This window comes from Phascolarctos cinereus, unplaced genomic scaffold, assembly GCF_003287225.1.
Source record: "Phascolarctos cinereus isolate Bilbo 61053 unplaced genomic scaffold, phaCin_HiC Scaffold_726;HRSCAF=1367, whole genome shotgun sequence".
NCBI lineage: Eukaryota > Metazoa > Chordata > Mammalia > Diprotodontia > Phascolarctidae > Phascolarctos > Phascolarctos cinereus.
The window spans coordinates 311,304,371-311,432,777 of NW_027556098.1; the positions used below are offsets into that span (position 1 = coordinate 311,304,371).

Genomic DNA, 128,407 nt, shown 5'->3' on the forward strand with positions numbered 1-128,407 from the left:
TCTTTAACAAGATGCTTAGAGAATCTTTTTCAAATGATATGCCTATTCTAATCCATACGAAAAGGTGATGATCGATATGGTCAGTAGGCTGGAGAGAGCAGCAGCAGAAGTGTAGAAATGCGAGAGGGGAAGCATCAGATTTTCACATCCTCATAACTGGTTGGCTGCGGTCCCTTTAAGGCCATGCCAGGGACCTGTCCCTTTAAATCTGTGTCAGTTTCCCCTGACGTCAGCCTGCCGGCCGCACTGGTGTTTACAGCCCGGGCCGAGCTGGTTACTTTCTGGAGTTCTGAATGCTGGGGACTGCCGCGTCCTCCTGGCCTTAAAGGGGCCGCACCCCCACGGAAACCGCCCACCCCTCTTCTACCTTTTCACGCCCCCCGCCCCCGGCCCCACCCCCTCCTCGAGTGTCTTCGGGCTCCCACCTAGCTGCGGTAGCTTATTTCCTCTTACCTCCCCCGGCCCAGCTCCTCTGTACCAGCCGGCTAGTCTGTCTGCTCCCATTCCACCTGGTTGGGGCGGGCAGTGGGGTCGGGGAACCAGACGAAGCCCCTCCCAAAGTGCTAAACCCAGCCTAGGTGCCTCTTCTCCAGAGTTCTGCACTACCCCCCTCCACCCCCTGCCCCTTCCGTCCCTACTGGGGGGCCCCTGGGAGCGTCTCTGCTTCTTCAGGGAGGGGGCATTTCCTAATCTCAGGCCGGGGTTAAAGTTCTGGTCCTGGTGAGATGCTGGAAGCTGCAGCGAGAAGCTCATCGCCCCTCCGAGGTGCTGCGCTCCCCGCTGCCAACGTCGCCGCCGCCACCACCGCCGCCGCCACCACCTCCGCCCAGCCGGGGCCATGTTCGCCCTGGGCTTGCCCTTCCTGGTACTCCTGGTGGCTCCAGCTGAGGGCAACCTGGGAGTCCTGGGGCCCAAGAACGTGTCCCAGAAGGAGGCCGAGTTTGAACACTTCTACGATGATGAAGTCAACAGCGAGCTGGTCAATATCTACACATTTAACCACACTGTGACCCGAAACAGGGTGAGGAACTGGGGTGCTCTGTGTGCGTGCCCGCGTGCGTGTGTATTTAGGGTTGGTGAATCGGGGGTGGAGGACTAGGGAGGTCATCACTTTTGTGTCTAGTGATGCAGGTGCCGGATCTTCTCCCACCAAAGCCCTGCTTATTGTGGCCCCGTCCTTGGGCCCGTGCTGTGTACCCCAACTCCAAACCGCAAGAGCTAAGGGCCTTAGGGTACTTCTTGCTTAATCCCTTCTTTCCTCTCCTCTTTTTCCCCCCACCCTTACAGTCTGGTTTTGTTTTCGTTTTTTTTTTTCCTTCCTCTGAAGCAGGAAGTTTCTGGAGTTGCTTCATTCTCCTGTTTTCCCCATTTGTTGTCATCTTTCTTCCGAGGGGGCACCCACTTGGAGGGGTTGAGCAGGCCTGGCTTTGCTGCTCCCAGGCCTTAAACTCATAGTTGTCACCCTGAACGTGGCTCTAGGCATGATTGATATTGTTTTGTTCCAAACAACCAAAGTGGACGTGTCAGGCCATGAGTTGAAAGGTCACTGATAATTTAAGATTAGGAAAGTTACTTCCCTGTCTTTCCAGGCTAACATGCTGGGGGCTGCCTAGGCTAGTGTCATTTTTTTTTTATTTCCCACTCCTTTCCATACCCCTGATGATCTACAACTCTCCAGAGAAAGCCAGCTAGCCTTGTGGGGTGGGGTTGAGGGTTCAGAAGTAAGGCTAGGGAGAAAGAACTAGCTTAACTGGGGGAGAATAGGAATATAACTTACTGAGGTTTGGCCCAGGCTGGAAACCCTACTTTCATCTTATGTTTCCTTTCCCCACCTAGTCACCCTTAGACCACTTTGTTGCTTGATTCTAAGGTATTCATGAAGAGGTCTTTGTACAGTGCCTAGTGGAGGCTTTATTAATAATGCTACCTGAATGAATGATGGCTTAGAGCTTGGACCATCTCAGAACCTTGTGGCCTGAGAGCAGAGATTAGGAGGTGGGGGTTTCGGGAGCTCCTGAGTATTGAGGAAATTCCTTTTCCTCAATGGAGCTTCCTCCCTCACCTTTAGTCTGTCAGAGCTATGAGATAGGGCTGTGGTTCTCAAAGTGTGGTCTTGGGGACCTCTGAGGGGTGTGCAAGGTCAAAACTTTTCATAATAATACTTAGATCATTTAATTTTTAACACGTTAAATATTCATAGTTATAACTTACATAAATAAAAGCCATGGGGGAAGGAGTCCTGAATGATTTTTTAAAAAAATATAAATTTATTTATTTTTAGTTTTCAGTATTTGCTTCCACAAGATTTGGAGTTCCAAATTTTCACCCCATCTCACCCCTCCCCCCACCCCAAGATGGCATGCATTCTGAATATCCCTTCCCCTAGTCTGTCCTCTCTTCTATCTCTCCCCCCCTTCTCCTATCCCCTTCCCCTTCTATTTTCCTGTAGGGCAGGATAGACTTCTGTACCCCATTTCCTGTATTTCTTATTTCCTAGTAGCATGTGAAAACCTGAATAATTTTTATGAGTATGAGGTGGTGGGGGCAGCTAGGTGGTACAGTGGATAGAGCACGGGCCCTGGAGTCAGGAGGACCTGAGTTTAAAACCGGCCTCAGACACGTAACACTTACTGGCTGTGTGACCCTGGGCAAGTCACTTAACCCCATTGCCTAGCCAAAAAAAAAACCCCAAAAAGAGTATGAAATAGTCCTAAACCCCAAAACATTGAAAACTGCTGAGATAGAGAGGAGACTGTTGCCTTTTTGTTTCTTGGTGGGGAAAAGGGACAACTTAGTTTCTACTGCTGCCTGGGACTTGTCTCCAGAAGATTATTCCCTGAATTCTGTACTTTTGTAGCTTTTCCCTACTCAAACTAGGAGTCTGATTTCTATTCCACCTCGGAGTTCGCTCTAGGTCTGGTGGAGCAGCTCTGGGTTCTACCTCCCTGGGAAATGGGGATCCATTGGGTGGGAAAAGAGGTACTCTTCTCTCTGTTACAGGGCTTGGGTTCTAGCAACAGAATGACAGCTATGTCTTGTTTGTTCTCTCCTTTGGAGAGCCCATGAGTTTTCTTTGGCATCCTCTACATCACTGAGAGACAGTCTTTCTGTTTTACAGATGGATAACAGAAGCTTAAGCTTCTGGAGTAGATTTTCTTGTCTAAAGTCATTCAGTGAGTCTCAGGGGTGGAATTGGGATCAGAAATTAGGTATTCTCTGTGCTAGTATTCATCAGGCTAGTTGTTAGACAAGAGCTGCCTTTCTGGTACTTTGGTTTATAGGGAGGAGGCTGTTAAGAGTTCCAAGATTCTTAACCCGGAAGACCTGCCCTTTCCCCCTTACTCAGGACGTACACTAATAGTTGTACAGTATTCTTATTCATCCCCTAGAGACAGGATGGGCCTTGTTTCTTGAAGCTTGCAACCTCACTCAGGCTTGCCCTCCTAGGACTGGTGGATAGTATCTGACATTTGCATAGCGCTTTACAGCTCAGAGCACACAGTACTTTTGTGTTAATGATCTCCTTTGATCTTCATCCACAGGCCTGTGACGTAGGTAGTACAGGTGTCACTGTCCTCATTTTACAGATGAGAAAACCAAGGAACAAAGAAATTCAGTGACTTGTCCAAGTTCATGCAGCTAGGAAGTGGCAGAACTAGGATTCACAGCCAAATCTTGTTTGTTCTCTTCAAATCTAGGGTGTTTTTACTATATTAGAGCTGCCTCTGAATCAGTGCAAAGGATAGCCTTGGTGAAAACCTCTACCTCTGACTTTCCTGGGGTCAGATGTAGGCAGGGAGGACTGTCCGTTGGGCTTGACTGTTTCCCTGTCCCCTCTTCCACCATTGGAAAAGAATAGCCATGTTTGTATGAGAAGGGGGTCTGAACTTACCAGGTAGGCAAGGGCTGAGGGTTGCTTTCACCAGCGGGGAACACCTATATCCCTAGACCGAGGGCGTGAGGGTGTCTGTGAACGTCTTGAACAAGCAGAACAAGGCACCCGTCCTGTTTGTGGTTCGACAGAAGGAGGCTGTGGTGTCCTTCCAAGTGCCACTGATTCTTCGGGGGCTGTGAGTATGATCTGGGAGCTGATCAGGTCGGGGGAAGGGACCCTCCCTGAGCAGGGAGAGCTGACATCCCCACAGTATGTTGGAGATGTCCTAATGTCTCTCATTCCTTGCTTCACCTAGGAAAATGCCCACGTTCTTGCACAGGCCATTAGGCAGGTGTCCAAATTTGTCACCTTGGGGAGTTTTCTATCCTCTCCCACCATGGGAGGAACTCCCTGTGATGGCTAAAGCACCTTCTTGCCTGAACCCAGGCACTTGGTCAAGTATTAGGAAGAGAGTATTTGTGGGCCCCAGGCCTGGAGCTGGGTGGGGCAGACTAAGGGTTAAGACTAACCAGAGATTGGGAAAAAGATTTTTTTTTGCCACCCTGCCCCTTCCCTAAAACCTAGTTCATCTGGGCCAGACATCCCTTTGAGGGAGATGAGCTAGTTGTTCCTTATGGATGTGGTTGGGGGAGGAAAGAATAGCTACCCACTAACTCCCTGCCTCCCCCCCACCTCCTTGGGCCACAGCTACCAGCGTAAGTACCGGTACCAAGATGTCGCTCGCACCCTCTGTCAGCCACCCACCAAGAGTGAGGCTGAGGTCCAGTTCTTCTATGTGGATGTGTCTACCCTGTCATTGCTCAACACCTCTTATCGGCTGCGGGTCAGCCGTATGGACAACTTTGTGCTCAGGTTTGAGACACTGGGGTGGGATTGCTGGGAGAGGAGAGGGATACCCAAGGGGAAACCTTTCTGAGGGCCCCAGGAGTGACTGGTGGTGGTGGTGGTGGTGGTGGTGGTGGGGACCTCTTCTTTCTGCCCCACAGGACTGGTGAACAATTCAGCTTTAACACCACTGCAGCTCAGCCTCAGGTAAACCCACTCAATTAATCCTTTTTATTTATGAAACACTTAACTGTATGCAAAGCACTGAGAATACAGAGACTCTGCCTTCAGGGTCCCCACAAATCTTTTGATTTGGGTTGAGTTGGGAAGTACCGGTTGCAAAGAGATCAGCTTAGAAAAGTCAAGAAGTAGCTAGGTATCGAAGTGGACAGAGCTTCAGGTTTGGAGTCAGGAGGACCTGATTTTAAATCTGGCTTCAGATACTTGATACGTATATTACTAGCTGTGTGGCCCTGGGCAAGTCACTTAACCCTGATTGCCTCAAAAAAAAAAAGGGCAAGTAGTCTGGCAGCTCTGCTTCTTGTAGGGTCCTGCTCTCTGGAAGGAGGACTTGCTGACTGGCAGTAGAATGGGCTCCTGAGGAGCTCTGGGCCTGGGGATCAGCGTGGAGGTGGAGTGATGGTCAGGGTTGTTATTTTTAATTCTCTTAGGGTTTTCACTTGGACCCTGACTCCCCCTAGAACTCATATAGTTAATGCTGGCTTAGGGAGGACTGGAGACAGGTGGCTCCTGGGAGAGGCCACCTAAGGTAACTCTGTCTACTCTCTTCTGATCTTTAGTACTTCAAATATGAGTTCCCAGAAGGAGTAGATTCAGTGATTGTCAAAGTGACTTCCAACAAGGCTTTTCCCTGCTCAGTTATTTCCATCCAAGACATCCTGGTAAGTGGGCCCAGACCATCTACTTTTCTGCCAGTGGGAAACAAGACTTCTGGGGATAAGGAGTATAAGGCTCAGCCTCTTTAACACCCCCCCCCCATCTTTATCCCTGTCTTAGTGTCCTGTCTATGACCTGGACAACAATGTGGCTTTCATTGGCATGTACCAGACAATGACCAAGAAGGCAGCCATCACTGTGCAGGTAGGCTGGACCACCTGGACATTGAAGAGCTATGACCAGATGGGTTTTCTAGGCAACCTTCCCTAATTGTTATTCTTGACATTACCATGACTTTGCCTCCTCTCCCCCACTCTTCCTTCACATTCATACACATACACACTGGCTGAGTGTATATACACACCCATCTGCTGTCTCTTTTTGTTTGGCTCAGGCCTTCCCTGGGTTTCTTTCCTGCGGATGTGAAGACCCTACCATAGTCCCCAACTTTCCCTATCTTTTTTCCCATCCACTGTGGTGTGAGGTAGCAGATGACTGGATGGGGTGGGAAGGGCTCTAGGACTATGAATAAGTGGTACCAGGTACCTGATGAAGGTTGTTTCTTTGTGTGGTGTGGATGGGATGTCTGCAGCGGAAAGACTTTCCCAGCAACAGCTTCTATGTGGTGGTGGTAGTGAAGACCGAGGACCAGGCCTGTGGGGGCTCCTTGCCTTACTATCCCTATGGGGAAGGTACATTCTGTGCTCTGGACTGGGCTACGTAGGGAGGAGGAGCTGGGATTGTTTGGGGTTTAATAGGTTCCTGGGAAGCAAAGAAACCTGGGTTTTTACCTGAAAACCTTGGGTTATATAGGGGAAGGGGAGGGTACAGAACAGTGGGGGTATCAGCCTCTCTCCTGCCTGGTCCCCTTAAGCCTCAGGCCAAGCTCCAGGCTCCCACTATCGCACTGACTTGACTTTTACGTCCAGATGAACCGGTTGATCAAGGGCATCACCAGAAAACTCTGACCGTTGTGGTGTCTCCAGCAATCACGTGTGAGTGTGGGTGGATGGATGGGTAGGGCCAGGTTCAGGTTGGGCTGTTTTATCACTGATGGTCTCTGGGCCTTTGGGGATAGGCCTGGGGATGGAAACCTCCTGTATGGATGCTACACGGGTGGGCAGAGAAGCAGGATGCTGTCTCCTGTGCCTGCTTGGAGCTTCTAGGCTGTGAGAATACAGGGAGAGAAAGGAAACTGTAACCATTTCCTTGCACCTGTATCCATGTAAAATGTCTGGCCATAATCCTCTACCCTAGTCCTTTCCAGTAACCTTGTGCTAATCTATCATGTCCCATTTCTACCCCCTCCCATTTTTTTCTTCCCAGCCGAGGCCTATGTTGGGGGCATGCTCTTCTGCCTGGGCATTTTCTTGTCCTTCTACTTGCTGACCATACTACTCGCCTGTTGGGAGAATTGGAGGTGAGCTGGGGACTGATTGGACCAGTCACTGCCCAGCTTTTTGATGACATTTGGGCTTGATTAGGGAGATTTCTCCTGTTCCCTTTTACTTCTCCCCACTCTGCTGATCCCACTGTGTTCCTTCCCACCACCTTGGGGGCTGTCAACCACACCCCCATCCCCCAAAGCCCCCTAAGACTAGCTGAGCTGTGATGAATAAGAGAACAGATGGCCAAAGGCTCTGTTGCCTGTAGTCTACAATTCCTCAACAAAGAGAGAATAGGAGCTCTGGTTTCTCTTCTAGTCATCTATCCTAAGACCTGTGCCTTCAGCCTAGAGAAGCCCAGGTTTAGGTGAAAGAAAGGGTCCTAGAGATCAGCGCCTGAATGAAGAGGGTAGAAAGAGGGTCAGCGGTATAGGGTATGAGGGATCTTGAGCCTGGACACCACTGTGTAGCCTCCACGATCTTTTCCCACAGGCAAAGGAAGAAGACCCTGTTGGTGGCCATGGACCGTCCCTGCTCAGAAAGCGGTACCTCTCAAGGCAGCGTTCTGGGTGGGCTAGGTGGAGAGGTGACTGATTCTCTAGGCCTAATAGGCCTGTGGCTCAAGAAGCCAGAGTCTTCTGGCCAAAGGGAACTAACACCATTTCCCATAGATTTAGACCCTGAGGGGTGAAGATGAGGATGAGGATAGGAGGTTATGTCTCTTCCACTTCCTGTCTCCCCCTTGAAAAACATAGCTGTTCCTTGATTTATTCTTCTTTGTATCCTGCTGGTCATCTGTCTTTCGGTCTGTCCCAGGCCTCGAGGCCCACAGTTCATAACCTTTCTCTCTTTCTCTCTTCCCCCTATGCCCAACAATCTTCTCTCCTGCTTGTGACCTTCTCTTCCAGCCTCTTTGCTTGGTAAGCTACAGGTGCTGGGTGGGGTTAGGCCCTTGGGCTTCCAAGGGATTGAGATCAGACAGTGGGGGAGGAAAGCATCAGGCTTTGCACATCTTGCACACTCATCAAGTGTTTGGATGAATGAATTATGACTAGGTGGGGTCGGGGGGGTATTGGTGCTGTCCATTCTTCTATTGTCAGGGTCTTCGACCTTCTCTAGAGGAGGATAAAAGCTCGTGACCCCTTTTAGGATGATAGGGTATTTGATGAGGGAAATAGGGATGGAGAACAGTGGGGCCAGCAGGAGCACAGGTGGGTCAGTTGTGTGATTATTTTTTTTCCTGAAGCTCAAAGCCTCTGTCCCCAGGCTTATTCTGCCTATTCCCAGCCCCTTGTATCTCTGTCATTTCCAGATCTGGGCCTCTGACTGCTTAAGGTGATGAACAGGCTTTGTTTTCTACTTTGCAGGTCACCCTCGAGTCTTGGCTGAATCCTTCCCTGGCTCTGCCCCTTATGAAGGTTACAGTTACGGCTCCTTCGGTAGGTGCTCCCTGAAGTCTTCTCTGACACCTCTGCCTGGCTGTCTTTGAGGCGTTCTAAGCTGGCTTCTCCTAGGGCAAGTGTTCTTAACCTGGGGTTGGTGAATTTTTCTTTTCTTTTTTTTTTTAAAAAAAGATTTTGAAAACTATATTTCAATACAATTTACTCCATTTGTCATCCTATGTATTTTATTTCATGCATTTGAAAACATTGTTTTGAGAAGGGCTCTGTGGGCTTCACCAAGACACCAAAAAAAAGGTTAAGGACTGCCAGGCCATGGTAATCATCTTTTGTCTCCCCAAAGGGGTAGGCAAAAGCTTCCAGCTGCCATTTAAAAAAATCTCCAAAGATGATATTTATAACTCATGAGACCTTTGTTAGTATTAGGGTAGTTGGAGGAAAAAAATTATATGTATGTACATGTAGATAGATAGTTAGAGGGCACAGGGTGAGTTGAAGATTAAGGGGTCATATCTGGAGAATAAAATTAAGGGATGAGAGAGGATTATACTCAGAGAAGAAGAAAGGGAGAGGTAGAACGGGGTAAATTATCTCACAAAAAAAAAAATAAAGAAAAGTCTCTTACAGTGGAGGGGAAACGGGAGAAGGTGAGAGAATGAGTGAATCTTACTCTCATAGGATTTGGCTTAAGGAGGGAATAACAAACACATTCAGTTGGGTATGGAAATCTGTCTTACCCTACAGGAAAATAGGGGGAGAAGGGGACAAGAGAGCAGGGGGATGATAGAGAGGAGGGCAGATTGGGAAAGGGAGTAATCAGAAGTAAATACTTCTGAGGAGGGAGAGGGTCAAAAGGAAGAATAGAAGAAATGGGAGGGCAGGATAGGATTAAGGGAAATAGAGTTAGTTTTTAACAACATGTCTACTATGGGCGTGTTTTGCATAACTGCACATGTACAACCTATATTGAGTTGCTTGCCTTTTCAATGAGGGTGGGTGGGGAGGGAGGAACAAAGAAAATTTGAAACCTAAAGTTTTAAAAACATATGTTTAAAAAAATGTTTTCACATGCTACTGGGAAATAAGAAATATAGGAAATGGGGTATAGAAGTCTATCCTGCCCTACAGGAAAACAGAAGGGGAAGGAGATAAGAGAAGGGGAGAGAGATAGAAGAGAGGACAGACTAGGGGAAGGGATATTCAGAATGCATGCCCTCTTGGGGGTGGGAGGAGGGGGGAGATGGGGTATAAATTTGGAATTCAGAGACTTGTGGGAGTGAATGTTGAAAGCTAAAAATAAATAAATTTATATTAAAAAAAAATCTCCATCATCTCTCCAACCTGGAGACCTCTAGGGAAAGAAAATGTTATTCCCATGCCCAAGCTGCCCCATCTCTGATACTTTCTTGGAGTTTCATGTACACGGCTAGACCCCATACCCTTTTCCCTCATTAGCCTCTTGGTCCCCATAGAGAATGGCTCGAGTTCTGCTGATGGAGCGGTGGACAGCACTGGCTCTGTGGATGTGTCCTACAGTTACTCAGGTGAGTGTGCCAGTCTGGGGATAGGGGCAGAACTGGTAGCAAGGATTGTGTTGGCTAGGCCAGAGGTGAAGTGCGTGTCTGTTCAAGGCGGTCCCTTACTCTTCTCCTCCAAGCAATGGCATTAGGGCATGGCCTGTAATTCTCCATATTTCCCTCTCCACCTTCCCCATCCTCCTTGGCCTGGTCCCCGCCTCTTTCCTGGACCCCCTCCCTGTAACTCTCCCTTTCCTTTGAAGGACACGACCAGTTCAAGCGACGTCTCCCCTCTGGCCAGATGCGGCAGCTGTGCATTGCCATGGGTAGATGTGGGGGAGAGTGCTCGCTTTGCTGATCAGCTCCTGCCTGTGGTGGCACTGAGGCTGGCTGGAGCTGTGGCGTGGCTTGGGATTGCCTTATCCTTGGGGCTGGGAAGATACCCAATAGATGCCCTTTTCCCATATGTTATCATGTAATGCTTATGATAACTGACCCTCCGTGTCTTTTGAGAGAGGCTGGCATTTCTCTTTGACTGTTGGCAGAGTGGGTGGGTGATGATGCCTAGGCCTTTGTTACTCTTGCCCAGTCACTTCCCAGGGCTGTCCCATCAGGGATTTCTGGGCTGAACTTGGAATGTTGAGTCAGTGCTGCCGTGCTTCACATCAGCCTCATGCTCCGGCCAGTAGAAGGAGATGGGGCTGGGCTAAAGGGGATCCCAAATAGACAATGAAGATAATCTATGGGGCCCTTACTTGGCTGGGTCTGTGGCCTTGTGAGAGGGCCTTGAGGTGGTCAGTCAATAAACAGTTAGAGGAGATTTTTTTTAAAGTAGGGCCAGGGCTCCACCAGTAGTCTTTCTTACCCATCAGCCCAGGGGACACTGGACCTTTAACTCTCCCGGTGCCATAGCCTTGTCTTCTCAAAACACACAGAGCTGGTTGTGCCTCTAATCTGCATGATGCATTGTCTTAAGCCCGAGATCAGCTCAGTGTCCCTGGTTTGACCTGTCCTAGCGCTCCAGGGGAAGTCAGAGATACCATGGAGATCAGGGCAAGGGCAGTAATCTGCCCCACCTTGTCCATCCCCCTTCACTCTCATGTACCCCTCACGTACTGAAGGAAAACAGGACACACAGGTTTCCCTGGACACTGAGCTTACCTCAGCTTCCCTGTCTTGAATCCCCCCATTCACCCCTTCTGCCACTGTGTAATTTCTACAATTGCCCCAGGTGGGCAGGGGCCAGACTTCAGGGGTCCTGCCACAGGCCTTAGCCCTCTCTTACCTTCCTTCCCTTCCTAGATCCAGTGGGCAGCCGGCCTCGGCTGGACTCCCTGAGCTCAGTGGAGGAGGACGACTATGACACACTGACTGACATTGAATCTGACAAAAATGTCATCCGCACCAAGGTCTGAAGCTGCTCTCATTGGATATCTGTGGCCCAGATCCCACAGATCCTTCGAGTCCTTAGAGGGAGGTCCCTGTGTAGGGGGTAGAGCCTAAGCCCCAGTGTATGCCTGTCCCCACCATGCCTCCGGTTTGATGCTGGAGGGGCTCCTTTGGGGAGCGGAGTGTTGAGCAGGTGTTAACCCTGATACTGATTGCATAGCCATATACACACACTTAAGGGCAATGGTCCATCCATGAAGATGGGTAAGAGCAAGGCAGTCAAAGACATTCAGAGGTCCCAGCTTTGTCTTTCCATTTACCACCCTCAAGAGCTTCCTGAAAGTTCATGGGTGCGTCTGACCCCCAGCTGTTCCCTCTGTCCTCTTTCCTTGTTCCTCCTCAGCAATACCTGTGTGTAGCAGACCTAGCCCGGAAGGACAAACGGGTTCTGCGGAAGAAGTACCAGATTTACTTCTGGTGAGTGGAATGTGTGCCTGTTTGTTTTTTGTGAGGGGGCACGGAGGACTTGTATTGGAGGTGGGGATGGCTCCCCTCCAGTCTTCCTCATCCATCGTCCATCCATCCCCGTACACAGGAACATTGCCACCATCGCTGTTTTCTACGCCCTCCCAGTGGTGCAGTTGGTGATCACCTACCAGACGGTAAGAGGGGCAGAGTTTGCCTGCCCCCCAAACCCTAGGCCTCCTGACTTCCTCAGCTATGCTGGAGAGATGGGAGTCCTTGTGTCAGAAGCTTACCTGGTCTCCTTTTGATACAAGTTCCGGAAGTGGGGAAGGGAGGAGGAGGGAATAAGCATTTATTAAGCACCAACTATGTACTTAATGTATGCTGAATGCTTTACAGATCTTACCTCCTTTGATCCATCCACTTGTAGAGGTCTCACTAATCATATTAGTGATTCTGCCAGCATCACACCATGCTCACAGAAAGAACCCACAGTTTTCAGCTATACTCACAGAGAGAGAGAGAACACACAATCCCTGGTAGTCATGCTATTTACAAACAAGGAAACAACAACAGCTGTAAATCTAGAGTTGACAGGGCATTGGTGTATTGGGGGATAGGATATCCCTTTACCTTAGTTGGAGTCAGGTAGGGATGGGGCTGGGTTACCTCCTCACCTAGACTCTAATTTAAATCTCAATCCTTAATCCCTCCCTGTTTTTCTTACTTTCTGGGACTGCTGCAGGTGGTGAATGTCACAGGGAATCAGGACATCTGCTACTACAACTTCCTCTGTGCCCATCCCCTGGGCAACCTCAGGTAGAGGGGATACTGGGGAGGCAGACAGAGGAGGGAGGGGATGGTGGGAATCCAGGAGTAGCTGGAGGGTGGGGTGTGACGGGGGAGGCTGAGGCAGCTCCTCTGTTCAATACCTGTTGACTTCTGCCCCAGCGCTTTCAACAATATCCTCAGTAACCTGGGTTATATTCTGCTGGGGCTGCTGTTCCTCCTCATCATCCTGCAGAGAGAAATCAATTACAACCGAGCCCTCATGAGAAATGACCTTTATGCCCTGGTGAGAACCGACCCCTCCCTTTCACCTTCTCTGACTCCTTACCTGGTGTCACCCTGAGGAACACTCCCTTACCCTTAATGAAAGATAGCACTCCTCCTTGACTGTTACCTGTTTACATTCAGGGTGAGACCTCCCTGGATTAATCCTCCTGACCATTCTCAGCCTTGGTAGCTCCCCTTCTCCCACAATCCTCTCTTTCAGGTCACTGTCTTTACCAACTCGTCTTTTAAATCAGTCATTCGATCTTGTCCATGCAGCCTTTCCTTATCCTCCTCAGCCCCCTTGACTTCAAACTCGCTAAGGTCCTTATTGTCTAATGCTGCCGCCATATTTTCTTACATGTGTTTGTGTCTGATATCTCTATCAGCCTGTAAGCTCTTGGAGGGCAGGGACCATGTAAACCTTCCCATTGTCTAGCACAGCACTCTCCACATATAGTAGGCTATTAATAAATGTATGTTATTGTTTCTTTTCCTTTCTGTTCATACTCCAACCCTGGACTCTTTCTTTGGACTAGGAATGTGGAATTCCAAAGCACTTTGGGCTTTTCTACGCTATGGGTACAGCCTTGATGATGGAGGGACTGCTCAGTGCCTGCTACCATGTTTGTCCCAACTATACAAATTTTCAGTTTGGTAAAGCCTCCTTTTCATTCCCAGAGAACCTGCCTGTATATCTGTGTCCCTCTTGGTCCTGCCTTTTTTTGTTTTTACTGAGCTCCCCATTCCTTAGGTAGGAGCCCCCAAGATTCAGACTTTTAGGGGAACTAGAGCTTAGATATCCTCTTGAGGTACAGAGAACAAGCAGTCAGACCTAGTTAGGGACTATTCTCCCTTCTCATAGGATCTTAGGATTTAGAGCTGTAAGGGATCTTGGAGATCACCTAGTCAAACCCCTCATTTTACAAATGAGGAAACTGAGGCCCAGACAAGGTAAAGTGATATGCTAAAGGTAACAGGTACTGGGTGGTAGAGACAATTGCTGCTCTGAATAGTGTTCAAGAGGAGACAATACCTATCCAGTGACTACTAAGTGAGTAGTTTTCTAGGAGAGAGGGAGTAAGGAGACCTCAGCTACATGCAGTGGGTGTGGACAGACCCCCAGATTTGGAGGTCTAAAACTTTCTGTTCCTACAGACACATCCTTCATGTACATGATCGCGGGGCTCTGCATGCTGAAGCTGTATCAGAAGCGGCACCCTGACATCAATGCCAGTGCCTACAGTGCCTATGCCTGCCTTGCCATCGTCATCTTCTTTTCTGTACTGGGGGTGGTGAGTGTCCCCCCCCCACCTAAAGTGGCCTCCCTCCCTCCCCTTTGAATGCCAGTGCCCTTCCTGCCCCTTGTCCCTAGAGACCAGATTCCTTCCCCTCTTTCTCTCCTAGCCCTGGAGGTGAGAACACTCCTAAGTCTCCTCTCTTGGGGCAGCTCAGACATGATATTGCTCTCCTGGCTGGCCCATTAGCCCCGTGCTAGCAGGTACCCTGAGGAATCTGGAATGTAGACTCTCCCCTTTGTCCTTTGCTCATATACTCTTCTTTCCCTGTCTGTCTCTCCCGGCCTCCCTTCTTTTTCTTCCTTCTCTCTCTCTTTATCTTCCTCCCTTCTCTTTCTCCCCATTTCTGTCCTTTTCCCCCTTTTATCCCTCTGTTTCACACATGCCCATTCTGTTCCCCACCTCCTCTCATCCTGCCCCAAATCAGGTGTTTGGGAAAGGGAACATGGTGTTCTGGATCGTCTTCTCTGTCATTCACATCATTGCTACGCTGCTGCTCAGTACTCAGCTCTACTATATGGGCCGTTGGAAGCTAGGTAAGGAAATTGCCTGGAGTGAGAATTCTGACATTGTCCAGTGGGCATAGAGTGTGAAAGGCAAGAGTGGATGAAGAAGGGTGTATGAGACAGAAAGAGACAGAGAGAGAGGGAGACAGAGAAAGATCTCAGGCTATCTGTCTGGATCCTTCTCTGTCTTTGGGTGTTTGTGACTGGAAACCTTAAAGTTAGTGCCTGTTCTTTTTCTATTTTATACATATTATGATGTATTAATATTACATATATAGTAGAGAATTCCTTGTGAGGAAACCCTATCAGTGGAGACCAGCAACTTTTTTTTGCAGCTTACAACCTTAGAGAGTCACCTGGGCTATTAAGAGGTTTAAGTGACTTGTCCAGCCAGAGTCACACGGTCTGTGTGTGACAAAGGCAGGACTTGAAACCAGGTCCTTCTGCCACCAATGTGGGCTCTCGATCCACCATACTACGCTGTCTCTCAAAGCACTATATAAATGGGAATTTTTATTGTCCCTCCTGACCCCCACTGCTCAGGAGCCACAGATGGCCTTAACATTGGCTGGGCCTGCTGGGATTTCTAGCTGTGAACTTAGGTTACAGGCTTTTAGTATGAGGAGGGATGCCTCTCTGTGGCCTCAGACTTACTGCCTTCAACGTAATTTTGTCCCTTCTTGCAGATTCTGGGATCTTCCGCCGGATTCTTCATGTGGTCTACACAGACTGCATCCGGCAGTGTAGTGGACCCCTGTATGTGGTATGTGCCTAGGCTCCACTCTCTTTTCTTCTCCTGAGTCCTTTTTACATCTGCCCCTTTCTTGGGGGCATAAGGGATAGGGGACACCTGTAAGCATTGGATGGTTGGGGCCCTGTTATTTCCTGTTTCCTTATTTTGCCTCTCTCTAGCCATCCATGTTGTTGTTGTTATTATTAATATTATTATTGTATAGTAGTCATAGCTAACATTTATATAGGGTGTCCCAAAAGTCTTGGCACCATTTTAAGCTTTAATAAAGCTTATTTTAAAAAGCTTTAAACTGCACCAGGAGTTTTAAGTCAGCCTGTGTAATGCTTTAAGGTTTACAAAATGTTTTTACATGTTTTATCTTATTTGATCCCTACAGTCACTCTGTCAGGTAATTGCTATTATTACCCTCCTTTTACAGATGAGGAAACTGAGGTTGAGTGAGCTTAAATGACTTGTTCAGGGTCACACAGCTGGTGTCTGAGGCAGGATTCAGACTCAAGCAGCCTCATTAGCTACTAAATCACCTAACCCCTATCTCTGTCTCATTGTCCCTGGGGTTTACTTCTCTCTAGGACCGAATGGTGCTACTGGTTATGGGCAACATCATCAACTGGTCACTGTGAGTTCAGATATGCACCTGCAAGGGCCTGGGCAGGTGGCACCCAGGTCGGGGCTCTGGGTGGGGTGGGGTGGCACTGAGCCCAAGACCTCTCTTCTCCCCTCCCTATTTTCTTGACTCTTTAGGGGAGTAATGGAAGGTCCCTTGCACCATCCTGGGTACTGTGTTCCCTCTGCCCTGGGTTTGAGGGGAGAAGGGTGTGGTAAGGACAGAGGGGGCTCCTTCCCCTTCTGTAAGTGGGTGGGTACTAGACATTCTGAAATCCCCCTGGCTGCCTTCTGTTCTGAGGGGATCAGTCATGGAATCTGAGCAGTGGCCCTGCCTCAGCCCCGCATTCTAAGGAGACAACAGACATTTGAGTGCCTGGATATGTGTGTGGTGGAGGAAGGGGGCTGGCCATGGATCCCTGCCTTCTCAGTCCCCTTTTCTCCCTGCAGTGCTGCCTATGGGCTCATCATGCGTCCCAATGATTTTGCTTCCTACCTGCTGGCCATTGGCATCTGCAACCTTCTTCTTTACTTTGCTTTCTATATCATCATGAAGGTAAGCAGGGGCTGGGAGGGATGAGAGAGTAAAGAGTTTCCTCCCTCTTAACTTTTGTGCATCCCTTGATACTTTGACATAAAAGTGGACCAGGATTGCAGACCCTGGGCTGGTCACTGAAGGAATGCAGCAGGGGTAGGAGAGAAGGGGAGAGGTTGGTGCTACTTGTTTGCCACTTCTTCCCAGTATCGTTTTTATTCCTCCGTGCCCATAATTGCAACAGATTCAGTTGCAAGTTAGAGCAGAAAGCTAAGAAAAGATCCCTGACCTATCAGGACTTCTGGTCTCATGGACCATGGCTTAACATTTATGGATTACCTCAGGTTAAGACAATCTATGCTAAGTGCCAGGTAAATGGTACAAACAGTTATTGGCGTAGGAGTTTAGAGGAGGAAGAGATCAGTGAGTCCAGTAGTGTGAGATTAGTTCCCTCTGGAAGCCTGCGGGGCCTGGCCGTAGGCAGGAGTCTAGCTTACCTAGAGGAACTCCCATCTCATCAAATGCCGAGGGGTGAGAGGTGAGGCGGAGAGAGTTCCAGGATCGTACTTAAGCACTGATGATGTTGAAGGGTTCTCATGAACTGTGGCACCAGTCTTTGGAGAACTCACTGTCATCTAATGGGAAGATGGGGGCCAGTGTTGGAAGTGGGGGATACCATTGACATATGGCATGAATACATGAGGCAGAATGAGCTGAAATGTGTGTTGGGCCCAGAAGCCAGAGAGGCTTTTCCTGGATGAGGTAAGATGTTGAACTAGGTTGTAAAATAAAAGGACAGGAAGGGACCAAGTTTTGCCACATGTGGAGAAACTCTCCATTAAATGAAAGCTCAGGGGGAGGAGTACAAAGAACAGAGATGCTGGAAAAGGGCCAAATGTTCAGGGTCCCCATAGACTCCTGGGTGCCCAGGCAGGCACTGCTCTTAACTCCCTTCCCATTGCTTCTCTCTTCAGCTCCGGAGTGGGGAGAGGATCAAACTCATCCCCTTCCTTTGTATCATCTGTACCTCTGTGGTCTGGGGCTTTGCCCTTTTCTTCTTCTTCCAGGGACTCAGTACCTGGCAGGTGAGTGAATGAATGCCTGACCAAGGGATGGGAGTAGGGGAGCAGATGACAAGACTGAGGTTCCAGTGCTTGCTATGTCTTTGACTGACTAGCTTTATAACCTTAATCAGGACCACTTCTCAGTCTTTTCTCATCCATATCTATATTAATGTATCTATAGCTATACAATATGTATCTATAATAGTAAACAACAATAGTAAACAGCATTTATAGCAATTTAATGTTTGAAAAGTGAATCTCCTTTGGTCTTTATTATTCTCGTTTTACAGGTGAGGAAACTGAGGGTGAGTGGTTAAGTCAGCTGTCTAGGGTCACACAGCTAATAAAGGTCTGAGGAAAGATTTGAACTCGGCTTTTCCTCAGTCTAAGACTCTATAAAATGAAGGGATTGGACAAGCTAAATCCTAAGATCTCTTCTAGCTCTAAAAGTCTACAGTTCTATAATTCTTGGTATCACTGAGTGTTTACTATGTGCCTAACACTGTTCTACTACAGCCAACCTTGGGCCCGTTTGCTGTTTCCTGTATACGGTTTTCTCTCTTCTGTTCTGAAACCTTTGCCCAAGGCTCTTCTTTGTGCCCAGAATGCTTTCCACCTCATTGTTACCACTTAGAATCCCTGACTTCCTTCAAGTTCCAACTCTTACCCAAGGCCTTTCCTGATTTGTCTAGTTGGCAGTCCTGTCCCCACCCCCAATATTTAGTATATCTTTTGTGTGTACATATTGTTGAAATCTTATTTTTTCTCCTAATTAGAATGTAAGCTCCTTGGGGGGCAGGGACCAAAAAGTCTTTGTCTCTAGCTCTGTTGTATGGTGGATGCTTTATATATGTTAAGCTTGTTGAATGATTGAATGAATCAATGTGGGGGACAAGATACGGTCACTACCCTCAAGGTAACTAGAACTAACTAGAGAAAATGGGACTCAACCAGGAAAAGAGCTAGGTAGTATATGTTAAGGGCAGATGTCAGGGATGGACGTTTAAGGACCAGAGGAGCTCAGAGGAGGGAGAAAATTTTTTTGGGCTAGAATGTTAAAGGAAGCCTTCATAAAAGTAGTGGAACATGCTTATTCCTAAAGGTTTGGGGGGAAATTAAATATTCAAAGAGGAAGAGAAGTGTTGTTTCAAGCAAAGGAGGTGGAGTGAGCGCTTTTATTCTATCTTTTGTGATATTTATATGCATTTCTTATCTACTATCCTAGGCTCCCTGAGGGCAAGACCTATGGTTAATTTATCTTTTTTACCTTATTTGGAATGGGAAAGAGGCACTGAAAACAAGGTTCAATGTAACCCAAACATTTATCAAGCTGTATGGTGTGCTGATTTCCTGATCCCATCCTCTCCTGTTTTCTCTACCAGTTGCATCCTTAATCATCTCCTTATCTCAAATCTTCTACCCCTTCTTGTCAACAACTGCCTTCAGATGTGTCCAAGTCTCCTCCATCCCTTAAAAAAAACCTTCCCTAGATCCTACCATTTCCTCAATCTATTGCCCTGCATGTCTCCTCCCTTTCTCAGCCAAACTTCTTGAAAAAGCTGTCCACACTTTCTGCCTCCACTTCCTGTGTTCTCACTCACGTTTCAGCTTGGTTTCTGACCTTAACCAGTCAGCTGTAAGTTACCAGTGCTACCTTCTGTGCTAAATCTGGTGGTCTTTTCTTAGTCCTAATCCCTCTTGAGCTCTGTGCTGCACTTGACACCGTTAACAAACCCTTCTCCTCTTCTTATCTCTGGGTTTTCATGATGCTACTGTCTCCTGATTTTCCTGTCACCAGTCTGATCACCACTCATTTGCCTTTGCTTGGCTCATTAGCCAGACCATGTACCCTAGCAGTAGGTGACAGAATACCCAGGGTTCTGTGCTGGCCCCTCTTCTCCCTCTATACCCACTGTACTGTCACCTCCACGCAGATAACTCCCAGATCTGTGTATCTAACCCTCATCTCTCCCTTGAGGTTCAGTCTTTTATCGTCAGTTGCCTGTTGGACATTTCACAATCCTGGATGTCCTAGAAGACATCTTAAACTCAGCATTTCTAAATCTGAACTCATTATCTTTCCCCCTAAATCCTCCCCTTGGTCTAGGCCCTCATCACCTCTCATCAAAAGTTATTGCAACAGTCCCCTTAGTGGTCTCCTTCAAGTCTTTCTCCCCTCCAGTCCATCCTCCAAGCTGTTGCCAGAGTCATTTTTTAAGCACCAATCTAACCATGTGCCTCCTCTACTCAGCCAATTTCAATGGCTTTTTATTTACTACCTCTCGGATAAAACGTAAACTCTTCTATTTAGGTTTAAAGCTCTATACAACTTGGCCTCAACCAATCTTTCCAATGTCCAATGGACATTATTTCCCTCTCCTGTACTCTGCAGTCTAGGAACACTGGCCTCTCTCTGGTCCTCATTCATGGCACTCCATCTTCAATCTCTATTCCTTTGTATTGATGGCCTCTCCATTCTTGGAATTCCCTCCTTCCTTTCTGCCTCTCTTCCTTTAAGATGAATTTCAGGCACGATCTTCTTCATGGAGCCTTTCCTGATTCTCTCTAAATGTTAGTGGCTTCCCTCCCAAGCTGTCTTATATTTAGTGACTGTGTGTGTGTATTTCTCAATTTTATGCTGTATATATTTTTATATGTACTTGTCTCTCCCATTAGAATGAAAAGTTACTGTGAGGAAGGATTGTTTCATTCTTTATATTCTAGGAACTTAGCACAGTGCCTGGTACATAGTAGGATGTCGATTCATTGATTGATAAGGGGCATCATGCTATAATGGAGGGAGTACTGAACTTGGAGTCCAGAAGACTTGGGTTCAGATCTGGCCTCAGATACTAGCTGTATAACACTAGGGAAGTCACTTAATCCCTTTGGACCTCAGTTTCTTCATCTGTAAGTAAAATGAGGGGGCCATATTCTGTGACCCCTAAAGATCCTTTCAGGTTTGAGTCTTTGATCCAACTGTATTCTGGGCAAGATATGTTATGGCAGAGCGGACAGAGAACTGGCCTTCTGAAGCCTTGGGCTTATGTCCTACCTGCAGATTGGCTTTGCCCCTTTGGGCAGGTCACCATCTCTCAGTGCTCCAGGCAACTCTAACTTTAAGGTGCAGAACAAAACTAGCTGTTATCTTCATTGATCAGTGGAGTTCCCATACCAAGGAAACCACAGAGTGAACTAAGGGGCACTAGGTATATACACAAATAAAGATGGCAGAAGCCAATGGGCATGCGTTCTCTTGGGGGGGAACAGCATGTACCCAGAGAAGTAAATAGAAAATGTATACACAAAGGAATGTTGTGCAGGGTGGGAAGAAGAATCTGTGAAACTTGTAGAATGATAGGCTATGGGAAATGAGGGGGGAAGAGGATGGTTCTGAGATTTCCAGCCTGGGTAACTGGAAGAATGTTGACTGAAGTGGGAGATAATCCGTACCTAAGTTGTGGGCAGATGGCGGCAGCTAATCCTCCCCATCTCCATCCTTATTCCCCAGAAAACTCCTGCTGAGTCAAGGGAGCACAATCGTGACTGTATCCTGCTCGATTTCTTTGATGACCATGACATATGGCACTTCCTCTCCTCCATTGCCATGTTTGGGTCCTTCTTGGTAAGTATGGTGTTGCTTAACCTTATCCCACAGGTTGGGCACAAAGCAGGATGAGATAAGGGCCATCGAGGGAGTCTCTGAGAGTTGGTGCAAAGAGCTGTGGGTTTGAATCCCTCTTCTGCCACTTACTGGGCCTGGGTCTGCTACTTGACTTCTTATAGTGTCCTCATCTGTAAAATGGATTATAGTAATGTGTACAAGATTATCATGAGGCTGTAATGAGGACCAGATAGAGTGGGGTTGGGGATGTAGCTTTTCTGTGGAGCTGGAGTTCTCCTTTCCTCTATTCAATAAAGGGTACCCTCCACCCCCCCCCCCTCAGGTGTGACTGGAGTCCAGCCTCCCTCTCTCTTTCTTCAGGTGCTGCTGACCCTGGATGATGATTTAGATACTGTACAACGGGACAAGATCTACGTCTTCTAGTGGATGCTGCATCCCCCTCCCCATTGGCCTTCAAGCCTTGGCACTTGAAGGATCCTAGCTAGGCCTCGGGCAGGGTTGTTCAGGACCTTGTGCTCAGTGCCTCAAAGTCATGGGACAGTTTTTCTGCCTAGCTCCCTAGGATGGCATTGGGACATTCATGGGGGGGACAGTCATGTTCCCCCTGTATCTGGACTCTGCCTTTTGCCTGGAGGAAAGGGGGGCTGGGCCACCTAGGGGCCTGGGGCCTCCTGCCATTTGAACTTTGGCCAGACTTGCTGCTTCCTCCTCAGTGTTTGGGCCTCTCAAAGAGCCATCTATGGGGGAAGGGAAGGAATGGTACTACTCTCTTCCAGAGTTCCTCTCCTCCTGTTGGGAGCCCTCTGTATGGGAGCCCCAAATCCTCCTTTCTGCTGCAGTTCTGGGTAGGGGCCAGAGCTTGATTTTCCGTCCAGCCCCAGTTCTTTTAATGTGTGTGTTGAATCCAGATAAGGGTCCTCTAAGCTGCTATCCAGAGCTGGGTTTGCCTGGTTTAAAGGAGGTGGAGGGGAGGAGAACCGAGAAGCCAGGTGTCTGATGCTAAAACCAGAAAGGGGTCTGGGCCTCACAGCAATTTCCCTCTGACTTGCTCCATGGCGGATGGTTGCTGATGTGGGTTGGGATTTTCTGGGGGAATTTTTTTTTTAATGAAGAAGAGGGAGCTTGGATTACGGACTGCCTTTGTGTAGCCCTATGCCATTTGGAACTGAATAGCTTAAGAAAAGTTCTGTCCTTCCCCATGATGTGGAGGACAGGTCCCAGGCTGCCTCTTCTCTCCTCCCTTTGCTTTCTGTCCCCTGGTGCCTGTGTGCCTGCCAAACCCTAGGAGGGATTCCCTCAGTGCCATTGCTTGTGCCCAAGACCAGGGGTAGGAGATAGGAGGGTTACAAAGAACATAACCCATTCCAGCCTCCTGCAGTGCCTATGTCTAAGGGCAGTCAGGGTAAGGACATGCTTGCACTTGTCCCCCAGTATAGGACTTGGGGCCTGGCTCCCAGGTTGTGGCCCTGTCTTCATCCAGGCTTTTGACTGTGGGGATAAAGACACATAGGCAGGCAGACACACACACACACACACACACACACACACACACACACACACACACACACACACACACACACACACACACACACACACACACCCCACACACACACCCCCACACACACACCCATACCCCATACACATACACTTTGGAGTTTACAGTGAGTCTGTGGAGCTCACACTCCAGCTCTGGGTCAGCACCTCCTGCTGGCCCTTGGCTGTCTCCCACCTGCCCTCCCTGATCTAGGTGCCACTGTGGGAGAAGAGAGATGAGACGGGGAAAGGGGCTAGGCCTCAGGGTGTAGGTTTTTTTTTTCCTGGATTCCCAACTTTGTTTTTACAACTTTCCCAGGGGAGTCATGGAGGTCTTGATTTTTTTTTTAATAACTGTTTTATGTCTATTTCCACATCATGGTGGAATCTCTGTTTTCTATGAATGATTGCATTCAATTAAAGGAATGACCAGATACACATACTGGGCTTCTTTTGCTTGTCCTTCCAGGGCTGGATCTAGTGCGAAGCAGGGTATAAGCTAGAGGAGCAGGGAGGGAGGATGAGGCAGGATGAAGGAAGAGGCCAACTTGAAAACCATAGACAAGGTCAGCCCCAGGGGAAGGAGAACCACCTGTGTGATAATGGGCTTTGTAGTCATTGTGGGCAGCTAAGTGGTGCAGGGGACAGAGTGCCAGGCTTGGAGTCAAGAAGACCTGAATTCAAAATCTGGCCCCAGACATTTGAGGGCCGTCACTTCACTCTATTTGCCTCAGTTTCCTCATCTGCAAAACGAGCTGGAGAAGGAAATGACAAACCACTCCAGCATCATTGCCAAGAAAATCCCAAACGGGGTCACAAAGAGTCAGGACTGAACAACAAATAGTCGTTGTACCCAGTCCCTAACCATTCTTACCTCCGAGCTGGTTCCTAGGCTCTTCTATAAGGCTGTTGTTGATGGCGGAGAGTAGTTTTCTTAATTAATTTCTTTTTAGATTTTCTGCTCAGCTTCCTCCTCAGCTCCCAAGCTCCCACACCAGCGATAAAGGATCTATGCTGAGGACTTCTGAGGTCTTCTAGCCTAACCCTTACCTGCCCATGAATCCCTCCTGCAACATCTGGAGCAACGTCTACCTGCTAAGGCAGCTAGCTCATTCAGCCTTGGGCCTCCTCTCATTTTGAGGGAGTTTTTTTCTTTCTTGATCTAGAATCTGCCAGTCTAAATTTTAGGAAGTTTTTCCTTGTAGAATTGGCTGGAATCAATCTGTCTGCAAATGTCTCCCATTCGATGCTCCTAGTTCTTCCCAGGTAGAACAAGTGAACCCTTATCCACACACCCAACATCAGTTCTTTAAGGTTCCATAATTTTGTTGGTGACTACTTTCCCCAAGCAATCCTCATATGGTATGATCTCCAGTCCTCTCATCATCCTGGCTGGCCTCCCTGGGATGCCCTCCAATTTGTGCTTCCGACTGATGTTTTAAAAGTCCCTTCCTTGGCAGAGGTTTAAAAAGATTCCCCTTCACCAAAACAGTGACCCTTCCCCAATATTCCCCTTAAGTTCTTCACTTTCCTGGGCACACACCCAGCTTAGTAGGAGAGGCTAAATCTATTTGGCTCTCTGTGGTGCTAGCAGATTGCTTTATAGACATAAGGCTTGGGAAGTTCTCTTCCTAAGGTGTGCCCCTGGTTCAGTAGCAGCTGGGTCCTTCCAGTGCCAGCAGGGGAAAGGGGGCACTTGTTAGGAGGGGGAACGTGTTTTCAAGGTCAGGGTTTAATGGCTGTCTTAATAAATGGGAAAGGTTTAATGGAGACTATAAGGTGAAGAAACACTGGAGAATCCCAGGTGGGAGGCCCAGTGGATGGAGTCAGGAAAACCCGAGTTTTAATCCTGCCTCATACTAAACTGTATGACCATGGACAAGTCACTTAACCACTTTCAGGCCTCAGTGTCCTCGTCTGTAAAAATGAGGGGGTTGGACTCAATAGCCCCTAAGGTCCTTCCAGTTGTAAATCTTCCCCGATCCAAGAACTTCCAGTTTCTCACGGGATTGTGGCATGGTCAGCCCCGGGGGAAGGAGAGCCACTTGTGTGATGGTGTTTGAATCCCCATATCTGTGAGCCTCAGTTATCACATGTGCAGTCAACCAGCATTTATCCAGCGCCTACTCTGTGCTAGGCAGTGTGCCAAGTGCTAGGGATACCATGGGAAAAAGTGAAGACCTTTGCCCTCAGGGGGTTTACACTCTAAGGAAGTGGACTCCATCACTAAGATCTGTGGTTCTAAGAGGGAAGGGGGAGGAGGACAAATCACCTCCAAGATGCTGCTCTTCTTGCCCTCCCTGCGTCCTCTCACTCCTCCTTCCTCTCCTTGTCCTGCCCCAGCATGAAGTCTCAGTAACCGCATGGTGTCACTCGATGTGCTCACCACTTCAGCTTTGCAGGCACAGCTGCTTCCCATTGTTTGGCATGAATTGGGCAGCGGACTCCCCAAGGGAGGAGGTGCTGGGAGGGAAAAGAGAGCTTCTTGAAGGGGATTGCCAATATGCACATATCTCCTGGGCTCCACCAGTCCAGGGAGCCTAAACTCATTCCCCTCATAGTCCTATGGCCTGGGTGCAGTGAAAGGTTACTGGAGAGAAATTAATGCCAGGGAAGAAGCTAAGGGGCTGCATGAGAGGATAGTGGAGTTCCATGGATGAAACTCTTTCTACCAGATAGGTTTCACATCACACCCTATCCCTCTTCCCAGTACTCTGGTAGGCCCTCCCCCAGTACTCCGGAGATAAGAACAAAGTTGGGACCTCAAAACGGTGGTGGATCTTTCTATGGAGTGAAGTTCCCTTTATGTCCTGGATGAGGAATTAGGGATATGTGGACGGGAGAGTTATAGGTGTAACTTCATTTCTTCTTCCAAGGATGAGAGTCTCAGGGGAGTACCTCAGATGACCCCTTACCACCCCACTATTCACCTTGGACAGGGTGGCAGGTCAAGTACCCTGGGGGAGCAGAGGGCTAGTTCAGCAGCTATGGACCTCCTAAATTTCATGCCCCCAGCCTTTTTTTTCCCCATATAGAATGCTCCCAAAGGAGAATGGGGATGGCTCTGACACCTACCCACCCTAATTCCTAAACTGCACTCCACCTGGAGCTTTGCCTGCTCACCTCAGCCCAAGCGGATTCTAAGCCCCTTTCCCAAAACGGAAGCGAAAAAGCCCAGGGTCAAGGGATAGTTCTGGAAGTTTGCTGACCATTGCTCAAGGACCTAGGAGAAGTTAACCCTCTTAACTCCTAATCTCTTTGCTCTCCCTCCGATCCTCTTCTCCCTCCCTTTCTCGATGCCGTAGGGACAGCAGTAACAGTCGACAGAATGGGGGGAGGTAGACCCAGGTTCCAGAGAGGGGGAAGCCTGTAGAGTCCTGTCTATAAAAGGCTTTTCCCGGCTCTCTGTCATCACCCCTGGCCCCGCCCCTTCCCAGCTCCATCTCTCAAGCATGCAGGGAATGTCTCCGGCAGCCCCCGGCAGATTGCTCCGTCTTGGTGTCTTTCCCCAAATATGGAGCCTATGTGGAGAGTCACTGGGGGTGTGGGGAAGGGGCTGGTTTTCTCCCAGCAGGGAGAGAGCTAAGGGGCGGGCTGTCTGGGGGTGGAGGTTGGAGGCGGGGGAGGGGAGAGGATTGACATCATTGGGCCACCACCAACCTTTTAAACCCCCCAGCCCAGCCAGCGCCCTGTCCTGTCTTTCGGCGTCCCAGGCACAGAAAACATCATTGGCTTCATCGCGCTCTGAGAACTCCTAGTAAGTGTTTTTATCCTTGGGGTGGAGGGAGCTGGGCCTGGTCCAGAAGGGGGCATTTGGGGTAGGAGGGGAGGCAGAGTGATGAGGAAGATGGATGAAGCTTGACCTGGTTAGCAGATGACTGTTGTCAAGTTTCCTCAAGGGAATTTCCTCTCTCCCTCAGCTCTAGAGGACCACACACCTCACTTAGTCCAGTTAAGAATGTTTCATTTAAAAAAAAAGTTCAGGGAAGAAGATACTTCTTTGTCTCTTGATAGATAACTGGCATAATGGATGGAGTGGGAAAGCTTGAAGGCACGTTGTATCCCCCATATCTGCATAGGAATGCCCCTCTCACAGACCATCGAGCTGGTGGCATGGCATATGGTCTGGCCCTCTCTCATTGAGGTTTCAGGGATGAAATAGCTCGTTCGGGTGAACCTGGGAAACCGGGGCAAAGGTGAAATTCCATTTTCTGCCACAGTTACAGAGTGATGAGGACAGGAGTGACTGTGACTGATGCTACTTCTGATTGGCGTCATGGCAGTGGAAAGAGCAAGAGGATGAATGGATGTGTGATTTCATGAGAATGTGGGAGCAAGTGTCTGTGAGTAGGTGTCTGTGTGAATCCATGTGTGTAGAGAAGTTTAGGGTATAGGCACTGGGAACAGAGTAAGTGAGGCTGCATGGGTGGCCACATTGCTAGCATTTCTGAGTGTGGCCAGGTGCAGATTCTGGGTGGGAGGGGTCCATCTGTCTGGAGCATCAGAGACTCCTAGCCAGCTCCCCCTTGGATTGTGGCCTGGGAACCCCCCCCCCCCAACTTGAATAGCCATCTGCCAAAGCAGGAAGGAAATCAGAACTTTACATACCCTTTCTTCAGGGGGCTGGGCAGCTAGGTGGTAGACTCATCTTCCTGACTTCAAATTTGGCCTCAGACATTTACTAGCTGTGTGACCCTGGGCTAGTCTCTTAACCCTGTTTGCCTCAGTTTCCTCTTCTGTAAAATGAGCTGGAGCAGGAAATGGCAAACCACTCCAGTACCTTTGCCAAGAAAACCCCACATGGAGTCATAAAGAGTCAGACACGACTGAAATAACTGAACAATTTCAGGAGGCTATATAGCTACTGAGTCTGAGGTGGGGTAGGGTTTAAATGGGTTGGGGTGGGACTTGCCCGGAAGAGGCTGGGCTGGGGCTGGGCTGGGGCAAGGGCAGCTTCCCAAAGTCTTCTTGCTTTCTCCCTCTGGTGGCAACTATGGAAAAGGCATCGGCGAGGACCTCGGCAAAGATTTCACCGTGTGTGGTCCGGCTCCCCCCCCCCCCATAGTCCTCTGGATCCAGAGGCACTTGTCTGTTCCCCTGGACTCTGGACTCAGATATGCCTATGTGTGCTACTCTCTTCTGCATACAGATGTGCTCACATCAGGAGACTGAAGACTTTATTTAATGCCCAGGCAGGACTAGGGTAAACCAGTGACTTCTTATATCCTATGGGGCTTCCAGTGGATCAAGGAAATCCTCTCCGCCTCCAACCTCCATGTGGGTCAATCTGGTCCCTTCTCAATTCCTTAGACTAACATAAAGGCATATCAACTGAAAAGCATTCCTTTGGCCAAGGGTGGGGGAAGCAAACAGAATCTCTGTCTCCTACTCATTGGCTACTGGGTTCTCCCAGCTTTGTGTTTGGCCTTATTCAAATGTTCAGAAATGAGATTAGAAGCAGACCTAGAGTAGTCAGATATTCAAACACCAGCTGCCACGGTTTAAGAACAAACCTTCAGGGGATTTCTTGGGAATCTCCATCTGTAATCCCTGTGGCTGTAGAGGGAAGGAAAAAAGGAAGAAATTGAGGAAGAAGAGGTGTGTTGAACACTTCCTTCCTCTAACTCTTTCTTCCTCTTTCTCTCTTGTCCCTAGTCACCTTGGTTTATAGCTCTCCAGGCGTGTGCATTGCCAGGCTTGTCTATCAGAGTGCTACGCTGCTCTGCCTCCTCCTAGGTCCGCCTTATTAGACAGTAAACTCCCGAAGGGTAGGGGCTATACCTCCTTTTGTATTTCTTCCCTTAATGCTGTTATACACTTGCACAAGGTGTGATCTAATCAGTATGTACGGAATGGTGGTGGGGGCTTTGTGGGGAGAGAGGAGAAGTCTAGATCATGTGTGGAGAAAGGTATGCTTTAGTTTGGATATGGGAAAAGTCATGGCAGGGTAAGAGGGGGCCAATGTAAGGGCCAACGTAAAGGGTAAGGCCAAGGTTATATGAACTCCTCTTATTCCAATTGAATGAAGATTAATGAAGTTACTTGACCTCCCTAGGCTTGGGTGCTAGACTTTCAACTAAGCACCAGTTACTATATGCAGGTCCCAGAAATTATTGGGGAAAAAGTAGGAGCTAGATCTGGAACTCAGGCTTAAATCCTGTAGTGCTGATTTCTAGCTTTTGACTTTATCTCTATCTCACCTCTGGATTTCTGGTTCTCTAGAAATTGGGTAGGGAGGTGGGGGCTGGTGCTAGAGAAAGGAATAGGAATTGCTAACTCACTTGGTTCCAATGGGAGCTGAAGAAGTAGGTAGATCTGTCTGCTTTTCAAAATTGCTGATATCAATGGGGGTTCTAGGTGCTGATGTTGGTAGAATGTCTTTATAGAGGTAAAGGTGAGTATTCTCTCTCAGCCTTCATGGAATCACTGCATTTTAGAGCTAGAAGTACCTTAGGTCACTTCTCTATTTTATAGGAGGGGAAACTGAGGGCCAGAGAAAAATGATTTACCAATATCAAACAGCCAATAAGTGGAAAGGGCCAGAGCATAAGTTAAGAGATTTGGGTGTCTTGTACTATAGACAGCTCGGTGGTGCAGTGGTTAGAATGCTGGGCCTGAAATCAAGAAGACCTGAGTTCAAATCTGATCTCAGACACTAGCTGTGTGACCTTGGACAAGTCACTTAACCCTCTTTGCCTCAGTTTCCTCATCTATAAAATAAGGTGGAGAAAGAAATAGCAAACCACTCCAGTATCTTTGCCAAGAAAACCCTAAATGGGGTCACAAAGAGTCAACCACAACTGAACCAACCGAACATCAATCCCAACTGTGGCACTTGTGAGCTGTGTGACTAGTCGAGCCACTCTGGGTATTAGTTTCATCACTAAAATAAAACTCCTACGGTCTTATAATTAAAATTCAAGTCTTCTGATTCTCAATCTAAGGTCCTCCTCATTTCACCCTTTTGTCTCTTGTTTGGTGGTATCGACAAGTCAGCCGAAAACCAGAGTTTGGGGCTGGACTGAGAGGAAGGAAACCTCCTTGCACGCAGCCACTCTACACTTCCAGCATTTTGCTGATAACCTTTTCCTGTCATGTGGGGAGGGGCTGGGCACCTAACTATAGCCTGACCAGCTGAGCCTGGAAGCTGAATTGGCATTTATGGGACAAAGTGGGGTTCTGGCTCCCATAAGGGGAGGAAGTATCAGACAGGCAGAAAGACAATGTCTATATGCATGCATACAATATTGTCTCGTCCCTTCATCCCATCTGCTTTCACTCCTCATTCATCCTCATCACCATGCTGAGTCAGGCTGAACGTCATAGGATGACAATTTTATTGCTGGAAGAAATCTTAAGAGATCATCTAATGCAGTCCTTTCATTTTACAGATGAGAAAACTGAGGCCTAGAGAAGTAATATGAATTAGACAGAGGAACACAGGAAGGAAATGGGAGAAATCTAACACTCCTACTACTATTAGCAGCCTCTTCAGATAGATACCTGAGCATGTGGCCTGGGTCATACTTTCATTCAGTCAGCTTCAAGCCCAGTCAGGGTCAGTTCCTTGCTTGTCCTCCCCACCCAGCCATACCAACATCTCTGACTTCTAATGGCCAGGTCTCTGCCCTTCACCCTGAGCCCAAGGCCCTTTTCCATTTCTGGCACCATCCTGAACTCCCCAGGGATAATGTGGAGGCCAGTAGTCAGAAGTTGGGGGAAATAGGAGGATGGGGGCAGTGGTTCCTATGCTGGGGACAGATTATTCTTGGCTCTGTCATAGTCCCTAGAAGGGCTCTGGTTTCTAGGCTGCTGTGGCCCTGAGGAGTGAGGTGAGGAAGTGAGAAGGGAGTCCATGAGTAGGGTCAGCTTCCAGTTCAAGCTGGTCACTCTCCCCACCAATCCTACAGGAAAGACCTCATATTCCAGGAGCTTGGCTGCCTTAATTACTTGGAGTAGCTTCCAATCTGAGTGGGTCAGTGACAGTTTCTGCTGGCTTGTCGTGGGGGAAGGGTAGGAAGACAGTCTGGGGAGAAGGTTAGGAGTCCTGGCTGTAACTTTGGAGCCATGGGTAAATTTCAAAAGAGAGCCACAGGATGGAACATCTTAGAAGTTGGTCAGAGGAGATAGAAGATAGAAGTATCTGGTAGTTTAGCCTGGCTCTGGGCGATATGATCATTTGTTTCCTGTGACCTTTGACTCCAAGGTTTCCTTACTCCCTGGGACACTTTCTCAGGTGTCCACCTGGAATGATTATATCTCAAGATTCATGCTACCTGACCCCTTGGGTTGAGGACGACTAGGAATCTGAAGTTCCCACATTCTTGCCCTAGCCATCCTCGGCTTCCTGTTGATGCCCCCTAGAACCAGGGTAAGGCCTGATGGATGGAGTCTGTTCCAGATAGGAAGAGTTATGGAAATGGTGGTCAGTGGTGAGAGAACCAAGTTGAGACCTGGTGGAGACAGGGGAAGTGCTAGATTAGTCAATAAACAGAGTAAAGATAAACCTAGAAGCTCATAAGACTAGTCAAAGTCAAGTTAGCCAGGGTTGCTCTCCACCCAGCTTGAAAAAAAAAATTCCCTTTTATAGCCTAAGGGTTCTGGGACTGTAATGTGGGAAACAGTAGCAGATTCTTTTTCAGTTCTACAGCTGGGAACCACTCATTTGGGGAAGGGTTGGGAGGAAGATATCCCTTAGCAATACTCATAAAATCCAGTGCTAGGAGGGAAGTAGGGGGTCAAAGGATCTGCATTTGAATCCTTGTATGGGGCAAATCCATTTCCTTCTCATTGGGCCTCAGTTTCCTCATCTGTAAAGCAAAGGAGTTAAATTCAGCTCAGAATCTATAACCTCCACAATTTCCTGCCCTTTAAGAGATCCTTCTGTTAATTTTCTGGGAGGCTGAGAGGATTGTTCATCTTGACCCAACCCATTAGGTTGGGAGTTGGGTTGGGAAAGTACCAAGGGTCTTAACATGCTACTGACTGGGGACCTTACCCAGGACCAGGAGAGCCACTAAAGAAGGGAGCAGAGATATCCACTCATCCTTCATCTCCTGTTTTTGGCCCTAGCTCTCACCCAGCATGGCAAACAAGGGCCCCTCCTATGGCATGAGCCGGGAAGTACAGTCTAAGATCGAGAAGAAATATGATGACGAGCTAGAGGAACGATTGGTGGAATGGATTATTCTGCAGTGTGGGTCTGATGTGGGCCGTCCTGATCGAGGGCGACTGGGCTTCCAAGTCTGGCTGAAGAATGGTGTGGTGAGTATCACTCCCTAACCAGGGTGGACCGGGCAGCTTCGTGGGCATGAGAATCTGGGGGTCTAGATCCTGGGGCTAGGCATCGATGCTGAATTTGGGTGCTGAACTGTGTCTTATGCTGGGCAGATCCTGAGCAAGCTAGTGAATAGCCTGCACCCGGATGGTTCCAAGCCAGTGAAGGTACCTGAGAACCCACCCACCATGGTCTTCAAGCAGATGGAACAGGTGGCTCAGTTCCTGAAGGCAGCTGAGGATTATGGAGTGACCAAGACTGACATGTTCCAGACTGTTGACCTCTTTGAAGGTATGGAGAAGAGAAAGACTGGTTGTATAGGTAGAGAAATAGAAGGCTGGGGCCACGGGATGGAGAAAGGAAAGGAAAATGACAAAATACATGGAAATGCTACAACCCCGAAGAAAGAAAAAATGAAGTATAGTATAACACCAAGGACAGGAAAGTTGGGCAAAATCAAGGAGAACTGTCTGGAGGACCTCATCAAATCTTAAGCTCTGGGACAACGTTGACTCACCCTTATCCCCAATTTGGTCATTTGCAGTAGGGTCTTGCTAAATTACCCCTTTCCTCTTCCCTCCCTCAGGTAAAGACCTGGCAGCTGTGCAGAGAACTCTGATGGCACTAGGAAGCCTGGCAGTAACCAAGAATGATGGCCACTACCGTGGAGATCCCAACTGGTTCATGAAGTATGTAATTTCCAGGGTTTTCTCAGCTAGCTCTGTGCCCTATAGACGACGGTGGATGGGGGTGGGATATATTAACCAGTTGGAGAGGGAGCAGCTGAAGGGGTTTAAAGTGGAAAACCAAGGGACTAAAGTGGAGGAAGAATAGGAATCGATCCCTTCTCCTGCCCCACAGTCACGACCAACCACCTCCTTTATTGGTTACTGGGCCACTCTTTGTTTAAGGGGAGAGAAAAGAGCAAAAAGAGAAGGGAGGAAAATGGGAAAGGGAATGGGAAGAAAGATAGTAATGGAAGTTGATGAATACAAGAATGAAAGGAAGGTGTGAGAAGATAGGGAAGACATATCCAGGTCCTTTAACCATATTCTTCTGTCCCCAGGAAAGCCCAGGAGCACAAGAGGGAATTCACAGATAGCCAGCTCCAGGAAGGCAAGCATGTCATCGGCCTACAGATGGGCAGCAACAGGGGAGCCTCCCAGGCTGGCATGACAGGCTATGGGCGTCCCCGGCAGATCATCAGTTAGAGGGCTAGGGCACTGGCCCCTTCCTTGCCCCTTTCCCTAACTCCTTGGTTGCAGCAATCCTGGCTTGCCTGCCTTGCCCCACACCCTGTGCAGTTCCAGCCTTGGCCAAGCTATGAGGCCCTCTCAAGGGCAGCTCTCTCTCCACCCCAAGCACCATTCCCTCGGCCAACCCAAATCCTCTTCCCAATCTCCACAACTACCTTCTACCATTTCCCAAGTCTTGAGGGGGAGGCTGGGTTGGGGACAAGTCCTCTTTGATGACAACAGTCTACTGAGGGAACTTCAAGTCCATATGCCCCCTTCCCCCCATTTTGTACATTGGTATTTTGGGAGTTAAAATTTAGAGGAAAAAATATTGTCAATCTTTTCTCACACCTGGCTAGCAGTCTTGATTTGTGGTAAGCTCTTACTTAGGTAGTGTTGGGGGGGCAGGGGGCTAGATCTACCATGTGCCTCTCTAGTCTTGCCCTGGACAGGGGAAGACATGCCAAGACCCCATCCTGTCAGCTCTAGGATGAATTAGAGACAAAGTCCTGTTGGAAGGGCTGGACAGGGTAGAGGATGAGGTGGTGCTGTGAGCTTGCTTTCAGCTGAAGGATAGAAGAGGAGAACCAAGGCACAAGGGGCAGCTACATGGTGCAGTGGATAGAGCTCTGGCCTTGGACTCAGGAGGACCCGAGTTCAAATCTGGTTTCACACACACAACACATGACACTTACTAGCTGTGTGACTCTGGGCAAGTCATTTAACCCCAATTGCCTAGCAATGGAAAAAAAAAAAGAATCAAGGCACCGACACTGGGTCTGCAATTTAACTGAGCAAATGAGTGGATGGGGAGGAGTTGGGGAGTAAATAGATTAGCTCAGAGTCTAAGGTTGGCTAGGTAGGTTTTTATTTTGGAAAAGCTGTGCAGAAAAAAAAACCTCAACAAAATGCTGCTGTGAAAAGAGAAAAATAAATTTAAACCCTTAAAAAAATACTTCAAACCAACAAACCAGCTCTGAATGGGGAGGCAGCCAAGGCTGAGGAGGAACAGAAAACCTGAGAGGTATACCATTATCCCCTAGGAACCCAGCCCCTGCTTCCCTGGGCACTTCACAGAGGACTACAGTGGACTGCAGGGCTGGAGAGAAACACCCTCTATTCATGCCCTCAGCTCTTCTCCCACAACACACACTCCACTAATGCCTACTTGTCTCCCTTGCCCACTGCTTCCCTGGCTCATCCCCATCTCTACCTGGAACTCAGTACTACTTCTCTAGGAGGGCAAGTGGCTTCTCTTTGGGATCCCAGGGGAGGGTAATGAAGGCAGCTCATTCAAGGCAGAAGCTCGTTCCCTAGGCTCCAACGACCTGGGTCCAGGTTAAGCCTCCCCTGTTGATGCCTAAAGTACAAATTTCAGGAGGAAAGATGGGAGGAGTGGCAGTTTGAATAGCAATTGCAGGGGTATGAGTCTTCCCCTGCTTCTGGCTCTTTTAAAAAAAAATGTGTGGGGGAAGGACAACATCTAAGGGAAGGTCCTAGCCATTCCTAGCATGCATTTCTGTACTTTCTCCACCCCTCCATATCTTCCCCAAAACAATTTCTCAGGTGCCCTTAACTTGTTTCTTTTGAAATTATTCTTTAGTGGTGGCAGGTACCTTCTGTACCCACCTAGGCACAATAAAGACTCTCACTTTCCATATCCCCAACCTATTTAAAAGAGACAAAGGCAGAGGGCACTGCTTGTCCTGTGGCAAGTCTCCTGTATTTTCTGATCTTCCAAAGGCTTCATTCTGCCAAGAGGGGGATTCCAAGGTGGGAGTGGTACTCCGTGTGTCCTGTATTCCTACCCGGGCTTGTGGCACCTCTCTTCTGGGCTATGTATCTCGGAGGGGACCCTGCTTACGGAGGAGAGGTCCTCAGTCTCGGAGTAAGTACCTGAGCTGGGTGGAGTGGGGGAGGAGACAGACAGTACCCTGGAAGCAAAGAGAAGGTGTGCCTTGGCTCAGCCTGGGAACCTCTAGAGAGGGTGAAGGTGGCTCCTCTGTGCTTCTTTCCCACCCCTCCCCAGCAGAAAGCAGGGCTCTCGGACCGCGCCAATTCTGTCCTGAGTGCCGGGCCACTGGATCAGCACGCCTGGTGTTCCTGCTCCCTCTGAAGCAGGTCAGGTTGGAGGCTCTGATGGGGGAATTCTGGGGGTCTCTCACTGTCCTGGATCAGGCCCCAGTTGCTCTGATCCAACAGATCCGGAGCTTGGAGGCCAGAAGTGGGAGGGTGGTCCTCAGTCTCCGTATCAGCCTCGCCTGTGTCCTTGCTGTTGTACAGAGGCACCGATTCGAGTTCTGTCCCCTCCTCTATGGCCTTTCGGCTCCTCTGGAGCCACCAGCAGTGGCCTCTTCCACAGGCTAGGTCAGAGGTCACATCTCTCTGGCTCAAATACACTTCTAGCAGGTAGTAGACAGTCCAGAAGACAGCAAAGCAGCCCAGCAGCATCAGGGTCTGCAGGATCCAAAAACCACCGTTAGGGGCGAATTCCCTAAGTCGTGAACCCTTCTGGACAAAACTGAACTCCAGGGCTAGAGGGGCTTGGTAGAATGGGGACTCTAACCAGAACTGCTTTTAAGACTCCAAAATTTCCAACTTCCCCACCCCCTAAACTACAGGAACCCACCCACCCTAAATCATTTCTGTTGATAACTGGAGAGCTGGCTAAACCTCATTACCTTGAGGGTGTTGGGGGTCATGGTATAGCCCTCTTCCTCAGGGATTTCTAGTCCAGGAGGGCAGGGCAGAGAAAAACCATCGTGCAGATACTTCCCACTCATGGCATCCTCTAGTTGCCTATCAGGGAGAGAAGACAAGAAATTCAGTTGAAAACGATACCTTGAGACCTCTCAACCGCAACCATTCCACTTGTCTTACAGCTGAGGACAACAATGGTCTACAGCAATTGAGAAAAGGAACAAGACTCAAGCTTGCCAGCTGCTCTAAGCACTGGACCCTCCTGCCATTTGCTAGCTCACACATTTCTGAAGGTTGGGCCCCCTTGGCCGGCCTGTTCAGTCTGTCAGGTGCTCAGTTGGTCATTAAGCACTTTTTAAATGTTTACTATGTGCCAGGCACTGTGCTAAAGTGTTGGGCATACAAAGAGAGGCGACGTGTAGTGGTTCCTCCCTTTTAGCATCGTCTTCCCTGCTCCAAAGGGCCCGTCCTACCTTTGCCTCTCTCTGATGTCAGCCAGATTCCACACGGAGCCATACAGTGTCAGCTGCCACTGCTGAAGGACCCCAGCCTGGAGTAGCTCATCTCCTAGAGAAGGAGTGGGTAGAGGAGCCTGTGAGTCACGAATGCTTTGTTGTCCATGCCAAAAGAAATGGACTGTGCCCTTTTGGACTTCTGGAGACAACAGTACAGTTCAGAAGCATCAGAAAACCTGGGTTCACTATGACTCAGTATATGACCTTGAGTTAGTTACTTCACAATTCTGAGACTTCATTTTCCAATAAAAATAGGAATAATAAATCGGTACTCTACCAGCCTGCTAAGGATGGTGTAAAGATGAATAAGTATAAAAATCCCTGAAAAATGCTCTCCTCAAGGAACAGGTATGTCAGTAAAGGAAATAGCTCACTTCTTCCTCTGAGGTATGAGGAGGCGAAAAGTGGATATAAGCTAAGACGGTCAACACCCCCTGAATAAGTATCCCTTATGTCTTCTACCTCTGCAACTCTGTTTTCTCAAAGAGGAATGAAGACAACTTCAGTGGATTTTAAGATACCACAAAGACTAGTTCCACACTATGCCAGGCATGGCTCTAGAAGAGGATGAAAGGAAGCTTACCCACATCCCTGATGACAAGTTTATATGTGCCCTGTGCATGTTCTCCCCAGCACCGAACCGTGGAGAAGGTCCAATCGTTGAAGCCATTGGGATCTCTGAAGAAAAGCAAGGGAGAGAGGAGGGAGGGTAGGATACAGGGCACAGACCCTTTCACCCCAGAAGTTTTATGTTCCTATTGGGTATGGCATGGAACGTCACATTACTGGCTGTGGGAGAGGGCAATTTTGAGGGGTTCTAAGAGGGTGGCATAAAAGTATTCCCAAGTGTGGTGTACTTAGGGCTAGCTTGGGCTTTCCTTCCCCTGCATAAGGAGATTTATGAGCTGATAGTTTCCAGATGGCATGAGCCAGATATGTCTGTCTCCTGAGGACGCTGCCAAGTTCTCTCATGTCAAGCAGTACCCAGAACCTTTTCTTGGAGGTTTTTTTCCCCCTCCCAGAAACACTATTTCCTGTGCTGCAAAAAGAAAGCAGAGGACAAGGGGAGACAGATGAGGAGGCAACAGGCCTGAGTTAGATCTGGGGAGATACATACTTGTCCATGGTTCGTGGGGCACCAATGAGGGACATCATGCCACTGGGACAAAAGAGCTTCAGCTCTAAGCTGCCTCGACGGGGGTGCGTGATAGAGACAGTCACTGCCACATGCTCCAGGGTCATCAGTCCTGACATCTCCAGGTCGCTCTTGCTGACTGTGGAAAGCCAATCAACAAAATCCATAAACACAATACACAGTCCCCAACTTCCCTCCAATAAAATGCCACAACACTCCCAAACTACTTCCCTTCTTAAAGTCACACAAATCTCAAATCTCACCCAACATTCATACATCTAACACACATTTATTGAAATGGAAGACACAAGTTCCTGCCCTGCCATAATGGACAGTCTGGTTGAAAAAACAACATGCACAGTATAAATAATAAAATGAAGCAAAATGATATACATACAGAAAGTAAGTAATGAGTGGGCAGAGAATACAAAACCCCCTCAAATTTACAGTATTTTAAGGTTTAAAAAGAACTTCCAGAATAACCACCCTGTGATGTAGGCAGTGCAAGTATAATCAAGCCCATTTTACAGATAAAGAAACTGAAACTCAGAGAGGCAGCAAGAACTTCTAGTCAATAATTGTCAGAGCTGGGATTCAAACCCAGGTTTCCCAAATTAATCTCTGGTGCTTCTTCCACTACATCACAATGCCTCTCTACAAGAATAATTGTAGCCAGGTGAGATTAGGCTTACACTACTTATGTTCTGAATAAGGATTTGAAAGGGGGGAGAGGCCATATGCTCATAGGATTTTAAGCTAGAAGGGACCTTAGGGATGCTTAACCTGAGGTCCACATACCACCCAAAGGGTCCATGAACTTGGATGTGAAAAAATTAATATCTTTATTTCAATATAATTTGTTTCCTTTGTGACCTTAACTATTTTATTTTATTCATTTAAAAACATTATTCTGAGGAGCCAGCCAATAGGCTTCATTCACCAGGCTACCAAAAAAGGTTGAGAACCCCTGAGCTGGTCCAACTCTGTCAATTCTACAGAAAAAAACAAGACCAAAAACCTGCCCAGGAAGGTAAAGTAACTTGCTTAAGGTCACCTAGGATATAAGTAACACATCGAAAATTTCTTTTTTTTCTTTAAAAAATTTTATTTAGTATTTTATTTTCCCTCAGTTACATGTAAAAACAATTTTTAACATTCATTTAAAAAACTTTGAGTTCCCAATTCTCTTCCCTCTTCCCTCCCCACCGAGAAGGCAAGCAATCCGATAGAGGCTACACATGTGCAGTCATATCATACCAGCCATGTGGTAAAAGAAAAAACCCAAACCCACAAAAAATGAACAACCACAAAAGACCCAAACCCAAACCTCAAAGAAAACTAAAGAGAGTAAGAAAAGCATGCTTCAATCTGCATCCAGACATCACTAGTTCCTTCCCTGGGGACGGACAGCACATGCCATCACAAGTCCTTCAGAGTTGTCCTGGTCATGGCTAAGAGCAGTCAAGCTATTCATAGCCTATCATCTTATAACACTGCTATTACTTTGTGCATGGCACATATTTCACTTTGCATCAGCTCATGTAAAACCCTCCAGGTCTTTCTGAGAGCATCCTGATCATTATTTCTTTTACTACAATAGTATTCCGTCATAATCACACACTACAGTTTGTTCAGCCATTCTCAAACTGATGGGCATCCCTTCAATTTTCAATTCTTCACCACCAGAAAAGAGCTGCTATTTTTGTACATACCAGTCTTTTTCCTTTTTGTTTCTTCTATCTTCTAGGATACCAACTTAGCAATGGTATTACTAGGTCAAAGGGTACTCATGGTTTTACAGCCCTTTGGGCATAGTTCCAAATCGCTCTACAGAATGGCTGAGTCAGTTGACAACTCCACCAACAGTGCATCGATGTCTCATTTTCCCCCACATCCCCTCCAACATTGGTCATTTACCTTTTCTGTTCTATTAGCCAATCTAATAAGTATGAGGTAGTATCTCAGAACTATTTTAATTTGCATTTCTATAATCAATAGTGAGTTAAAGTATTTTTTAAAATATGGCTACAGATAGCTTTGATCACTTCATCTGAAACTGTTCCTATCTTTTGATCATTCATCAGTTGGAGAATGGCTCTTACTTTTATGAATTTTACTCAGTTCTTTATACACTTGAGCAATTAGGCCTTTATCAAGAGAAATTTGCTTCAAAATTTTTTTCAGTTACTTTTGCTAACTGTATTTCCCTCCATCCTATTTCCCTATTTATGCTATTCTCTCTCTTCTTTCACCCTGTCCCTCCTCAAAAGTGTTTTGCTTCTGATCACTCCCTCCCCCAATCTGTCCTCCTTTCTATCACCACTATCCCTCCCTCATCCCCTTCCTCTCCTACTTTCCTGTGGGTAAGAGATTTCTATACCCAGTTGAGTGTATGTTATTCCCTTTTTCAGCCAATTCTGATGAGAATAAGGTTAACCCACTCCCTCTTTTCTCCCCCATCTTTCTCCCCACTGTAAAAGCTTTTTCTTGCCTCTTTTATGTGAGATAATTTACCCCATTCCACCTCTCCATTTTCCTTTCTCCTAGTTCATTCCTCTCTCACTCCTTAATTTTATTTTTTATTTTTAGGTATCAACTCTTCATATTCAACTCAAACCTGTGTCCTCTGTCTATATATACTCCAACTGCCCTAATAATGAGGAAAAAAGTCTGAGTTACAAGTATCATCTTGCCATGTAGAAATGTAAACAGTTTAACCTTATTAAGTCCTTTATGATTTCCCTGTCCTGTTTACCTTTTTATGCTTCTCTTGAGTCTTATATTCGAAAGTCAAATTTTCTATTCAGCTTTGGTCTTTTCATCAAGAATGCTTGAAAATCTTCTATTTCATTGAATGTTTATTTTTTTTCCTCCCTGAAGGATTATACTCAGAACTGCTAGGTAGGTGATTCTCGGTTGTAAATCCTAGCTCCTCTGCCATCTAGAATATCATATTCCAAGCCCTCTGATCCTTCAATGGAGAGGATGCTAAATCTTGTATTATCTTTACTGTGGCTCCATATTTGAATTGTTTCTTCCTATTTTATATCTGTCTGTCTATCTATCTATCTATCTATCTATCTATCTATCTATCTATCTATCTATCTATTTTTTGCTGAGGCAGTTAGGATTAAGTGACTTGGCCAGAGTCACACAGCTAGTGAGTGTTATGTGTTTGAGGCTGGATTTGAACTCAGGTCCTCCTGACTCCAGGGCCAGTGCTCTATCCACTTTGCTACCTAACTGCCCCTGCAATATTTTCTCCTTGACCTGGGAGCTCTGGAATTTGTCTATAATATTCCTTTGAGTTTTCACATTAGGATCGCTTTCAGGAGGTGATAGGTAACTCTTTCAATTTCTATTTTACCTTCTGGTTCTAGAATATCAGGGCAATTTTCCTTGATAATTTCTTGAAAGATGATGTCTAGGTTCTTCTTTTGATTATGGCTTTCAGGTAGTCTAGTAAATCTTAAATTATCTCTTTTTGATCTATTTTCCAAGTCAGCTGTTTTCTACTTTTTAAGGAGTTTTTTTCTTCAGGGAGTTTTTGTGCCTCTTTTTCCATTTGGCCAATTTTGCTTTTTAAGGCATTCTTCTCCTCATTGGCTTTTTGTACCTCCTTTACCATTTGGCCTCATCCATGGCATGAAGAAAAAAACTCCTTAAAAAGTAGAATTGGCCAAATGGAAAAGGCGGTACAAAAGCTCACTGAAGAAAAAAATTCCTTAAAAATTACAATTGAGCAAATGGAAGCTCATGACTTTATGAGAAATCAGGAAACAATAAAACAAAACCAAAAGAAAGAAAAAATAGAAGACAGTATGAACTATCTCATTGGAAAAACAGCTGACTTGGAGGCTTTGGATGTAGGAGTTTGTTTTGATCTTCCTTGTCACCATAATAACTTTCTATGGTCAGACTTTTTTCCGTTGTTTGCTCATTCTCCCAGCCTATTTCTTGACTTTCAATTCTTTGTTAAAGTAGGACTCTGTTTCCAGGGTGGAGGGTGAACTGTCCCAAGCTTCAGGGGTTTTGTGCAGCTGTTCTGAGAGCTACTTCTAGGGACCTAAGTTTTCACTTCTTCCAAGATGATATAATCTAAGGCGAGGTGTTTACTCCTCTCCTGGCCTGTGCTCTGGTCCGTGAGTGACCACAAGCCCTCTTTTCTGCCCTGGATCTGTGAGGAAGGGTCCCTCCTTCACTGTGGCTGCAAGCTCTTATGAGTGCTCCTCCTTGTCACCCAGGGAATGCCACCCAGGACTGCAACTTGGATCCGAGCATGGGCAAAACAAGAGTCCTGCTACAGTGCTAGTAAAGAGACCCCTGTAATCTTCTGACCAGTTGTTCAACCCTCTTACTATAAGGTCAGGAAGTAGCTGTTGCTGCTGCTGATTTGGTGGCTCCCAGGGCCTGCTCTGGGTTTGCTGGAGTTGGGTCTGTTTTGGCACAGCCTGTGCTTGACTGTGCTCCATTCTCACCCAGGTACAACAGATCCTTCTTGCTGACCTTCTAAGTTTTCTTTGGCTAGAAAATTATTTCATTCCCTCCTTTTGTGGGTTCTGCTGCTCCACGAATTGTTTTATGGCATTATTTAAAGGTGTTCAGGTAGAGCTCAGGTGAGTTGCTCTCTTTTCTCTGCCATCTTGGCTCCACCCCACACACAATGAAAATCTGAACCTGAGTCACAGAATCTGAGAGTTGGAAGGGACTCAGGCTCCACCCAGTCTCATAATTAACTGAAACCTCTTTAAAACACTCCCAAGAAGTGGTCACATAGCCTTTCTTTGAAGACTCCAGTCCAGGGGCCCCCACAGACTCCCAAGGTAATCTACTCCACTTACGGATAGCTACAATTAGTAGGATGTTTTTCCTTTCATCAAGTCTAAGTTTGATATTCTGCAACTTTCTTCCTTTGCTCCTAGTTCTGCCCTCTGAGGCCAAGCAAAAGTTGTCCAATTCCTCTTTCAAATGGCAGTTCTTTTGTTTTTTATTTTCTTCTTTTTTTTTTTTTGGCTAGGCAATGGGGTTAAGTGACTTGCCCAGGGTCACATAGCTAGTAAGTGTCAAGTGTCTGAGACTGGATTTGAACTCAGGTCCTCCTGACTTCAGGACCAGCATTCTATCCACTGTGCTACCTAGCTGCTCCCAAATGGCAGCTCTTTTGAGACTTAAAAGCTGCAATCATTTCTCCTCTAGGCTAAATATTCCCAGTTCCTTGAGCTAATCCTTTTATGATGGGATCTTAAAGCCATTTACTTTCCTGTCCACCCTCCTGTGAAATATCTTCAGCTCATCAATGACTACCCTACAATGTGGCACAAATAACTGAACACAAATATTCTACATACAGAATGGGATTTGGAGAAAGGCTGGTAGAAGGTATTCAAGGAGAGGAAAATGAAACGAGAGTTCTGTAGGGTGGGCTATAATAGGTTAACTATGCTAAAGCTACTAGAACAGAGGGGCTGCAGTGGGTAGTCTGAGGAGGGTACATGAGTAGGAGATACAAAGAACAGTTACTAGAAGATCTTGTATGAGTTTAGATATGATGAGTAATGGAGAACCACGGTAGTTTCGTGATCCAAACAGTGTTACAGTGTTTGAGGAAGACTACCACAGCAGTGGTACACTGAATGAATGGACTAAGGAAATAACAGTTACGGGGACCAGGTAAGGTTACTGCATCAGGTAAAGCAATGGAAAAATACCCACAGACTTGGCCTAGGGTCATTGCAGCCTCATTCCTGCCTCCCTTTTAACTTCTGCTTTCTCATTACAGCATGGGAGTTATATGAGGTATCTTAGAAAAAGCACTGGCCTTGGAGTCAAACAGGACAGATTGGAGTCTCAGCTTCGTAAAGTCACTTAACCTATTTTAACCTATTTGATCCTCAGTTTATCTGTAAAACAGAGGAAAACAATATTTGTACTACTTATTTTCCTGGATTGCTGTGAAGATCCAAAGGGATAATGTATTTTGCAATCATAAACACCCTATGTGAGGTATTATTCGGTGGGGCAAGGAAGAAATAAGGGTCAAAAATAATTCCAGGAATTCAGGTGTAAAGAATGGCAAGAATGGCAATGCCCTGGAGAGAAATGGGGAAAACCAGGAGGGAGAGATGGGGAGATGAGGACTGACTCAGTTTTGGACATTTCAGGTACTGCTGGGTCACCAAGTGGAGCTGGACAAGATGGTAGACAGTAGAGACAAAAAGGGAAAATTCCATACAGCTGGGGTTAAGGACCTGAAGCCAACAGGATTTAGCGCCCAAGTACAGTATCTGGCGTGCTATGGAATGCACCAAACCCAGAAAGTGGCCCTGCATCAATATGCTCGTGAATATACAACCAATGTGAATTTGTGTACAGTGATTCAGAGTGACACTGTATATATGTACACTGGACTTCAGTCTGATCTGCTGTGAGATGTTTCTCTCCTCAAGTTCCACATTCATTGCCCTGAACAAGAAGAATGAACCACAGAGGCTCTGAAATCTGTGGCTATTCCACTAGTAAAAGAGTGAGCGTTGGCCATTTCAGGTGGGAGTTGAAGCTATAAATATGGATAAGCTCTATTAAAGAAGAAACACAGTGGGAGAAGGGCAAATGGTTAAAGACCTCGGAAGACACCCAGAGTTGGGGAGTAGAAAGAGAAGCAAGCAGAAGAGACAAAAGCAATCTATTAGAGAAGTAGCCCCCTGGAGAGCCAGGTGTCACAGGAGCCAGAAGAAAAGAGAGGTTCCAAAGAAGGGTGTTAAGTCAAATGTAGCAGGAAGGTTAAGAAAAATGAATGCTTTGATACTCCCTAATGATAAAAACAAGTAGCTGCCTAGATCTACAATGATCTGGACAAATTTGCTGGATGGCATGAGGGAAGATTTACATTCTCTTCTTGTTCCTGAGAACTGGAAAGGATGTTAAAGCTCATCTAGTCTAACTCTTTTGTGTTACAGAAGAGGACTTGGGATATTTTGCTCTTTGGCTCCAAAAAAACTGGGGCTAATCCTGGAAGGTCAGAAAGGATTAAAAGATACCCCAGCTTAAAGACACCTGAGCCAAAAGCCAAGGGGCTCCAGTTGGCCAAATTCCCACAGGCCTCTATGAATAAATAGGGAATGGCCCATTCTTACTTCTCAGTTCATTGCTGTTTCCCCATTTTGACCCTTCTCTTTTCTTATAAATTATGGCTGAATTCTAAATATTTTTTGGCCCAGACTTGATTTCATCTTCTTAGGGAAGCCATAATGATGAAATTCCCTTCAATGATGCACATCTGTAACTTACTGTTTTAGACAGGGTACTGCAGAAGGTACTAAGTGTACTGAGAAACCTCACTAGTAATATGTGTTACAGGATGTAGTACTTAAACTTGGATCTACCAGACTTCAAGACTGGCCCTCTAACCATTTTGTCTCTATTGAGCTATGTTAACAATTCTACAGTACTTTTAAGGTTTAACAAAAAAAAATTCACTTGATTTAGCCATTAGGTGGACTCTAATGAACTTGGGAGCAGTTCAGGGAAGTGGTAGTGACTGAACGCAGATTGTAGGGGCATCAGGAGCAGGCTGTAATAAAAGAGGTGAAGTGGGTGTGGAGAACTCCCCCTCCTCATTCCCTTCCACACTCCAGTTAGCAGAGGAGGCCAGCCCCAAGGTCCTGGTCCTATTTAATTCTTCCCTTTTCTCTCAAGAGTGTTCAATTCCCTCTCTACTCCCACATTCTCAGGACTGAATGTAGCCTTTCCCTTCAGACAATGAGTCATCTAGGCTCAGGGGAAAAGTGGATTGGCTCCTGAGCTTCCCTGAGGGAGACAGAAGCTTCATAAATGGCTGGGAGCCAGCAGAGTCACAAAGATCCTAAGGAGTTCCTGGTCAGGGTGACAAAGAACAAGATGAGACTTCTCTGCCTTCCTTCCAGCTCTAGATAGGATCACAACAATGCCAGGTCCAATTCTTCCTTCTAGGGGTTTGCAACTTGCTGGTTGGCTGGTTTCCTATTTGGAGGGAACTCCAGGTAATATCCTAGTGAAAGCAATTTATTCAGCAGGGAAGGGAGTCCAGGATCTAGAGACTCTTTGTTCTCCAAAAGGAGCTGAGTCCCACTCCCCTCTCACTTTTTCTACTCTTGATATTTCCTAATGACAAAAACAAGGAGCTGCCTGGACCTAGAAGGATCTGGATAAATTCGTTGGATGGCATCGAGGAAGAGCTCTTGTTCACCAGGGATCATAAAACCTGAGAACTGGAAGGCATGTTAAGGCTCATCTATTTATTCTGGAGCTATCATATTACATATGAGGGGGCTTGGGATATTTTGCTCCCTTTAGCTCCACAAAGGTTGAGAATAATCCTGGAGGGTAGGAAAGGGTTAAAAGATACCCCAGCTCAGAGATGTCTAAGCCCAATTGGCTAAATTCCCAGGAACATTCACTTTTCTGCCCTAAGCAGTTGCTTTCTAACCATTCCAACTCAGGATTCCTTTTATGAGAAATGAAGTGAATCACACCCTTACTTTTTCTTCCATGTAGTGGAAAATGGAGATTATATAGATATGGCTGAGGGAGACAGAAAGGTCCAGTTGTCCCCACAAATAGACTCTAAAATGAGTAATGGTCCATTCTCACTTCTTGGTTCGTTTCTGTTTCTCCAAGTCTAAATTTTTTTGGACCCAGACATGATTTCACCCTCTTGGGGAACCCTTAAGGCAAATTTCCTTCAGTGATACACAATTATAATTTTCTGAGAAGCCAATGACTTATCTACGGTCCTACTAATAGTATGTGTCATAGGATATAGTATTTAAACTTTGATTTACCTGACTTCAAAGCTGGCCCTCTATCTACTCTGTCATGCTATCTCTGCTGAGATATGTTAACAATTCTATAGTACTTTAAAGTTTTCAAAAGCATTTTCCTTACAACAACCCGCTAAGGTAAGGTAAATATTATCATCTCCTTTTTACAATGAGGAAACTGAGGCTGAGAGGTTGACTGACTTGCCAAATAGCAGTGTGCAGCAGTCAGTACTGGAACTAAGAATAATGATTCCAAATTCACTATCCTGTAAACTCGAGCACTTCTGTCCCATAATGAGGTGGAAGAGGATGAGCTGGGAGGTCAGCACACAGATGGCCCTGCTAGGCCAGGGATGACCACAAGGTCATCACTCTCTAAGAATGAGTGACAGCTTTATCACTGTTTAAGAGCTATATCTTCCTAGTCCCATTTCAGGCAGATAAGTGGCATGATGGATAGAGTGCTGGGCTTGACACCAGCTAGTTAAGTCACCCTGAGCAAGTCACTTAATGACTGTCTGCTTGAGTTTCCTCAGCCATAAAATGGGGACATAACAGCCCTTATGTCACAGGGTTGTTGTGAGGATCAAATTAAATAATATTTGTAAAGCACTTCCCATAGTGCCTGGCACTTAGTAGGCAGCTTAATAAATGTGTGCTCCTTTTCTCCTTTCTCTTCTATGGAAAATGGTCTAGCTTCTTAAATTGGGCACTCTTTATGCCTAAGTTCAAATACTGGCTCTCTGCAATTTACTACCGATACGACACTGGATAAATCACTTAACCTCTGTGCACCTTAGTTTTCTCTGTAAAATGAAGGTCGTTGGACTATACGCCACTGAGGTCCCTTACAGCTGCAGATCTATGATATGACCCTCTGAAGCCAGGGAGAGACGGCTTAGAGGCCCAGAGGGACCTTGCTAGCTTCCCCTATGCCATTTCCCAACAAAATAGAACTCAGTAGTCTTCCTAAGCTGAAGAAAAAAGCTTTGGTGGTAGAGATAATACCAAATGGAAAGCTTTTTCATTAACCTAAAGGGTAGAACAGAAATTAAGGGGAAAAGACAAACTCCTGGCCTAGGAAGCCAAGGCAAAGGACCTTTGGGATTTCAAGGGAACCATCCCTAAGCTCTGCCTAGTCTCTTTCTGCCCCAATCCCACCCCTCCTACCAGCCTCTCCAATGGTCTGCTTAGCTACTCCCTTCCCACTAGTAGCAGCTAAAGAGAAAGGTCTTGTTTAAGCAGCAAAGGGCCAGCCAACTCAGAAGCAGCAACATGTCCTAAAATGGTCAAAGAAAACTGCACAGGTTTGGCTGGGACTCAGCTCTCCCAATGGGGGAGGGGAAACTGGCTTAACTTCCACACCACCCGCCCCAAATTTCAAGCCCAAGATTAACATTAACCCTTTTTCTGCTAGCTACTTACCATTCCATAGGACTTCCAGGGAGTGGGGCAACACTGGGATTCTCTTGTTCTCTTTTAACATGGGACTTATGTATGAAGCTAAGTAAGGGACAGATGTCCAGATCTATTAAAGGAAAGAAGAAAGAAAGTATGGAATAAACACAGGTTAACACACATTCTATGTAATATTATGTAGATTATCTTATAGAATACAGCTCTCAGCTGCCTGAATCAACTTTTAAAGGGGAACTCTACTTTCTTCCTTTTACTACACTTCCTCTTTATACCCTTCACAAATTGCTAGGGGGACTTCTGTTGACATCCTAGCATACTCCCTATGACTCTAGGTTAATGAAGAGGAGGAGAAAGTTAGGTCTGGAATCAAAGATGAGAAACAGAACACCCTGAGAATGAGGACACTTTTGGTAAAAGTCCTGCTGTTGACTGCTTAGGAGATCCAGATCCAGCCTTGGGACTTAGTTTTTCTGTCAGTAAAATGGACAACAGTTGGGTTAAATGTTTGAATATCTAAATTCATAAGGACTAATAACTGCTGAAGAGTGACCCCAAGAACACCCTTGGAGGCATTTCACTTTTTATTACCCTAACAATTCTCTTTTTTTCAACATGATGGAGCACTTGGGCTATATTCCTCTAGGTATATTCTTACGAGTTCCTCTTATGGTATATGCCTCTAGGTATATACAAAGGGTTTTTGTAGGTCCACCCTGTCTTCCTCTTTCTGGCTTCTCTGGACTTGGGAGATCCTCTTAACTCTTTTATTTACCCACTCAGGTAGGTGATGAAAACCGCCATGCTCACCTTGGCAGCATTGACAAGCCTCCAAGCATTGAGCAAACCGAAGCCATGCTGATGACTGTGGCTGAAGCCAGCCTCATTGGTGTCCCAGTCTGCCCGGCGATCTTCATACTGAAAAGGATCCAGACCTAGTGAGAACCTCGACCTTTGAATGGAAGCTGAAGAATTTAACTCTCTCCGTAACAGAGCCATTATCGTCCAGCCCTCCCACAAGGTCATAAAGAATGGATTTCCTAGAAAGGGAATCTCATGATATTTAGAACATGTCCACAGTCAAGGAGCCTAGCCAAAGCTCTACTTCTCAGGCCAATCAGGGACAGACATGTATGAATTTTGGCTAGGAGAGAAGACTGGGTTTCTCATACTCCAGGTTCAGAACGCAACATCGTTAACTAGTATCATCCACATACAGCTAAGAAATAAGCACTGAAGACCAATCCCCTCATTAAGATATGAGGAACCTGAAGTCAAGAAAGGGGCCTTAACTTGTAACTAAGTCACACAGATAGTAAATGGCAGAGCCAGAATTTGGACCCAGATCTTCTGACTCCAAATTTGGTGTTTCTTCCCTACTCTATTCTGCTGTATAACATAGGCACTAAAGCCTACACACAACTTGGAATGTATGGCTACCTGGCAACCATGGGCCCTTGGAAAAAAAGGACACCAGAAAACCAGTCTCTATAGCCATTTAGCTCCGGGTTGCCTACACACCAGTCCCTTACCTGGGTAGCTGTGAAGACAATGATGTGCTGGACATCACGCCAAGTGAGGCATGGTCTCACCTGCAGCATCAAGGCTATCATACCAGCTGCCAGCGGGGCTGCAGCTGAGGTCCCTGTGTGGCCCTCAGTGCAGCCTGTGCCTTTTTGCAGGTCCCAGTCAGTGGTCACCTAGAAAACAGAGTCAAGGGAAGAAAAGGGGGCAAGTATTGGAGTTAACCTCAAGTATCAGCGGGGAAGAGGGAATAGGGATATGACTAGATCTATGAGCTGGACTTGGAGCCCAGCTTTTCCCTAATCAGGAGTTTCTCAGCTAGAAGAACATTTAGATTTCTCTAGCAACTCAGTGAAAACAGAGGTCTTTTAACCCCTAAATGAGATAATACTTGTAAAAAGCACTTAGCACAATGCCTGGCACACGGCAGGCTGTATAAATGCTGATTCTCCTCTCCTTCCCCTCCCTGTTGTCCTCGTGTTACCCACTAGAACCAGAAGCACAGAACCATAGGAAATGGAAAACGAAAATTATAGGTAGGTATACATGTGTGTTTGTGATAAAGATGAAGCCTGAAACAAAAAAAACATTTTCCTGATCCTTGCTCCTAAACCATCTCAACCTTTAACCCCCTCACTCCCCAATAAACAAAATAGAGGAAATGTCCAGGGAAGCTCCTGGGCCTTTGCTGGAGTGAGGATGACAATGACAGCACCTTTAAAAGAAACCATCTCAGCAGCCCAGCTGTGGGGACCAGTGTGACATCACTGGAAACAAAGAGAGTTTGTTCTGGGGGAGACAGAGCTGCCTCCTCTCTGGCTAGCTCAGTCTGAGGCCAGGGTCTTGCCAACTACTCTTGGCTTCTACTCTGGCCTTATAGAAGTCCTCAGGATAAGATACTCAAGGGCCTCAAAGATTGTGTTATCCAAAGGATGCCTTTGATATCCTTTCTCCCTGACTCATCTTTTCCCTACCTAAGGCTGGGAATGAGGAAGCAAGAAAAGGATTTGGAGTTGAGAGAAATATTTTAAGTCATCTGTCCTGGCATCAAACCTATGCTGTTTTTCCCAACTCTGAAGAACCTATGTTCTCAGGCCTGGCAGGATCCTACCTCAGTTTCCTCAGCTACATGGTTGGGGGGTTGGGGTGAAATAGAATGATGACTCTGGATCTTAAATTTTGAAGTGCTTGTGCCAGGATCTTTTCTTCTTTCAGGCTTCCCTTTGGGTCAGATATTATAATGCTGGCTTCTGCCAAGAACTACCCTCTCTCCATTATACTTGCTGCCTCTCTTCCAGCTGTTATAGCAGCTGCCAACAGCTGTGAATTGCACTAAAACACTGTGTACTCCCAGAAGAGAAGGAAAAACTCTCTAAGTCACAGCCTCGACAAGAGTGGGAAGCCCCATCTATGCCAGGATGGAGATTAATTTCTTCCTCTTATGGAAACAGTCTTCCAGTGACAGTCTGGATCCCTTAACTGTGAAGTCCATGAACTTTTCCTATGGCTGCTCCAGCAACTAAATGGCTTCTGGAGGCAGTGCAGGTAGAAGAGAGAAAGGTCAAACGGAGCAGCAAAGGATCAGAAAGTATGTGTACCTCTCTATACCTAGACTGATGGCTCTACCTCGATGTCTTGTGTCACTAGATGGACACCAGTGATGAATTTAAACTGATGAGGTTCCCAGGATAAGAAACATCCCCAAGATGGAAAATCTCGATGAATGAATCTTCCTGTCATTTCTGGACAAATCAGGCAAAGAAGATTTGAAGTCAGAAGACGGAGCTTAAATCCTCATATCGCCACCTGTCTGACCTTGGAAAAGTCACTTAACGTCTTTGGGTTTCCATGTGTAAAGCAAAGGGTGTTGGATGAGAAGATCTCAAAGGTCCCTTCTTGCCTGAAACACTCTGCTCTTGAAGGGAGAGGCATGGGGGAGGGGATGCTGTGTCCTGGAGGAAGTCACAGCAAGGCCTGTGGAAGGTGGGTACCGTACTCAGAATGGGAGTAACATGAAACAGAAATGCCGAACCATACTTTGGAACTTTCTTATGTAATGGAATGGTGCTGTGCTTATCTACTTATCCCAGGGAAAGAGAACAGGGTTGAATCTCGGCAGAAAGGAATGCTCTTGATGCTGCTCATTTAGCATGCCTTTGGTAGGAAGGCTGCCCTTCTATTCTATCCACAGGGTCTGGCCTGTTCAACAGAATTCTTTTTGGTGGCCTTATTCCACTTAATTCCCCTCCCTCCCTTGGGAGGTTGCCTGGCACAGAACCCTGGAACATTGTGTTGGTCAGAAGTAATTTTTTTGGCATAACAAAAATCAAGTTTCGGAAAATGAATCTGATAATAGAGACAAAGTGGCCCACATCCCACAGGCCTCAGGGACCACTGAGACAAGAACCACTGGAGAAACTGGACACTGCTCGGCTCTAGGCCAGTCCTGGACAGAGACTCTTGGACCTAAGCCTTCTTTTGTCTTTATAAAATGCAAAAAGGGACAGACAGAAAGCTCTCAAACTATGGCCTTAGTCCAGAGACCCAACTTGGGCTTGCTAGGGCTGAATAGAGCTCAATATGTTGTAGGGAACAGACTTGGAGCCTATGTTCAGGAAGGTTCTGCTCTCTTTCCTCTGGTCCCTCGCTTGCTGTGGCTCCATTTGGAGAGACACACTGACAACTTTCTTGGGCTTAGAACTAAACATAAGATCACGGGATCACAGATTTAGAGCTATGCTTTAGCTCTAACTTGCCTGTAAGTCAGAAGTTCTTAATCAAGAAATTTGTTTTTAAAACTATTTTGATAACGATTTCAATGTAATTGGCTTCCTTTTGTACTCACATATTTTATTTAATCCATTTAAAAAGATTATTCTGAGAGTTCCAGAGGATTCAAAAGACTACCGATGGGGGTCACTGACTCAAAAAAGGTTAAGAATTACTGTTATGAATGAGGGAAGACTCATTCAGCCATAGCTCCCACCTCATGAATTGCTCTGCCTAGAGAACTAGTTTACATCTATCACTGGACCCAAAGAATTAACAGATCCATGCCACCTTGTTGGAGGTATATCTGTAGTGGAGTGCCACAGGGAACTGTCAACAGCCTTATGTTGGTGAACTTTTTTTTAAATCAGTGACTTAGATTAGGGTAGACATAGCATATTAAATATTCAGATGACATAAAACTGGGAAGGACAGCTAACACAGACAATAAGCAATACTGTCTATTATTAGACAATAAAGTCAGGATAACAAAATATTTCAACAGGCTAGAATAATAGGCCAAAACCAGTAACATGAATCTATTTTTTTTTTGGACCAGGCCTGTGATTTTACTAGTTTAGGAAACTCCTCATACAGAAAATCCCTCAACCAGATCAGAGAGGCATGTGCTCTGTGAGTTACAGTCTTAGAGAACTGCCTAGCAAATGACAGGTAAAATGACTTGCCCAAGGTCACAGAGCCAGTGCATGCGCCCACAAGTAACACTTGAACTCAGGTTTTCCTTACTCTAAGGCTGGTTTTCTAACCACTATAACACTCTGCCTCTCAGGATGACATTTAATAGGGATAAATGTAAAATCCCATACTTGCTTAAAACAAAACAAAACAAAACAAAAAAACCCAAAAAACAATGGCACAAGTAAAGGCCAGGGGAAGGATGGCTAAATAACCATTCAAATGAAAAAGATGGGGTTTTAGTGGATTAAATGGCATTCCCTACAAGTTAGGAGTGTTGACACAGCAACCATCCACATATGGATTATTGTTTTCGGTTCTGGGCCCCCAGTTACAGGATGGGTACTGAAAGACTGAATCATGTTTAACAGGATGACTGAGATAGTGTGAGAACTGGAAACCATAATGCTGTAATATTGTTCAAAGCAACTGGGGATATTTAGCTTGGGAAGGGACTCAAGAAAAGCTATAATAGCACTATTCAAGTATTTGAAGAACTGTCCCATAGACACAAAATCACACTTGTTCTGTTTAATCTCAGAAGGAAGAACTAGGAACAGTAGGTGGAAGTGACAAAGATAAAAACTCAATCCCCATTCCCTCGTCAGAGTGAATAGTGTGGCAGGTTTCCTAGCCAGGCACAAATTGGACTCGATGACCTCTCAGGGTCTTTGATTCAGTACCATCATGTACCAAGATGGAAGCATCAAAGCATCTCCAAAAGTGCTTTCCCAAGCAAAACTGCGGCCTAGGGGTGCTTATCTGTTAGGGAAGAGACAGCTGAGGGCTGGAGCAGAGAAAGTGAGAAGACAGGGAAATGAAGGCAGCTAGCTCAAGGAGAAGGCTGAAGGAGAGGCAAGGCAGAGTGAAGACGGAAAGCTCGTTACTCACAATGCTTCGCAGCAACTTGTCCCCGCCACTGAAGGTGACAGCCAGCATGGAGGCACATTCTTCTGCATAGAATGGCATTCGTCCTTCCTCATCTACAGCACCTGGGCAAAGCAGAAAAAAACAGGGACCTAAGATCAAAGGTTAACTCTGTGCCTGGTGTCCTTCTAGGCCATAAAGTTGGCCTGAACTGAGCCAAGAGCAGCTAGATAGCTCTCGTCCCATGGGCACTCGAGTGCCAAAGAACCTCCCTTAGAATGGCAATCTCAGACGTCCAAAGGCATGCCATTTCTGAAATCACTTGTCTTGTTAACTCAAAGGAGTTGGTATTACAGCACACTAGGGCTTCTGATGTAAAAAGAGTAGGTCAGTCATATGCCAGTCATTCTCATGACAGAGGGCCTATGGAAAGGTATGCTGAAATACAGATTTAGCCAGTGAGGGACTCAAGACAATGGCTAAAAGAATTTCCTGATCATTAAGACTTCTACAGAGGTCCTGAAAACTTATGGGGAGAGCTCCATTTGTAGGATCATAGAGCTAGAGGTAGGAAGGGATCTTAGTGGTCATCTAGTCTAATGCCTTCATTTTACAAATGAGGCCCAAAGAGGCTCTATTATTTGGTCAACGCTATATAGGGAGTGAGTAGAAAAGTGAGGATTTGAACCAAGGTTCCTTGACTCCAAGTCCAGTACTCACGTCACTGCACTGCAATGCCCATTCCTTGCAAAGGTAGAAAGGGACATACACACAAAGACATAACTACAAGGCACTGAAAACCTAAACCACTACCCCTCCCACTTGACAACATCTATGGAGACCGAAACACAGAAAACCACCTAGACACACAGACACAGAATATTGATGTGCTACCTATGGTAACTGTATAGATGGAGTTGGCATAGCCATCATAGTTGCAGTTGTCATTGTGCTGGCCCCCATTGCCACTGGCCACCACGAAGATACTCCCGAAGCCTCGGCGACCAGCAATCACTCCATGTTGCAAGGCAGCCTGAGGAACAGAAATTTTGGGGCTTTGGCATGAGAAGCCCTGAATGCTTGACCTGAAAGACCTCATCCTCCCCAAGCTTGTACATAAGATCCACTTCTCCCCAGTCAAAATTCAAGGAGGGCCTGACCAAGAAGAGGAGCTCTGTGGGTGTTCTTTGCTGTTTTGCGTGGCAAAAGCAATTAAGATCAGAATCAAAGAATCCTCAAACCACTTCCCATTCCCCTTGCTGGCCCGTTTTTCCTCGAAACCAGAACAGGGCTGGCTTTATCCCCCTCATGAAGGGAAGTGCCTCAGCTGGAAGGTAAAAGTCTGGCATTGATTCACGGCAGTAATCTTCCCCACCCTCTCTCTCAATGACAGTGGGAAGGCTACGTTTCCAAGGGTTTGGATTTTAGCTCCTCATTACCTTTCCAAGTTGGTGGGGTCCATCTACAGTCTTTCCGTCATCATCTGGTCCCCAGCTGTTGAGACACAGCAGTGAAAAGTTCCACCCAGAGCTAGCCCTCAGACCTCCCAGACTAGTTGGTCATCCATTCCTTTTGCCTTTTTTGTCCCTCCAGAGAGTCTAGAACATCTGCACTGTCTGAAAGGATAGAGATATCGGAAGAAGCCCAGGCTTTTCTCTGCTTATCAAGATCAATGCCTTCTACTTTACAGATGGGAAAATAATGGTATGTAAATGGTTGATATGATTTAAAGTCCTTCCTCCTCAGCATGAAACTCTCCAAGTTTGAGAGAGCTTTAACTGTCCCTCAAATTGAATGACTTTCTTATGCCTAGTATACTGAGAAGCAAATCTAGAGAACAATGAAAGCAGGGAAGGGAAGAACATCGCTCCACATATAGCCACTGACCAACCTCCAGGCACGGTGTGTTGTGTAAGAAGCCCTCAGTGTTGGGCAGTGGAGCTCTTTGGTCTTGCTTGAAAAGGAAACATATGCCCTTGTCCTATCTGGATAACAAGTTCCACTGACCTCATGGGGACAGTCCAACTCTAGCTCTCCTCTGTCCTTTGACAACCCCTGATACAGTCTAAAGTGGGGCGGGGGGGGAGGATGAAGGAGAAGGGGGAGGAGGGGGGAGGGGAGAGAGGGGAGAGAGAGAGAGAGAGAGAGAGACAGAGAGACAGAGAGAGAGCGAGAGAGAGACAGAGACAGAGAGAGAGACAGAGAGAGAGAGACAGAGAGACAGAGAGAGAGCGAGAGAGAGACAGAGACAGAGAGAGAGACAGAGAGAGAGAGACAGAGAGAGAGTGAGAGAGAGAGAAAGAAAGAGGGAGGGAGGGAGAGGCAAGGATGTGGTGCCAAGACTTTTTGTATCCTGTGGTTGGAGGGGAAAATGCTTCTTCTCTTAGGAATCAGATGGAATAGTGCAGCACAGGGGTAGCCCTCTGGAGAAGGTTTGAGAATTCTTTAGACTAGGGGACTGGTTTATTAGGGTAACCCATGGACCTAAGGATTGGGCTTGGATGGGGAACCATGTGGTTATGACTCTTGCAGAATAGGAAAATGAAGCAGTATGTTGTAGTGGGAACAGCACTAGATGTGAAATATGAAGACCTGGGTTCAAGTTCCAGTTCTGCTACTTACTAGGCTGGACAGTTTTGGGCAAATCACTTGATCAAGCTGGACCTGAGTCCCTTCTACCACTTACTACTTGTGTGACCCTGGCTAAGTCCCTTGAGCCCTCTGGGATTCAGTCTTCTCATCTGTAAAAATGAGGGTGCTGAAAGAGTTGATTTCTAAGGTATCTTTCAGCTGTCAGGGTCTGAGCCTACCATGTACTTGCTCCCCAAAGTGGACTCTTACTGGGACTTGCTTGGCTCAGCCTTGGTGCCCAAGTCCCTGCTCCAAGTCTTTCAATTCTTCCCATTGCAATGGAATAGGTGGCCCTCTTACCTGCAGCTGTAGATGTCATTGATCTGATAGTGCTTATTGAATGCCACAGCCTCCAGGCTGTCAGTCAAGGGCCCATCCAGCACTCGGATACCTGAGCATGGGGAAAATAGGATGGTGGGAGGAAAGAAGGCATCCAACATATGCCAATTCCATCTTAATGCCAGTCTTTGAAACTGAAGTCTGTTGGAAAGAACCTTTGGCTAGGAAATGAAGACCAATTTCTCTTCCTCGTTTTACTAATCTGCTAGATAGCCTTGGACAGATGCTCCAATTTTCCCCCTAAAATGGAGGAGAAACACACCACTCTTTTCTCTGAAGGAGTGAGGTTGTACGGACCTAGGGGAAAAAACAGTTGGATTCCTGCCCTCCTACCTCTAGAAGTTGCCTCATTTGCAGAAGGATACTGCCCTCTGCTGGGGAATAGGAGTACAACTAAAGTACAGTGTTAACAAGTACTTCTTATAATGAGGAATCACCTTGGTTAGATGGACAAGGATTGAGATGAAGGTGCTTTTCTTTGGGGGCTATGGAACACTCTGATGCGTAAGGCAGAACTGCCCAGCTTACACTGGAAACCAGGGCATCGTGATGTACTAGACAGAGCCTGATGTGGAGTCAGGAAGACTGGGGTTCAAATCCTGCCTCGGACCCTTACTAGCTGTCTGACCATGAAAACAATGTTATGAGCCTCAAATTCCTCATCTGTAAATGAGGATAATAAATAATACTCATAGTATGTACTTCACAAAGTTGTTGTGAGGCTTGAGATGATATATCTATATCTATCTAGATAGATACAAAGTAATTTGCAAACTTTAAAGTACTTTATAAATGCCAGGTATTATTATTATTTTTGTTAGCTTGCCCACAAAACTTATCCTCTTACCATCGCAGTAGGAGCTAGAGAGGAAGGTGGTACAAGAGGAGCCTCATCAGACCAGGGAGATAGAATACCTTGATCACCATTATGGCTTTGCCTTACTCAGGGAATAATTAGGGGAAGAAAGACAACTCCTCAACTATTCATTAACCATTAACCAATTCATTCATTAACCAATCAAGAAATACTTCCAGAGTACTTAATATTGGCATATCACAGTCACTCAGGTTTATGCTCCTGGTTGCCTGTGTTTGTTCCTGCTGTGTTAAGATCCTTCTTCCCCTTCCCATTCCCTACAGGCTTAGGGCTGCCTTGGCTGCTCAGCCTGGCACCTCCACTGCTTCCAGCTCTCTCTCCTTGCTTCTCTGTGCCTAGGGTTATAATCTATCTACCACATTCAACTCCCACACAGTCCTAGGGCCAGCATGACCAGAATTCTCATCTTTCGTTCCACTGGCTTCTGCCTCATGCCTGTACTTCCCCCTTCCATTTCTACAGCCACCCCAGCCCCTGCAAACATATCTCCTATTGACAACATTGTTCCTATAGAACTACTCCCCTCTTCCCCCAATTCTACCTAAAATTATATTTGGTGGAACCAATGAATGGTATTAGATGGGCTAAGACTGAATTTGGATTCAATTTGGATTGTTCTAAGGTTGTAGGGGGATCAAAGTAGCGTAAGGTGAAACTCGGAAGATTTTTAGAGATTATGGAGTAGAGAGAGAAGAAAAGAAGAGATCAAACTACCTGCGATTCTGCTTCCATAAGCTACCCCCACTGCACAGAAGCTGTTATTGGGCACAGCAGCAATCTCGCCAGCGCAACGAGTACCATGATGATTGCCATTTTCCACGTCTGGGTGTGGCATGGGGTCAGGGTCATTAGAGTTGAGGTCATAGCTGCCTTCAGGGCTCTGAAACAGAATAGGGTGGGGAGGGAAAGGGAAAGGTTACTCACTAGCTGGTTGCAGAGGGAGGAGGAATGGATTAATGAGGCAGTGGTTTCAGGCAGAAGGGCAAAGAACACAGGATGCACTGATCATTTCCATCCCACTAAAGCTCTGTGGCAGGGCACAGTTCACTCAGCTCAGAAAGAAGGAAAAGATAGGCACTGTCTGCTTTTGGGTTAATAAGCTCACTCTACACCTCTGGGCTTGTTTTCTCTAGAGTAATGAGCAAAGCCTGGATTGGAGGATCTCTCAGGTACTGCTAGCTAGAGCGAGCTCTGTGCTAAGATTAGAGCATAGGAGCAAGGTAGGCACAACTAAGTCTGGGCACCTAAGTGGCTTGTCACTTCCATATGACTGCCTACTTTCCTGATATAGGGAGGAATGAAAAGAATTTAAGCATCCTTTGGTTAGTGGTGAGACTACCTAAAGGACAGGTTTTTGGTAAGAGGACACTCTTCCTCCCAAGTAAGCACATTAAGTTCTGGGGAGAGGGTAACTGCCTGTAGTGAGGACCAGGATCCAGGATGTGTTGAGTTGGCTTTCCCTTGACAATGGTTGGGAGTTACTCTCTAAGTTGGACCACTGCCAACTTAGAGCAACTTGGGGTAAGGGAAAGAAGCTAAGAACATCAACGCAGCTTCCAGGGGCCTTTAAGGAACAAGTGGCAGAGAGGATTCCTCTGGGTGAAATAAGGTGGAAGTGATGGAGCATGAAATGTGGTGACCATGAAAGCCAAGAACACTCACATAGTTAGGTTCAATGTCCTGGATGGTGTGCTCCACCCCATCATCCACCACCACCACAGTCACCCCTCGTCCTGTCACATTATGCTCCCAAACCCCTGTCACGTTGATGTCTCTGCCTCGGATTCGCCGGTTATTCTGTGGGAAGAGGCTGAGTCACAGGCTGTTTCCAAGGCACAAGGATTCAGTAACAAGACAACAATGTTCAATAGCTCACTGTGGATGTGGGGAAAAGGGGTAGGGGAAGATGCTGCCCAGTCTGCCACCCATACCAACTCAAACATCAGAGAAAGCTTCCAGGAAGGTCTAAAAGTGGGTACAGCAAGTGTGGATTTTGTCAAAGAACGAGTTTCCTGAAAACTTTAGTGTTACCCAATTTAGCTGAATTAAAGGAAGTGAGCAGAAGGGGCAAGCCAGAGGAACATAGTTCTCTCTAACCCACAAGAACAGCTTTGGCTCTAAGCCACTGAAATACTCCCTGGAGCAAAACAGGTAACTGACTATCGATAAGATGGTCTTACCAACTACAAGTACAAACAGTTCAGCTTTATGTAAATTTGCATTATGCAAATTCTGAAAGAAATCCCCATTCCAAAAAAAAAATCAATGTTAACTTTATTGTACATTACTGTGATCTCTCCCTCCCCTCCTGTCCTTCAGCTCAGCACTCCATGGCCTCCTATCATCCCACTCCAAAAAAAACCCCTCCAAGTAAAAGCAAAAGAATGGACAGGTGGAGAGATCACCTTGCTGCCACCGCCGCCGTCTCCACCACCACCACCTAATAAGGGGGCAGGGCTTGAGACCTTGGGTGCTGAGAGAGGAGACCTCTGCAAGCTCCACCCACTCCTCTGGCCCCACAAGTCTGACTTAGGTCTGTCCTCTCTCAGGCACGGCATGTCTGTTCCCTGCCCCCACATGTTTGCCCCACCATGTAGCTGGCCTTGGCCCCTGTGTTCCTCCTCCTGTTCTCACTTCTCTGTCCCTGGTCCCCACATGTCCTTGAACCACATGTAGGCTCCCTCCCTCCATGGCCTCAGGCAAATTCACAGAATAGTCCACTTACATATAGCAATAACTCTCTGTAAATACCTGGAGGGTACCTATCCAAAGTGGACAGCAGGAAAGGGCTAAACTCACCAGATGCCATTGCTGTGGGTACTTGGGGTCATTGAAGAGCACACTGCGTTTGGCACGCTTCAATAACCGCTGCTCTGAATGCCAGCGCACGGCTCCATGCCCAGACAATACTGCCTCGGCCTGCTGTCGGGCAGCTTCCTCCTGCTGGACCCCAATGTGGCCAGGGGGCTGGATGAAGAGATAGTGCCCCTGAAGCTCCCCAATGCGTCCGGCATTCAGCAGCCCTGCGGCCTGGGCCAGGGCGTTTGCCTGCTGCTCCTCACTCTCTTCCTTGCCCTCACCCTCCATCCTGTCCAGAAGAACAGCCCAGCTCAGCCCCCTAGGACCCTGGGCCTGAGGCCCAACTGTCTCTGTTAGTTCTAGGGCCATGACCAATGGAACCAACAAGAAGAAGCCAGTTCCTGCCAGCCAGAGGCAGGCAGGCAGGCTCAGGGAGGGCTCCAGGGCAGCACTCCATGGTTGTACTTTCTGCCTCCCCTTCGGCATCAGAGCGGCAGGCTGCAGACAGAACAAACGCATCAGAGACAGGGGAGAGCTGCTGTCTAGAATAGTCTGAGAGGACAGAGGTGGTGGTGGGCTCATGGCCAGCGATATCCTCTCAAATATATAAGGATATTTCTGGTCCTTTACTCTCACATACACCTAGCCCTGACCAAAGGGTCCATATAGGAGTACGGGGATCAGGTTAGGTCCAATAAGAGTTGGATGACTTCTCCTAAGCACACTGGGAAAATCCCCAGAATGTTAGGCCACTAGGCAAGTTTCTATACCATTGTTAGACACAATGTTATTTTCTCCCACTCCATTCCCCCAATCTTAAGTGCAAAAAGTAAGTCACTAGAAAAGTACCTGATTGCTATTTAAAGGAAATCCCACCCTAGCTCTCCCTTCTCTTGGATGTTGGGGTGGGGGTGGGGTGGGAGAGGAAGGTAAGGCATGGAAGCATGCTTCTTTTCAATTCTCTCAGCTAAACCCATTGTAAGTCACTCTGATGGCTCCTGCTCTTCCTATTAGGAAGAGCACCTGGTTCCCACCTGGTCTCCTTGTGGGGCTGCACTCCCGGGTAAGTTGGCCACATCAGGCTCATCTTGTGCCAGAACAGAAACAGCATCACTTTTTCTGTGGGCAATGGAGATTCAGGGCTCTGGTTGCATATTTGTGGGCAGCAACAGGATCCTGGTATCCTGCTGTGTCCTTCCTGAATCCTAGAGGTGGAGATAAGCAGAGATAAGCAGAAAGCACTAGAGTAATTCTCTCTTTTATAAAAAAATTTTTAATTAATTTATTTTGAATTATCAACAATTACTTCCATAAGCTTTTGAGTTTTAAATTTTTCTCCCTCTCCCTCCCCACGATGGCGCACAATCTGATATAGACTATACATATATATTCCTATTAAACATTTTCACATTACTTATTGTAAGTAAGAATTAGAACCAACAGGAGGAACCACCAGAAAGAGGAAACAAAACTCAATAGAAAAGAAAAAAATAGCAAATAGTATGCTTCGATTTGCATTCAAACTCCATAGTTCTTTCTTTGGATGTGAATAGCATTTTCCAACATGAGGCCTTTGGAGATGTCTTAGATCCTTCCATTGCTGAGAAGGGTTAAGTCTATCAATATTAGCCATTGCACAACGCGGCTGTTACTATGTACAATATTCTCCTGGTTCTGCTCATTTCACTCAGCATCAGAACATACAAGTCTTTCCAGGTTTTTCTGAAGTCAGCCTGTTTATCATTTCTTATAGCACAATAGTATTCCATTACATTCATATACCACAACTTGCTCAGCCATTCCTCAATTGATGGGCATCTCCTCAATTTCCAGTTCTTTGCCACCACAAAAAGAGCTGCTATAAATATTTTTGTACATTGTAGTTCCTTTTCCCATTTATATGATCTCTCTGGGATATAGCCCTAGAAGTGCTATTGCTGGGTCAATTGCACTGGATCAATGTACATTTTTATAACCCTTCGGGCATAGTTTCAGATTACTCTCCAAAATGGTTGGATCATTTCACAAACTCCACCAACAATGCATTAGTGTTCCAATTTTCCCACGTCTGTCTCCAACATTTGTCATTTTCCTGTTTTGTCATGTTGGCCAATCTGATAGGTGTGACGTGGTACCTCAGAGTTGTTTTGATTTGCATTTCTCTAATCAATAGTGATTTAGAGCATTTTTTCATATGACTATAGACGGCTTTAATTTCTTCATCTGAGAACTGCTTGTTTATATCCTTTGACCATTTATCAATTGGGGAATGACTTGCATTCTTATAGATTTGACTTAATTCTCCACTAGAATCATTTTCAAAGCTGCTGACTGGTGATCAAGTCTCATTTTCAGGGAGCTAAGATGAGACTCAGATTGGGGAAGCAATTGGCACCATAAAGCCAGGCCAGGATCACAACTTAAAAGTCCTGCTCATTATACTGATCACCATAGCATACTTCTTCCTTAGAGCAAACAGAAACGCCCTGGAGAAGGTTTTGCCAAAGTTTCCTTAACCTCTTCCCAATCTGGCAAAAAGCCAGTGGTACCACTGCTTCACCACACACTTAGTGAAGGAATCTGAGAATTAGAATGGTAAGAACTGTTTAGTCAAACCCTATCTGAAGAGAATCCCCACTATAGTATTTCTGACAAGATGTCACCCATTTTTTCCTTGAAGATTTCAAAAGAAAGGGAACTTAGCACTACCCTAGGCAGTTCATTCCATGTTTGGCCAGCTTTAAGTCTTAGGAAATTTTTTCCCCTTATCTCAAATGAAATCTGTTATTTTTGCAGTTTCCACCTTTGCTCTTAGATCTGCACTTGGTGTGGGGGTTGGTGGCAAGCATAACAAGCCTAATTTTTCTTCCACATGACAGATCTTTGTAATATTCAAGGATAGCTACCATGCCTCAGTTTTTCTAATCTTTAGCCTAATATAGCCACTTTCTTCAACCGATCTTCCTGTGGTAAGATCTTCAGTCCCCTAACTATCCAGCTCCTTTCGGTCATCCTCTTCTGAACACACTCTAGCTTGTCAATATCTTTCCTAAAAGGTAGTTCTAAGAACTAAACACCGTCCTCAAGATGTGGTGTGACCAAGGCAGAGAATGGGGGACTGTCGCTTCTCTAGGCACTACTCCAGGCCTCTTTTAATGCAGCCTAGAATGGCACTGGCTTTTTTGGCTGTCATTTAACATCAAAGTAGCAAAGATGAGTATATAACACTGTTGCTTCATATTGAACTCCAGGTCCACTAAAACCTCTCAATCCTTTTCCACATGAAGAACTGTTCAAAGGGACACCTCTCTCATCATCTACTTGTATTTTTAATTCTTTGAACTCAAGTGTACCACTTTACATTTAACACAATTAAATTTCTTCATAACAGAAATAGCCCATCATTATAGTATATCTAGCCCTTTTTTTGAATAACTTTGGATAACTCTGCCTTCCTACATTAACTATCCTTCATAGTCATATCATCTGCGTATCTGAGAAGTGTGACACGTACATCTTCATCCAAGTCATTGCTAGAAATGTTAAATAATATTTTGCCAAGGTCAGACACCTGCAGCATTCCCTGAGGTATCTCCCTCCAAGCAGATTCTGAGATAGTAATGGCATTTTAGGTCGAGTCATTCAACCAGTCCTAAATCCACCTAATTATACAAATATCTAGCCACATTTCTCTATCTTGTTCTACAAGGTAAGCATGAGACTTTGTCACATGTCTTGCTGAAATCCAAGTATGCTATATTTATACCATTCTCTTAATGTACCTATCTAGTAACCTTATCAAAAAAGGAAGTGAAGTTAATTTGTTATGACTTGTTTTTAGTGAAGTGATGATAACTCTTAGTGATAGCCACTTCCCTTTGCAAACAGTCACAAATCCTCTCTTTAATGTGTTCTAGAATTTTATAAGAAATCAAAAGCAAGCTCACCAGCCTCTAGTCTGAAGACTACTCTCTTCTTTTTTTGAAAATGGAGATAACAGGGGCAGTTAGGTGGCGAAGTAGATAGAGCACTGGTCCTAGAGTCAGGAGAACCTGAGCTCAAATTTGGCCCAGACACTTGACACTTACTAGCTGTGTGACCCTGGGCAATTCACTTAATCCCATTGCTTAGCGCCCCTGCCCCCAAAATGGAGATGATGTTACCTCATCTCATCCTCTGTATCCTTCAAGATTCCTCTACTTTTCTATAATTTTTTAAAGATCACTGCCAATAGCTCATGAAAAAATGCCTAACTGGTTTGGGTGTTCCTGAATGGAACACTTTAGTCTGCAGAGGTATCAAAAGTATAGTGGTCACCTGGCCTCAGGACTTCACTCTGTCCTCTCTCTGGCACCTTCCCCCTACCTTTTAAGCTTTTTATGTGTGGTCTTCCCCATTAGATTGTGAGTTCCTTGAGAGCAGGGACTGTTTTTTGCCTTTCTTTGTATCCCCAGGCTCTAGCACAGTACCCAGAACATAGTTGGCACTTAATAAACGCTCACTGATTGACTGATAAGTGGACATAGGGTAGAGCTATATGGATAAAGCATTTATTAAAGTGCTTACTAAATGTCCGGTGTCATAGTGTGTTAAATGTGGGAATGCAAATACAAGCAACTAATACAGTCCCTTTCTTCAAGGAACTTACATCAAGGAGAGCTGGCTGGGAAATGATGTGGAGGATTGGTTCCTAACGAGATAAAGTGAAAGCTCACCAATCAGAGACCCCTATCCCAGGTGAGATAGGGGAAAGAGCTAGGCAATTGAGAAATTCAACTCAGGTACAAGAAGCAGCTGGCACAAGAAAGGCACATGGCTGGCTATTAAGCTATTATGGGATAGGTAGTGAGGCGAGCAGAAGCAGCATTGGGTCCCATTAGGCTTCTCCAAAAGAACTAGGAATTCAAAAGATCTGAAGCGTTTTAGAAGAGGAAACAGCTCACAGCTGGGGGGGTGTTTATAATTATTTGTGTACAGGTTGCAGGATGTTAGGTTCTTTGAAGCCCAGAGCTGTTTAGTTTGGTTTTCGCCAGTCACCTGAACACATTAGGTGTTTAACCAATGTTTGTTGAGTTTAAAGAAAAAACGGGGTAGCCCTGGGGTCACGTGGGAGAGGTCGACCGGGTTCATGGTCAGGGCACCAGCTCTCTAACTTGGCACTAAGCTTTCTGGACTTCTGCAAACAGATCCCAACCCACTTCGCTTCCTCCTCCAGGCCGTCAGGCCTCAACCCTTAGAGGCTAAGGGAGAAGAGGAAGCAAGTGCATTCAAAGAAGGCCAGGAGTCCAGGGATCCGGGCTCCAGTTCCCCTGCCTCTACCCCCGGGTGAGCACCGGTGAGTTCTCCAAGGCGCCCCCCCCTCCGCAGAGCGCACGCGTGCCTCCGCCCCCGTCCCCTCCCCACGCGGTTTGTCCCACGCTCAGTCACTTCTCGCACCTCCAACCTTAGGAACTCCGAGTCCTCGGGGATACAGTCACCTCGCGCGCCACCTCCAGAGGTCCCTACTCTTCTATTTCCCCCGGCGCCCCGGCTGTCCCAGGCCCTTCCCACTTACACCTCTCAGATTCCACTCCCCCGCTGTACCTGACCAGCAGCGGCCTCCGGGTGCTGCGGTAACTCCAAGCTTCCACAGAGCCGGGGCAGCCGGTGACAGTATCGTCACTTCCGGCTTTGGAGGAGCAGCCAATCACACATCGATCCTGCGGGAGGGGGCGGGGGAGGAAGAGGCTGGGCAGGTCTGAGCTGTGGCGGGGGAAGGGTTGAGGTTTCTTCCTCCAGTTTTAGCAGGCATGCACAAAGTTCCGCTGTTTCCTCGGGGACTTCTAAGAGTCCTTCCTTTATTAGAATTTCTCTTCCTTTTTTTTTAAAAGAAATTATCTCATTATCAAATGAGAGAATATTTATTTAAAAAAAAGTGCTTAGCGCAGTGCCTGGCCATAGTTGATGCCATATAAATTATTTCCTCCCCTTCTCCCCCTTTCCCCGTCCTCTTGGCGCTTCTTGTGAAAAGGATTATCTTAATTCCAAGCATGGGGACAGCCCCTCTCCAGACTCCGTAGGGTTCAGGTACTCCTAGTTCGCTAGCTCCCGGCTGTGACCGGCAGGGGGCGCCGTCGGGGGAGGCGTGGCGCTCTCTTCTAGCCGGCGGGCCTCTCTTCTCCCCTCTCCTCCCGGGGTCTCGCCCCCTCCGCTTCCCGCCGCCGGAAGTGGGAGGTGCCGCGCGCGGCCCGGCTCCCGACCCCTCCCCTTCCCCCTTCCTCGGGACCCCCTCCCCCCTCCCCCCGGCCGCGCGCTCCACCCGCTCAGGTGCGTCCCTGGCCCTCAGCCCCAGACCCCAGACCTTCTCCCCTTTCCCTCCCCGCCAACCCCGCCCCGTCCCCGTGGCCGCGCGGCCGGCTCTGGGAGAGAGCGCGCGGTGGGAAGCGGGGCGGGGGGGGAGGGCGTGCGGTGGGGAGGGGGCGCTCGGGTGGGGCGGAGGGGTTGTGACGGGGCCAGAGAGGGCCTAGCCCGGTGGGCTGGGAGGAGGCCGAGCCTGGGCGGTGGGGGCCTGGACCGGGATGGACGCTCCGGGGGAGGGCCTGGCCCGGGGCCGTGGTGGGGCGCACTGCACGTCGTGGGCAGTGGGCAATGGGTGGGTGGGGGGAGAGGAAGTGAATGGGGGGAGCTGGGTGGACAGACTCCCTTTAGCTTTGGGGCTGTGCTTGCAGTGTTCCATCACCCTCCTTTGTCTCCTTCCCTGTGCACCCCACCTCCTGCAGCCTCTTCCCTTGGGGACACATTCGGAAGGGTGGGGAGGGGCGGGGCATGCAAACCTGCCCCTCGCCCCATAACCCGGTCCGCAGGTGCTGCACCCTCCTGCCCCAAGTGCCTGTAGATCACCCCTCCCCCCTCTCTTTTTCCATTCTCCCAGTTGTTTTACTTGGGTTGTGTGTCTTCCTGGACCAACTGAGGGGGTAGTCAGGTTTGCCTCACCCCAAACTCTTTCGTATATGGATGGTCTGTCTCTTTTCTAGCGATAATCTTAATCTTGGTGGGTTATCCTTTGGTTTTTGGCCAGGAGCTGAAAGAAGCGCTCCCTTGGGAACAGATGATACTCTCCTTTGTATAGTAAGGGAAACTGAGGCATAGAGCATCCCAGAGCAAATCAGTGACAAATGAGAGTAGAACATAGATCTCTAACCCTTAAAGTTATACTTACAACCCTTTCTCATCAGTAACCAGGGAGGCCAAAATACCTTTGTCAAAACAAAACAAAAATTCTTACTTGTCCCTAAAATTATATTCTGAGTCCTTATTCTTTTTCTCAGAGGTAACTGAATCTGTGGAATAAAGGAAAAGCTAGATAGATGCTTTTCTTGACTGTAATTCCCACACATCTCTTTGGAGGTGTTGTTACTTGCTTTCTTATTTGAGTTATTTGTTAAAAGTGTGTAGCACCAGTGCCTGACACATAGTAGGTGCTATATAAATGTTTATTTCCTGTATTATTTTCATGCTATCGTAGCTTTTGATACTGTTGTGGTAATATGAGAATCTTAAGTGTCTCTAATACCACTCCTCCATGCTATTTGAAATTGCAAAAAAAAAAAAAATCCCCCCAAGACAGAAACACCTCCTTGAAATTAATGGAGAGATAGAACCACTTTTGATAAGATAAGGTAATCATGCATACATATTTACACATCCATATGACACATATAACTTATATCTTTTACATCTGCATGGGTATGTGTATATAATATATGCAAACTATATATGTAATGTGATGTGTATACGTATATATGTAGACCTATGATTTTTATTTGTAAATATTATACAGTATATATGTTTGTGCACATAAAGATACACATATGTAAGTATATAATTTCAATTCAGATTGAAAAATAATAGATTTTAATTATTGATAATATTGAATACAAAAAATTGAGCCAGTAGACTACAGAGGAGAGGGTAGTTCTCTAGGACTATACTTTCAGAGCCATTGTTTTAAATTAATAATGCATTTTTACATGTGTTTGGCAAAATTACTGTAAAGAGTCCCAATGTTTCTGATATAAATGTGGCAACTACTGAAGATTAAATATTCACTGGAATTGAGCCGGTGACTAATGATATTCAGAAATGGAAGTGCCTTTTAGAATTAACCCTTCTTTCCCCCTGTTTCTCTGGGATATTTCTGATTTGTGAACATTTTGAACAGGAGAGATAAATTTGTTTCAATGCTTTGATACTTGCAGCCTGGGATTTGTTTCTGAATGCAGAGAGCATGATGGCTTCTGAGCTAAGCAGTGATTCGGCCTCTGCTCTTGCTTCTCAAGAAACTGCTTCTGCCTCCTGTGGTTCTAACACAGAGGAAGGTCTCCCTGATGGTCTCAGGTAATGTGTGGGTAGTTGTTGAAAAGTTGTAAATGGGTACTTAAAAATATTTGCTGAATTCTTGGGGAAAGTTTAATGCTCTTTCTTCTGATGGCTATTCTTAGTCTTAATGGACAGATTCATACACTTTGTGAGATGGTCAAACTGAATCTGAAATGAAAGAATTTTCCTCTTCTAGTTTCTTTTGATCTTATCCCTACTGCTATTTCATCTCCTCCAGGAAACCTCTAATTAGCCCCACTCTGGTTTAACTTTGCATTTTCCTAACCTGTAAAAAACATCATACTGTTTATTAGCTTATACCACATCATGTTATTGTTTTGTTAATATTCTCTTAGTGTTTCATGTATGGTATAGGTTTTGTCCTCTCAACTTAAGTTCCGTGTGGATAGTGACGTCTTCTTCTGCTTGCAATAGAATCATAGAACTGGAGGATGGAAGAGATCATCTAGTTCCAACCTCTGTCCAAGTCATTAATCACATCTACAACATCCCCAACAAATGGTCGTTCAGTCTCCACTTGAAGACCTCCTGTCATATATCCCACCCATTCCATTTTTAGACAGTTCTGATTGTTAACTGACTTGAAATCAGCCTCCTTATAATCTCTATCTGGTGGTCCTAATTCTGCCCTTTCGAGCCAACCATAATCCCTCTTCGACAGTTCCTATCCTTCTCATAGTGTTTATTATAATTAGTTACAGCTTGTTGAATGAATTCATTATTAGATAAAGTTAATAGATCTTATTTCACCTATGGAAACACATTATAAAGTAGAATATATAACTATCTGGATTTCCTGATTATTGGGTTCCCATTATAAATAAAATAATCTCTGTAGTAGCATGGGGCAAATGGGATTGAATTTAAAATTAGGTTCTTTTTCAAGATTGTGATGAGAGGAAATTATGGGGAGCTACAGTAATTTTAACTTGTATTTTCAACAGCCCAGGAGATACATCTGTGCAGGAAAACAAGAGCTTGTCTCTGTTGATAGGATCTAGCGACCAAGTGATAACCAAGGAGAGTAGCAGAGATGTTAGTTTGGAACATGCAAAAATGAGTCCTGGTTCATCAGCAGGTGACATGTTACCAAGCACAGAGGACCATTCGACTTTAGGAGGCGACTTGGGATCTACAGCTCTTGATCTTCCTGGAAATGGTTCCATTGACATTCAGACTTTGTCCCTGGGTACTGACGCTTGTCAGTCTGATGTGGAGGATTTGACAATCATAGCAAGAGAAGAAGAACACACACACTCTGGGGATAGCCTGCCACCACCTTCTCTGCCCCATGAGGCAGAGTGCCATGTGAATCATCAGAATACCTCCAGGGATTGTTCAGAAGAGGAATTACAAACTTCTGTCCCACTGGAAGGTAGCGAAGATACAGGCCTGGATTACCGACCTCCAGCAAATGGGGAGAATGGGGTTTCAGGAGACAGAGCTGGTCAGGATGTGGATCAGGATGGCTCATCCTTGAAGCTCTCTCAGAACATTGCTGTGCAGGTCAAGTGTCAGGTTTCAAATGTCAAAACCAGAACTTGGGGATATTGTTGAGGGTGGGAGACAGTTTCTCATACCTGATGGAAAATGTACTGTGCCATTCTTTGTGGGTTGCTGTTCCAAAGATGTCTAGCATTACTTCTATATAGCTCCATCCTGCTGTTAAGTAAACAGTGTTTAGACTGATGTAATTAGCAACTTTATGTCCTAGAATTAATTCTTCACACTGTTTAATGGACACGTATGGAGTTTTATGTCCCTCATAGTAAGCATTGCTCATTTAGGATTCAGATTTGCTCACGTTTATCCTTGTGCTAAAGATCCTTATTTTTCTGTACCTACATCTTAGGAAGTACAGTGTGCCTTGCCTGGTGGTGTTAGTTCTTCTAGGAACTAGAGTGCTTTATTAGAGGAGGAAGTAGAGTTTAGTAATAGAATAGGTTTTAGTAAATTCAGTTATCATCTCCAGCTTTTAGACTCATCTTTCAGTCTATTGCTAGGTCTTTGCTGAGTCTGTTTTCAAGGATGATTGTTTATTACAGTATCTACCTTGTCTCCCTTGCTCCATAACTGACAGAAGGAATAGCAAAGGGTTGGCTCCTTAGGGGTGTCAGGGGCACTCTGTGATGGAGGGAAGAATATCAGTCTTGGAGCAGTTTTACTACTTTAAAGTGTCTCCAAACGGCTCTGAATGTGATTACTTTTCCCTTTGCAGACTGACTTCAAGACTGCTGATTTGGAGGTGAATACAGATCAGGATATTGAAAAGAATTTGGTAGGTATTTGCATGGTGATCATGAAGCTTGCTGATCAGCAGTCATGGAATCTTAGAGAGTTAGAAAGGTCCTTCAAGAGCTTTTAGTGTAGCCTTTCATCTAGATCAGGAATTCCTTCTATAATATCTCTGACAGGTGGTCATCCAGTCTCTTTGCTTGAGTATTTCCATTGATAGGAAGTTAACTATTTCACATATCTGCCCCTTTTACTTTTGAACAGCTCAGATTTTTAAAAAGATTTTTTCTTATGTTTTGATGAGATTTTCCAGTATGTAACTTTCACCTAGTACTTTTCCCTCTTGAGACAGCTAAGTGGGCAGAAGGATAGTATGTTGGACTTGGAATCAGGAAGAACTTTGTTCGAATCCTCAGATACTTATTAGCTGTGTGACCCTGGGCAAGTCACTAATCTCTCTGTCAGTGCCAGTTTCCTTATCTGTAAAATGAAGATAAAAATAACACCAATCTCATAGTGTTATTGTGAGGATCAAAGTATCTTGTCAGCCTCAAAGTTCTATGTAAATGTTAGCTTTTATTAGTATTATTAAACAGAATTCTAATTCCTTGTCCACATGGTAGCCTTTGAAATATATGAAAACAGCTATGAAGAAGTGATTTGATTGGCCTTACTTGCATACATTCTAGTATGCCATTGTTTTTAAATGTGGTGCCCAGAATGGAATCTGGCATTCTGGTTGTGGGTTAATCAGTGTAGACTGCAGTGGAAATACTATCTTGTTTGGGGCATTGTTCTTCTGGTAAAATAGGCTAAGTACATTAGCCATGTGCCATCCATGTGACCTAGTTTGTATTGATGAAATTCTTCAATCTTTTTTCACCTAAGTTGCTGTTGTCTCCATCCTGTGCTTTTGTAATTGGTTTTTTAAAACTAGGCGAAAGATTGCATTCATTTGTATTATATTTCATCAGTGATCACCTTGCTATGAGCTTGGCAAAATCCCCAACCCCAAAATATATGTTCATTTGAATGTATCTTTGTGGTAATGAAATAAGGCTATTAATGCGGACATCTTGGGGTCAGAGAGAGAGCCTCCAGGGCAAGATGTGTGAATTAAGTGGGGATCAGGCACAAAGATTAAAAGGAAGTAGTTTGAGATGAGAAAGTGGAATGATTTTTGCAAGTTGAAATTGGCTATGAGGGCAGTCGGAAACAAGGACGTGAGCTAACTAGAAAAAGTAGTAGAAAGGTTTGAAAATTGAAAACACTTCCTGTAGAGAATTTGCCCAGCTAGAAGAAAAAAAAACCAAAACTTGGAGAAGAGGAACTTTTATCATAAAGCAGTGCTAGGTGACATGTTGGAGAGTTTGAGTGCATAAAGAAAGGATAGATTCAACCTGAAACTCACGTGGACGTTGTGCTTGACAAGAAAGGATCAAGGTTGCAGGGTAAAGGAGTAGACTGTCCAACCTGGCAGTTAAATTGTGGTTTTATCACAAGGTGATGGCAAGGCAAGGCAGATTAATTTTGAGGTTGTATCCATATGGTGGTTGTGCAGAAAGTGATTCCTCAGTTATGGTATAAATGTAAGTTATTGTTATCTGTAACTTAATATTCTGTGATAACATCGATGTGAAATAGTTTCTTTCACCCTAACTGAGTTTGTTGTGCCAAAGACTCACCATGGAGATAGGTGAGCTAGAAAGAAATAAAAAGGAAAAGTCTAAAGAAGAGAAACTCTTGATTCCTTGGGTGGTGATAGTAAAGTTACCAGAGGTAGAATTCCTGCATGTTTGGAGAGATCCTGGTTCCATTTCGTCCCCTCAGCCCAAGGTAATTAGCTTGGTCTTGGTCTTTTGTTATATTTTCTTGGAGAGGCTGTTGTTTTTGCTTTGGTAATGAGTCATTTTCACCCATAGAGCTTTTAAATGTGCCTTATGTTCCTTTGCTTTCATAACAAACAAGCTCAGTTTGAGTGTGTACTGTTAATGCAGTTTGAGTCTAAATTTTACGTGGTGACCCTATAAGAAGTGTTTTCAGAAACCATTAACTTGAGCCTCTTTAGTAAAGTTGCAGAACCTCCTTGAAAGGTGAGTAATGCTGTCCTTGATTTGCTGATGAAGGTAGAAAAGTTGAGGTGAGACATGAAGGCACTGGCAGAGCTGAGCCATGGTCTCTTAGAGACTTGGATGCTTAACCATTCATTGAGTAGATTTTTCCTTTTGTGAAAAGTTTTCTAGACAATCCAACAGAATGGAGTACAGAAAGGAATCCTTCCCAGGTTCTTTGTCCCTTTCCTGGTGGTTCTCAGAAGGGCTCTCCAATCTTCTTTCTCAGGGGATATATTTGGTTAGAATGTAAGCTCTCTGAGGGCAGGAACTATTTTGTTTTTTGTTTTTGTGTCCTCAGCACTTAGTGTATTTGCTCAGTACATAGTGGGAATTTAATAGATGCTTGTTGAGTTGAATTGAGGCTCTTTGTTCTTTGGTGTTGCACATTTTGTCCTCTCTTGGAAAGTCAGCTTTCCTCATTTGGTGAATAAATAATATAAAACCCCACCACCTTTCCTCCTATGGTCACTGCCAGGATAAAATGATGACAGAAAGGACACTGCTGAAGGAGCGGTACCAGGAAGTATTGGACAAGCAGAGGCAGGTGGAGAATCAACTTCAGGTGCAGCTAAAGCAATTACAGCAGCGGAGAGAAGAAGAGATGAAGAGTCATCAGGTATTCCAGCATGTAGGCTTATTTTAGCCTCTGATCAGACTTTGCTTTTGTTTTTCTCTCAGTGGAAATGAGGAGAAGTATAGATACCTTAGCAAAACACTTAAAACCTTTTTGGAGTGTTTTTTCTGGCTGCTCTCTTCTCTCACGTATTTGTGTTGAGTGGAGATAACCTTTAAGCCAAACGTCACAAAGTTACCTCCTGTATTGTATGATTGTTAAAACCTTAGGAGATATTAAAGGCCATCCAGGATGTGACCATCAAGCGACAGGAAACAAAGAAGAAGATAGAGAAGGAAAAGAAGGAGTTTCTTCAGAAGGAACAGGACCTGAAAGCTGAAATTGAGAAGCTCTGTGAGAAGAACAGAAGGTAATTCATTCTATTAAGAATAAAGGAAAACCTTATGGGATCTGCAGACCTATTGACCTTTCCAATGTTATAAATACACCAAAGAGCTGGTGCCACTTATGGTCTTACTGGTTTCTAAGTCAATAACAGAGGTATGTTACACCAATAAGTTAAGAAGAGGAGTAACTGAGGATATTTAAACAGAGGCTAAATAATGACTTGTCGGGGTTGTTGTAGAATGGATACATGCTTTTGGCTTAGGAACAGATTGAATGAGCTTCAAGGTCTGTTCCAGCTCCAAGATTCTATGATTTTATGAGGTTGTGTGTTTTCTGAGTATTAAATATCCCATGAGAGACTTCCATTTGACATAAATTCTTTCAGTTAATGCTGTCTTCTTTATGGTGACTGGTTTTCACAGTATTTTGCGTAATTTTATATATATAATTAACATTTTTGCTGCTTATTACAGTGTTGGAGGTTTCACTTGGTTTTTCAGTAGAAGTTTTCCTAAGTATTACTATAACATGTTCCCCTATTCTGTTAAATTTGGAGTTCTTTTTCTCAAATGAAAAAATAAAGTCTTCGTTCATTTCATGTTAATTCGTCCTATTAGCAGTATAGTTTATGTGTAGGGGTTGTCTTCATTTGTGTGAACTATGGGTATGAGACTCTAGGTTGCTATTCCCAAATGTAGCCATTTCTTTGATTTTAAGAAGTGTTATGGTCCCCAACATACCTTGTGTGGTATTGATTCTTGGCTTTTACTCGTACTGTTCCTTGGGTCTGGAACTTTCTTCTCCCTCCTCTTTTGCCTGTGCAGATCTTAATTACCTGACAAGACCCATCCTCAGGGACCACCTTTCTGTGAAGCTTTCCCCACTCAAATTAATCCACCATGGCTATACTCTCTTCTGGACTGCCATGGCTATTCTTGTCCCTTCCTTTTATTGCTAGTTAACTTTTGATGTGTTTATGTTTTGTCTCTTCATGGAGATTGTAAGTTTCTTAAGGTTATAGACCGTGTCTTTTTGTTATACTCCACAGTACCTTGTTAGAGGGCTGTGTTCCTAGTATGCAGCCAGATATTTGTTGAATGACTAAAGTGCTACCTCCAACAAATACTCTTTGGAAGGCTTTGAACAAACACCTTAATTTCGTGGTGCTCATTCCTCCTAAATAGGAATTGTGGCATTGTCCCTTTTCTGTCTCAAATGGATATTTTGAGGATGAATAATATTAAAAAGAAACCCGTAAAGTTCTTTAAAATGTTTAGAGTAAGGTACCAAGTAAATACATCTGAAATGGATATACATACACACTCTCAAACAGGAGAAGCACTGAATTTTGTCATGTATCTACATTTCCCTTGGAAAACCTTTCTAGTTGGCATACAGAGTATCTTGTGGCTGCCTACGCTGGGGGCAGTTTCTGGCTTGAGTTGCTTCCTAGATTGGATCCTTCAAGGTTATTGCTAGCATCAGAAAGGCGAGGCCACCACCACATTGTCCTTGGGATAGGGCTGCATTCCAAGCTTCCTGACTTTGACAGTGAAACCCTGAGAAAGGCAATGAATAGCGCTGTGCGAGATGCTGAACTCGTATTTTGAATGACCCATCAATTGATCCGTGTTCCTGTCTGTAACTCAGGATGAGTAGCAAAAATACTGCAATGCCAGTCAAAATTCATTTTGCTTTCATGCTGCATTCTTTGTTTTTGATGTGTATTAGAGTGATAATGGCTTGTTTATAAAGCACTTTACATACTTTTCTTATTTGGTCCTAACCACAGTCTTGTGAGGTAGGTAATACAGTTATTATTGTCCTCATTTCCTCATCCTAGGTGAAGAAACTGCAACTCAGGTTAAGTGACTTGCCCATATAATTAGGAAGTAGTAGATCAGGGATCTGAAATAAGATTTTCTGATACCAAATTCAGTGCTTAGGTAGGGATGCTGTTGTATTTTATAGGTGGAAGTACTGCCTTACTAGATGACCTGGGATGTAATTTTGTATAAATAATTTTGGAAAAGTCACGTTTCTCCTGAATAGAAAATGAATGATGGTTAAGGCCTTCTTGGGAACTCACCTGCTTCTCTTCTCTTTAGCTGGTATATTTTCAGGTTAGCATATGGAAATTAAAGGCTTATCAAGAAATTAAGGCTTATTAGGTACAAAATAGTGGGAAATGCAAGAAAGTATAAGACCAAGGTCCTTCCCTTCATGGAATTAATTGTCTTATTGGGGAGCAATCCATATGTGAAAAGTTAACTAACAATGTAAAGGATCATATGATTTTTGCTAATAAGTGGTATGGATAAATATTGCCAAAGGAATTCAGAGGAAGGAGAAACATTTTTAGGTTAGTGAAATCAAAGAGTGATTTGTGGAAGAGGTAAGACTTGAGCTATACCTGGGAAGAAAGATGGGTGGGATTTGGATAAGGGGAGAGGAAAAGGAATTTCTGGTCAGAGGAATGGTTTGGCTGGAAACATAGGCTCAGTATATTTGAGGTACAGTAAATGGTGACCAGGCTGGTTGGGGTAGGATTCATGTTGGGAGTAGTAGAGTACAAGATTGAAAGGATAGATCGGGGCCAGGTTTTGGGAGACCTTAGTCTGTGGACTTTATCTTTTTAGTAATGAGGAGCCATTGGAAATTGTTGGGCAAAGGAGTAACATAATGGAAGTAGTATTTTAGGAAGATTAATCTGGCAGCTGTGTGTAGGATAAATTGGGTAAATGTAACTAAGTGAGGTGATAACAACCTGAACTAGGATTGTAGCAATAGGAATGGGAAGTAGACGAGAGACTTTATGAAGAAATAATCAATAGAGTTTGGTGCCTCATTAGATACAGGAAGCAAGGGAAAGAATGGAGCTAAAGATGAGAGTCTTAAGATTCTGAGTGTTAGTGATTGAGAATACTCTTGTTGGAAATTGAGAAGTCAGGGGTAATCAGTTTGTGGGATAATGTGGTTTGGGTTTTGACACGTTAAGTTTGAGGTGACAGTGTAATATCCAAGTGTGCAGTGCAGTGAAAACAGAACTGGACTTTGAGAAGACCTGACTTCAAATTCCAGTTCTTCTTGCTGAGTCATGTAATCTTTCTGTGCTTGTTTCCTCATCTGTAAAATGTTGGGCTAGATGATTTCTGGTCCCTTCCATGTCCTGGGGAGATGCACTTTGGGGAATGCTTACTTAAGTTAGGGCGTGGAAGAGAGAGAAGTAATAGTTAGCTGAGAGAAGGAGAGTAGAGCAATGTCGTATTGGCTAAGGAAGGTGAGTGTCAAGAAGATGGTGGCTAAGAGTGGTAAATGGTTGCTGAGAGGTCAAGGACAGTAGAAACAGAGGAAGAAGACTGTGGGTGACATCAAGAGTACATTTTCGGTGGAATGATGAGATGGAAGCCACGTTACACGGAAGTTAAGGAGTAAATAGGTAATAAGTAAATGGAGGCAGCAGGTATGAACCATTCATTTGGAAAATTTGACAGAAGGAAGACGAGAAATAGTATAGTTACCTTAGGAAGACATCAGGGTCATGTAAAGTGTTTTGTTTTTTTTAAGGTAGAAGAAACCTATGCGTATTAAAGGCAGAGGAGTCTAAAGTAAAGTGTTGATAATTAAAGTTGATTGAGAAAGCAGATCTGGGTCTTAGTCCAGGCCCTTGACTCACTGTTGAGTATAATACAAATCATGTTAACATCTATTCTCCATTCTGTTAAATGAGAATATTACTTGACCTAATAAAAATGTGGTAAGGATATATGTAAAATTCCTCTTTAAAAAAAGTTTCATAATTTAGTATTGGCAACAAAAAAAATTAAACTTCCTTGGGTAATGATCTATGTTTAAATTACTATAACTCATAAAAAAGCATACTTTGAGTCACTGTAAGTCCCCATAAGGATTATTTGTTCATATTTGTATTCATTTTTATATGGTCATATTAGTGTATACTCTGTACTTTTGGTTTTGCTTTTTTTCAGTTTACATTATTTAAAAATAGTCTTTCTAGATTTCTTTCTGTTCCTTACACTTATAGTCTTAATTGCATTTTAGTATTCCTTTACGTGAATGTTCCACAGTTTATTTAACCATTCCCCTATTGATGGACATTTAGGCTGCATCTAGTTTTTTGCAATTGCCAATAATATTGCTATAAAAATACTTGAACATTGGGTTTTTCATTTTGATTTTGATAATACTTCTAGAGTATATTTCAAATGATGGACTTACTGGGTCACAGAGTATGATTATTTTTGTATCTTGTAAAGTTTCTTTAAGAAAGATGTTCTAGGGATTTTTTAAAAATTGTAGCACTATTATTAGAATATCCAACAAGCAAGCCAGACTTAAGGAACATGTATAGGTCCTAAACATTTGAACCATTAGTAATCCTAGTGATTCAAAGGAACTACTTCCTTTACTTATGTTGGCATATTTTTCCCATTGATATGAGGCAGAAAGGATTTTTCTAATTATAGTAGTGTGAGGGCATTGTATTTCCTGAGCCTAAACATAGTGGGAAAGGAAGACGGAGGGAATAAACATTTATTAAGCACCTACTATGTGCTAGGCACTCTGCTACGTGCTTTACAAACATCTCATTTGAGCCTCTCAACAACTATGAGAAGTAGATGCTATTTTCATTCTCATTTTACAGTTGAGGAAATTGAGGCAGACAGTGGTGACTTGCCCAGAGTCACATAACTAGCAAGTGTCTGAGGCTGGATTTCAGCTTAGGATTTCCTGACTCTAGGCCCATCACTCTAACCACTGTACCACCTAGCTGCCTCTGACACACAGTAAATGTTTAATAAATTCATTAAACAATTAATTTAATAAATGCTTGTTGATTGACTGACTCAAGTAATAGCATGATAATTTGGATGATAGGTTTTTGCTAGATAAGAGGCAGCAAGACTTAGTGAAAAGAGTATTAGATATGGAGTCACAAGACCTGGATTCAAATTTTGGTTCTACTACTTTAAAACCTGTGTGATCTTGAACAAATTACTTACACTTATTGGGTTTCAGTTTGCTCATTTGTAAAATGAAAGGGTTGGACTTGATCTCTCTAACCAAATCCCTCCGCCCTTTTATTCAGTAAACATTTATTAAGTGCATGCTATGTGCTAGGTATTGTGCTTAGGCTCAGGGGATACAAAGACAATGCAAAAATCCCAGGAGATGTTTAGGACATCATAGAAGCCATATCATGTTGTACTAGATAACCTCAAAATTCCCTTCCAGTGCCTAAACCTACATGCCAGTCTATACTTCTAAAATATGGTGCCATTATCAGAAAAAATAATGGATTAGAGAGACTGCTCTTCTGACCCATCCTTAATTTTATGTACGAGAGAATTCTGATGGCACCCACTGGTTTTCCCCTAGTACTTGAGGAGTAGAGAGTCTAGCAGGGAAAGGAAATAGAACTGTTATACTGTGGATCCTCAATTGAGAAAGATCGCCCTGTTCTAGAGAGTAAACCTCCATGGAAGGACTTCCTATGGAGTGGCAAAGGACAGAGGGGACAGCCGGGTCTCTAGCTAGCCAAGTCACTCAAGTCAACCTCAGCTATCAGCAGAATGACTAATTTCCCAGGCAAATCTTTGAGTAATCCCTGAGGAAGACAGAATGGGAGATGAGGGCAAAGCAGGAATGTGTGAAAGAGGAAAAGGCTGCAGAAACTTCAGGAAGTGAATTGGTCTCTCTCTCTCTCACACATGCAGGTTACTGGAAAATCAGGAGGAGAAGGAGAATAAAATTGTTTCTCTAATCGCAGAACAGGCTGAGGAAAAGTAGGACTATTTCTCTTAAGATCATTTTTATCCCTTTCCCCATCTTTACCTTTAAAAAAATCATTTAATGTAATTTAAATGTTTACCTCACTTTCTTCTCCCTTGTTCTGAGTAATCTTGTTACTCCCAGCCATAATCCTGCTTTGAGTCAAATATGGTACAGAAGGATACCCTTTCTGGACCCATTCTTCATTAGTGCCTTCAGTCCTATATATGAGTGTGCCACCATCTATGCATCAAGGAGGGAGGAGAATAAAGGGAATGGAAGATAGATGGGGATAGTGGTGCATAACCATCTTCATAATAGCTAGGAAAATGGGGTGGTGAAAATAAAATAGCCAATATCTGGTAGCAGGTAAGCAATTGCTGCCTGACAGGTAAGTGTTAGTGTACACACCTTCCTTAGTTTTCAGTTCTTTGCTATCACAAAAAGAGCTTCTATAAATATTTTTGTGTTCACGGGACCCTTTCCTCTTTGATTCCCTTGGGATATAGGATTAGTAGTGGCATTGTATGCTGCTGCACATAATCCTGCAAGTCAGTTTCCATAGGTGAAGCAAGGTGGGAACCATGAAAGACTCCCTAATAAATTTGAGTCTTCCTAATTTTAGCTTATTTAAATTTGGGGCACTGTTGGACTTCTTTTGATGGCTCTGCCTCCTAAATACAGCCCTTAGCAAATGGAGCCAGTAAGGCACTGTGTGTTTTGTTCTTCCTGGAATTTCATGTGTAGGACCATGGCACAGTCTTAGAGTACTTTAAGCATCACCTCTCTAAAACAGTTCACTTGCTTTATAGTAAGGCTCTATTGTTCAGGCTTACCTTCTAACTTTATCTTGGACCAACTCTGGGTCTAATTTTTGCTTTGCTGTGCCCATCAAGCCTGCACCCCATCAATCTTGTCCTTTTTTTTTTTTTTGGTCCTTCAGGGAGCTATGGGAGATGGAGCTAGACAAGCTCAAGAATCAGGATGGTGAGATCAATCGGAACATTATGGAGGAAACTGAACGAGCCTGGAAAGCTGAGGTAGGGAGGGGCTGATGTCTCTGGAAACCATTGTTGGTGTGGAAGTCTATACGTGTCTGCTTGTCTGTCCAAAGATAGCCCCACATGGATGCAAGTTAATAAGCCTTTTCGTGGTTTCTTTAGATCTTATCACTGGAAAGCCGGAAAGAGCTGCTGGTATTAAAGCTGGAAGAAGCAGAAAAGGAGGCAGAGCTGCACCTGACCTATATCAAGTGAGCCACTTCCCTGGGGCCTGGAGCTCACAGGCCTGAAATTCAAGTTTAGACCTTTACTTCACCGGCTCTCTGAAATCCTGCACTGCTGAGTCTAGTTCTATACTGTCAGACTTTTAATACTATAATTTGCAGTTGTGCATTGAGCTTCCCAAATAGGTAGGCTTAAGTTTCTGGGGATTTACTTCTACTGGTCACCTGCTGCCCAGGCATTTGGAGGACCTATGTAGAATGGTGGAGGCAGAAAATCTCTCTTCCTTTGTTGGGAAGCTCTACTTTGAATGTAGAACTAGAAAACATATGATTTACAGTGGGACAAGAAACTCAGAACTCAGATGTTTGTTTTGTTATCTTAAAGAGTGAGGTCAGCTTCTTTCTCTAACTGTAAATTCCTGTTGCTTTTTGGAAAGGTCAACACCTCCAACATTGGAAACAATCCGTTCCAAGCAGGAGTGGGAGACAAGATTGAATGGAGTTCGGATGATGAAGGAGAATGTCCGGGTGAGCCTAATGTAAAGCTGCTGACTCAGAAAAGAGTTTCTGTAGTGTGGGCAGTTTATGGCCAGTTGCATTGATGTATGCACATATACATAAGAGTAGTGTTGAAGTTTCACAGAATTATGTGTGAGATTTGAAAGGGACATGGATGCCTGTCTAGTCCAGAAAGCCACCTGGTATAGTAATCTTTTCTGTATCATTCTTGACAGATGGTCCTTTATCCTTTGTTATGATAGGAATAATAATAATCATCATCATTTAAAAACACTTTAAAATTTGCAAAGCTCTTTACAAATATTTTATTTTATCCTCACAATAGCTCTAAGAGTTAAGTGATATTATTATCCCCATTTTACAGATGAGGAAGCTGAGCAGACAAAGGTTAAATGACTTCTCCAGGGTCACAGAGTTAGTAAGTGTCTGAACCAAAGTCTTTGCTGACTCCAAGTGGAGCAGTCTCTCCACTATGCCACTTAACTGCTATTTAGACACTTTCAGTGACAGGAAGCTCACTGCTTTGAGAAACAACCTGTTCTATTTTTGTTTCAAGATTTTTCTACCGTGTTCCCATCATCTTCCTTATCCAGAATGAGGCTAACGTGCCTCTTTAGTTTTCTGCTGCTGGGTAATTTCTTAATCTCTCTTTTCTAGGACCAATTTAATAACCATATCCAACTGGTGAGGAATGGGGCAAAGTTGAGTAGTCTTCCACAGATCCCTACCCCTACTCTGCCCCCACCTCCTTCAGAGGTGAGTAACTTGTCAGTGGGGAAGCTCCTTCTCTGTGGTGGCCAAGTCTCTGTCTCACAGTTAAATTTGTGAAGCTACTGGGGACCACCTCTATTCAATTTAATAGTTACTCAAATGATTTTTGCTGCCATTTCCTAAATATTCTTTTTTTTTTCTCTCTCCCATTCTGCAGACAGACTTCATGCTTCAGGTGTTTTCACCTAATCCTTCCCTGGCTCCTCGGATGCCTTTCTCTATTGGGCAGGTTACCATGCCCATGGTCATGCCCAGTGCAGACCCTCGTGCCCTATCCTTCCCGATGCTGAACCCTGCTATCTCAAGGCCCAACCAGCCCTCCCCACCTCTACCTGTCACCCATGGGAGAAACAGTCCTGGCTTGGCTTCTCTTGTTGGTCCCCATGGTCCACATGTGTCCCCTGCTACCTCCCTCCCACCTCCACCAGGCTTGGGTGGTGTTAAGGCTCCCACTGAATCTCACCGACCTCAGCCGGTGGACAAACTAGAAAAGATCCTGGAGAAGCTGCTGGCTCGGTTTCCACAATGCAACAAGTAAGTTTCTTAAGAAGGATTAATACTCTGAAAGATACATTGGGATACAGGTACAAGAGGAAGACCCACGGGGGTCCCTACAGATAGGGAATGACATCTTCATCCCTGCAATCCTCTCCCTCCTTAGGGCTCAGATGACCAACATCCTTCAGCAGATCAAGACAGCACGAACCACCATGGCGGGACTGACGATGGAGGAGCTGATCCAGCTGGTGGCCGCACGATTAGCAGAGCAGGAGCGCTTGGCAGCGAGTGCTCAGGTAAGGCTCGCTCCTTGGGGGAGAGCTCAGTCCCAGAAAGTTTGTACAAAGCATGTAGGAGGGAAGAGGTATTGTTCCTGGGGACACATAATCTGCTGTTTCATTTTGCTAGTCTGAAAAATGTTGGTGGCTCCTTTTCCAAAAATGCTTAGTTTGCTAAAAACTTCCCTAGTTCTAATTTTTATTTTTTGCCCACAGCCCCTTGGTCGGATTCGAGCTCCCTTGTTTCCTGCTCCCTTGGCTCAGATGAACACTCCCATGTTCCTGCCCTCTGCTCAGGTGTCTTATCCTGGGAGGCCTACACATGTAAGAATTTATTTCCTTGAAAGCTGGGATATAGGCAAATTTAGTGGGTTGGGAGATGGAGAAAAACATAAAGTGTTCTTGCCTTTGGAACTGGGAAAATGGAAAGGAGATCCAGGCAGGGGTCTGTATGGGGTGTGGAATTGGAAAAGGTTTGGTTTTAGGGAAGAGAGGCCAACTGAACTATTTTGGTGAGTAGGTATGCATGTAGGATCATGGGCACAGAGGAAAGGAATGGTCTCAGGACATAGAATTGCCTCTATAAAGTGTGCCTTGTTTGCCCTGTAGGCTCCATCTACCTGCAAGCTATGTCTAATGTGCCAGAAGCTTGTTCAGCCCAGTGAGCTCCACCCAATGGCCTGTACCCATGTGTTGCACAAGGAGGTAGATACTCTATCCTTTTTAATCCCTTCTTTATCTTCTTTTACCCAGGGGTTGGTATAGCCACTAACTGTACAACAATGTGGGTCCTTGCCCTAGGTTTAGCCTGGGTTTGTTTTGCTGAGGAACCTTAGATGGGAGGAATGGAATGAAAACCTGATCCCAGTCTTATAACTCCATTAATGGGATGGGTTGAAAGTTACTTAAAACAGATTTCCTCTGGCAATCCACTTGTTCCTCATTCTCACTACATCACTAGACAGAGGCAAGAATACTTAAAACTGCCTGGCTTGTGGGAACATCAGGATAAAATCTCTATCTTTCCCACAAAGGGGGGAGGTGATGGTCCTAGACTTTGAGGGGAAGAGTGTTGGGAATGAAGAGAACCCCTTTCTGCCCGTGAAGGGATCATGGTATGGAGCCAATCATATTGGCTATACATCAACAGCACTCTCAGACTGTTGGAATTTAGTATTCTCTTTATAATGAAGACCTACTTCTTTGCTCTAGAGCTGGTCTTTCTGGGCATGTCCCAGGGACTCTGCTCACACTGTCAGAACTTTTGGCCCCTTATTCTTTCTTGCTGGTCATCTCAAGCCTCAGTGGCACTGTGCCTGCTCCTCCCACTCCCCCTTCCCTTGCCCCCAGTAGCAAACAACTCTTAACCTTAAGGCTTCTCTTTCTCCTTTCCAGTGTATCAAATTCTGGGCCCAGACCAACACAAATGACACTTGTCCCTTTTGTCCAACTCTCAAGTGATGGACCTGGCTGGAAAGGAAGAAGAGGAGAGACAGTTATGAACAGGAAGGAGAGGGTTCAAGATTCTAGAGCTCTATATTTATACAGCAGTGTGTACTCATGCCATGTACATTTTTATTATATAGGTAATGTGTGTATAGAAAGTCTGTATGCAAACATTCATAAATGAAAGTATGTATATTATGCAGAATTTTCCGTTCCCCCTGGTCTTGCGGTTTCCCTTGATATATGGTACAAGTCATAGGAAAAATAGTATGCACTGTAGCATTGAAATGATGGTATTCTTGCCCAGAGTTATTTTCAAATACAGTATAACAGACGACGCCGGGGAAGCTGCTCTTGCTGCCTGACCACCTTGCTTTGATTTGGCTCAGCCTGCAGCTCCATTTCCTTCAGTCACATCCCTTCTTATAGGATTGAATCCTGGTGTTTGCTCGGCTGTCTAACCAGATGCCTAACTCACAGGAAACCTCAAGACATTTCTGCATCATCCTAGACAAAATGAGACTCGATAGAGAAAGAAATGTAATGCAAGATAGTTTGACTTTAGATTGAATAATTTACTGTGTTAACGATCGTTATTTTTACGTAGACATTAGGTTTACAGAGTATTGCAGTTTACATCAGCAGAATTGAATTCACAGTCTGAGGATAACAATATCAATCAAATCCCTCTATTCTCCTTGCCACTCTACTTCCTGGGTACAGGTGTCTGTGCAGAGGTTGGCACAACCTATGGGTTTCTCCTACGCGTTTCCCTCATTGACTTAGGCTGTGCCCTATCTCTGACGGACCAACTTTGTAAAGTCCTCACCTCCTTTGCTTCGGTCTCCCAGTCTATAGATTTATAGCCCTCCCCCCTCCCCCCCTTAAGGTTAAGGCAGTTGGTTCACAACCAAGTTGTTTGGTGTCCTTGGGTGAGCTCTGAGCAGGCACTGGGGTGAGGAGATCTCTGTGCAAATTCACCTACAGAATTATCTTGGGGTAGTTCTTATAATCTTTGATACAAGAGTGCTACTGGGGGCATGTGTTCGCTGTAATTGGGGAAAATGGAGACCAGAGTAGGATGAGGAGGGGAGGCCACCACAAACCAAAAACCATGTCGTGGATTTTAAATTCCATGTTGCATTTTACAGTTAGCCATCCATGTGCTGGCTAGTACTACCCCTTGCCCTTTGGTCTCTTCTGGGTTTTTTTTTTTATTCCATACTGGGAAAAATCATAGCTCTGTTAGATCTCTGAATCTTACCCTAAGCCATTGAGTCCCTGTTCTGACAGGACTTAAAGCTAGATCTTTCCCTAATGAGATTCATCCAGGTGAAAACCAAACACTATAAAAGAACCCAGTTGTATGATTATCAGTAACCTTTGGGTCAGTATGAGCAGGTTGTGTTTTATTTTGCTGGAGCCTGGTAGTAAGCACTCTCTACTGATTAGATGGGGGTGGCAGATCCTCCATATCCATCTGCATTTTTCCCATTCTTCCTGTTTGTTATCTTTCTTACCTCCCTTCCCATCTGTTCACCCAGGTGTCCTTTCTCTCTTTTCCCTTTTCTTGTCTCTCTTGCCGAGATTCATTGTCTGGCCATCAGATCAAGGAAATGGCCTGGATGAGTCACCTTTGGCATCTTTCAAATGGTCTGCTGCTGAACTGGAACAGAGGTGAGGAGGCTGCTCCAGCTCACAGGGCTCAGGTCCTCCATTATTACCTCCTCCAGATTTCTCTGGTTAATGTTTTTGCCTTTTGTGAATGATGTCTACACTTGTAACAACTGGCTTTTACTCTGATTCCTTTGTCTGAGGCAAAAAATATGGTTGGTTGGTTGGTAGGATTGGAGATCAATTCTTAGTTCTCTTCATTTCGTGATTTTTCTTTATTTATAACCTTTTTTGCCTCCCCTGAACCTCATAATTTCTGGGCTACCTTTGATGCCTCTCAGTATTTCTAAAAGGCTAGGAAACTAACTTGGATAAGAACGATAACTTCCAGTTATCTCCAGAAAGCCTTTGTGGAGAGTGGAGAGAATAAAGAGTGTGGCATAGAGTAGAGGGGCTAACACCCCTCTCCCCTAGCAAAAGCCCTTGAATAACCTAACCTGTAGCAAGATGACAAGTGCTTCTGGAGAGGTTGGGTGTGGGAAGTGGGACCCTAGTGTTGCTCAGTTCTTTCCCTTTTGTCTTAAGAACTATTGTAAAGCAACACCCAAGTTCCATCTATCCTCTTGCCTGCTGGCCTACAAATGTGAAACCCGAGTAGGCCAGATGAGGAGCGTTGGAAATGGGACAGTGGCTTTTGAGGGTAGAATTAAAAAATAGATACATACATACGTATCTTACAAGCAAGAAGCAGACACTGAGAGGGATTTTCTTTACATTTAAGAGTTCAAGGTTGGTAGGGCAACTTGGAGGAGGGAATTGTAAAAAGAAGAATTAAGTACAACCAGTTTTCTCTTTAAAAAAATAATAGTAGGGCTGCAACACCAGCTAACCAAAGTTGTAAGTTTTATGCCCTGGGAAAAGCTAGGAAAAAACCAGTTTTCCTCAGCCTTGGGTAGGGACTATAAAGCAGAAGTTGGCCTTTTCATTACACACTAGCAGTCCCAAAGGTTTATTTACACACCCAAGTAAAGTCCCAAGCTAGGAGGAAGCAGTCTTTTGAGATCTTCCCGTCAGTTCTGGGCGGTACAGGGTAGTCCTCATCAGCCAGAACGGCACCAGGTGCAGTGAAAGGAAAGGGACCGCAAGTGTGGGTGAAGAAATGAGAATCTGTGGTTCATTATTCTCATTGTTATTTGCTTATGGCTTGTGGGGAGCTCGCTGGGGCTCTGGTCCACAGAGTGGCCAGGCTGAGACAGGAAACTCCAGAAACAGTTTTCTCCCTTTCCTCCCCTCACCCTTGCCCCACCTCACACCCACAGAAGAGGAGCCCAGGCAACCCTCATCTAGACTAGAAAACAGTGGTGCAGAGAAGGTGGCTTCCTTTGAGGGGGAGGTGGAGTTGAGGTCACTTGTATTTTCCTTCTCACCTCCTGCTAACATTACAGCAGGTCCTCTGAGCAGAGGCAAGATGAGCTTGTTCTCCCTGTGCCTAGCTCTAGGTGGCAGTATAATACATGGTCAGGGGAGCCAAGGAGCCGGGGAAAGAATGGCACTCAGTGAGGGAAGAAAAGCCTGCGATGAAATGAGGAAGCTGGGAGAAAGAAGCTGCTAGCCTCTCTCTGGACAGCTTTGGTACGAGATAGCAACAGGACCAGAGACCACTGAGTTTTGGGAGCTGTCAGTACTCTGCCAGCTGCACTGGAAGTTGCTTCATCTACCTGTATATGACGGGGGTAAGGGGAAGATGGTAGGATGGTGAGAAAGGTCTGGGATAGTGAGGGAACAGATGCCTGGTCCCTATGTATAGCTGAACGCTAGTGAGATTGAGGCCGAGGTCCAAGGTCCCAACTCCATACTTGCTGGAAGTCCTGGATTCTCTTTTCGAAGACTAAGGGGAAAATCCCTCCCTTCACTTAACTCCATAACTTGCAGAGTCCTAGAGGACCATGGGACTTTTGTGTCTCAGTAAAGCGGTGGGAAGGGAGGGAAAGAGGTGAGACCCGCTGAGTGGGTAGCTCAAGAAATACAGCTAAGCTCTGCCTTGTTTCATTTATTCTGTCTGTGGGCATGAAATAAAGGGAGGAAGTTGGGAAGTCTTAGCAGTGCTCTGAGAACAGAGTCCAGGCAGTGAAAAAAGTCATTTGCCAAGTAGACCTCAGGAGGAGATATTTGATTTGCAATCTGGTTGCTCTTTCCTGAAGGCAGATGTTGAGGACTCTGGTCAAATTTTGCAAGGATTTCTTCTGAGTTTTACCTTGAAGTCAGTCAGGAGGAATAGGAAAGGGAGTGTCAATGGCCATAGTGTTAAGGGGCCAGTCTGGTTCATTCGTGACAGCTGGAGTGCCTTACCAAATTGGGGTCTTCCTGTTTGAGCTATATGAGATGGTATCCTATGTCGATGGCAAGGCCTAAAACTGAGACTGTCTTCCCATTTACTGTTTTTCCTTAACTTCTTTCTCTCTCTATCTGCCATTCTTACCATTGCTTGTCCTCTCTTCCCCCCACCCCCAATAAAAATCACTTAAATACCCCAGTCTATTCACAAATTTTAAAAAATTCACCCCTGTAGTCAAATTAGGGTTTTTTTTTATGTGGGTTCTACACAAAAATAAGGGGCTATTATACATTAACCCCTGCTGAAGAGGAGAACCAGGGCGGGCCATGTCTAATCCCAGGACACCAGCAGGGCAAAGGCTGGGTATGGTACCAATTCTGGGAATAAGGGAAAGAAGGATTTGGATTGAGGAGAAGTAGGTGAGGTGGTGAAATTTTTAGGGATGAAGTTTCAAGCAGCAGAAAATTTCCTAGCTGAGGTTTGAAGTGACCAAAGGATTTCCTGCCATTGGAGAGCTTCCTTCTTTCCTCTTCCCCCTTCTAAAGACATTATCCCTGTGGGACGCACCTTGCCAGTATCTTCTGGTTCTCTGTCAAGATAGGCAGGCTGGTGGGTAAGGGTCCTGAGGTGCTCTGGTCACATGTTCTGTCTCCATGTCTCCTGCCTGTGGCCAGAGTAGACAGCCATAGAGGGCCTATGAGGCCTGGAGGGCCCCTCACTTGAGCAGAGAGATGTCATCAGCAAAGTCATCCTGCTGGCGGCGCAGGCAGCGGAGGCAGCGCCACTGGCACACCATGAGGCAGAGTGGAAGCATGAAGAGAGCACAGATGGCGGCCATGACGTAGGCGATGGTCATGAGGGTCGACTCATCTGTCTGTGGAATGTTGTAGCCACAGTCCTCCATGTCTGCGATAACAAAGGGGCCTTCCACTGCTGCTGTCCGGAACTCGTCGTGCACTGTGGGAGGGTGGAGGAAGGTGGCATGTGAGCTGGCACAGGTCTTGTGCCTGAAGGTAGTTTGGGTTAGACATGAAAAAACTTTCCAAAACCATGAGACCCTAGAAAATGGAGGCTGTCAAAGCTCCCTTATTTTAGGAGATTTTTAAAAGACAATCTGTCCTAAGTGAGGAGCAGCATGTTACAATCAGCCAGGCAGAGGGAGTGTTCTACAAGCCTCAAGAGTCTTTGTTTCTTTTAGGGCCACGTAATGCCAGCCACACACCCACACCTCCCAGGGCTAGCTGTACAGTCTTGTTCCTTGGCTTACCTTTCCTAAGTGATGGTGCCCACATTCATCTTTGTAAGCTAAGTATCACCAGGTAGTACATTGTCCATCTATTGTGTGTGTTCATCTTTCTAGGACACTGGAACTGTTTCTGGGTGGCCTCTGGTCTCTTGGGCTTTCAGCAGGGGTCACTATGCTTGAGTTGTAGGGTCAAGAAGCTAGATAGGTATTGACAACCCTTGCTCAGTGTGTTTACTTTGAGGGACAGGCAACTCCCCATCAAGTTGGTACAGGCCCAGATGGTCTAACTATCCAACCAGAATAAATACAGACCCTCTGGCTTCCCAAAGCCTGTGCTCTCACCGTGGCAGGCACTGACACCAAAGCCAATTCGTTTGTGGGCTCTGTCAAAGACAACGTAGAAGCCTTCCATGATCACAGCTCCCATAACAGTGCCCGTGGATGATTGTGAGATGGCAAACTTGTAGCAGTCATCTTGAGACGTGGCAACGTCCTCCACTGGCCTTAGGTATTGCTAGGGGTAGATGATCATAGGGTGAGGGACATCTCACTCAAACTCTCACCCTACCTTTTCTCTGGTCCTGAGGTGTGCTTAAAGATCATCCCAATAATAATAATAATAACAATTCATCTTGAAATATGTTTTGCTTTTATCTCATTTTATTCTTACAGCACTCCTGTGAGAAAGGGCATTTGGGATGAGAAAACGGACTCAAAGATTAAATACCTTGCCTGTTTGGAGACCCATTTTTCCAGAAAGGTTAATCCAGTGGTTCTTTTCCATATTTGTTTTGTCCCCATTCAGCCATGCCCAGTGTCTGTCTTCTATCCCTCCCAACCCATATTCTTTACCTTCCTTTTCCTGAAGCCCATTTGGTTGAGGAAGAGACATACCTGTGGCAGAATGGTGATTCGGAAGGACTGATTAGTGACTTCACCCATTAGGTAGAGTGAGATGACTGGGAAGATGTTCCAGGGGGTAGTGCCAGCTTGCCAGCACACCAGCTGCTCCCCTAGCCAGAAGCCATCTGGGAATTTCTCTGTCTGTCTTGGCCAAGAAGAAATAGAAGTTGGAGGGACTAGTTATAACAAAGTGGCCTCTGTTACACTTTGTGCTCATTTTTTGGCACTGCAAAGGCCCCACTTGTTCAGCCCTGATGGAAAATTGGACTAGAGAAGGGAGAAACTGAGTTACATATAGTGGAGAATAACTAGATGATGAATTTCCTAGAAATGTCCTAGAATCAGTTGAAAGAAATGGTGAAGAGGAGACAGGGTAGGATGGTGGAACGAGAACTACCTTCAGCTGTTTGAAGACTTGTCGTTTGTTTTGCTTGGCTCTAGATGACAAGAGTTAGAACCAGTGGATAGAGCTTATGGGGATATAGAATTGCATTGGAATGGATGGCCTGGCGGTCTTCAAATAGAGGTTGAACCATTACTTGCTGGGGATTCTGTAGAAGGGATTCAAGCTTAATATATGGTCAGGACTAGATGGCTTCTGAAGACCATAGCTGTTCATTCTATAACTCTTGGTATGGGTTGGGGAAGGGTACAACTTGAAGTGGAAGACAGAGCAGATGATAGCTGAGAAAGATGGGGAAGGACCAATGTCTAGAGAGAGTTAAGGTGCTGGTCCCTAGAGCTGCAGCACTGGGTTGCTGCATTCTGTACGGGTATTGATCTAATTTGATTTTTTTGTGCCTCCTTTCCCCCCAGCTCCCTCCAATGCCTACATTTGTAGATGTGTCCCTTAATTTCACTGACCGAGGAGGCTGTCTTGATGGACTTGACTGCAGCCTCAAACACTTTCTTGGGCAGTCTCAGGTTGGTGGTGCCACTGTCCACAATACTCTTGTCATAGTTGTACTAGAGAGGAGAAAAGATGTTCATGCAGCCAAGTGTCTTTGGGTGGCAGGTGGTGGCAGTGTGCTGGTAAGAACTATACTGGTCACCAGTTAGTCCAAGAAGTCTTGGGTATGGACTGGCATAGTATTCCTTTGTCCTTCAATTGCCCCAGCTAGAACCCCCACCTACTCACACACCACCAGGATCAGTACTTCTCAGTAATGCAGCCCAAAGGCCTGTGGACCTATAATTGGCCTTGCTCCTGTGCTCTAAGGACTACTAGACCTTTCCATGCACCCTACAGCTAAACTTTCCTATATGTATTGTCTCTTGCAATTAGAATGTGAGCTCTTTTGAGAGCAGAGACTATCTTGCTTTTCTGTTTGTATTTCTAGCTTTTAGTATGGTTCTTGGCATATAGTAAGAGCTTAATAAATGCTTTTCCATCCCATTCAAATAGCTCCTAAATCATCGTAGTCATTGGTCTAGAGCCAAAATGGTCTAATACTAACTCACATTTGTATAGTGCTTTTTAATTTTTCAGAATGCTTTTTGTACCTATTATCTTTTTCAACCTTGAAGGGTGGATTGAGTAGGGATTATATTATGTCCATTTGACAGATGAGGAAATTGAGACCCAGAAAAGTTAATTGGCTTTCTTAAGTATACATAGCTGAGTTAGTGGCACGAGTTGGGACTAGAACATGGGTTTCTTCCTTCCTAGTGCAAATATTCTTTCCACCATACCACAAATGTGTTTTTTCTGTGAATACACTTCCCAACCTCTGCCCTTCCAGATGGAGGTTCTGCTGTCATTGCTGTGTTACTGATCGAGACGCAGCTCCCTTCCCCAGTTCTTCCCGAAGCCTGTGCTTGGCCTGTCATCCCACTCCTGCTCCCCAGCACTCAGGATGTGCCTTCTCACTCCCAGTATTCCTGGTACTCTTACCTCCTTACAGTCCATTTTCAGGTCCTGCCCATTGATCTCCACCCGAACAATGACAACTTCATAGTACCATTCTCGTCGGATCGGTGTGTACCACAGACTGCCCACATATAGGGAATGGTCAATGCCCCCAATGATCTGGAGAGAGAGAGGGCCAGGCTTGTGTCATGCCCCAAGCCGCTGGGTGGGTAGGTTAGGGAACTAGGCGCATGGGGCTTTAGGAACCTGGGGGCATCAGTACGTCAGCTGTCGGATGTAATGATGTAACAACAACAAATTAGACATCTCTTTGGATAGCAAAGCCCTTTAGAGATCATGGTTTTTATCCCTCTTCCTGCAGGTGGAAAATTTTATTCAACAGAGGAGATGCTACATCTTTCCCAGTCACCCATTCCACTTTCATATAACTCTTTTTGTTAGGAAGTCATTTAAATCTTACCCAACTTACTGTTGTTGCTATTTGTCTATTGCCTCATTTTAGTGGGGATGGAGAACCATTCACTATTTTGCTGGTGAAGGTATGAAAACCCACCTCTTCTTTGGACTAAGTCATGTTAGTTCCTTTAGCCTTTTCTGACTGTTTTTTCAGTTATTTAATCATTTTTTTCTCTCATCTGACCCCATTGCAAGTTTCCTGTGAATCTTTTTGTAGGTAGAATCCAAGACTTGCACAGCAAAGGGTCTGACCAGCCTTGAGAAAAATAAAGGGTCACCAGCCTCTGAATTGCCTCTGGCTTAGCCCTGGAGGGAGGAGATGCCAGCTGGTATCTGCCCACCTGCTCTGCCAGTGTCTACCCCTGAACCCACTTACCATGCTCCCGCCAACTGAGGCCATTGCCTCAGACTGGTTGAGGCTTGGGAAGCCCGTGCCACACAGCTGTAGGGAGAAGAGGTTGGGTACTTGGGTCTGCTTCACCAGAGAGTCAAAGAAGGGCTCCAGGCTCTCATCGGGCTGTTAAGGAGATAAGTAGAGAATGAATCTTGGGGCAGAGTCAAGGAAACAAGGGGAAAGAATCCTGTTTCTGTGCCAGAGCAAAAACAGTTATCCGGGGGTGGGGTGGAGAACTTTGGAAGTCCCCTTCAAAGGGTCATCTTGGAGATAGTTAGCCTTGGGGTAGAAAGGCACTTTTAGAAGGTGATGGCAGATTGGCTGATGCTGAGGGTCAATGCCCGTGCCAAGAGAGGGGTGTTGATGAGGTGAGAGCTCTTATGGGATCTTTGAAGTAGGGTCATGCTTTCAGTCCCCTTATGCATGCCTGACTTCTTCCAGATATGTGGAAATCTCACCCATTTTTTAAAGAAAAGCTTAGAATCTTTTGTTTTTATATCATTTTCATTACCAAATGCATTTATCACCCCACCACTCACCCATTCTTCAAAATCTCTGAAGAGAACTTTTAGTGTCTCATACTTTCATAACTTCCCTATACTTAATCTCAGATGTTCTTCCTTCAGTTCGAGTGCATTCCTACTTGCTACAGTTCCTCCCTCAGGCAGTCCCTTTACCCTTCCCTCCCCATAATCCTTCCTCCCCAGGCAGTGTTCAGCCTAGCCCTCAGCCTCCTCACCCTGGCAATCTCAGCATAAGCCAGTCCCAGGATGCCCTCCCAGTTAGAGCCATTGATGAAGAACTTGTCAGACTCAGTGATGGCAGCAATGTTGGCACGTACGGTGACATTTGGGCCATGAGGGATGCTTACTAGGTCAGTGCCCAGCTCGCCCTCCCACTTGCCTTGGGTGTAGGGCACGTATACACCCTTCCGTAAGTCTCGATAGGTGCTGGATCTGTGAAGAGAGGGTAGGTGTAGAGTTGTATGTGTCACTTTCAATAACACATACTAGGTGTTAACAGAATCTCTAACTTGGGGTCCTTTGGCATCAGCTCCAAAGAAACCATAGTAACAAGCATGGCTGCCAATGTCCCATTACCTTTTCAGTGGGGTGTCCATTCCTATCTTAGTTGGGACTCTAGGCTCTTCCTCCTAAAATCCTCTCCATATCTAGATGTTCATAGAGTGGGCCTAATGCTATTAGACAACTCATTTTTGTCCTGAGAACACAGTGGTTAAGAGTACCATGCAATTTTACAAAGGGAAGTGGGGCTGGAGCTCCTTCAGCAAATGCCCCATCAGCTCATTTCCCTACATCTTGGGCCAAGGCCCTGTGGGAAACAAGTCTGGGCATTGTGCATTGTGCATGGTGCCAGAAGGGCAGCCAGGGGCATCTCTTCCTCTCTCAGCTTGGCTGAGCTCCCAGAGAAAAGGACTCATTGACTCCCTTGCTGCATTGGGACCTGGTGGTGCCAACCGGGTGACAGAGAGTGTGCCAGGAAGAAATGATAGGGAACCCTCAGAGCAGATTACAGAGAGGACTAAGATTTGTGCAAGGTCCAAGATTTCACACAGGTACATGTAACACACTACTAATATACAGTACCCTACCTGTGTATAAGCACTTTGCCTACTTGAATATTTCCCACCCATTTACTCACATCCATGGGTTCCAATACTTGTGAGATCTTACACTTAACATAATGGCACAACCAGGGCTTGAGCTACTAGGGAGGAGGGTCAGAGAAGGAAATGATTCCTCTTCATTTACCTTGACCTTGCTTCCCTGCCTGTCAAATGCTTAGGGAAGTGGGAAGAGAGAAGGACTTAGGAGGGGAGTGTGGGGTTCACATATACTCGGAAGTGCTTGTATAGCCCCAGAAAGAGGGTGTTTTAGAAGCATTCTTGTCTCTTCTCCTATTCCTCTCATTCTGCCTCTTAACTTGCATGTATCAGCCTTTTTCTAATCCATACATTCACTAGTGAACCCCATGATTCCCTTTCCACACCTGTCAGTGATTTTTTCCAACCATAGTTTTCCTTCCTTCCCATTCTAAGTAGGCATCTCAGCTCAGTTCATTATCTCTTCCTCTAAGCCCTATTTTGGCCCTTTGTCTTGCAAAACTGCCAACCCTCTCTAGGTGAGCTCTCTGTGTGTCTGCAAAGGGAGGGTGATTTCTCATGGGGAAGTTAATAGGCATCTCTGCTCTGAATTTCCTGACTTTCACCCAGGTTAGGGGCTCATGAAAGGCCCTTTTTCTTCTTTGAAACAAGCAGTACAGGTCTTAGGGTTCCCCTGACCCTCATGGGAAGGAGACATGATGGGAGCCATTTTAGCCCATCTGCTGGTAGCTAGTGTGGCTGTGCCTGCTCACTTCTCAGCGAATGAGTACCTCTGTGGCTCTGCATACCCTGCCAATCTCTCATCCTCAGCCTCTGTCTCCTCAGACTATGCCCTCTTGGTCTTGCTCCTCACCACCTCAGTCACTAGTCCCTGCCCCCCTTCATTAGAGAAAATTAAGGGATGTTGGTTCCCCCATCACTGGGAGAGTTGGATTTCTAGGATGGGACTGGGAGGTGGAGTGGGATGTCTCTCCTCCATTTCCCCCCCTGCACTCACAGCTGTCTCCGGTAGTATCGATGTAAGAAAGGGTGAGGGGCAGCTCCTACTGCAAAGTTACTGCTGCCTGTGTCCACTAGGATGTTGAGCTGTAGAAGAAGAGAGGGAGAGAGAAAGATGTTATTAGAGGACAAGAAACTCAAGGTGCCGCAGCAGTATCTTCCCCTACCTCCAAGTCACGTACTCTTCTTCTTTAATGGATGGCAATGAAGATGTCAGGTCATGCCCAGCAAGAACCTAGAGAGACTTAGGACCCTCTCAGAATGTTCATCAGTAAAGTAATGGATAAACAGCAGTAAGTGTCTCAGGAGCCCTCTTGTATTTACCCCCTTTCTCCTCTTGTGCCTATATCTCTTTCAAAGCACAGAATGTAAGAACCGTAAAGGGACCTAGGAGATCATTTGATCCAACCCACTCACGCTACTACTGCATTTGACCTCTTGGTGTCTAATTCTGCCTCTGATTCTGTCTCTATCCATTGAATTTTATCTTTCCTCTTTTTTTTCTGGTTGTCCCAGGAAGTAGCACACTCAGCAGGCACCCTGGCCATCTCATCCAGCATCCCCCCCCATGTAGAGTATAGCTATTTTAGGGACTTCACTGAGCTGGCAAAGCTGTTGGGGTGGGTACTGGAGCTGATCTGCATGGGTTGACGTGTGTGTACACATGTTCCTGGGTTGGTATGTGATTTCCTAGGGTGATACTCATCAGCTTCAAACCCTACTGTGATGACCCTTCTACTTCAGTTGCCAAAGAATCAGAGTGATCAGGAACATGGCAGCTAGCCTCATGAAAATCTGTCATTCTGGGCTCCTCACTCCATTCCCACAGCTCCTAGCTGGGTAAAGAGACAGATGCCTGTCCCAAGGGCTTCCCAGTACATAAAGCCCCTTGCAAACTTGAACTCTAGTCACAGAATCACAGAATCTGAGTAGGAAAGGAGTTTTCTAGTCTAAACACCTATCTCAAGAAAAAAATAACTTTACAATATACCTTACAAAAGGTTCTCCACCTTCTGACTTCAGAAACCTCTAGTGAAGGGAAAACTACTCCCTTGAGACATAGTCTGTTCTTTTGGGTAGGTCTGCTTATTAGGGAATTTTTATTTTGATGAAGCCTAATTTTGCCATCTCATAAATCCCATCCATTGGGATTTATTGGACCCCTGGGGACCAAGCAGAACAAATCTAATCCCCCTTCCATGTGACAGTCCTTCAAATGCTTGAAGGCAGCTATCTTGTCCCCACTAAGCCTTCCTTCCTCTGGCCCATCCCCACCACCTACTCCCATCTTTCCTGTCCCCAGTTCTTCTCCATCTTTTTTCTTTGCCTGATGACCTCTCTTCATTCTGGTGACTGTATTTGCTGAGAACCTAGTCTGAGCAGCATGCTATGCTGGGTGTTTGGGTGAGGACACACACGAAAAGTTACTGCTTCTAGAGAAAATTACAGTCTAACTGAGAAAAGACAAATCTGTTCCTCTCATATCTTACATGTCTATCATCTCCTCTGTCCTCTATTCCTGGTCCCTCTTCCCTGCTTCTTCTTCCTCATATCTCCCACAATACCCCCTTTCTACCATCTTCCCTGTCTCTCTGACCCTACTACCGTCTCTCCTACTTCTTGCCCTCCATTTCCCTTATTTCTGTCACTTTCCCGATGTTTCTTCTCCTGAATGCTCTAGCTTCCGGCCCCTCTCTCCTATCTCTGGGCAGCCACCAGCTCCTGAGTCATTTAGAACTTTCAGAGAAAATCAATAGAATCAGGGGAGACTCAGCAGTTTAGATTGCTCTCCCTTGAAGTTAACCAGGTTAATGATTAAAGTGTTCTCTTTCCTCCACAGCATCCCCACAACCCCCCGATGAGTGGGGATCCCGCACTCTTTAGCATCTTGCCTTTCCTAGGAATAGATATCCCTATTCTCTCTTAAACTCTATCAGGAAAGAACCAACTGTGGATACTGAGTGTCCCTGTGACTTGTGGGGAGACTTTCAGTTTTGAAGAAGAGACCTTGGAAGGTCTGCCTGTTGTCCTGCAGTATTGGAAATGAGCTGAGCCTGCTCCATGGAGGCAGTCTTAGCCACTCTCTGTTTCTCCTTGTCTTGCCCATATACATTGTTCTTTCAGGGTGATGGTAGTGAGGATTCCAGTGGCTTAATCACATGGGAGCACCATCCTAATTAAGGATGTCCAGTCTCCAAATGGAAGTCCTATTCCCTCCTCCAACCCTCACCTCAGTTATATTTATACATGCCCTTTAACTGTTACTGGGACCTGGGTAGTACAAAAATGTTAGCATATTAGTTCTGTGTTGGGGAAGGTTGCCTAGGATCCTTTGCTCCATCTCCAGCCTCTTAACACACTGTTTCCTGAATCCTCTCCCTGCAGGTCTCTTCTGCAAGCTGTGCCTCCCCAGACAAGTATGGCCCCTAGTCCTGTCCTAATTCCAGCCCTATTCCTCACTTGATGTAAGTTTCACCTCCTCAGGGTACAGATACAGAGAACAACATTGGCAATCTTCCTAAAGCATTTTGGGCAGACCTCTCTGTGAGGTTGGGCTGTAGCTATTGCCTACCTTAAATCAAGTCAGCAGGCACTCACTAAGCACCTGCTATGTGTCAGGCACTGTGCTAAGCACTGGAAATGTACAAATGTCTGATTTCTTTGAGTAGGGGGGGTCCCAATCGAGAAAGAGGAGTCAACTTTTTTCCATTTCAGCAACTTCTATAGCAAGGCTGTTGCCCAGTCTGTATGCTGTAAATAGAAATTTTCGCCAATGGGACAAATAGCATAAAAGGCACCCCACAAATACACTTTTAAAGACAAATTCAGTTGAGTGGGAGTGGAGAGAAACTCCAGGGAGAGACCTTAAATCTTAGAACATGAGGCTTTATGGGAAGATGGGAAGTAGACAGAGGTGCAGGGATAGTGCCCATCTTCATGGCCTGCTATTTTTTTGGTTGTATTTTATTTAAATGCTTCATTGATACTTTTCATTTTAGGGGGGCATCACAAACCTCTTCTCCCTACTCCCCCCCAAAAAAAAACCCCAACCCTCCCTTGTAAAAACTTAGCATAGTCAAACAAAACAAAGATACACAATGGCCACATCTGAAAACGTATGTCTCATTTTATACCTCTGGTCCATCACTTCTTTGTCTAGAGGTGGGAAGCATCATTCCTTTAGAGTCATGGTTGGTCATTGCATTGATCATAGTTCCTAAGGTCTTTCAAATGTGTTTTTCTTTATAATGTTATAGTCACTGTATAAATTGTTCTCCTGGTTTTGTTATATAAGTTCATATAATTCTTCCCAATTTTCTCTTAATCCATTCCTTTCATTATTTCTTATGGCACAATAATATTCCATTGCGTTTATATGTCATAATTTGTTCTTCTATTCTCTGGTGGATAGGCATCCCCTTTGTTTCTAAGTTTTTTTTTCTATAATAAAAAGTGCTGTATGGATATATTTGTGCATATGAGTCCCTTACCTCTTTTATCTCTTTGGGGTATATACCTACTAGGTATACTCAACCTAGTGATGTTTTGAGCAAAGTTCCAAATTGCTTTTCCAACATGGTTAGATGAATTCACAGTTCCATTAATGTTGCATTAATATGCCTGTCCTCCCATTTCCCTTCCAATAATTGCCATTTTCTTTTTTTTTAGTCATCTTTGACAAACCAAGGATGTGAAATAGAACTTTAGCATTATTTTAATTTGCATTTCTTTTATTATTAGTGATTAAGAATACTTTTTTCCATATGGTTGTTAATAAGTTTTCCTTTTTCTTTTCTTTTTTTTTGAGAACTGCCTGTTCATACTTTTTGACCATTTATCTATTGGAGAATGACTCATTGTATTTTTGAATGAGTTCTTAATGTATCTTGAATTTCAGATTAGATTCCCCGCCCCCGAGCTAATGATTTCCTTTCTTATTTTAGTTGCATTGGGTTTTTTTGTGAAAAAGATTTAAAATTTTATGTCAAAACTGTACATTTTATCTCCTTTGATATTTATCCCTTGTTTTGTCAAGAACTCTTTCCATATCCATATATTTATAGTTGTGAACAGTATTTGCTTCCTTATTTCTCTAATTTGTTTATGATAAGACCTTTTTTATGTAGGTCATGTATCCATTCGGAGCTTATTGTGTATGTGAAATATGTGGGTTTATTTTATATTCTGCTACTTGGCCGAGGTTATTGTTTCAATTAATTTATAGTTGAATCTCTAGGGTTCTTTAAGTAGACTACTATATTACCTGCAAAAGTGATGATTTTATTTCTTCTTTGTCTATGCTTATTCTTTCATTTCTTCTTGTTTTCTTACTATAGCTAGAATATCTAGAACTATAACAAATGCTAGTGGTGACAATGAACATCCTTGCTTTACTCTTGATCTTATTGGAAACTTTTCTCTAATACAAATAATATTAGCTGTTGGTCTTAGATAAGGAAAAGTATATTTCTTCCTATGGTTTTTATATTTTAAAAACAGAAATGGGTATTGTATTTTGTCAAAATCTTTCTGCATTTATTGATGTAACCATGTGATTTTTATTGTTTTTGTTGTTATGGTCTATTATATTTGTAGTCTTCCTAATATTGTCTCAACCCTACATTTTTGCTAAGAATTCAACCTAGTCACACTGTGTATTGCTATGGCCTTTTTGCTAATATCTTATTCAATGGTTTCATGTCAATATTTATTAGGGATAATGGTCTATAGTTTTTTTTTTCTCTGCTTTGTCTCTCCCGGATTGAGACCATATTTATATCATAGAAGATATTTGGATTACTTTTTCTAGTCTTTCAAGCAGTTTATGTAATATTGAAATTAATTGTTCTTTGAATGTTTGATAAAATTCACTTATAAATCCCTCTGGTCCTAGAGTTGTTTGTTTGTTTTTTTAAATTTGGGATTTCATTTATGGTTTGTTCAATTTGCTTTTTCTGATATTATGTTAAAATGATCTATTTATTGTTTTGTTAATCTGGGTATTTTATATTTTATAAATATTTATCCAGTTCATTTGTGTCATTAATTTTGTTCACATATATTGGACCAAAAAGTTTACAGTGATTTCCTTTGTTCCTTCTTCATTTGTTTTGAATTCTCCTTTTTCATTCTTAGTATTAGTAATTTGGTATTCTTCATTCTCTTTTAAAATCAGGCTCTCTAATAATTTATTTTATTTGTTTGAAAAGAGCTCCTTGGTTTAACTTATCAATTGATTTTTTTTCTTTTAACTTTGTTAATCTCATTTTTGATTTGTTGTTGTTGCTCTGCTAGTTTTTTTTTTTAGTTGCATACCAAATTCATTAATATATTCTTTCTCTTTTTTTGTTGATGAAAATGTTTAGCAATATAAATTTTCCCTTAAAATTTCTCTGGCTAGATCTCAAAAGTTTTCATATGTTGTTTCATTGTTGTCATTTTCTTTGTTTAAATTACCAAGTATTTCTAATTTGTTCTTTGACCCACCAATTCTTTAGAATTAAATTATTGAGTCTCCATTTATGTTTGAACTCTTTCTTCAAAGGCCTTTTGTTTGCAAAATTTTTATCTTATTGTGGTCAGTAAATGATGTGTTTCATGTCTATGCTTTTCTGCATTTGTTTAATGCTTAAAAACCCTAAGAACATAGTTAATTTTTTAAAAGTGTTATGCACAGCTAAGAAATATTCTCTTTCTATTTCCATTCAGTAACTAAAACTACCTTTTGATCTATCATATCTAACTTTTCTGAAATTCTATTCAGATATGAAACTTCTTTCTTGTTTATCTTTTTGTCTAATTGTTTATGTCTGAGAGACATACATTACAATCCCTAACTAGTATACTTTTGTGTGTCTCTTTCTCCCTATAATTCAATGAATTTCTCCTTTAAGTACTTAGAAGCTACGCTATTCATTATATATTTATCATTCATTGATATTTCATGTCATCTTCCCACCTTCTTCCCTTTGACCAGAACTACTCTTAGGAGTTTTGAACCTAGCTAAGTCTCACTTTATGCTTTCTTGTCCCTCTTTAGATTAAAATAAATATTAAGAATAGTTTTTTAGAGGGAAAAGTCATAAGATGGCAGTCTGATGGTATGTAAGTCAAGGGAGGGAGGGCAGGAAGGAGAGAAAACCCAACCTATTCGTGACCATGGTAGAGGGTGGTTGCTGCTTTATATGTATGAGACTCTGTTACTGACATTCCTCCTTTTCTTATTTGACAGAAACAAGGTCTTAAGCAGTTTTCCTCTGCCATTCTACCTATCCCTAGATGACCAGGTAGACCCAAGAGTCCCTATTTGACTATTGCCTCTAGTTGCCCAGGGGACTGCTACTACAAGGTCAGGGGGAGGTCAGAGCCAGCCAACCAACAAACAAGCTCGACATAATCCCTGGGGGCTTCTCAGATGAGACCAGCTTCCGAGTAGGAAGAGCTAACAGGTTCCCATGGGGACAGATATGTGCTTGGATAAGAGACAAACTTAGAGCTGGGAAGCTCAGGGTGTCCTTCCTCTTTAAGTCCCACTTATCTTGATTCTAACTCTTAGTCAGCAGATGAGAAATCAGATAGCTCTGGGACAAAAGGTTGAAGGATAGCTCCAGCACAAATGGACGAGATGACCTCCAGAGGTCACATATATGAGCTGTGTTCCTGACAGCCCTGAATCTGGCCTATAGAGATGACAGCTTTGCTACTTCTTAAAAGTTTTCCAGGGACACTGCAGTCTCCCTTGGCAGCCTCTTCCAGTGTCTGTGAGTCTGACTCCAATTTTGCCTTCTTTTTATTTTGTCCTTAGGAGATACGGATAACAACTGATTGCCTTCCTTTATATAATCACACTCCAAACCATAGATTTCTTTTAGCACATTCTGAATCCCTGAGAGGCAGGGCAAGTTAATAGTCTTCAGTTTGCAGAAGGAGAAATGAACACTCAAGAGAACACAAAAACACATTTACACATGCGTCAACATTGAGATGAGAACTCATAAGTCTCAACTACTACCCTTCCACCCTGTTTGGTGTGTGACCTCGTCTCCTATTTGGAGAAAAGTCTCTTTTTGGACTGGCCAGGAAGAGCAGCTCAAATGAGAAATGGGAATTGCGAGAGATGACAAATGGGTAGTATTTGTGAGAGGTGAGAGGTGAGGTAGGGGTTTAGAATGGACAACCCTGATGGCTGATTTCCAGATCCTCTACTCCCTTCCCTGCTTTGGTATCCTCCTGAAAGGTTTTCAGGGTTTTTTTTTTGCTGAAACCAAGTGGTCTTGGAGTATTTTTTCTCCTTTTTGGGCTTTGTCATCAGGACAATGGTCTCTGCTTCTTGGGCTGCCTGGGAACTGTGGGCTTTTGAGATAATCTCATTTGCATCCTTGAACTGGAATTCTAAGACCTGAGCTCCTTGCCTGAGACATGAACTTCGAGTCTGGTGGTTTGCACACTGGCTAAGGGCAAACAGAGGGCACAGATGCAGCCTATAGCCCAGAGCCCGGGGTTGCTGGGCCCAGTCCAAGTACCTTCCTCTCTCACTGAATCAGCTGACACCTAAGCAAACATGATCCTTTCCCAGAGTGGAGCCTCTGACTCAAAATCACAGAATTTCAGAGTTAAAAGAAACTTCAGTGGTTATTTGGTCCAATTCACCTCCCCTTAAAAGAATTCCTACTGTCACATGTCCTACACGTGGTCACCCAGTGATTGCTTGAGTGCCTCCATTAAAGCTGAGGCACTCTTCTTCCTCAAGACGGTCTTTCAAACCCTTCAAGACAGCAGTCATGTCCCACCTGAGTCTGATCTTTAGGCTAGCTCCTTCAGCCTGTCCTCAGTCAGCATAGACTATTGGCAAAGATGTCGACCTGGAGGCCCCTCTCAAGGGTGGCTCCAGCCAGATTAGGATGTTATAGAGAAATGTTTAATGAAATAAAAATATAATACAACATAAGTAATGTCAATTTGTGGTTTTTCTAAGTTAATTTGCAGCCTGCAGGCATCTGTTTCTATTTGAGTTTGACACTACTGGTCTAGAGGTCCTTTCTGGTTGCCTTACTTTGGAAATTCTTCAGCTTATCAATGTCCTTCCTAAGTGCTTAATAAATGCCTAAACTGTCCTGCCTAGAATTGAACACAGTACTTTCAAACTGACCAGGTGGTCTGCTCAGACCAGGATAATGGGACTATCACTGCTTTATTCCTATAATCTAAGATACGCTTTACATACAGACCAAGATTCAATTGCCTTTTTTTTGACTGTCATATCATTGACTTGTACCACACAAAAATGGCAGAATTAGGACTTGAAACTCAAGATAAGTGTGGATATAGTAAGAAAGCACCTAGATGTCCTTTATGAGCTCACTAAGATGGGTGCCTGGGCATGGAAATAAAACAGTCCCTCTGTCCTCAAGGAGTCTGTAATCTGTCGGGGGGCAGGAAGGGGGAATAACATGTACATGGGAGAGGAAATGCAAAATATCTACCAAGTAGATACAGAGTGACATTGGTGGAGGAGGGCACAATCAGCCCAAAGGATCAGAAAAGACCTCATGTAGAAAGCAGCACTTTGGTTGTAGCCTCGGATGGAGGTAGGAATTCTGAGAGGGAGAGCACTGAAGGCATGGGAGGAACAGCACATAGGAGAGTTTGGCTGGACATGCATGTGCACACATACACACACATACACACACACATTTAATTGCTTAAAACTGCACTAATACGTTGAACAACCTGTGTACATGTATACCCACACATACACACACTTATCTGTGAACAGATTATATTCCCCAGTAGAATGTATTCTATATTATAGTATTATATTCTAGTAGAATATAACAGAATATGTTTCCCAGTAACTCCTTGTGGTCAGGAAATGTCTCATTTTTATTTGTGTTTCCAGAACCTAGCACGGTGTCCAGCATGGAGCAGACCTTTAATAAATGCTTGTTGATTGAAAGTCTGGGAGGAATGTCTAACAGAATGGAGGACAGCATCAGGCTCAAATGGGGCAAATCTAGTAAGATGAAATTTAATAGGAGGTATATGTAAAATTGACTTTTTAAAAAAATCAACCGGATAGGTACAGAACAGAGGAGAGAGCAGTATATGTGAAAAAGATCTGGGGTCTTTGTTGCAAACTCTCTGATGGAAAAGAATCCTTTCACACTTCCACTCTTCACTTCTCCTAGGTTTGTAACCTTGGGGTCATTCTGGATTCTTCATTCTCCCTCACCCCTACTGATATCCAATCAGTTGCCAAATCTTGCTTTTTTCTATCTCTACATTTTTTTTTATCTGACTTCTTTCTATGCCCACGGTAACTACCTTTGAGTATGTCCTCTATTGTCTTTCAATCAGACTGTTGCACAAACCTTCATACTGATCTCCCTGCTTCAAGCCTTTCCCCATTCCAGTTCATCCTTTACACAGCTGCCAACGTGATTTTCCTTAAATCAAATGACCATGGCCACCGTCCCCCTCCCACCCCCATGATTTCATCTGTACAGGGAGCTACCAGTGATAAGCTTTTTTTTTTTACAAATGCATATTGTTACCATTTCTGTAACTTTGAAAGGTTGAATGACCTACCCAGGGTCACACAGCAGGATGTGTCAGAAAAAGGACTTGCACTCAGGTCTTCCTGGCTATGTGAGCCCACTTCTCTATCCATTATACCATGTTTCCTCACATTTTGCCAAGAAAAGTAAGACCAGACATTTCAAGCTCCCTCATATCCCCAATTCTCCACCTCAAATCCTCTCAACATCATCCTCCATCTTTTCTACTCTGTTCCAGCATCAGAGGATGATGTGATCCTTCTTGCCAATCAGCTCCAACTTGATCCAGACCTCTCCTGTTTCTTTTTAGGAGCTAACGTCTTTAATCATCTCTTCTGTCTCTCTAACCTTTAATTTCTCTATCCATTGGCCTCTTCTTTGCTGCTGACAAATATACTCAGCTCTCCCCCATCCTTAAAAATCCTTCTCTTGACCCTGCCATTCCTTTAGGTTTCCTTTCACTGCCCAGGTTTTTCTAAAAAAAAGCTGTCTTTCATCATGACCTCCAATTCCTTACCTCCCACTCACTGCTCAATCCCTTGGAATCTGGCTTATGACCATGCCACTTGACTGAAGCTAATTTCTTCAAGGTTACCAATACTTTCTTGATGATTAAATCCAATGCTCTTTTTTTAGTTCCCCTCCCTATTTACTTCTTTACAGTGTTTAGCACTGTTAGCCCCCTCCTCCTCCTGCATATTCTCTCTTCCCTGGATTTTTTGTTATACTGTACTCTTCTTCTTCTTCTGACGGTTCCTTCTCAGTCTTCTTTGTTGAATCATTATTCATCTCCTATTCCCTTTTAGTGGATATACCACAAAGCTTTGTCCTGGGTATTCTTTTCTGTTCTGTTCTCTTCTTTCTTTCTCTTTGTCTTCATCTGTCTGTCTCTGTCTCTCTTTCTCAGTGTTCCCATCAGTTTCCAAGGGTTCAGTTATCACCTGTGCAGATGACTCACAAATCAATATATGCAGTCTTCATCTCTCTTTTGAGCAGTTCTGCCTGCTGCACACCACCTAGATGTTTCATAGGCATGTTAGAATCAACATACCTAAAACAGAACTTCCCTTCTCCCTATAAGTTTCCCCTCTTCCTAACTTCTTTGAGGGCACCAGACTTCTTCCAATGGCTTAGGTTTGCCGCCTTGGAATCTTCCTTGACTTTTTGCTCTTCCTTACTCCCTATTCTTCCAGACAATCAGTTGTCAAATCTTAATGATTATGCCTCCATAGCATTTCTCCACGTTTCCCATCTGTTCCCTTCTCTCAACTCACGACCACCATCTTAGTTCAAGCCTTCATAATTTCTCAGCTGGACTATTGCATTAGCCTCCTAATTGGAGTACTTATTTCAAGACTCTCCCCTTCTCCAATCCATCATCCACACAACTGCAAATTAATATTCCTAAAGCATAGGTCTGGCCATGTCACTCTAAAACGAAATCTATAGGAGAAGCTTTAATGGCTCCCTAATTATCTCTAGGACATAGTACAGGCTCCTCTATTAGGCACTTGGAACCCTATGTAATCTGGGCAATCCAACCTATCTTTCCAGGCTGATATCTGTCCGTTAGGCAGTCAGCAAACATTTATGAACTGCCAACTATGGGCTAAGTACTAGGGACACAAAAAGAATCAGACAGTCTCTGCCCCAGAGGAGCTTACAATCTAATAGGTGAGACAGCAAGCAAACAAATACCTACAAGCCAGCTATATACAGGACACATAGGAGAGAGTTAAGAAAGAAACGGCACTAGAATGAAGCCCCCACCCCCTCCTTACTCTCCTTGGTAGCCAAGTTGGCCTCTGTGCAGTTTCCCATCTGCAACAGTCTGTGTTCAGTGTCTGGGCCCTGGCACGGGTTGTCCCCCAGGCCTCTAACGTGCTGCCTTCTTCCTCCCGGAACCCACAGTTTCTTCCATGGCCCAACTCAAGGGGACACCTCCTTCCAACGTGAGGCATTTTCTTATCCCCCAGTTGTTAGTTCTCACTCCACCGCAAAATGTCACGTATTTTGCAGACATGTTGCATTTTCTTATCTGTGCAGACATTGTTTCCTCTCCATATAATGCCGCCTTGATGGCAGAGACTTTCCTTTTGTGCTTCTGGATCCCCAGCACCTAGCCCAGGACCTTGTGCCCAGTAGGTGCTTCATAAATGCATGTTTAAGTTCACTGTGTTTTAGGGCGGCCACAAACAAACAAACAAAATTAACACGATTTCAGGCTGCATTTAGAGAGGCAAAGTATGAAGAACAATGAGATGATCATTCTACTGTCCTCTTTTCTGGTCAAACTCCACATCTGGTGTGTTGTGTTTCCTTCTAGGTGCTATGTTTTTGTTGTTGTTGTTCAGTCGTTTCCAAGTTTTAAAGACCCCATTTGGGTTTTCTTTTTGGCAAAGATAATGGAGTGGTTTGCTGTTTCTTCTCCAGCTGATTTTACAGATGAACAAACTGAGGCAAACAGGGATAAGTGACTTGCCCAGGGTCACATAGCTAGTAAGTGCCTAAGGCTAGATTTGAACCCAGGTCTTCCTGACTCCAAGACCAGAACTCTATCCATGCCACCTAGCTGCCCACAGCGATATTTTGGGAAGCTCATTAACAAATTGGATTATATCCAGAGGTCCCACAGCAATTTAATCCCAAGGATGATGCTCTTAGGACAGTTTACATAGCGGTACAGAGGACCACAAGGGAAGACATGCCGATTGCCACGGGAATAAACTCCTTCCCTTACCCCCCAAAAAGCACATATTCTTAGATACTGCTGCCTAGAAGTTGAGCATGATTTGCTCCATGCTAGTTACCTTTCTAGTGAGTGTGAGTAAGCTACAACATTTTACTAATGAAGAATCGCCCAGGAGAAATGACATCAAGGAAATTGCCTGGAATAAAAGGTGTACCCATCACGAGCATGAGGGACATAAGGTGAATGGCCCACGTGCTCTATTGTCATCTATTCAATATCAAGGAACCTGGAGGAAGACCCTCAGTATGGTGGGTGGAGGAATTATGGTACGAGACTTGTACAAATGAAAAACAAAACAAAATGAAAAGAAAACAAGACAAGTACAAGTTGGTGGGCTATAGTGGCCTTAGTGTTGGGAAGACTTGGGTTCAAGACTATCCCTGATACATAGAAATTATGTGACCATTGGCAAGGCACTTAACCTCTCAGGATCCCCAGACGATTCTCGAAGACTCTAAGTCACTGATAAGTTGTTGATCTGCATCAGTGGAAGGACTTTCAGTACCAGTAGTTCTTAGCGCCTTTGAAATCACATCAGTACAAAAAAACAACAACACATGGTTGTGTGGAACAGGATGAAGAGGCATAGATGGGTTATAATCTACGTTTTTTAGAAAGAATAATCCCATCAGTGAGATTACAAATCCACTGAAGTAAGTATTCAAATAAAGGAAGTATCATTATTACCTTTAAGGACCTCTATGAAAAAAAAATCAATTAAAATAAAGAAACCCTTAACAAACTAATAAAAAAAGAGAGGAAGAGATGCGCCTCCTCCGCTAGTCGCTGGAGAATGTTCTTGTAGTCTATCCTCAGTTTTACAAAATGCAGGGAAGTTATTTCCTTCTTGTCCCATCCTTAGTTGAAATAGATATAAATCTTTGAGGGGGGAGGGAGTTACAACTAAGTTTTGCACGTTTGTGATTTCTAAAACCCAGGTCTGACTGTATCACTCAGCTATTCAGTAAATTCCAGTGGCTTCCTTTTACCTCCAAGATAAAACTTCAGTTTGACTTTCAAAGTCTTTCGTAACGTGCCACCACCACCCCGCCCCCCATACACGCACGCACGCGAGCACACACACACGCACACACATGCACCCCAAATTCAGCCTTCTTATCCTTATGCCCCTTCATATCCTCCAGGACTCAGTGACATGACGCTACCCTGCTTAATATTCCACGGACATAACATTCCTCTCCCACCTCCAGGTCTTTCCACTGGCTGACCTCTGGAGCTAAAATGATCTCCCTCTTCATCTCTACCTCCTAAGTTTCCCCGGCTTGATGTTTAAGATTCAACCAAAGTCCTTCCCTAGTCCTCCATAATTTTGGTGCCTTTCCCTCGAGATTATTGTTGTTGTTCAGTGTTGCAGTAATGTCTGACTCTTTGTGACCCCATTTGGTGGTGCGTTTTTTCCAAAGATACTGGAGTGGTTTGCCATTTCTTTCTCCAGCTCGTTTTACAGATGGGAAACTGAGGCAAACAGGGTTAAATGACTTTCCCAGGGTCACATACCTGGTAAGTGTCTGGGGCCAGATTTGAACTCAGGAAGATGAGTCTTCCTGACTTCAGGCTTGGCGCTCCATCCACTGTGCAACCCAGCTGCCCCTTGCAGTTACCCCCAATTTATTTTGTAGGTAGCTTGTTTTCATGTTATTTCCCTCATTAGAACCTGAGCTTCTTTTTTTTGTTTGTTTTTGTTTTGTTTTTTGGTGAGGCAATCAGGGTTAAGTGACTTGCCCAGGGTTACACAGCTAGTAAGTGTCAAGTGTCTGAGGTTGAATTTGAACTCAGGTCCTCCTGACAACAGGGCTGGTGCTCTATCCACTGCACCACCTGGCTGCCCCCAGACCCTGAGCTTCTTGAGAACAGGGGCTGTCTTTTACTTTCTTTGTATTCCCACCATACTGCCTGGCACATAGGCTTAATAAATGCCAGTTGACTGAATGACTGGTATGACTTAGTTATTCTTAGGACCTGGAAGATAGATAACTTGTGTGGCAGGAGGGGAGGAAAGGTCCCTGGACCTAAAGAGTAAGAGTCATAATGCTTGATGACTCAAAGACTGCCTCTATACCAAGGAAGGTAGAATGGCACTGAGTGGTGATCTACAAAGGGAATAGGCTGGAAGGACACAGATGGGTTAGAGTAGGCTGGGAGAAAACACAGTGGGGAAGATCTGAGTCCATTATGGAATTTTTCCAGAGTCCCTGGGTGGTGGAGGGTGAGATAGGACCTAAGAATTCTCGTCTCTAGTCAGACAGGATTCCCCTGAGACTTTTCCAAATGAGTCCCAGAACTTCCTAGCCCTACAGGGCTTTGCCTTCTCCTTTCCAGAAGCTATCCGGCACCTCCTTATGGATCTGAGTGGTTCCAGGAGAAGGAGTCCCAGGTCTGGGAACTATTCTTACTACGGAGCTTGCCTTCTCTATGGTCCTGTTCCTGAAAAGGTAGAACCTGAATGTCACTCCTCACGGTGAGGATTGTTTTCATGCCCAGAAAAATGCCTTGGTCCCCTATTCTGCATTCCCACATTGCTCTCTGCCCCATCACTGCCTGGAAAAGCCTTCCCAGCAGAGATAGTTGCCTAGGATCCAAATGGATATTGGTGGGTGGAAGTGGTATCCATTTCATCTTCCTTAGTTTCTAATTTCAAGTTTCTGCTTTGCTTTTCTAAAGTCTAGCCTTTAACTGGTGAAACCTGGTCATTTCTTGTCTTTCTTTGACCTCTTTAGTTCCTAACCCTTAGCTCTAGAAGAAATAACAAACTATCTTGTCTTCTAGCTGAAATGCCTCCATATTAACACTTGACTCTGGAGATTACTAGGTGGCTCAGTGGATAGAGCACTGGGTCTGGAGTCAGAAAGACCTGAGTTCAAACCTGTTCTCAGACACTCACTAGCTGTGTGACCCTGGGCAAGTCACTTAACTTCTGTTTGCCTTAATCTACTGGAGAAGGAAATGACAAATCACTCCAGTATCTTTGCCAAGAAAATCCCATACAGGGTCACGAGGAGTTGGATATAACTGAACAGCAAGACCAAGATGACTTTGGAAGTACAGATGGTGTGTCTCATCTGAGTAAAGCAAATTAAGATGTCAATGAGACCACTTCAGGTATAGCAACCCCTGAGTAAGATTGTGGAGTCCTAGGTCCAAGTCATGGGATCATAGGTTTTCGAACCGGAAGGACCATCGTAGATATTTTGAACTAGATGTTTCACAGGACTTTAATCTCAACGAGTCCAAAACTGAATTCATCTTTTTCCAAATTCAGCTCTTTTCCAAATTTCCTTATTCTTGTCAAGGGCACCACCACCCTTCCAGTCATCCAGGTTTGCAACCTGGATTTACAAAGTCATCTCCTACTCCTCCTGCTCACTCACCTCAAATACCCAGTCAGTCATTTGTATCTCTACAACACCTCTCAAATACATGCCCTTTGTTCTGCCCACACAGCTACCAACCTGCTTCAGGCCTTCACTCCCTCTCACCTGTGCTGTTCAATAGCCTCCTGACTTATTTTCCTACCTTAAGGCCCTTCCCTTTCTAATCCATCCTCTCCATCAGTGGTGTCGAACTAAAACAGAAACAGGGGCCACTAAATTGTACATAAGGATCCCCATGGGCTCCACACTTAGTTTTAGAATGTAATATTATCTCTGTTTTACTGTATTTTTATTCATTTTGTTCAATATTTCCCAATTACATTTTAATTTGGTTTGGTCACACTTAGGAGTATTGTCAGCCACTGCCTATTTGACACCTCTGCTCTAACCAACTGCTAAATTAATGTCCTAAAGCATAGGTTTGACCGTGTCATCCCCCCTACTTAATAAACTCCATTAGCTCCCTCTTACTTTTGTTTTTCAGTCATTTCAGTCACATCTAACTCTTCACGACCCCATTTTGGGGTTTTCTTGGCAGAGATACTGAGTGGTTTGCCATTTCCTTCTCCATCTCATTTGTGGAAACTGAGGCAGACACAATTAAGTGACTTGCCCAAGGTCACCCAGCTAGTGTCTGAGGCTGAATTTGAACTCAGGAAGATGAGTGTATTTCTGGAATGCTCTCCTTCTCCCTAAAAGCCCCTAAAACTCTTGGTTTCCTTCGAGATTCAACTCAATCACTCACCTTCTGTAGGAGACTTTTCCTGGTCCTCTCTTACTACTAGCACATTCCCCTCTAAGATTACTTCAAATTTACTTTATAGGCATGTGTATATGCCTGTATGTGGACTTAATGTCTCTCCCATTAGAATGTAAATTCCCTGAAGGCAAGGACTGTTTTGTTCTTGTCTTCTGACCTATAGGGCTTGAAATAGTGCTTGGCACAAAGAAAGCACTTAATAAATGCTTTTTGCTTGATTGATCTGGTCTAACCTCATTTTACAACTGAGGAAACTGAGGCCTAGAGATAGGGTGACTTGTCACAGAGTTTGTGGTAGATCTTAGACTTAAATCTAGGTCTGTTGATTCCAGATCCAGTGATCTTTTAAACCATAGTATATTGCCCGCCCTTCCACTAACCTCCTTTATAGCTTTGGGCAAGTCATTTAATCTTTCAGGGCCTCATTTTCCAAATGCCATGCTGACCTTCTCAGAGACCTTCCAGCTTTAATGATTCAATCATACTCTCTGACATTAGTTGTGTGACATCTAGATCAAACAAGGAATCATCTGCTTTGATTAATTCAGAAGGTAGAAATCCTAGATATTTTATCACCAGGTTTCCATCCCTATGGGATTCACAGTTGTGTAATGAATTGAAGTCAGATTCATCTAAACTAAAAACAATTAATACTTTCTCCTGAACCAGTCCTATATCTCCAGCTATTTATTGATACATCCACTGAACCTGTCATCTTTTACTTCACCAAACTATCTCTCCCCCATGACTTCCCTATTTCTGCCAAAGGAATTAGTATCCTAGACATTTAGTCATTTTTCATTCTTTCTTCTGTGTATATCCCCATGTCCAAATCCTATCCATTCTTCCTTCGATAAGTCTCCTGAAGACTGAAATATCTGAAGTATATGGACTCTAAAAAATAAATAAGTAAAAAGATTGAAATGTCCATATCATTTGACCTAAAGAACACACTGCAAGGCATATACTCCAAGGAGATAAAAAAAAAGAAAGAAAAAGCCCAATGTACACCAAAAATATTAAAAAAAAATGCTATAGAAAGTGGTACTTATGGTATTTATTCTTATACTTTCTATAGTAGCAAAGTATACAAAGTACATACCCATTGATTAGAGAATGGCTAAGCAAATTATGGCATATGAATGGGATGGAATATTACTGCACAATAACAAATAATAGCTATGAAGAAGATAGTGAAGCATGAGAAGACATATGAACTGATGTAAAGTCAGCAGAACCAAGATAGCAATATACACAAGCAGTCTAAGTGGAGAGAACAAGAAGAAGAAGTAAATGATGTATAATTGTAATGACAAAGCTCAGCCCAGAAGAAGAAATTAGAGAATGAACCTCCCTTTCTTCTTTGCAGAGGAGAACTGCTGTGTTAGAATGTTGCGTATTTCTCAGACTCAGTTGATGTGTTAGTTGGTTCTGCTGAATTGCTATTTTTCCCCCTCTCTTTTTTTGTTTTTGGGGATGGCTTGTTGGATGAGAGGAGAGAGGGATATATTTGGAAATGAAGGTCATATGAAAATGAAGGCTATCAATAAAACTTGAGAAAAAACCTAGACTATTAACTACGCTTTTTATATTCACATTATAACCCTAGTTCAGTTATCATATTATCTTTAGAAGTGGTCCTGCCTCTAGTCTTTCCCTACTCCAATCTATTCTGATGACCACCATCTCCACATTGTTTTCCTGAAACCCCATTTTTATCACATATATCTTCCGGGAATCCTACAGGAAAAATGCAAACTCAACCTGACCGTCAACATCCTTCATAATCTAGCCTGCATCTGACAGTTCAACCTCATCTTCCATTACTCTCTAACACAGACCATCTGTTCCAATCAGGCATGTGTTGGTTTGTTCATGTGGTTTAGCCTTACCTGTAATGTCCAGTTTATCTAAACTCTCACTGACCTTAAAAGCCCATTCTATTTGCAGCTGTTCTGTGAAGGCTTCTTTGACCACTCCCTGTGACAATTCCCTCCTCTGAACCCCTATATCATGAATTAGAAATGCCACTCATTATCCTTATGCTACTTATTCTATACTGTGTACCACTTGTTAACTTTTCACGTGCAAATGTATCTTATTTCACCAAATGGACTGTAAGTTCCAAGAGGGCAAGGTCCATGCCTTTGATTTCTTTGTATCTCTCTATTAGGTAATGTAGTGTCTAATCGAGAACTTTGTACATAACAACCATTCAAATATCTATTACTGATTTATATACCTATCACTTTTACTTTTTCAGAGGACTCTCACATTTTTATAGTTTTATTCTCAAAACACCCCAATGAAGGAAGCCACAAAGTATAATTACTGTTTCAGAAATGGGACGATTGAGAATCAGAGGATGAAGTGATTTGTCTAAGGGAGAACTAGAATCTTCTGAATCCTAGGACAAAGCTCTGGTAATTAGACTTCCTTCTCTAGGCTCCTTTCACCATCATCCCCTTATTTGCTCTGACAATGCCCCCCCCACCCCATCTCTCAGACCCATTGCTATTAAGAGACATTGCCCATTAGCGGGTAACAGATTTGGTTCTTATCCTACAGACCTGCCAGAGCCGTACGTGTAGGACTTGGACATCCCTGGGCCCCTGGAAATACAATGTGTTGGAGCATTAAACTTGATGTGAGAAGAGACAGAAACTGGGATTCTCTTTGGATTTCAACTACTTATATGTTATATGTTACAGAGCAGGCCCTTTAATGTCTTTGGAGCTCAGCTTCTCCATCTGTGAAATGGAGGGAAAGCTTCCTTTCTCTCAGCTGGTAAAAGTACGAAAGAGATCATAGATGAGAGAAAATATTTTCCTTAAGGCAAAAAAAGTGCAAGGTGAAGCTACAGAGCAAATGTTACTTTGTGTCCCTCTCTCACCTGGGGCCCTAAAGTATGACAGTGAGCTTTGAGTTCACTTTTCTCTCTTAATTTCCCACCTGTATTTCGCTGGGCTTCTCTATTATGTCCCCAGGAACCTCATTATCTTGCAAGACCACATCAGCCTCGGTACTCACATCTTATCAGTGCCCTTTGCCCCCGGGAACCCTCTGGATGGAGGATGAAGTGGAGACCTCCTGCCCAAACCTCCATTTAAGGAGGTTGTCAAACCTGAGGCCGATCCATCTTTTCATTTTGCACCTGCCTGCCCTCTTTCGACTTCTCCATCAGCTCCTCCTCCCCACCTCTAACCGTATAGCTTCCCTTTCCCCCATCTTTTCAGCTTCCTTTTGTGGATAGTTTCCCTCATTAGGTTGCAAGCTCTTTGCACAGTGCTTGGCACATAATAGGCACTTCATAAATGTTTACAGACTGACTCTTTGGAGTCATTAGTAATTGGCAGGGCAAGAATGCTGCTTTTCCTCAAATAAGAGGTTTTTCCTGAGGAAGTGTCAGTACTCATGGGAGGTAGAAAAGAATGAGCAATTGATACAGCAAGAAGGCAAGAATCAGTTTTATGAGACTAGGCTGAGTTTGACCCTGGGCAGGTCAAAGAGAAGCTTAGGTTTCTGTCTGAATGCCGTTGGAGGAGTTCTGGACAGTTCAGCGGATACCACCTCTTCTCCCCCCAACCCCCATACAAACACACACACACACTCATGCAAATACACATCTCCCCTTACAAACACAACACCAAATATGCACACAATGATATACACACACACATGTAAGAATATCCATGGAAAAACACTGTAAAACAGAAATGGCCAGAGGTTTCCCATGGCTTATACATGGAAGTATTTATAGATATGCACACACTCACATAGACAAATGTGAGCACACACAGCCATGCAGACACGTATGTACAGGTACACCCACACAAGCAGGCAGACTGGGTCATACAGCCTGCCTCATGCACAGATACATACATATGCCCAAACTTTATCACTTGCAGAATCATAGAATTTGAGAGTTAGAAAAGTGAGGTTTCTTCCAGTCCACCCAGGCCACCTGATACATGAAAGAGATCCCCACTATTATTTACTCAACAAGTGGTTGTCCAGCCTTTGCCCACAAGGATGCAGCAGATTTTACCCTCAGCAACCACCTTGGAAGTACCCTGACCATCCAGCAGGATCAGTGAAATCCTGTATTACTGTTCTTTCCTTACTTTCCACTTCCTCCCCCTCTACACACACGCTTCCAGACCTGCCCTTCAGGGGTCTCCTCAGAGAGAGAGGCCCTGCCCACCAATAGGGATGCTGGCTTCTTTCCCAAAGTTTGTCTTTTCCCTAGTGTGAAGGCTTGGTTATCCTCTGGCCTATTCTCTGGAGGATGTGGGGATGGGGGTGGGGCTGGTCATGGAGCTCTGGGTAAGGGGGAGGGAGGGACTACAGAGGGAACAGTCATAGGATGGGGAGCTCCAGGCTGGAACCTCCAGGACTTGGCAAAGGTCAGCCGGGATCTCCCAAGCCTGGGTCTTATCGTAGTTCTGATGCTGGGAGGAAGCAAAGGAGGGAAAGACAGAAAAAGAAGGCACCATTTTGTTCTCCAGTGTCTGTGGCTCCTGGGATGTGAGGACTAATGGTCAGAGTCCCAGGTTTCATCTGCCTTCCTCCAGCTTTAAGTCTCTCACCTTAGGAGCTGCTCAGGAATCCCAGGGGAACAGAATGGGTCAGGTGGTTGAGATGAAGGAAGAAGAGATTTGTGAGATGGAGGAGTACCCAAGCTTGAACCAGTCTGGAAAAGGGAGGTGGAAAGGGAGGAGGGAGGGCTAACACCTGTTCAGAAACCAGACAAGGATGTCAAATGTCCTTTAGCTAGCCTAGGGTTGGGGGATCAGGGCAGTGGCAGTGGATAGGACACTAGAACAGAGAAAATATACCCCTACACTGGTAGAATTTTGTTTTAAAATTTAAAACAAAACAAAGTATGAGATTGGTCCCCACCTCTTCTTAATCATAGAAAAGGTGGGAAGTGGTGAATACAGATAGCACTCTCCCCAAAGGAATGAATGGTGTGTGTCTTGGAAGAAGGAAGGTTAGGCTATTAGTTTCCCAGTCTTCCACCACATCTCCCTAAAGTTATTGCCTCCATTTAGCAAACCAGTTCTTCAGCCTCCTCAAATAGCCCTCACCAACATCTGGAAAGTTGGGGCTGGGATAGGGGAGCAGTACCCTGGAGGATGAGGCAGGGAGGGTAAGGTTGGGGCAGAGGGATGCTTCTTACCGTCTGTGGAGGACTGCCCACTGTCATTTCCACGTAGTAGCCTTGACCAGACTTGCCTCTCAGGTTGTCCACCATCTCTACAAAACTGCTTCTGCGGCTGGACTCATCCAGTTCCTCGATGGCCTCCCGAGGCAGCCGGAGACCCAAGGAGAGTCCACTCTTCAGGGGGAGCCGGATTCCTGGCTGGGTGCACAACACCCCTGAGCCCATCCACAGCAAGACCCAGGGCAGGGCTTGAGCCATGATGCCCCCAACCCTCTCAGTCCCTCTCTAGATCCCTCTCCTCCCCCTTTCTTCTCACCCCCTCCCCACTCCCCAACTCTTTGGGTGGTGGTGATGGGCAGGCTTCTTAGGAAAGGGAGCCCAGGGGCATTAGGATCCCACACCCAACAGGATCACTCAGCTGCCCTCATGCTTCAGGCTTTGGAAGTAGGACAGAGAAAGAAATCTCCTGAGTGCAAGAGAGAGTGCCCAGTGCCACATCTAGACAGGCATGCAGCCCCATCAGGCATCTAGAAGGGGGAAGCTCAGGGCCCCTGAAGGGTAAGAGTGCTGGGCATGTTGAGCGGATAGATTTTTTTTCTTGTCCTCTTGGTAGACGTCAGCATGAGCAGGCGGGTAGGGGAGGTGGCAGGGGCTGCTTGGGGCTCTAGGCTCCTACAACCTTCATTTTCTGATCAGGCCCCCATAATCCCCCAGCTCCATCCAGGCTGGGAAGGCGGAAAGACTTGTGGCGGTTGCTGTCAAAGCCAAAGGGTTTTTGCTTTTCCCGGGGATTCCTGGGAAGTGTAGTCTTCCCCTGACAGCCAGTCCAGCTTCCGGAGCAAGTTAGGCAGTCTTGGATGCCCTCTGCCGAGAAAGAACCAACTCTTTCCGGAGGCTGAGGCAAAAGTTTATTTTGGCCCTGGAAGGCAGGGAGGAGTCGGCAATGAGGAGGAAAAAGGGCCAAGAAAAAGCTCTCGGATTGTTGGTGTTAATGGAAAGAAGAGCTGGTCTGGGACAAAAAGGGGAAGTTTGGGGTGTCTCAGACTCTTGTTTTGTAACTTTTCTTTTTGCAGGCCCACACTATCAAAATTTCCTCTCTGATACTCCACAGATAGCAGAAAGTGTCCTGTCTATATGACTATGATTACTATTATTAACTTTATTAGCAGCAATTCGGCTTACAGAGTATAAGTGTGAATTATTATTACTAACAATAAAAACACGGTTAATGATAATAATAAAAATCATAAAGAATAACCTTAAATTAAAGAGAAGATTTAATTAGAAAAATTAGAGGCTGGGAGTAAGCTAGTTAGTCAGGGCTTTTCTGCTGTCTTTAAAATGATGGGGAATGCTATAGGTAATGCACCACACTGTGTTCTTCGATAGTCATTTTATTTAATTATGGAGCATGTTAGTTGCATGATATAGAGGAAAGTCCCCTGCATTTGAGTCAGAAGATTTGCAAGATAAATTAGTAATTGAAGTAATTTCAGAGCTCCAGGAAGTCTTGCTGAGCTAAAAGCAAAGCTGCTGATAAGCTTATGACTTGCCTGGAGGGTAATTTCTTTCTTCAAAAAGTTGAGGGGAAACCCAGGGGAAGTGGTATTCTAGCCTATAAAGACTACAGATTGAGAGTTCTAAGTGCTTTACAAATAATGTCTCATTTGATGCTCACAACAATCCTGTGAAGTAGGTTCTATTATCCTCATTTTGCAGTTGAGGAAACTGAGGCAGACTGAGGTTATATGACTTGCCCAGGGTCCTACTGTGTCACCTAGCTTTCTCATGGAATGGGCCATCGAAGTCATTTCATCCATTCCCTTTATTTTACAGAGGAGTAATTTGAGGTCCAGGGAGATTAAGCAATTTGCTCAAAATCACAGAGGCAGAAAGTGGTAGAGATAAGATCTGAACCTAAATCTTTTGATATAAAATCCAACACTTTTTCTTCCACTGTAAGATGGAGGTTAAGGATAGTGAGAGTACCTGTGATTTCACTGATCCAATCAACAGTCAGTGAGAAAATTCTTACCAAGGCAGGTGGGCACCTTTTCTGAAATTTTGGATCCCAGAGACCAGCCAGAACAGAGAAGTTAAGGAACCTGCTCAGGGTCACACAGTTAGTGTGTTCCAGAGGTCACATCTGAACTGAGATCTTCCTGGCTCCTGGGTTAGTTCTCTGTCCACTACCCCACTCCAACGTAGTAGTGGCTAAAGTGCAAAGGTAGAAACTTCAGGGGAAAGTACCTACTTACTCTATTCCATTCTAGAGTTTGTGGTAGAGGAGGAGGAAGCCAGGCACAGTTTGATTTACATCCTAGATTTTGAGAGAGTGTGTTTCAGAGAGTTTAGAGGAAGGACAAGAAATCAAGCCAGGAGAGGTTTGAAGTTCTCAAGAATGAAATTCTAAAGATAAAAAGAAAAACAATCATCTAAAGTCATGGAGCTAACTGGAGAGACTGATATGGATGCCCAGGTAATTTAACAACCAGTTTAGTCTTTTTAAAGAGGACAGAAGATGGAAGCAAGGGTAGATGACAGAAGAGGAATTAAAGAATGTGGTGGGAGCCTTGTAAGAATCATGTCTGGAACACTAAAGCTAACTGTCAGTTGAGGCTACTGAAAGAACAATAGACAAGGACTTTTAAAAAGCTGGTTGGAAGCAAGAGGAAGATTAAAGAAGGAATGGGATCACTGCGCAGATGGATTGGATACAGAAAAGGAAGAAGTATTTTGACATATTTCCTGTTTTCCCTACTAATGAAAATAATCTTCGAACTGGGAAGAAGGGCTCAAGAATGGTTAAAAGGGATAAACGAAGACATGAGGAGTTACAGTAATAACAGCAATAGCATCAGTAAGGACATTTAGATGGTACATGGTACCTTTGAGAGGCAGCATGGTATAGAGGGTAGGTGGGCTGTGGAGATAGGAAGCCTTCATTTCAAGTCCTGTCCATACTGCATACTAGTTATGGGATCATGGACAAGTCATTTAATCTTTTAGTATTTCAGTATCTTACTAAGACTGAAAGTTATAAACAAATTTTGATAAAATTGCTACTCTGGATCCATAGGGAAGGCAGGGGGCATAGCAACTGTCTTCAAGTATTTCAAAGGCTAAGGAAGAGGGCTCAGACTTGTTCTGTTTGGCCCCAGAGGGCAAAACCAGGAGCAAATCTAAGTTTGGTGTCAGGAAAAATTTCCTAACAATTAGAGCTATAGGAAAGTATAATGGGTTGCTTCAGAATGTAGTGGGTTGCCCCTCACTGGCCCAATTCCCCTTAGTGCCTATGCTATCCCTCTATAGATCATTTCCAATATATCTTTCTTGTAAGGAGTTATTTTCATATTATTTCCTCCATTAGATGATGAGCTCTTCAAAGGTAGGAACTGTCTTTCGCCTTTCTTTGTATCAGCAGCACTTAGTACAGTGCCTGGAACACAGTAGGTGCTTACTAAGTGCTTGCTGATTTGTTGACTGGAGATCTTCAGCTGGGGGCTAGCTGACTACTTTTCAGGCATGTATGGGGTTCTCTTTTGGAGAAGGGTTGGACTAGATGACTGCTGAAGAAACTTTCAATTCTAAAACTCAGTGATTCTGTGACTGAAATGGTGAGGGACCTAGAGATTATGCTTCAGGAGGATTGGTGGAAGAAACTGGATGCATTTTCTTTTCAAATAGTATTTTATTTTTTTCCGATAACGTGTAAAGGCAATTTTTAACATTCATTTAAACTTTTTTTGAATTCTAAATTTTATCCTCCCTTCTTCTTCTCCCCCTGTCTAAAAAGGCAAGAATTTTAAATAGGTTATATATGTGCAATCATGTCGAATGTATTTCCATGTTAGTCATGTTGCAAAAGAAAACAGACCAAAAGGAAAAGACCATGAAAAACATAAAGAAAGTGAAAATAGTATGCATTTAGACTCCATCAGTTCTTTCTCTGGATGTGGACAGCATTTTCCATCATGAGTCCTTTGGAATTGTTTGGAATCATTGTATTTCTGAGAAGAACTAGTCATTTGTAGTTGATCATCACACAATGTTGCTGTTACTGTGTACAATGTTCTCTTGGTTCTGCTCACTTCACCTTGCATCAGTTCATGTTAGTCTTCTGGGTATGTTTAACTGGGAAGAGATCTAGGGTCTACATCATGACCATCTTCAGTGATCTAAAGGGTTGCCATATAGAATAGGGATTAGATTTGTTCTTCTTGATCCACAGCATAGAACTAGTACTAATAAGTGGAAACTGAGAAGAAGCAGATTTTGACTCTATATAAACAGGTTTCCAAAAGTGAAATGGACAGCCATGAGATAACGAGTTACCCCTTCTTAGGTTCTTCAAACAGAAATGACTACTTCTTGGGCCTGTTGTGGAAGGCTTTCCTTGTCAGGTATGGGTTAGACTAGATGTGCTCTGAGGTTGTTTTTTTTTTTTTTAAAGGCAATTGGGGTTAAGCGACTTGCCCAGGGTCACACAGCTAGTAAGTGTCAAGTGTTTGGTTTGAGGCCAGATTTAAACTCGGGTCCACTTGACTTCAGGGCTGGAGCTTTATCCACTGTGCCACCTAGCTGCCCCCTTCTGAGGTCTTTTAAACTCTGAGATTCTGTGAATCCCAAATTGGCTATGTTCCCAAAGTTATCTAATCTCTCTTCCTGCCTTTAGGTGGGATAGTCTCTTTTCTACCATATCATTATGGATATATAAAGATTCTTTCTGTTCAAGTAATATGATGATGATAAGTCATATTTATATACTATGTTAAAGTTTTATAAGTGATTTCTTTGTAACAATCCTGTGAAGCGTCATAGAGTCTTTCTCTTCAAGATGCAGCTTAAGCACCATCTTCTATATAAAGCCATTCCTAATTTCCTCAACTTCTAGTGCTCTCCCTCCCAAACTACCTTGTATTTAACTATTTTGTATGCATCTGTATTTATTCATCTTATATTTAAGTTGTTTTCATTCTTTGTACTTTGTATCTTCAGCACCTAGCACAGTGCCTCACACATAGTAGGTATTTAATAAATACTTGTTGATTGGCAATATTCCCATTTTACATTTGAAGAAACTAGGTCAAGGTCTTAATAATTAGGTCCTTCAGCTGCCTTTCCCTATCTTCTCCTTATTTGCTCTAATTTTCTCCCACTTTCAAAAAGAAACCTTTCCCAGTCCCCTTATTTTTAGTGTCTTCCCTGTGTGCATTATCTTCGATTTATAGTGTATATAGCTTGTTTGTACATAGTGATATTCCTTTAATTTTCATCACTGAGGTCTTGCGTGTTCAAGGGCGGACCCCTTAACTTTCTAGCATATCAACTTCTCTATCTACAAAATGGAGAAAATGTTCCCTGCCCTTCTCTCTCTCTCTCTCTCACAGGGGTGCCATGAAGCAAAGGCATTATAGATGAGAAAGTTACAAAATAAGTCCACAGGGTCAATGTATTTTAAGTCCATCTCTTGATATTCAATACTCTCTCAAGTCAAATAATTGGCATTACATTTTAAGGAAGTAATTTATTAAAAAAACATTTGTAAAATTATTTTTATAGATGTGCTATGTGTAATGAGGAAAAACTGGAAAGTCTACCTGTCCGATGAGGGAATGTTTTAACTTTATATATTATTTTTCCAGTTTTTCCTTATTATATAGAATGAATGGATGAAAAAGTATTAATTGTTTACAATGTTCCAGGCACTGGGGATACAAATCCAGAAAAGCTAGATAGCATCTACTCTCAAGGAACTTGCTGTCTAATAGAGGAAGACAATACATATAGTGAAATGTTGGCAAGGAAGGGGGTGTTTTAGCCAGGAAAGTCACAAGGATAGTGAGTTGAATCATAGAACAATTGATCCTTTCTAGAAATGGTAATGTGAATTTGAATGTTATTCTTCAGAACTAGAAGTGATAAGAGGAAGGAGACAGGAGTGAGGTTCATTCTGCATTTATATAGAGCACTGTTACAAACATCTTTGTGAAAATAGTTTTACTTATAAGGTACTTCCTTACAATATATTCCTAGTAGTTAAATACAGAGTTCATTATATTTATCTGTGTTCTCGTCTTATCTTTCTCCTAGGCTGTAAGTTCTAAGGGAACCCTGTCTCTTTTAAACTTTTCTGTTTCCATACACAGTAGGCGCTTAATATATGTTTGTTGACTGCTGAGCTACTTAGTAGGTGTGATTCTGGAGAAGAGATTTAATCTCTAATCTTAATTTCCTCACCTGTATCTGAAGGCAATAATTAGTTAATCAAGCTACTGATTAATTAATGGATAGTAGAAATCCTGTAGGTTGCTTCTTTTTATCATGGGTTTATGTTCCGATGCTCAGACTTTCCACTACGAACTCCAAACTAACGCACATAGATCACCCTGAACTACAATTTCCGTCATGCAACGGGCTATGCGTAAGGACCACACATAATCTGATAGGCCCTTTAGCCAATCCCATGCTACCGGATGCTCCAGCAGACCTATAGGCTGGGGTTAGGGGCGGGATTTTCCGTTGCTAGGCTGTCCCCATCCCGGAAGTAGTTGTTGGCCGCTGCAGGGCAACACCCCGGCGTCCCTGGAAGCGGGGAGCCGGGGTGGTGCAGGGGAAACTGCGCGGAACCGGAGGCCAGAGGCCGGAGCCTCCTGGGGCAGGGGGAGCGTCCGGGACCAGGTGAGGACGTCTTGGAGGGCGAGGTTTGGTGGCCTTGGGAGGGGAGGATGGTGATTGTACAAGAGTGTGTGTGTGCCAGGGAGCCGGTTGTGCGCTCGCGAGCTGGAGAGCGCGGGAGCTCAGCCAGAGCATCCGTGGTAGAGCGAGTGTGCAAGCGAAGGGGGTCGTCGCTGTGTATGGGCAGGCGTGTCTGCATGTGTGCGAAGGCGAGTGTGCAAGGGAAGGGGGTCGTCGGTGTATGTGGGCAGGTATCTGCATGCTCAAGGGCGAGTGTGCAAAGGGGAGGTCTTCGATGTACTTGGTTAGATGTGTCTGCTTTCGTGTGTGAGTGTGCAACACGGGGGTCATTGGTGTGTGTGGGCAGGTGTATCTGTACAAGGGAGAGTGCAAGGAGGGTCTTCTGTGGGCTGAGGCAGGTGTGTTTGCATATGGAGAGGGACAGTGTGCAGGGAGCACTAATTTCTAGGTTCATATTCCATGGAAATGTAGCCAAGGATGTGAGTTTGAAAAGGCCTGGGCACCTGAATAGTGTTTGTAATGGATAAGTGTGCAAATGTTCCTAGTTGTGTGCCCCAGTGTGACTGTGTTGTTGGTGTGCAGTGGTACAAACCTCAGTGGATGTATGGACCAAGTTTGTCCATGTCTGCAGTGAGTCCAAGGGTGGATTATGAAAACCAAGTCACAGAAGGAACAATTGTTTGGAGCTCTTTAGCAGAGAGAAGAGAATACTTAGGAGAGATATGATAGCTGTCTTCAAATAGTGTAAGGACTCCTTTATGTAGGAAGAAGAGAAATTCCTTCTGTGTTTTGTCTTCCCTCCTTAGACTGTAAGCTCCTTGAGGGCAGGGACCTTCTTTGTTTTTATTTATATTTTTATCACTAGCACTTAGCACAAAGCCTGGCACATAGTAGGAACTTAATAGATGTTTATTGACAGACTGAAATGACATTTGTAGTGTTTCTCTAGATTAAGGCAAAGCAAGGATCAATGGGTGGATTTTATAAGGAGACAGATTTTGACTTAGTACAAAGAAGAACTTAAAAATGATAGCCCAACAACAGGATGGATTGTCTGGTTAACTAGTGAGTGCTCCAAACCTGTTGTTACTTTGTATACCTCACTCTGCATTTCACTCTGCATCAGCTCATGTAAGTCTTTCCAGGTTTTTCTGAGAGCATCCTGCTCATCATTTCTTATGGAACAATAATATTCCATTACAATCATATGCCACAGCGATGGGCATCCCTTTGATTTCCAATTCTTAGCCACCACAAAAAGAGCTACTATAAATATTTTTGTACAAATAGTTCCTTTTCCCCCCTTTTTTTTGAGGTCTTTGGGACCTAGCTGTGGTATTGCTGGAAAAAAGGATATGCACAGTTTTACAGCCCTTTGCACATAGTTCCAAATTGCTCTCTAGAGTAGTTGGATCAGTTCGCAATTCTACCAACAGTGCATTAGTATTCCAGTTTTCCCACATCCCCTCCAACATCCAACCTTTTCCTTTTTTGTCATATTAGCCAATCCGATGGGTGTGAGGTGGTGCTTCAGAGCTGTTTTAACTTGCATTTCTCTGATCAATAGTGATTTAGAGCATTTTTTCATATGATTATAGATAGCTCTGCTTTCTTTGTCTGAAAACTGCCTGTTCATATCCTTTGACTATTTATCAATTGGGGAATGACTTTTATTTTTATAAATTTAACTCAGTTCTCCATATATTTGAAAAATGAGACCATTATCAGATACTTGTTGCAAAATTCCCCCCCCCCAGTTTTCTGCTTTCCTTATAATTTTGATTGCATTAGTTTTGTTTGTGCAAAACCTTTTTAATTTTATATAATTAGAGGGGCTGAGTTTTCAATGAGATTATATGCTGGAATAACCACTTCTTTGCTAGTTCCTGGGGTTTACAATTGAGTAGCTGGTTGAAGTTAGGATGAAGCAACCCTTGGTAATCTGATTTTTCCCATCACCTATATCCCTTACTAAAACCCAGTCTTGATTTTGGGGTTGATTTCCTGGATCTGTCATTTCTCATTCATCTAACTGCTTTTTGACTTTTATTATGCCTTTTCCTGAGGATTTGATAAGGCAAGGAAGGCAAGGGAAAATGAATCTATTCATGCTATTCTTTGACAGTGGTTGTGGCAAAAGATTTGCTTCTGAAGGAAGTGGAAGTTATTTGCTAAAGTAAAGTTTTTTTGATTATCCAGGGATTTTTATTACCCAGGTTTTACCTGATTTCTTAAACAAGTTGAATATAACTAGATCTTAAGCTTAAAGGGCAGGCAAGGACAGGAGATGTAGGATGGGGACACAGAGAATTTTCTTACACTCACTGGTGTACAAAGATTCTCATGATGCTCAGCACACAGAGTGTCTTGGCCACTGCTGCTTCTTCCCTCACTTCCCTTTTTTGCTCCTGTTGTACCTTCCTTTCCTACTTTTCTCCTCAATTACAAATGCTGAGTGTTCAGGTGACCCCACAGGCCATCATACAAAAGTCTATTTATTCTCTTGTCAGAAAGCAGAAGCGCTGATGCGTTTTGGTGGTCTAGGTATCCAATTCCTTTGGATGGTTCCTGGCACTTCCTTACATTGCTTTTTGATTGTGGAGGCCTGAGCATTATATTAGCATGTTACTTGATTTCAAAATCCTTATCTCAGTTTAGCCAACTGCGCAATAGAGAGAATAATCTTTGATAACTCTGGCTTCTTTGGAAACAGTCAACTTTCCATTTATTGCTCTTGGGAATAAGCAGTTCTGTGTACTGTTTTCCATTCTGTCACCTGATAGCTTCTGAGGAAAAGGGAAGAGGGAGGAGTCCAGGTCCTGGGATTGCAGGGCAGCACTCTTAAGTCTTGCTGTCTGGAATCATTCGTTGGCATTTAGATACAGGTATTGGTCATTTCTGGCCTGCCTGTTTTCCCCAGAATAGTTTGTATGGGTTGCCATCCTAAAAAAATCAGTATCCATACAGCTGCAGTCTCCTGGTTTGTTCTGTTTTAGTTCACTCCTAGGATAAGGTGTGAGCTATCTGTGATTCTTGAGAGACAAGAATGAGATTGTATGCTGGAATAACCACTTCTTTGCTAGTTCTGGCTTTTTCTGGGCTGGGCTTCCCACTCTATTTTAGAACATGTGAGTTTTTATCTGTATATAAATGGGTGTTTGTTGGCTGTGTATGTCAGTAACCGTTATGATTAAGTGCAGGATTATGTGAGTAGAAGAGGGGTATGTATTTGAGCAGTGAGGAGAGGGTGGTGGTGTTGTTGTTTTTCAGTGTTAGAGACTGAGATATTAGGCCCCTTTGGGCCAAGGTCCCAGCTCTTTTTTTGGTGTTCATACTTGTTTAGCAAGGCTTTGAAAGAAAGGGTTTGTGGATCCAACCAGTCCCTCAGGCTTGAAGTCCAGGAATCGTCCTCAGCTTCTCACTGTCTCTCACTCCCCATATCCAAGTTGTTGCCAAGGCCTGTTGATTTCACCTTTACAGCACCTCCCATATATACTCCTTTCTGTCCTCTGACAGTGCTGCCACTCTAGTGCAGACCCTCATCATGTCATGCTTTGATTATTGCAAAAGACTGCTGGTGGGTCTGCCTGCCTTAACTGTCTCCCCTCTCCAAACCATTCTCCATTCACCCACTAACATGATTTTCCTGACACACAAATCTGATCATGTTACCCTCCCTGTTCAGTAAACTTCATTGGCTTCCTGTTGGCTCCAGGAGCAGTGACAGAATGCTCTGTTTGGCATTCAAAGCCCTTCTGCCTCTGCAGTATTTTTACACCTTCTCCCCAACATGTACTCTTCAGTCCAGTGATACTGGCCTCCTGACTGTTCCATGAGTAAGACTCTCCATCTCGTGGCTCTGAGTGTTTTCTCTGGCTGTCCTTCATGCCTGGAATGCTCTCTCTCCTCATCTCCATCTCCTGGCTTCCCTGGTATCCTTCAAGTTCCAACGGAAATCCCATCATCTGTAGGAAGCATTTCCCAACTCCTGTTAAATCTAAAGCTTTCCCTCTTTTAATTGTTTTTTGTTTTTCCTAAATATAGCTTCTTTGTACGCATTCATTTGCTTGTTGTCTCCCCCATTAGACTGTGAAT

At 44.5% G+C, this 128,407-nt stretch overlaps 6 protein-coding genes across 21 annotated transcripts in view; 4 read left to right on the plus strand and 2 right to left on the minus strand.

The window, feature by feature from the left end:
* Window positions 1–235: 235 nt before the first annotated feature.
* Window positions 236–23,187, plus strand: SIDT2 (SID1 transmembrane family member 2). Of its 2 annotated transcripts, XM_020989689.2 has the most exons (27): window positions 236–1,021; window positions 3,949–4,070; window positions 4,583–4,747; window positions 4,882–4,927; window positions 5,521–5,622; window positions 5,738–5,821; window positions 6,210–6,309; window positions 6,547–6,612; window positions 6,944–7,037; window positions 7,495–7,547; window positions 8,370–8,441; window positions 9,875–9,946; window positions 10,183–10,245; window positions 11,222–11,328; window positions 11,712–11,785; window positions 11,904–11,970; window positions 12,519–12,592; window positions 12,725–12,848; window positions 13,366–13,483; window positions 13,985–14,121; window positions 14,552–14,660; window positions 15,317–15,393; window positions 15,957–16,003; window positions 16,441–16,546; window positions 17,500–17,610; window positions 21,101–21,214; window positions 21,575–23,187. In XM_020989689.2, the coding sequence occupies exons 1-27, from the start codon at window positions 839–841 to the stop codon at window positions 21,635–21,637; spliced, it is 2,550 nt and encodes an 849-aa protein (XP_020845348.1). In that variant the 5' UTR covers window positions 236–838; the 3' UTR covers window positions 21,638–23,187. The 2 variants fall into 2 exon arrangements, with proteins under 2 accessions (XP_020845348.1, XP_020845350.1); XM_020989691.2 differs by lacking the exon at window positions 10,183–10,245 and having other exon boundaries at window positions 237–1,021.
* A 3,208-nt stretch (window positions 23,188–26,395) lies between these two features.
* On the plus strand, window positions 26,396–33,609 carry TAGLN (transgelin). 2 transcript variants are annotated; one of them, XM_020989685.2, is made up of 6 exons: window positions 26,414–26,504; window positions 26,968–27,090; window positions 31,820–32,011; window positions 32,138–32,315; window positions 32,611–32,713; window positions 33,091–33,609. In XM_020989685.2, exons 2-6 carry the CDS (start codon window positions 27,055–27,057, stop codon window positions 33,233–33,235), a joined length of 654 nt encoding a protein of 217 aa, XP_020845344.1. In that variant the 5' UTR covers window positions 26,414–26,504; window positions 26,968–27,054; the 3' UTR covers window positions 33,236–33,609. The 2 variants fall into 2 exon arrangements, with proteins under 2 accessions (XP_020845345.1, XP_020845344.1); XM_020989686.1 differs by lacking the exon at window positions 26,968–27,090 and having other exon boundaries at window positions 26,396–26,504.
* A 501-nt stretch (window positions 33,610–34,110) lies between these two features.
* PCSK7 (proprotein convertase subtilisin/kexin type 7) lies at window positions 34,111–66,013 on the minus strand. 4 transcript variants are annotated; one of them, XM_020989677.2, is made up of 17 exons: window positions 65,909–66,012; window positions 61,360–61,530; window positions 60,326–60,823; window positions 59,189–59,323; window positions 58,241–58,406; window positions 56,611–56,701; window positions 55,119–55,173; window positions 54,574–54,712; window positions 53,704–53,804; window positions 49,356–49,523; window positions 48,634–48,741; window positions 47,833–47,935; window positions 37,592–37,748; window positions 37,058–37,152; window positions 36,433–36,526; window positions 35,941–36,058; window positions 34,111–35,716 (listed from the first exon to the last, which is right to left on the minus strand). In XM_020989677.2, exons 3-17 carry the CDS (start codon window positions 60,809–60,811, stop codon window positions 35,345–35,347), a joined length of 2,388 nt encoding a protein of 795 aa, XP_020845336.1. In that variant the 5' UTR covers window positions 60,812–60,823; window positions 61,360–61,530; window positions 65,909–66,012; the 3' UTR covers window positions 34,111–35,344. The 4 variants fall into 4 exon arrangements, with proteins under 4 accessions (XP_020845336.1, XP_020845338.1, XP_020845337.1 ...); XM_020989679.2 differs by having other exon boundaries at window positions 65,880–65,970; XM_020989678.2 differs by lacking the exon at window positions 65,909–66,012 and adding an exon at window positions 65,762–65,871.
* Window positions 66,014–66,558: 545 nt separating this feature from the next.
* RNF214 (ring finger protein 214) lies at window positions 66,559–84,749 on the plus strand. 3 transcript variants are annotated; one of them, XM_020989681.2, is made up of 16 exons: window positions 66,559–66,631; window positions 68,563–68,701; window positions 69,649–70,210; window positions 70,923–70,982; window positions 73,529–73,669; window positions 73,897–74,036; window positions 79,753–79,821; window positions 80,751–80,847; window positions 80,971–81,059; window positions 81,470–81,560; window positions 82,209–82,307; window positions 82,480–82,856; window positions 82,984–83,116; window positions 83,315–83,422; window positions 83,708–83,803; window positions 84,494–84,749. In XM_020989681.2, the coding sequence occupies exons 2-16, from the start codon at window positions 68,592–68,594 to the stop codon at window positions 84,557–84,559; spliced, it is 2,238 nt and encodes a 745-aa protein (XP_020845340.1). In that variant the 5' UTR covers window positions 66,559–66,631; window positions 68,563–68,591; the 3' UTR covers window positions 84,560–84,749. The 3 variants fall into 3 exon arrangements, with proteins under 3 accessions (XP_020845340.1, XP_078012993.1, XP_078012992.1); XM_078156867.1 differs by lacking the exon at window positions 79,753–79,821; XM_078156866.1 differs by lacking the exon at window positions 66,559–66,631 and having other exon boundaries at window positions 68,196–68,701.
* Window positions 84,750–85,098: 349 nt separating this feature from the next.
* Window positions 85,099–118,539, minus strand: BACE1 (beta-secretase 1). The gene is made up of 9 exons (XM_020989684.2): window positions 117,629–118,539; window positions 95,984–96,072; window positions 94,102–94,318; window positions 93,345–93,485; window positions 92,537–92,671; window positions 91,507–91,608; window positions 90,634–90,783; window positions 90,082–90,253; window positions 85,099–89,450 (listed from the first exon to the last, which is right to left on the minus strand). The coding sequence occupies exons 1-9, from the start codon at window positions 117,869–117,871 to the stop codon at window positions 89,209–89,211; spliced, it is 1,491 nt and encodes a 496-aa protein (XP_020845343.1). The 5' UTR covers window positions 117,872–118,539; the 3' UTR covers window positions 85,099–89,208.
* Window positions 118,540–124,168: 5,629 nt separating this feature from the next.
* The window catches only part of CEP164 (centrosomal protein 164), an 87,644-nt gene continuing 83,405 nt past the window's right edge, over window positions 124,169–128,407 (plus strand). For all 9 annotated transcript variants that reach the window (XM_078156870.1, XM_020989671.2, XM_020989672.2 and 6 more), the window contains exon 1: window positions 124,169–124,294. The gene's annotated coding sequence lies outside the window, so the exon portion shown is untranslated. The remainder of the gene's footprint in view (window positions 124,295–128,407) is intronic.

Excerpts from the sequence above, each read along its gene's own strand:
- SIDT2 (XM_020989689.2), top strand. The coding sequence starts at position 839 with ATGTTCGCCCTGGGCTTGCCCTTCCTGGTACTCCTGGTGGCTCCAGCT. Across the intron at positions 4,928-5,520 it reads CCACTGCAGCTCAGCCTCAG|TACTTCAAATATGAGTTCCC; the intron begins GTAAACCCACTC and ends TCTGATCTTTAG. Across the intron at positions 8,442-9,874 it reads TTACAGTTACGGCTCCTTCG|AGAATGGCTCGAGTTCTGCT; the intron begins GTAGGTGCTCCC and ends TGGTCCCCATAG.
- TAGLN (XM_020989685.2), top strand. The coding sequence starts at position 27,055 with ATGTGTGATTTCATGAGAATGTGGGAGCAAGTGTCT. Across the intron at positions 27,091-31,819 it reads GAATGTGGGAGCAAGTGTCT|CTCTCACCCAGCATGGCAAA; the intron begins GTGAGTAGGTGT and ends TTTTGGCCCTAG. Across the intron at positions 32,012-32,137 it reads TCTGGCTGAAGAATGGTGTG|ATCCTGAGCAAGCTAGTGAA; the intron begins GTGAGTATCACT and ends TATGCTGGGCAG.
- PCSK7 (XM_020989677.2), bottom strand. The coding sequence starts at position 60,811 with ATGCCGAAGGGGAGGCAGAAAGTACAACCATGGAGTGCTGCCCTGGAG. Across the intron at positions 53,805-54,573 it reads CATCTATACAGTTACCATAG|GTGCTGTAGATGAGGAAGGA; the intron begins GTAGCACATCAA and ends TGCTTTGCCCAG. Across the intron at positions 48,742-49,355 it reads TTGTCTTCACAGCTACCCAG|TATGAAGATCGCCGGGCAGA; the intron begins GTAAGGGACTGG and ends GATCCTTTTCAG.
- RNF214 (XM_020989681.2), top strand. The coding sequence starts at position 68,592 with ATGATGGCTTCTGAGCTAAGCAGTGATTCGGCCTCTGCTCTTGCTTCT. Across the intron at positions 74,037-79,752 it reads CTCTGTGAGAAGAACAGAAG|GTTACTGGAAAATCAGGAGG; the intron begins GTAATTCATTCT and ends TCACACATGCAG. Across the intron at positions 82,857-82,983 it reads CGGTTTCCACAATGCAACAA|GGCTCAGATGACCAACATCC; the intron begins GTAAGTTTCTTA and ends CTCCCTCCTTAG.
- BACE1 (XM_020989684.2), bottom strand. The coding sequence starts at position 117,871 with ATGGCTCAAGCCCTGCCCTGGGTCTTGCTGTGGATGGGCTCAGGGGTG. Across the intron at positions 92,672-93,344 it reads CCTCAGTTGGCGGGAGCATG|ATCATTGGGGGCATTGACCA; the intron begins GTAAGTGGGTTC and ends CTCTCTCTCCAG. Across the intron at positions 89,451-90,081 it reads TGGTGTCAGTGCCTGCCACG|TGCACGACGAGTTCCGGACA; the intron begins GTGAGAGCACAG and ends ACCCTCCCACAG.